Source organism: Barbatula barbatula (assembly GCF_947034865.1).
Source record: "Barbatula barbatula genome assembly, chromosome: 22".
NCBI lineage: Eukaryota > Metazoa > Chordata > Actinopteri > Cypriniformes > Nemacheilidae > Barbatula > Barbatula barbatula.
Window position 1 is genome coordinate 17758560 of NC_136785.1, and position 109871 is coordinate 17868430.

Sequence of the window (109871 nt, forward strand, 5' to 3'; positions counted from 1 at the left end):
ACTATGTCACCTTTAAGTCTAATATGGACTTTGCCCTTTGCAACACACAAGGGTTTGGTCAGGAGTAGGATGAAACTTATCCAAGTTTAACTACAGTTATTTTTTTCAAAAGTCCCTTTTTGGCTTCAAACACTAGAGTTTAATTTCATTTTTTTTAAATGTGGATTAGAAATAAAGCTATACGTAGTAAAATGTTTGATAGTTTGTGTTATTTGAGCCTTTATGACTTTAAACCTGTTCCTAATACAAGGAATCAGAAACCTGCTCTTAATACAAGTGACCAGAATTACTAAAGTATTACAATAAATCAAGTTTATTGAATATAAATGTTACATTTACACAAATAAATGGAATGTTGATGTTTTCAAGGAAGTTGACCATTTCTTAGTATTTAATGTAATATTGTATTCTGTTTAATTCAAAAAGTAATTTAATGATTCTGCATTGATCTTAAAAAGAAGATTAAGCAATAAAAACAAACTACAGATAAAGGGAGAGGAACACTCCAGCATTCACAAACTTGTCATACAGTTAGAGATTTCATTGCAGCACATTTTATGTTTTACCTTTAACTGTGTGTTCACACCAAGCGCGACTTGCGCGAATAAAATGCGTTATTCGCGAGTAGTTGGACGCTTGAACATTTGGATTTTACCCACTTCTTTCGCGCGTGAAATTCGCGTCATGGGAGGGGCTTCTGCCAGGCGGCTCCCGCCTAATTGCGAAATGGCGGACATGGATTTTGTTGAGAGGGTTAGCTGCGCATTATGTGCTATGGAAGGCTGAAGATAGACATATAGACTCGTTCGGCACCGTGTCTGGTTCCTTCGGAGGCGCAGTCCTTCATTGTTGTTTCAGATTTCTGCCTCCGCTCGCTACGTCATAATCACATCACTACTAGAGCAGGCTCCCTGATTGGTTAACGCTCAATTCGCGCCGCAAGCACGTCTATCGCGTCTTTGCATTGACTTAACATGTAAATCACTCGCGCTTAATGCTTCATTTGCGCTTGGTGTGAAGACACAGTTAGTCTGCAATGTCCGCTATGGCTCTCAAAACACCTTGTTGTTGTTCCTGACTAAGGTTAACACTGGGTTGTTGGACATGAAAGGAAGGGATCTCGTTTCCCAAATCAGCTGGGAAGTCGTGAATTCCATGTTGTGCCAAAAATGCCTCCAAATTGTATTCCCTGAATGGATCATCACAAAATACATTGTTGATAGAAGTGCTATCTACCCACTTGTTGGCAAGCATGCCTTCAGTCCAGATCTGAAATGGTGTTCGGTTGTTTTCTGTTCTTAGGCAGTGGTGATTCCAGGCCTCTCGAAACCTGCTCAGTCTGCTCTGTATTTCTGGTAAATACACAAAATGAAGGGAAAGCTTGTGGATGTCATTTGCAGGATCAAGTTTGCCATTGTCCTCAAGGCTGTAGAATTCGTCGTAGAAACTGTGCAAAACATGCAAGAAAACGTCTCTCCAAGGGCGCTCGATTCTCTGGTTGTGCACAGATTCCCCTGTGATGTGGCTTCTACGCTAAAAACCATGAACAATGCCACTTGTGTGTTCTCTCCTCCCAGGGCCGGATTAACCATATGGGCAATTGCCCAGGGGCCCCCGACCTCTAAAGGGCCCCGCGGGCGGTAACACCAATCAACGTGCACTGAGCTGGTCGCGTGACGGCAAGCACTACAACGCAACACAACACGACTCAAAAAATGCAAACATGGAGTAGCTAAGTGGGAGCGCTAATAGGAAATTTAAAAGGGAGAAGGATATCAGGAACACAGAAAATTTTAAATATATACATTAATACATAAATACATTAGCAACTAGTCTGCTAAGGCACCATCCGTCAACGAAGTCAGCTCAGCTAGCCCGAGAGCGAAGAGCCCCCAGCAGCATCTTCAACCTACGACCCGGATTCTGCTGCGAGTGCCATCATTGAGGGAAGCGGTGATGGGTCTCGAGTCTCACCGCCATCGGAACCACTCGTCGAGTCTGCGAGCAGCCCCTGTTTCACATTCAAAGTCCAGAAAAATGCTTGTGTAAGATGTGTTTGCCAAATGAAATCAAGCATTTATACATGCTCTTCCCCAATTATTTAGGATTCAAATTGTGTATTTTGCCAGATTAATAAGCATTTCTGTTTGTCTTGTCTAATTGAGATAAATTGACAGATTGTTTATATTGCACCAAATGTTTATATTGCACTAAAATGTTTAACCCTTGCCTGTCTTGTTGAACTGTAATGTGACAGGTTGTTTTCTGTTTTAAAACTGTTTAGGAGCAGATGATAATGCATTTGATAAATTTTTTTCCTTATGGTGGCTCCATGAAAATGCTGTAAATTTTGTTTGTTTATTGTTGTTGCGAGAAAACAGCAGATTTCAAAATGTTTATATTGCGCTATAACTTGATAGTCCTATTGAATTCTGATGTGACAGGGTGATTTCTGTTTAAAATGAGCTGAGGACCAAAATGCTACTTGATTCTATGAGATGGATTCAATGGATTTTTGTTTGTGTCTTGTCTGTGATGGCTCTATCAATTCTATGCATTTGTGTTTGGAGTAGGTGTTGTTAAATAAATAATGGATGCTTTGAAAGTCGTTGCTTATTTATTTTTTGTGAATATGTAGTGGGTCAATTTTGCGAGATTATACTGATGCCGATGTGTTTTGTTTTCATAACATATTGACTGAGTGGTCTTGACAAGAGAACATAGTGGTGCATTTGTAGTTCGATTAACATTTGCACATCTGTACATCAAAATGCACTTGATGGCAGTTAGTTATTGAAATATTGAGTATATTGACTGTATTACTGTAATTTATTCTGTATTTTGCCAGATTATGGTGATCCTGGGGTTGTGATGATGGGGCCCTTGAATATTGTTGCCCGGGGTACAGTGAAGTGTTAATCTGGCCCTGTCTCCTCCGTGATCTGATCGCACTCTAGATGGAAGTCCATAAATGCATGTGGCTTTTATAAACTGTGTAAGCACTGTGGCAGCTCTGTTGTTGGCATTACAATTCAGGTATGTTATCAGGCGAGAGTATCCCTCTATAGCTCCATGAATCACCAAGCCCCATCTCAAAAGAAACAAATGAAAATTCATAAATCGAAATAGATTATTAGTATTTTAACCAAACAATTCTTATCAAACAAACTAATGATATACTGGAACTTTGATTAGTGTACATATTGTAGCTGTGCATCCATAGAAAAAAGTTATCACACTCTGAATATGTGATTCTCAAAAAATGTTGCTTTCAAATGTATAATTTTTTTTGCATGTTTGTTTCTTTTAAAAGCTTTTAATTAAAAATATATTTTTCAAAATGACTCCATTACCGTAACGCTCTGTAAATGTAGACTTCATAACATGTTTTGCTAAAAATACACCTAAGCTTCATACAAGATTGTATTTTTTATGGATTGTCAGCCATATTTGTCTTTGCTATTTTTGTTTAATTGGTTTCATGAGAATGACCCGCATATATGGTGAAGAAAAGGGAGAAAGGGTTCAGCTAAATAGGCCTGCTTTAAGAAATCTTATGAACAATTAAAGAAAAACAATGTTCATATTAAGGTCAGTCACATCACAACATGAAGGTTAACAATATCCTGAATACCATTCGAGGCAAGTATTTGTTTTATTAATATACCTGTTCCCTGGGATAAATTCCCATGACCCAACACGGTGCTCTACAAAGTGAGCTATAGGAACACTTCATTTTAAAGACTCTTAAGAATAGTTCACCCATTAAATCAAATACCAGTAGGCCTACTACATTTTGTCAAAGAACAAAAACAAGTACAATTTTAGGGATGATACCCTGTTGTCAGTTTAATTAAGTTAATTAGGCCTACTAAACATATCAATCACCTAAAATCTTGGCATACGAAATTACTTTGTTATTATTCACCCAAAATTTGTTTGTAAACAAAGTAGTTCCTTATTTTCACAATACATCATTAAACTGAAAATGATTTTAAATGTAAAGATGAAATGGTTAAAAGGTTACTAGTACTGTACCTCACTGCTAGATCTAGGATACAGATTGTGGAGTCGTCTGGTGTGCTTTTCTAACTCCTCATCTGTCAACAAACTTGATGTGGAATTCCGGATTTGTATCCCCAGAGCGTTTTTCCTCTTATATAGAAATGATGCAGAACATCCCAAAAGCCGTGCCATGTGTTTGATGGTGTAGCCCTGAGTCATTACGAATTCCAGCTGTTGTCTTGTAACCGTAATTAGGGGTCCTTTCGCTGACCTGTTAATATACATATTTGTAGAGCGCAGTTAACATAAATACTTAAGAACTTGATTTGATTTAAATGTAATCTAGTTTGTATCTATTTCAATAAGATAAATTCTGAGTTCTCATAATATATGTTTAACTTATGTTCAATTATCTCTGGTAAATTTGGTGGGGTATTATATTTCAAATAATAATTACAGTACACATTGACTATTGAACATATAATAAATAAAGTTAAAAACATACTCTAGTCAGATTTCATAATCCCAACTTCAATAAAATAAGGTAAAACATTCTGCTCAGAAAACTATATAAGGTATATATGGCGGTTCTACATTGAATTGCACCCCGGGCGAGAACATCTTTGAGCCCCCCCCCCCCCCCCTCGAAAAAACTAAATTATGTAGCTAATAAGCCAATGCTAATAATCTTCACAATGTATCACTGCTAGCAACTGCCCCTTCTACTTTCCCAATAGGATTGTGGAACTGCCAATCTGCTGTGAACAAAGCTGATTTCATTACAGCTTTTGTCAAACATTCTGGTCTTTCCATTGTAGCACTTACAGAAACATGGATCAAACCAGAGGACTCTGCCACTCCCGCTGCCCTCTCCCATAACCACACTTTCTCCCACAGCCCTCGCATCACAGGAAGGGGTGGAGGCACTGGTCTATTCATCCCCAAAGACTGGAAATTCAATCAGCTAACACCCATGTGTGACAACCTATGCCCTCTTGCATCTGGATCAGCCCGTGCATCCCCGTCGGCTCCCTGGTTATCGGATGTACTGCGTGAGCATCGCGCCAGCCTGAGAGAAAATGGCGCAAGTCAAAAGACCCTGCAGACCTCTCTCTCTACCAATCTCTTCTCTCTTCTTTCTCTGTAGATGTCACCTCTTCAAAAACAGATTACTACCACTCGAGGATCTGCAACTCTCCGGACTCTCGAATGCTCTTTAACGGCTCTTTAAAAACCTTCTCTGCTCACCACAACCTTGCCATTCAACTAGGCTCATCAACGATTACACCGTCCAGCACAGCCAGAAACCTGGGAGTGGTAATCGATGATCGGCTTAACCTCACAAGTCATGTTGCCAGCACCACCCGGTCCTGTAGATTCATCCTCTACAACATTAGGAAAATTAGACCTTTCCTATCGGAGCACTCTACGCAAGTCCTAGTCCAGGCTCTTGTCCTGTCCAAACTGGATTATTGCAATGCGCTTCTGGCTGGACTTCCGGCTTGCACAATCAAACCTCTCCAGATGATCCAGAATGCGGCGGCAATAGTGGTCTTCAATGAACCGAAGAGAGCACATGTAACTCCGCTCTTCATCAGGTTACACTGGCTCCCTGTTGCCGCCCGCATAAAGTTCAAAGCTATGCTCCTGGCCTACAAGACCACTGGCAGTAGGGACTGCACCATCGTATCTCCACGCGCTAATGCAGATCTATGTTCCTGCCAGATCACTGCGGTCTGCAAAGGAACAACGACTAGTGGTACCATCCCAAAAAGGACAAAAGTCACTCTCCCGTACCTTCTCTGGATCTGTTCCACATTGGTGGAATGATCTACCAGCTGCTACACGATCAGCAGACTCGGTTGCCATCTTTAGAAAACGCCTAAAAACGCATCTCTTCTCTTCCATCAACATGTCGCTGATTGATTTTTCCCAATTCTCTTCTCTTCCCTTTCCTTCTTTATAATAAAAAAAATACCTTCTAACCTCACTATTCTTAGCTTTTTATACTGTGCTAGGCTTTAATGGACTAGTTTGATGAACTTATGTATTTTGTGGCCTATGTTGTTATAATTGCTTCCAATGTTTCCTCATCTGTAAGTCGCTTTGGATAAAAGCGTCTGCTAAATGACTAAATGTAAATGTAATTAGAAGAGAGGGGCTCTGAAAGTGTCCAAACCAACCAAACCCAAAAAGAAAGCGACTGACTATAGTAGAGAGTGACATCTCCAGCTTTGCAGGTTAAACCAAATCCTATAACTACATTGGATTGGTGAAGCAGGTTGAGGGTGGAGACATCAGCAAAAAGTTTCTATGGCAAAGTTGTAAGAAGTCTGTGGATGGATCCCTAGAGGTGTGCTCAAGGAACTAACCACACCCCATAAATAGGTACAGCCAGAAGGGAGCAGAAGTTTATAGTCCCCTGCAGCATTGAGAAGTGGGATGTTAAGTAGAAGGCCAGATAGCTAGGCCTATTGTGTATTTAATTTTTTGTGTTTTCCCAAAAACTACAAAATAGTTTAATAAAGTGACAATATCTTAATAAACCTTAAATGATCAATTTTGTATTTCATTTGTCTTGCTTTCATATAGCACTACAGTAGAATGTTCTGTTTTACTTCAGAAATCACTGGCACAATTTACCCAAGTGTATTCTCCCCAATGGCACAATGTCAGGGATAAAGTTGTGCCACAAGACCACTTTTCCCCCAAAGACTATATTTCTGAAACTATTGATTTCAGATCCAAAGTTTTTGTTCTCAGGGATGCACCACATCCTGAAATATATGTACATTCTCAAGTTGAAGGCATTTTAGTCATAGCCTTATTTAAAGTCACTCTGGCAGCTGCATTTTGAACTAACTGTAGTTTGTTTATTGATGATGCAGGACAACCAATAAGTAGCACATTACAGTAGTGACGTCTTGAGGTTGTAAATGCATGAAGAAGCTTCTCTGCATCAGCAACACATAGAATATTTCGTAACTTGGCAACATTTCTTAGGTGGAAAAGGCTGTTTTTGTGACATTTGAGATGTGATTTTGAAATGAGAGGTTGCTGTCTGATATAATTCCTAGATCTTTTACAGTATTTGTTGGAGTAACAGTACATCCTTCAACTTGCAGTTTATAATCCGAAATATTTGGTTTGCGTGTCTTTGGTCCGATTTATTAGAATTTAAAAGAAGGGATTACAGGTCATCCAATGTTTTATATCTTCAATGCACTCTGCCAATTTGGATAGCTGGGAGGAATCATCTGCATAGCAATGGAAGCTAATTCCATGTTTTTTAATAATGTTTCCAAAATAGTGCCCAATTTGGTGGTCAAGTCATCGAGCGATTCTTTATTTAATGGCCAGGTCTCTGTAAGAGACCTTTATTTGGACAGCTGTTGTGTAGAGAGGACAGGAAGCGAAGTGGGCAAGAGAAAGGGGCTGGGATCAGGAAAGGACCTCGAGACGGTATTCGAACTAGGGTCGCCCGGAGCGCAACAGCGCTATATGTCGGAGCGCGTTACTGCAAGGCTAACGGCTCCGACCAAAGGTGCATTTCTTGATAATCTGCCTGAATTGTCTTAAATCTCTATCAAGAGTAAAATCGTTGAAGATCTTGACTTTACCATTGACAAATTTAACTCCACCTTCTCAGAAACGCTAGACACGGTTGTTCCTCTGCACTTAAAGAAATTAAAAAATGACAGCCCGACACAATGATATAATGAACACACTCAGGTTCTAAGAAAGCGGCACAAAAAATGCAGCGCAACTTTAAGAAAACTAAATTAGACGTATTTCATACAGCATGGAAGGATAGTATTCGAAAAAATACAGAAAAACCCTAAAATCATCTAGGTCCGCCTACTTTTCATCACTAACAGAAGAAAAACAGCACAACCCTAGGTTTTTATTTAACACAGTTGCTAAATTAACAAAAGATAAATCGTCAGCGACTTCTGATTCTGTATATCAACATAGCAGTGATGAACGACTGAATGACTTCACAAATAAAATCTAAATAAAATAAAAAGAGAATAGAGATTTTTTATTAACTATGCAACCAGAAGTGAATCCCACTGAACAAACAACTAACTACAGAGCCCCTAAGGAGAAATTGCTATTATTTTCTATCATAGATCATGATTAACTATCTAAAATCATTATATCATCTAAATCAACGACATGCATGCTAGACCCTATACCTACAAATCTACTGAAAGAGATGCTCCCTGAAATTACAGATCCTCTTCTTAGCATTATTAACTCATCTCTTACACTAGGACAGGGCTGGACTGGTAATCTGGCATACCGGGCAAAAAGGCCACTTGGGGGCCGGTTGATATAAAAAAAATGTATTTGCCAACGACCGGCCCATAAAGCAGGGACAGCGGCCCATTGGTTCATTATCCATACTGACACTGGGCTGGCCCAATCATCTCTTAGGGTTAGGGCTCCACCCCTCCCCCTCGGTTTCCTGTGTCAAATGCAGTCAGTGGGTCAGAGCCAGAAATCTGTGGATTTAGGATGGAGAAACAAAAGCGCAAGGGCAAGGGGGTTGCGGAGCAGTTGCGGGCCAAACAAATAAAAATTCTAGAGGTTGATGCCTCAACATGTGCAAAAATAACCGACGTGTTAAGTGCTGTAGCTTCAGTTTCCAAGCCTATAGTAGCTTACCTGACGAAATTTTGCAAAAACAGGTGAACATAGCACATGGAGGAGAGGTGACAAGCCATGGCGGCACCCAGGCAGAGGAGTAGGTGTCTGATAGTGAAGTCAAGGAGAGACAGAGTGAGTAGGAGAGTGTACTTGAAACGGTAAGCAGTGTTGGGCAGTAGCGTTGCTACAAGCAGTGACGCTACTTGCTTAACTACATTTTTCAGTAGCGTGGTGGTAACGTAGCTGTTTTCTGAATCAAATAGCTTTTCAGTAGCGAAGCTCTTTTGTTGATCAAGTAGTGCGGTAGCGTCAACACAAGCTAACGTTACATATTACCAAACATTTCTGAAGAACAAGCTCATATCGGAAACACAATTGCTAAGGATCACCGATCCTGGTCCAGTAAGTGACGCCACCACCATACAGGGACCGGCCGGTGACTTCTTCGTGTTTTACGGTAAACAGCTTTTTGGTGCATTACTGCCACCTTCTGCTCCGGACGGTGACATCACAGTGTGTGGGCCTGGTTGGGCCACGACGAAGATGATGATTTACCTAAATTAATGAATATTATAGTAAGACAACATAATCGTTGTCGCTATTATAATGTCTGTCAGATTGTCATCTACTGCACTAGCCACTCAGTCAGCTAAAGTCAAATAACACATCATAAGCTATTTTGCATTGTTTTTGTAGCTAGGTTAGCAGAGTTAACTTATTCAATTGCAACTTCGGCTGATTATTCTAATGTTAACTAGCTTTTATAACATGGAGCACATTGTAATTGACAGAGTTGCAGAGAAGAGCAAGCTACTGAGGAAACTGCTGTTATTGTAAGGTGAGTTGAGATTATTGATATTATTATAAAAATATTCATAAAATTGTACACTGAAAATGTGACTCGTTATTCTCTGTCTCTCTCTCTCTCTCTGTCTCTCTGTCTCCTCTCTGTCTCTGTCTCTGTCTCTCTGTCTCTGTCTCTCTGTCTCTCTGTCTCTCTGTCTCTGTCTCTCTGTCTCTCTCTCTGTCTCTGTCTCTCTCTCTGTCTCTGTCTCTCCGTCTCTCTCTCTCTCTCTCTCTCTCTCTGTCTCTCTCTCTCAGTATGCCCTTACGTTTGTAGTTCGTTGTCTTTGATGTTCAGAGCACCATGGAGCCATTTCCACTAAGTAAGTATAAAATATGTGCACCCATCTCTCTACATTGTTATATATTAAAGATACTTGTATGGGGATCATTTTTCTCATTCAGTTATCATTCTCGTCTCTCTCTCTCTCTCTCAGGCTGCCCTCACTTTGTGTAGGCCCTACTCCACTGCCACCTTTGGTCACCACGGAGTCAGTCAAGAGAGAGTGAGTACACTGGTCCATGGCACTTAGTTCTCAGCTTTGTAGGGGTTTTTGGGAATGGAAAAGTAGATCTGCATATCTACAGGGACCGCAAGGATGGTGTACTGGTGGTGTCCGACCGATTGTGGTGGGCTGGTCTGAGCAAAAATGCCAGGGCCCTTTTTTTATCCCAGTTCAGCCCTGCACTAGGACATGTGCCTAAAGCATATAAGGTGGCTGTTATAAGGCCCTTGTCAAAACTAGTTAACGACAGACCTATATCGAATCTACCATTCATATCTAAAGTCCTGGAAAAGGTAGTCTCAACTCAATTGTGTTCCTTCCTCCAAAGGAATGACATCAATGAAGATTTACAGTCTGGATTTAGAGCACATGAAAGTACATGGTTTAGCTCCTCACTACTTGAGTGAACTTCTATGGTATTACAGTCCTTCACATGCACTACGCTCTCAGGCGTCCGGTCAGTTGGTTATACCTAGAATTCAAAATCTAGTGCAAAATCCCACTGTCCGGGGAGGCAGACACACTCTGTAAATTTAAATCTAGACTAAAGACGCACCTTTTTAATCTTGCATACACTTCACTACCATAATACAAATCCTCTGAAGGTTTAGGCTGCATTAGTTAGATCAACCAGAACCAGGAACACTTCCAATAACAACTGATGTACTTGTTGCATCAAAGAGTGCAGAACAGTACTATACTCTCTGTCACGATCGTCAGCTGAAGTGCCTATGAACTCCAGTAGAGGGCACTCCAATCAGGACTCTGGCATGTTGCATCCATTCCCAACTCCATTTCCTATAACCCCATGCTAACCACCACCAGGTGTTCCCCATTACCACTCATCTATATATACTGTGTTTGGACTCTCAATCATTGTGAAGTCTTGTTTAGCCTGTCTGACATTTCTGAGCGGCCCCTGTGTTTGGTCCGTCTGTGTATATCGTGGATTTTTTATATTGACTGTGATTCTCTGCTGCCTGCCCCGACCTCTGCTTGTTACTGTTTCTGATTTTGGATATACCCTGATACACCTGACTCTGATCTCTGCCTGGTTGACCATTCTTATTAATAAAATACTCCATATGGATCCGAACGACTCCTTGTTACACTCTCAGCCAGTCTTGTCTCATTGTTCCAAGGTTACCACAGTGGGCAGGACGCAGTTCATGCCCAGACCTGACAAGAGCTGAGATGATAGAGCTGGATAAAGAAAGCGACTTGACACGTCTTCACTACAAAATTTCAGCTGCTATTAATTTATTAATGCTTATCTTAAATCTAATTTTTTTTTTCCTTGCTTTGCAAGTACTGTGCAGCTTTTGCCAGAGGGGAACTGGAATTCCCTGGTTAGGCCTGGTTTCCCTCCTAGGTTTTATTTTTCTCCAATGGAGTTTTGGGTCCCTCGCCACCTTTTGCTTTCTGTTTGCCTGGTAGGGGAGACTGCTACAATTTTCAATACAATTCTCGGTGATGGCCGCTGTGTGTGTGCATGTCTGTGTGTCTGCGTGTCTGCCTGTGTGCATGTTTGTGTGTGTGTCTGTGTGTGTTGTGTGTGTGGAGCTGAATCTGTGTGTCTGTGTCGGTCTTCTGCGTTTTCACTTTTTTTGTGTTTACTTTCATAACCTTATATGTTTAGCTTGTAGTCAATATGTTTCTTGTACAGCTGCTTTGTAACAATGAAAGAAGCGCTATATAAATTAAATTGACTTGACTTGACTATCTGTGCAGCGAACGGCAGGAACCATCCCACTGACCAAAAAAAACAGCATTTCCAAAACACTGTTACAGACTGCCATATGAACATGAACTTAGTTTGTCTGTAAATATTGACGTAGTTGTTGCCCATAAGGATTTTTGTGCTGCATGATTCACTAAAAGTTACATTGAAGTACTTACCAAATGTTACAGTAACAATACAATAACAATTACACCGTCCAGACCTTTAACGTTGACGATAATTCAGATTCAGACCTTTGAATCTATGCTTTGAGAACCCCTGTCGTAGGCTATACGCCAGCTCCAATCATCAGGTGAACACTCTTCCACCCTTAAGAAATAAACCAAAAATCAGACAGCAGCAGCGATCCCCTTTATTAGTTGCAAGGTAACACCGTTCTTGCGACAGTGCTGCGTTAATAATCACCCAGGACGAAAAGACTCTATAATCTGTTCGCAGGTCAGGATACCAAGTAAATGGAAAATGGAATACTCAAACCACCACAAAAGCTCCCCGATATATTCAATACCACACAGCCTTAGCTCACATAGCTTAAAGGAGAGCAGTCATCAAGTACAGGATACAACAAATCAGTCGGTAGTGCCACACAAACAATAATTAAAAGGTCAGCCAACAGCTATGTGCATATACATACAGCCACCATCAACACGAATAAAAAGGGGCCTATCCAGACATGACGCATTCCAAGCTTCACCCAACCAGCTCTCAAATAAGGAGAACTCTCCACTCTACCAAGCAGAAAGTCGACTGGAAGTCTAGACTTCTGTCCAAATATAAAAAATAAGGGCATTCTCCCGTACTTGGGTAAGAAGTAGCGTTATAGGCAAAAAGTACCTGGGGAAGATGGCCAGTCCCTCTTCTTCGATACAGGCAAGGACATTCACACTGCCCGTTTCCAGCAGGATGAAATGGGGTAGTGCGTGACTTTTAAACTCTGAATGACAGATTACTCAAAGTTATGCCCTTAATCTTAATGGATACAGGCAGCCATCCTGAATTTACAGTACCCTTCAACCACCAGAACCTGAGCCACAGTCTCAGCTTGTTGGTAATTACCAACACATTCTCAAGACTGGAACTTACATTTACATTTATGCATTTATGCAGACGCTTTTATCCAAAAGGACTTACATTGCATTGTCTTATATATTTGTTTCTAAGTAGGCCTATGTGCAAGGGAAAACATTTAATTTCCTCATTATCTTCAGCTGGCATGTTCCCATGAAAACAAAGCATTGTGTCTGTCAGCAGGGACCCGTTTCAATAAGGAGGTTCAAGCAACACTAAGTTAAAATATGAACTCTGAGTTGATATAACTCTGAGTTTTCTGTTTCAGAACAGCTGCTTTCAATGAGTTCAATCCACTCTGAGTAAGTTTACTCTAGGTTACGCGTGTTCACCGCGGCTTTAAAAAGCCATCATCAATTGAGTGAAGATAACATGATTCACCATGGCAAAAGCACGTGACAAAAAGCACTCCGTTAATTTCTCGCCAGTCGAATTGGAGGCACTATATATATATATATATATATATATATATATATATATATATATATATATATATATATATATATATATGTAGCCCGGCACGTGAGATATCACTATATACATGAATGAAATTAGAAATTACATTGAGTATTTGCAATACCTTTCAAAAATGATTAAACAATTTAACACCTAGTCTTACATCAGCAAATAAACACTTGTACAACTTAAAAAATTAAATGAATGATATTCAAACTTACTTTTCATCACCACTCTATAACCTATAAATGCTTTCACAGTGAATGACACACTTGATTTTCCCCTGCTGACAGTAAAATAAATAATACATCACTCTTCCTCAATATTTGGAACACAAAACTAATAAACACTTCTTGGAAATCAATTAAAGTGAACAACACTCACTCTGATGTTTCACACTAGCCCCAGAAACACACTGAGGGCCTACACAGAGCACTCTTCTCCCCTCTTAATTAGACAAACTAACCACAAATCAAAAACACTGGATCACATCAAATTATACACAAAATAATCTTAACGTTACGCTGGTATTGGTGATAGTTTATCACTTACGCTTCGATAGAGTTATGTTACTGTAAGTTCCCCACACCGAACTGCATCTCGACAGAAATCAGCATCAATCACCACAATACACAGCCATCCGGCCAGCAAACACTGAGGAGGACTTCACAAACTACTAAAAGTGCATCTTTCTCACTATTTAGGTTATATCATCGACTTTTGTGGCCTTGATTCGACACAGCGAATCATAATCATGTATGCTACACATATATATATATATATATATATATGTATATATATATATATATATATATATATATATATACCTACGATTTTTGTCATGTGGGTGCAATCCTTCTGCAATAAAAAGAACGTGGCAGCAGCTGAAAATGAAATATAAAAACATCATTCAGTCCGGTGAGTTTAAATGCTCTTGCTAGTAGGATGCCTGACTGGGAAATGTTTGATATATTTAATAAACTGGCCTAAAAAGTTTTATGAGAACCTAGAACCTGTTTATAGAAGACAAAAAACTGGCCATGCTTGCCCCTGCTCCAGCTATGTGTAACGGAGGCCAGCTAGTGAAGAGCTGTGCAGTGTGTAAGCCTCACTCCCCGACCAACAGAGACGCTCTAGCGACAGACGATAGGGACGGCGCTCTATAGGCTCATCGTTAGAGCGCCTGTCTCTTATTCGGACCGACGACGGTCGAAGCCCGCGCAGAACGGGGCGAGTGGGACCAGTTACATGTGCACCCAATCACATTGTGAAATCCTAAAGGGTATTTGAATTATTAGCTTTCTTCCAGAGGCAGCAAGACCACAATTATTTGATCAGCCTAATTCAGAAAGACATTCACCATTCTACTGCAATCCTATGAAACGCCTCTCTGATGGCTCTCACAGGAAACTTCACAAAAACGTATAAAAAGTGCTTGAGAGCGATGCACACTTTTCTTACTGCTCTACATACAGTTGCCTTGCTAACGTGTTCTGCATCCCCGGTGTTATAAAGAAAGCTTCCATTAGCAAAGAAACGTAAGGCCATACAAAGAATCTGCTCAGATGTAAGAGCGCGGCCACGACGACTGAGGTTTGTGATGTAAGGATGAAGCAGATTGTGGATATATTTAATGGACTGTAAAGAAAAACGGTATCCCTCAAATAAAAAATCCTCCGGATTTGATAAAACATCCAAACGGGGCTTTAAAATTGAACTCTCTCTGAATCAATGCAGCTTCCTCATCTATGGGTTCCTGAATAAACGGAAATGCCATTTTAATGTCTGTGTTACGAACTTGTGCGCGATTAAGTAAAATGATTGAGAAAACAAACGGGGAAGGCAGGTTCAACACCGCTCGCGTTTCTAAAAGGGGGCGGATATTGTAATAAACCTCGGGATAGTGGAAGAAAACCTGAGTATGTTACTATGGTTACTCACTATAAGTATAAGATACCTTGATTTCTGAAACAGGCTTGACTTACCCCCGCGGTCGCGGGTTTGATATACCTTGCGATCTGAAACTGAAAACCCAGAGTATCCCGTTTTCTGGGGTTAACTTACTCTGAGTTTGCACTAACCCTGCTTTCTGAAACGGGTCCCTGATGTGTTTGCAAATAAAAAATATATTTTATATTTAAAAAAGTTTTAAAATATGATATTTATTTTCGAAACACTATACACAACTTTTTCAAATATAAAATGTATGTTTATTTGCAAACAGTTTGGTTTTATGCTTAAGTTATGCCATTAAAACAGAGACATCTGCTGATGGACACAATGCGTCATTGTCACAGGAACATGCCAGGTGAAGATAATGAGGAAATTATGTTGCTTCCTTTGCCAAGTGCACTCCAAACTTCTACATAATGGCACTCAAATGCCCTATTCACTCCAAAGTCTAAACAACAAGGACTCTGCCCTTTGAAGGGAGTATGGCATAGGAATGATGACTTTATTTGGAATTTTAAGAATACGCGTTGTGTTTAACCCCAAATAATAACACATTAAAAAAAAAACTCTCAATAATGAGTGAAAATGAATGTAAATGTAAAGTACCAAATAAACATATAAACATTCATGGAAATTTTAGCTACAATAATGTAAGATGGAAAACTAAATAATTTGATAGCATTACATTATACACAAATCCCATTTTGTTTATATTCAGAGATAGAGCCTACTCTAATTAATAGCATAGCAAATAACATGGCAGTGAGAGTTTTTATTTCATTCTCAAATGTTAGATGAAACTGCTGCTCATTAAAGGCTGGGCCTCCTCTCTGTAGAGTGACTCCGGTGCCAGGATGCACTCTGTTCCCCTCAGCTCCCTCTGAAACTCAGGATACAGCATCATATTGTGCTGCTAAAAACAAGAAAACATAATATGCATTGTTGAAAAGCAGCTTTAAGGCTAATTCACACAGATCGTACAAACGGCAACAAAAACCAACACCAACACTAAGGCCACGTTTACACGATGAAAAAAGTTTTCAAAAGTTTGCGTTATCAGTCCCCTAAAACGCTGTTTTCGAGTAAACGGACAGGCAAATCGCATAAATTGCGCTTTCACTTGAAAATGGTATCGTGTAAACTGCCCCTAACATTCAAAATTGTAATCCAATCCATTGTTTATCCAACAAACAATAATACCATGTCTATAAAATCAAATTTTGCATGTATGTATTTTTAACTTAACCTCAACCTACTCTGTATTCTTTATTAAAATCTCTGTATTTGTCCTCTTTTTGTCAGGTCATAAAACTCTGGAAATTCCATTATTAAAACTATTTTCTCCGTGTTTTGATCTCAGCAAAATGTTGATAGGTTAAAGCCAGTGTGGATGCCGCTAACAAAAACAGCACTTGCTGCGGAGAGCCGTGCCAGTGGAATATTGGGATATTGGGGTATTGGGCACCACTTCCACTGTGCCACTTACCGCATGTCTCCTACTGAAAATGAGCTAGAAATTTGCGACTGCCGCCCAAAACTAATAACACAGGAAAATTCCGGTACTTCGAGACACCTCTACATTTACATTTATTCATCAGGGGTAAGGTGCGTCACTCAAGGGCACTTCAGTCATGACCTGTTGGCACTGAGATTTGAACCGGCAACCTTCTGATCACAAGCCCAACCCTCTAACCACTAGGCCACAGCTGGGAGGTCAGCAGTGATGTGACTCTGGAAGATCGACTGTTGTTGCCCTTTCATACAGTGGTTCTGGGCTGACGACCATCTCATGCAGTGGTGCTGGGCTGGCAGCCATCTCGTGCAGTGGCGCTGGGCTGGCGGCCATCTCGTGCAGTGGTGCTGGGCTGGCATCCATCTCGTGCAGTGGCGCTGGGCTGGCGTCCATCTCGTGCAGTAGCTCTGCTGCCAACTGCGCTTGACACTGTTTGCCCCCCCAAAAAAATTATTTGGGGTTTCAACCCTGTCCTCTGCCTCTCCCACAGTAAAGGGCGAGCCGCTTAGCCGAAGGGCAAGGTCAATATATTGACCTACAGTCCATTGAGGAGTGTTGTCAGGCATAAGGTATTCCAACATGTCCTCAAGCCCATAGCGGAACATGTCCTTTAATACCGCCTCCTTCTCGTCCACCCCATGGCAGAGCTCACAAAACTCCTCAACATACTCCTCTATCTGGCAGTTACCTTGGCTGAGGCGGAAGAGACGGATGACAGGGTCCATCGTAGGTGTTGCTGCTGGATCTCGGGTGGCGAAGTCTTCTGTTATGAACTGCTCCGAGACTTGAAGGTGAGATCCAATTGCAGCTTTATTAGAGGGTAATCCAAAGGCGTAATCCAAATAACAGGCAGGGGTCATACACAGACAGGCAGTCCAAACAAAGCAACAAACAAAACAAAGCAACAAACAAAACAAAGCAACAAAACAAAGCAACCAACAAAACAAAGCACCCAACAAAACAAAGAAACCAACAAAACAAAGAAACCAACAAAACAAAGAAACAAACAAAACAAGCAGGGACCAGAGGCAAAAGGGTAATCAGGGAACAAGGCAAGAAATCCAAAATCCTAAAACCAAAAGACCAGAGACCAGGGACCAGGGAAACGCTCAGAAATGCAGCAGAAACTAAAACAAGACTTCGCAAAGAATGGGTGTGTGGAAGTGGTATACACGTGTGTATGTGAATGATATGCAGGTGTGTGTGCAATCAGTGCTGATGAGTCCGGGTAGTGAGTTATGGGAAATGTAGTTTGTGAGTGAGTGAAAAGTCTGATGTGGAGTGCCCTCAGGGTGTTGACTCCAGCTTTAGACCGTTACAGTCGGCTGTTTCCAAGGAAAATACATGTTTTATTAATAAATATATAATAAATGCAGAAAAACAAAGCAGCAGGTGAAATTAGAACCAGTGTTGGGATTAACGCATTACAAAAGTAACAATATTTGTTACAGTAATATATTACCAACACATTTTTTTCTTTTGCGATTCTGAAAGCCATTGTTATGGGCCTTCTCTGTGCCCCTTATTTTTGTTCACCCGAGTAAAAAACGGCAAATGTGGGCGCTTGACAACACATTTAGGCGCATTGTTTGAATTGAACTGAATGTCCACCTAAGTATTGTCAAGCTAGTATTAGTTTTGTCGATATTTTTTATATATTTTTTTAATTTGTGGTAGTCCAGGGATATTACCTGATACAGACATATAGACACTGGAGTCCTGAAATATTAATTCCTGCATTGTTTTTAGGCATTGTAGACAGACCAACGGTTGCAGCCTACAGGTATATCCAAATTGGTTGATGCGGTATTTGTCCCGGCATTTCTGCGCTGTGATTGGACGGCCGAGTAAAAAGTGATATTGATGAGCACAATCATAATGCATTAACACATCGCCCCCCCACTGGATGTATAATGAGCAGCTGTAACTATATTTTAGCATTATAGAATGCATAAACTGTTGAAAAAGCGATAGAAACCAAACCATCACATAAATTCTATTGGATTTAAAGGCTAGGAATAGAATTGTATTGGTTGTAATTGAAACAAAAGTCGCTACTTGTATTTGTTGGGTTCTATTGATGAGATCATACTCAGATAATGTCCAAAACACACTACAAAAGGTAGTAATATAACCTTATGGTTTCCAGTGGAGTTTTAATAGAAAACTGTAATAAAGATCCATAGAAGGGAAGGAAGGAGGCGGGAACCGGCGAACATTCAAACTTTCAAACTTTAATTAAATAAACAATAAACACTGAAGTAACCGGCAGCCACCTCACGGTGGACTGCCGGCCATAAAACATACACAAACTAAACATATGTCCGGGCCCGGTCCTCTCTCGTCAACAGTCCTGCCGAACATCCTTTTAAGCTCCCAATCTCCTCCGTGATAAGATGCGGGGCCGGTGCGCGCACAGCTGCTTCCACTGATCACTCACGCCACCGGCCCCGCGTCACGGCTCTCGTCCCGCCTTTCTCACCACAAAAACATTAGAATTTCTGTAGTGGTTTCTTTTCAGCAGGGTAGTTTTGAGGTTATTTTGATAAAAGTAACTCAAAAGTAATGCAAAAGTAGTGTAACGTATTACAACTCAAAAACAGTAATATTGTAATGTAACGAATTACTTTTAAATTACAGTAACTAGTAATGTATAATGTATTACATTTTGGAGGTAATTTGCCCAACACAGATTAGAACGAAACGTTTTTCAGGGTACAGAAGAACATACAGACTGTTTTAAAGATGGTTAAGCGATCAAATTTCGATCAAGCGATCAAAACGGTTTGTTCTTTTATTATTATTTTGATTCAAGTAATTTTCAACTTTAAATCTGCATTAAGATCCATACGACGCAACAATTCTCCTATCTCAGTTTTAGTTTGCAGGCTCTGGACTGCATTCGTTTATTTACTTTTATGAATAATAGATTACTCTTTTAAATATTGTTTTCATTACCAATTAATTTGCATAACCTCTTAAAAAATGTACGCATAAAAAAACATTGAGCATTGCGGTTTTAACGGAACGGGAATACAATGCAAAGCTTGCTCATATATTTTAGTACATAGATCAATAGATTTGTTGGTTGTCCAATTGTCATCAGTCATTTAATGTGCATTTAAAGGCAGTCGTGTGCTCTTTTCTGACTGATGAAGACTAGAATCGGCTCCGGTTGAAAGAAAAAGTTGTTAACGTTGTTTTGTGGCTTGATTACATTGTGTTGTGAACTTATATTTGCTTTTATAATTTCGTGGGCCACCATAGTAGTCTAATTATGGTATTGAACAAATGTTTTGTAATGTGAATTAAATAGTAAAATAAATTGTCTTATGCACTAGCAGTAACAGAAAAAAATATAATATATATATGTATCAATGTGCCATATAACCTATTGTGGCAATTCACATTGTCACACATATAGAGGCAGTGGCGGTTTTAGGCACGGGCGAACCGGGCAGTCGCCCGGGGAGGCATTTTTTCATGTCACGTGGGGGGCGGTACCGGCACGAGCAGTAAAAAAAACTCTGGGCCGCCGCAAATCGGTTATCTATTATCTATCATTCATTGTGTGGGGAATTGGCAAATTGGCGCCCCTGCATGCTGAAAAGATAAAGGTATGCAACTATAATGTTCTCTCTGTGTTATGATTACTGTATCCATGTTGTCATCTAAAGGGCTAATTTTAACTGTAGGGTTAATAACTCTTACTCTTAACGTTTATTAGCCTTTTTGCAGTGTGAAAACATGCTGCGGTGTTTAGCCTAGTCGTTAAAGCGCCCAACTCTCATTTGGACAGACGCCGGTTCGAGGCCCGCGCAGGGCAGGTAGAACCGACAACACTTTTACAACAAATTTTGTTTGTTGTCAAAGTCAACAAACACAAGATCTAATTTCACCATAATATTGTGCTTTGCAACAAAACTGTTACAAGTTCAGTTATTATTATTTATTTCCATCAGTTGGGTTAACATAAGGTCCCGTAATGAGCAAACAGAATTTTCCAAACATTTTAATGACAAATTCAATTTGTACCACTGTAGTTTAGGTCAAGAAAAATATGACATAATTTATTTTTTTCGAGGGGGGGGGGCGCTCAAAGATGTTCTTGCCCGGGGTGCAATTCAATGTAGAACCGCCACTGTATAGAGGGTAAATGTATAAAGCTTGTGTGACTCAGCTAAGGAAAAATAAAATAATTTGTTACTTGTGTGAGCAGCAGAACAGTTAAGAAAGCATGGTGCAACCGCAATGCATGCAGAAATCAGGGAAGTGCACTGTCAGCACTTTTAATTTAACACAGAAATGGTGTTTCCTCAGAGCTGTGTGAGTAAATGTTTTTAATAGTTTTAGAAAGTATTTCAATGCTCATTTGTCTCATTTTATATTCACCCTTTGGAAGTCAGCTGGGGCCTCTTGTTGGACCACGGCCTCACTGTTGAGAACCACTACTATAGAGGATATGCATGTGATGTCACCGCCAAGGGGGGAAAAGGGGGGGCTTAGTCCCCTCATACAGAATTAATGCCCCCTCAGGGGCCTATGCACATTTGGGGCCAAGCAAGGGGGAGAACATTTCACATAACAATGTTTTGGCTATATTCATTCTGCCACACAAAACAGTGTTTCTAACGTATGCAAGTCTGAAACTCCAACTGGTCCAAAATGAGGCAGCTCAAATTCTTACACGTACTAAAAAGTATTAGTACGAGCATATTATCCTGGTTCTGTCAACCTTGCACTGGTTGCCTATTAAGCATCGCATTAACTTTAAAATATTGCTTATTGCCTACAAAGCCCTGCATGGTTTAGCTCCTCACTACTTGAGTGAACTTCTCTTGTATTACAGTCCTTCACGTGCACTACGCTCTCGGGCCTAATTTCTAGGTATTACCTAGATCGTAATCTAGGTAATACCTAGAATTTCAAAATCAAGTTCAGGCGTCAGTTGTGGCCTGGGGGTTAGAGCGTTGGGCTTGTGATCAGAAGGTTGCTGGTTCAAATCTCAGTGCCAGAAGGTCATGACTGAAGTGCCCTTGAGCAAGGCACCTTACCCCTGATTGCTCTGCAGTAATGTGTCACTGTAAAAAAAAAACTATTTGTAAGTCGCTTTGGATAAAAGCGTCTGCCAAATGAATAAATGTAAATGTAGATCCTTTTCCTATCTAGCGCCTAAACTTTGGAATAGTCTTCCCCATACTGTCCGGGAGGCAGACACACTCTGTCAGTTTAAATCTAGACTAAAGACGAATCTTTTTTAATCTTGTATACACTACACTACGTAACATATATATATTCTGTAGGTTTAAGCTGCACTAGTTAGATAAACCAGAACCAGGAACACTTCCAATAACAACTGATGCATTTGTTGCATAAAAGTCTCATGCTGGACGAACAAAGTGAGACCCAAGTGCGGTGGTAAGAGATGACTTTATGAGACTCGGTCAACGGGTAACACGAGAGAGCATACAAAACACTGAAGGGAGAGACCACTGATGACCCCGTAGGGAGGGACTGCTGATGACCCCGAAGGGAGAGTTCACAGATGATTCCGAGTGACAGTGTCCGCAGCACTGGAGAGTGTCACACCTGGAGAACCTGGGTTCTAGACCCAGAAAGAAAAGAGTGCAGAACAGTACTCTACTCTCAGCCAGTCTTGTCTCATTGTTCCAAGGTTACCAGAGCGGGCAGGATGTAGTCCAGGGTTATCAGAACGGGCAGGATGATAGAGCTTGTCTTTATTTGAAGAGAGGCACGGCTTGATGAGCATATCCAATTCATTTGAGAGAAGCCTCATTCGCATTCTGAGCATATGCGCTGGATATGGGAATTGTACTGATGCACTTGAAAAGCTTGCTGAGATAATTTGAGACCTGTTGTCCATTATTGTCCTTATACTCTCTGTAAGTACGCAGTACAACTCTGAGAGTGTCGATTCACTGGCACGGAACTATAAGCGCCACCAACCAATGAGGGTGATCTTTTATTTTAGAAAGCTGATTGGTCAAAAACATATGTTGAAGGCCAATAGCTAACAACCTCTTAATCAGCTGCAAATACACTCAGCTGTATTGGTGCTGTCTCACTCACTCATTCACAAAGTCACTTCACCATGCACAGGTTAATGCCGGGTAGTTTTATAACAAATGCCGGAATGCAAAAATCAGGATCCAGCTCAAAATAAGCACTGCGACAGACTGTTTTAGCGGTTTTAGCTGCATGTTAAAATAATGATGAGCTTAGCTCACCAAATAAGATTCTCTACCAGATCTATCAAGTTCCCTATCAAAAGCTACTCTCAATGCTGCGTTTCGAACGCTATAGGAGAACGTCTTTGTTCGACCGGTTGTGAAGCACGTGTGTCAAACACGGCAAAAATTATTTTGGCTTTAAATAACCTCGGCAGGTAATTTGGCTAATTGGATTGGATTCAATTTATTGTCATTACACACATACAAGTACCTTTAAGAGGGCGGGGTTGTGTTTAGAGTGTTTTCCGGGTTTACCGTGTGCGGGATTACTCTGACTTGCCGTTTGTTTTATTATTGTCCCTTGGTGAATGTCTAATCCCTTAATCGTGGTTCACCACACAGGCCCCCCCAGAATTCACCCATACAAACAGGGCCAGACCGAACAGGCAACCCAAACAGAACAATGCCGAAAAAATCAACGTAGAGGGGGGTGGACTAAACGGCCATAACGGCTACGCTTAACAGGAGAGGGCAGGGCAATGGGCAGAACAGGGGCTGGGGCCGGGGCTGCGGCAGGGGGCGACCCTGCCATGGGGGCTGGGCCAGCTGAAGTGGTTCGCCAATATCCACATGAGCAGGCTTGAGACTGTCTATAGCCACTCGCTCAGGCCTACCTTCCATATCCACAACAAAGTTCTTAGACCCACCCACCAGGACGCGGAAGGGCCCATCGTAGGGGGGGCCCAGCGGGGTACGATGGCCATCGTGGCGGATGAAGACGTACTTGGTGGATGGCAAATCCTTAGGGACATAGGACTGGGGGAGGCCATGGCAAGACGTTGGAGTAGGCATGAAAGCCTCGGCAATGCCCCGGGACACCGCCCGATGAGACACCACTGACCACGGGGCCGTGGCATCCGCAAGAAACTCACCCGGAACGCGCAGAGGCTGGCCATAGAACAACTCGGCCGATGAAGCTTGGAGATCTGCCTTAGGGGCGGAGCGAAGGCCAAGCATGACCCACGGGAGGCGGTCAGCCCAGTCGTCACCCGTAAGGCTGGCCCGTAACGCGGCCTTCATGTCCCGATGAAACCGCTCCCAAAGTCTGTTGCTCTGTGGGTTATAAGCTGTGGTGCGGTGGACTTTCACCCCCAGGCACTCGGCGACTGCAGTCCAAAATTCCGATGTGAACTGCGGACCTCGGTCCGAGGAGAGGGCGGACGGTGTGCGAAACGGGCCACCCAAGCCATAACGAATGCCCTTGCCACCTCAGCTGACGGAATGGAGGACAGGGGAACAACTTCAGGCCACCTGGTGGTCCTGTCCACCATAGTGAGGAGGTAGGTGAACCCACGGGAGGGGAAAAGAGGGCCCACCAGGTCCACATTTACATGATCAAAACGTCTCTCCGGCACTTTGAAGGGCGCCAAGGGCGCCTTGGTATGACGAGTCACCTTTGCGCGCTGGCACGCCACACAGGCAGCAGCCCAAGCCCTGACGTCCCTCCGCAGGCCCGGCCAGACGAACTTAGCCCCCACCAGCTTAGCAGAGGCCTTATCCCCCAGGTAGGAGAGGCCGTGGATGGCGTCAAACACCTTATGCGTCCAGCCAGCAGGTACCATAGGGCGCGTTGGCCAGTAGAGACGTCACAGAGGAGTGTAGCGTTGGCTGCGTCAAAAACCACATCCTCCAGGTGTAGCGCCGTAGTGGCTGTCCTGTAGGCTTGCACCTCCTTGTCCGTGGTCTGATCCTTCGCCATAGCAGTGTAGTCGAGGCCCAAGTGGACGGACCCAGCAACCGCCCGGGAGAGGCAGTCGGCAACAAAATTGTCCTTACCGGCCACATGTTGAATGTCAGTAGTGAACTCAGAGATAGCAGAGAGCTGACGCTGCTGTCGACCAGACCATGGTTCCGAAGACATTGCCATAGCAAACTTCAGCGGTTTGTGGTCAACGAAAGCCGTGAAACGTCGTCCCTCCAACAAGAAACGGAAATGACGGGTGGCGAGGAAAAGACCCAGGAGCTCCCTGTCGAACGCGCTGTATTTCCTCTCGTTGTCATGGAGCTTCCTGCTAAAAAAGGCCAGCGGCTGCCAGGCTCCGCCCACCCACGGTTCTCACACGGCATAATCAGAGGCGTCGGTAGTAAGCGCAACTGGGGCGGTCGGAGACGGATGTGCCAGCAGAGCAGCGTTAGCCAGCGCGGTTTTGGCAGCATCGAAAGCTGCAAGCATCTCTGGGGACCAATACAACACGTCCGCCGGCCTCCTACCCCGCAAACATTGTACAATGGTCGAATAGGTTGGGCCGCATGTCGGAGGAAATGGTTGTAGAAGTTCACCATGCCCAGGAACTCCTGCAGGGACTTCACCGTGTGTGGGCGTAGAAAACTGGCGACGGCGTCCACCTTGGCGGGGAGGGGGACGGCCCCCTGCGGGGTGACGTGGTGGCCGAGGAAGGTAATTGAGGACCGGCCAAACTCGCACTTGGATGGGTTGACAATGAGCCCATGCTCATCGAGCCGGCCGAACAGCTGCCAGAGATGCGTCAGGTGGTCGTCTGCAGATGCGCTTGCCACGAGAATGTCGTCCAAGTAAACAAATCGGAACGGCATGTCCCCGGCAGCAAGTGTATTTGACAAACAGAGCGCCCCCACCCCTCCCAGCGCGCAGGGATACGAAGAAAAAGAAAGGGCATCGATAAGGCGGCAGTTTGTAACATCCACCAACAGTCTGTAAGCGCAGAGGAAATCTGCCCCCAGGAGCAATGTTGATACAGCGGCCATGACGAAATCCCAGCCCAAACACCGCCCGCCGAAACACACCTCCACATACCGCGTGCCATAGCTACGAATAGGTGTGCCGTTAGCAGCGTCCATCGGGGGGCCATGCCTGCCTGCCATAGTGTCCACAGGCATCGCCGGCAGGATGGACAAGGAGTCAGTGATGAATAACAGCTTGCATTCACGGCCAGCGCTCATAGCCGTTAATGAGCGCCGGCCTTGGCTTTTCCCTGGGTTCCAAAACTGCAAGGTTGGCGACACTGCTTGGCCTTGGCCCCAAACCTGGAATGGTAATAACACCACCCGTCCTCAGGCTGTCGGCGGGCTATCACAGCAGCTGCGGTGTCCGGGTCTACCTCTGGGGGAAAAAACGGGGCAGATGTGTATTGGGGTGGCAGTAGCGCATGAACGAACTGCTGCCGGTTGGCGAGGAAAATCCTGTCCGCCTCCACAGCCAGTGCTCTGTAGTTTCTGGAGGAAGGGAGTGCGGAACTGGCCAGAGCAGGTGCTGGAAGCTGACGTAGGAAAATGTGTTCAGAGACAGCAGTGGGTCCGCTTTCTCCAGCTCCGACAGTTCAAAAAATTGTAAAAGGAATGCTTTAAGTGCCTCGTATTTACCGTCCACCGGAGGAGCCTCCAACAGCGCCATAGCCCTGGCTGTCGTCGAGGCATCTAAAGCCGCTACAACATGGAAATACTTCGTGACATCCTGCGTTATTCCTCTCAGCTGAAACTGTGCCTCGATGTGCTGAAACCACGGCCGTGGGTTATGCTGCCAAAAGTCCGGTAACTTGACGGTGGTTGCGTAGATAACACCGCCGTTAACTGCGCCGCTAGCAGCGGCATTTTCACTACCGTCGTTGTGAGACATAATAAAGAAGTATCCAACTCACGTCGGGGGTCACCAATTGTGGAGTGTAAGAAATGATGAGACAAGAGACGGAGATGCGTCGAGTCAACTTTACTCTCCACATAAAACAATAATAAAACAAACGGCAAGTCAGAGTAATCCCGCACACGGTAAACCCGGAAAACACTCTAAACACAACCCCGCCCTCTTAAAGGTACAGTCCCTTGGTGAATGTCTAATCCCTTAATCGTGGTTCAACACAAAGTCATGATTAATTCGGATGTATGAATACAAACAAGGCCTGAATTAAACTTGCCTATTTAACGGTTACAGACTATTTAAAAATGTCAAGAGCACCAACATATAACCTAGAAATGAACATACATTTAGAGAAAAGAACAGTCGTGTCAGATAAGTTTCTACAGATGAGACAGATACTTCTCATACTTGCTTTGGAGTCATATACCATGGAGAAACGGAAGGGTTATCAACTCCTTCGGAGGGGGAGGACCACCCTAACTCCAGGACCTCCTGCAGCTAGGTTTGACCTTTGATGATGGCATCAAGAAACCAGAAAAAAGGGAGTGGGGGGGGCTTTATGGCTTTGGCAAAGAATGAAACGATGCATGAATGATAACTGGAATAATAGCATTGATTCAAATTTGTTTAAAAAATTTGGAAGTCGCTCTACATAGCCTATTAGAGTTGCAAGATGAATACAGCCATTTTTAATGGAAGCAATTTATGAATGAGGGCATATATATTAGGAGTTGCATGAACTAGTCGACTAATCTAACTAGTCTAGTAGTAGATAAATGACTAGCGAAATTTTAAGCTTGATGCCGACTAGTGGTGGGTCATGTGATTTATTTTACACTGTACATTTAAGACGACTGACTGTTACCGATGTCATTCCCATCCAGATCAGCGGGATTCTGTCACACTACATTCACAATGTGTCCTGTTCTCATTCGCAACATTCACAATTTCTTCTGATGCCGCAAAACCTCGCAGTTAAAGCCTTACGTTTCAGTGCGCTAAGTTAAAGTGTCTGCTGCATTAACATTAGCCTAATAAAAATATTGACGTTGTTCTAAAGTCAGCGGCCGTCACAAACAAACTCGACAAATAGCACATGACACTTTCAGTTGATTTAAAAAAGTTTGGTCTGTACACATGCTTCAGATCTGAAGTAACGTAAAGCTGCTGTAGAGATCCACCTACTGCTCTTTTACTGCACAGCCCGCTACCATCGACCTCGCGCTTTAAAATAGTTTTATTTTAGTTTTGTTGTATTTAGATTATATATTAAGAGGGTGTTTAGCAAAACTGACTATATTATACATTTTAAAATGTATTTTTCACCCTTTATTATTTAAAACCAAATAAAAAGTGGTTTATGTTGTGAGACGCATCACCTGATTGAGTTCCTTTGACAGTAACTTTACAATTCGCTCACGGATGTTGTCAAAGGTTGGACGCAGAGTTGGGTTCAGGCTCCAGCACATTTTCATAATTGTGTACCTATAGGAGGTCATATCCAAGTTACTTGCAATTAATGTATTACTTTATTTTCCTCGAAACTTCGAAACAGCTTCTAAACTTACATCTCGAGAGGTGCAAAATCTGGTTGTGACATGTGATAACCATCTTTAATCATCTTGTAGAAATGTGCATCAATTGCAACATTTGGATAAGGAGCCATACCTAAAAAAGATAATAAAAAACACTATAATACAAATTAATTTCCATATTTGTAAAATTATCTTAATTATAATCATTCACATCCATTTCTAATAGGTTTCCGCAAGTATTTTAACTTACCTAGAGAAAAGATCTCCCACAAAAGAATGCCATATGACCACACATCACTTTGCACCGTGTAAATACATTCAAAAATACTTTCAGGTGACATCCATTTTACAGGGAGCCGTGCCTGCAAAATAAATAAAAAAAATTATTGAAAAACCCTTTCTAGTAGCAATGGAGGCTTTTTGTTTGATTTGAGTTCTTCCAACTAGTCCCTGCCTGATTTATTCTTATAAAACGGTCAGTTCTGGTGCTTGATTCTGATTGGCTGAGCCGAGTTCTAAGCCGTTATAAAATACCCTGATTTATTATAACGGCTGTCTGCTGTCATGATTCCGCCATCATGTCATGTTTATTCTTGGTCTTGCAGCGGAGTCATGGCATAGCCTTAGGTTTTGTGTGAGAAAGACATGGCTTTGTTTTGATTCTGACCTGCCATGTGCTTTCTCGTGTCTCGTCAGTGTTTCCCGCCCTTTTGTCTCGTTAGCCTTCCCATTAGTGTTTCATTACCTTCACCTGCCCCTTAGTAATTATCCTGTGTTTGTTCCCCTATTTAATGCCCTCTTGTCTATTGTCTTGTGCTCGTTCGTTGTACTGGTATGCTTTACTTTTTCATGCTTAATGCTATGCCATGTCTTTGAGTCGTCTCGTCTCGTCTCGTCTCGTCTCGTCTCGTCTCGTCTCGTCTCGTCTCGTCTCGTCTCGTCTCGTCTCGTCTCGTCTCGTCAGTGTGAGTGTTCTGTTAGTCTAGGTGTTTTGTAGTTGTAATTCTTGTCAAGTGTTAAGTCTTTAGTTAGTTCAGTTTGTGTACCCTGTTTTGTCACCCCCTCGTGGGTTTTTGTTTTGTTCCTGTTTTCTGTATATATTAAAGTCCTTGTTATAACCCCTTCATCTCCGTTTTGCTGCCTGCACTTGGGTTCTCTGTCACAGTTCATAACAGTCTGCATTACATAGCCTAAACATAGTTTGATTTACCTTGTTTTATTAAATCTTGCTAAGCATATGGAATAATCATTTAATTAAAGCAATAAACCGTGCTAAGCAGTGCATTTTATAACAGCTATAAAATAAATAAAAGGGGGTTTTAGGCACTCCGCTTTGTACCACAACATCCTTAGCTGTTATAAAATGCACTGTAACCCACTGCTTCTTGGGGCTTATTGCTTTAATTGAACATTGTTGTTACATACATACTTTTATAATTCAAACAAAACATCTTTTCAGTACTTACGTTACCCTTTACCACATAATTTAAGTCATTCATGATGTCTCGTGCCAGTCCAAAATCACAGATCTTGACTACTTTGCAATCGGTTACAAGAATGTTCCTTGCCGCCAAATCTCTGTGAATACACTAAGCATAAACAAATTAATTATAGTGCATTATAGACTATTTTGCGAGTTGTAAACAATAAGCACTTGCCAGGAGCACCACAAAAACAGCATTATTGAAACACTGTTTCTCATTTTAGGGATTGTAAAGTGGGTGGAGTTTTACCATTATATGGTGCTTGTTTAGACATACTGCATACACATTTATGTTCAAAACACAAGGAAAATATATTTTAAAAATATACATTAAAATATATATCAAAATATAAATATATTTGACTGAAAAACATTTGTGATTGCAAACCTAAAGCTGCACATCAATGGTATTGTTCAATATTTTAACCAATGAACTTGGTGAATGGGATGGCACGCCAGTCCCCGCCCCGTACATACAGGTATAAAAGAGTGCCCATTCATTCACTATTTTGGGCTGAGAAAACTGAGAGGCACTCTCGTTCGCTGCAGCGTGCCAGCACAGTGCCTGTGGCATGATGGACATAACATCTCGTTCCCTCCATCAAGCTTTGGAATGGAGCCTTGGTCGTTCTGTGGGCACAAGTGTATCGCAACAGCACGCTCTACCTGGGGTACCGACATAGCCCTTAGCTAATCCAGAGTCTAGGGAAGTCAGGACAACCAAGCTCGTCTAACGAAGGGGGCGCTCTAGGTTTCCGTGCTCCTCACGCTTTCCCGTGAACTTGTCACCTGGGCGGGACACGGTTCCCTGTGTACCGTATTCAGGTACCAAGCATCCAGCCGCAGACTGCGAGGAAGGCAGTGCTGTAAGCATGACTGACAATTCTGCATCAGTCTCAACCCGGGCTTGACCGGCCAAAGACAGGAGCTGCAGGGAGTCCTCAGAGTTTGATATCAGAAAGTCGCCATTCGTTGTTGCAACCGAAATCTCGTCCTCTTCATGCTGTGGCGTGGTTCCACTATGTTGCTGACTTGATTTGACTTGACCTCAATACCGTTATAGACATGTGTCGCAGTACGGGCATGTTGTATCCACAAAAGTAACTTCAGCATGCTGGGGACCCAGACATGTGACGCAGGTATCGTGCCTGAGACTATGGCGAGACATGTGCATGCTGTAGGAGAATTTGCTCTTATAGAAATATGCTCTTTGAAGACACCTCTGTCCAGCTACTGAAATGCCCAGGGAAGTCGTAAACACCAGGACAAGTTCCACTGCTCTGCGTCGTAGACCCAGTAGGAAGAATCGATGATCACTCAGCCTAAGCCTCGCAGGTTCCGAAGAACAAAAAGGTGAATAAATGTATGGTGCGGGGAGTACCATTTGCCAAGTTCATTGGCCTTTTCAAAAGTATAATCGGAGATGATAGGTTCTCAAGTCAAACCCCATTCTGTCAGTCTTGACACAGCGACGAGAGACCGACAGAAAGGTAACACAGGTTATGCATGTAAGGTAGTAGTTACCTTATTTATGCTTTTTCACATTTTTCTTGGTTAAAGTGGTCAAAAGTGGACAAAATAGGGGAATTAAATGGGTCCGTGACTCTTTCGTCCACTTGTGATACAATCGACCAAAATGCATCTTGATACCATGCATGAAGAGGGAGCTGCAGAATGGGGGCAGAAGAGCCACAGGTTCCTGACCCCTGGATTAAGGGTTATGCAAGCACCAGAAAGAAATATCATATGGTATCATAAAGTAGTTGCAAAGGTCAAGGCTGGAAGATTTGAAACTACAGTGAAATGTTGTAGATGCCTATTTGTGGTTGCAATTCAAATCTGAATCTAGAAAAATGTGTAAATATGTGAAATATATTTGTATCTGCCCATGTATTTTGTAAATGCCAGTTTACACATTTGTGACTATTTTTCTGCAACTTCAAATTCAGAAGACAGATTTGTGAGTTTTGTCCACGAGTGCAGATCTCAACATTCAACTCTAGTTTTTTTATTTTACAAGTGTTCACAAAGGGGCTGTGTGTGAACAATTTAGTGTAAAGGGTACAAATACTTGCTTTACAAGTTCACAAATTAAAAACCACATGCTCTCAAGTTTTGCTACTGGTTTACATTCACACATGTCTCTACGATGTTCTGATGCAGAGATATAGGTCTTGTTAAACGGTTGCCAAGTTTAGATGTTTTGTTGCTATGGGCGTAGCTTTGTAGCTTAATGAAGTTCCTGGGATACCGATTGATTGCCTGAGTCAAATCTCACCTCAGCCCAGCTCCTTGTCTCTACGACAGTGTGTTGCAAATATATCCATCTGGACTTTTTATAAAGTTGCTGTAATTGGTTGCTATGGACGTGTCTTACAGTTTTTCTCAATTGTTTACACACAAATATTGGTACTTGAGACACAATGACCTCAACATGTAACTCATGCAGGAACCCCCTGAACCAATTCTGCAAAACTACAAGCACAATTCCTGCTTAACACTCACATTGCAGATCTAAAACACTTTTTTCAAAACACTACACACAATTCTCTGCATTTGGCACAATTTTCGGGCAGAAAAGTCTCTTGTTTTCACAAGGAACACACTGCCATTCAAATATGCACACTGACTCATCACATGGGCAAACACCTGTCACAAACGCCTATACCCCTTCTCCAAGCTATGGAAGACGCATGTGGAGATATAGCAGTTGATGCTTTTCACGGCTGGACTGAAAAACATTGCTTGTGATGTGGATGAGGTGCTGTGGCCAGACCCAAACCGAAGAGAAGACTCAGCATCGTTTTTGTTACTGTAACTGTATACATCTATATCTTTATACAATCTTCTGTTGTTTTGTATGGTCACCACTGTAGTGCAACTTTCCGTTGGTTGGGATGTACACTGTACATTGTTTTTGTTGGAAAAATAAAATATATTTGTTATTGTGTATTTGTGTGTTCTGACTTTAAAACTATTTTATTTTTACTATTTTATATATATATACTAAAAATATTTTACAACACACTTATGTATGTACTGTCTGTATAAGTGTAACACTGAACCAAATAAAGAGCAAAGTCATTATGATGAATGGAGAAGGGTTTTCCATTCTTCATTGTAACGTCACGCCAGCAGAGGGAGCCCTCTCCCGAGTTCTGACTTTGTGCCACGCCATCTGCTTCATTGATTACTTCCTGTTTGTTTTACATTTAAGCATGGCCAGGCTAGCAGGATTTTGCGAAGTATTGTTTGTCGAGCTATGCTACTGAACCTTACTCTGTCTTTGTCATGATCACATTGGAGTTTGTACCACCGCCTGTTTCAAGATTGTGCAGTTGCCTGTTGATTCTAATTTTTTCTCGTGGGATTACAATAAACCTCTGCACATGGAGTCTGCCTCAGCGTCCGATTCATTACATAATACTTCGCCTTCAATGACTCCTTCGCCTTCAAAGTTACAAGCAACTCTGGTTTACCAAAACGACATCCTCAAGGGATATCAAGACCAGTTGGGCAAGATGCAGGCTGCTAACAAATACCTCTCGCAGTATCTCCACTCGTTACCAACTCCTGCACCTAAGAAAGTAAGTTTTGCTTTTCCCGATAAATTTGATGGATCAGCCGAGCGATGTAAGGGGTTTCTCCGGCAAGTGGAAATCTTTTTCAGACATTAAAGGGAGGAGTTTGACTCTGATGAGAGGAAATGCTTTTTTAATGTCTCTATTATCTGGTAAGGGTATTGATTGGGCTTCAGCGGTTTGGGAGACTGACAGCAGAATTCAGAGATCATATGCATATTTTATTCAACAAATCAGAGAAATATTTGAATATCCAGCAGGAGGTATGGATGTTTCTACACAACTTCTACAATTGAACCAAGGACGCCGATCTGCCGCTGACTTTACTATTGAATTCAGAACGATTGCTGCTCAGAGTTGTTGGAATGATGTTGCACTCAAGGCTGTGTTTCAACGAAGTTTACATGTTGATTTACAATCTGAACTCGCATGCAAGGGAGAGGACCTATCATTTTCTGAGTATACAACACTAGCTATAAAGAGTGATAATCTCATGCGCAATAGTCCTGCCAAGTCAAAATCTCCTTCTCCGAGAACCACTCCGATAAATCAATCTTTCCAAATATCCGATCCAGTTCTACCTTATGCTCAATCCAGCCCTGAACCAATTCAATTAGGAATTACCAAGCTCTCTATACAAGAGAAATCACGACGGCTAATACACAATTTGTTTTTATTGTGGAGAAGCAGGCCATATGAATGCGGTATGTCCACATAAGGCCCGGAGGACTACGTCATATGCTAGCCGGGTGAGTTTTAACCAGATGCCTCTTCTTGCTACTAAATTCCTCACCATCTGTGTCAAGATTACCACTGAAGGTAACCCTTTGATTCCACAGCGTTGATTGATTCTGGATCTGCATTGAATTTAATTCATCAAGATATCGTCAAGAAATTCAACGTCCCCACACAACCCTGTGATCCACCACTCAAGATCAACGCTATAAACGATAGGCCCATTGGAAATGGCATCATCCAACAAACTCTACCCGTGCAACTACAAGTAGGATCTTCTCATTCGGAAGCTATTTCATTCCACGTAATTGACTCCCCACGCCATGAAATCATCCTAGGATATCCATGGTTATTCATGCACAATCCTATCATCTCTTGGCATTAAGGTGAAATTAGGCAATGGTCACAATTCTGTCTTACTCACTGTCTAAGCACCATGGTTACCAAGCCCTGTTGCACTACAAGTATTGAAGGCCCGAATTCCTCTTCTATCTCTATTCCACCCTGTTATCAAGAATTTCATGAAGTCTTTAGTAAGACTAAAGCAACTATTCTTCCACCCCATCGTCCTTGGGATTGTGCTATTGACCTCTTATCCAATGCGATGCCTCCCAAAAGTAAGGTTTATCCGTTATCACGACCAGAATCTCAGGCTATGGAGGATTACATTGAAGAAGCTCTCAAGTCCGGTTTCATTCGACATTCTACTTCTCCTGCTGCGGCAGGGTTTTTTTTTTGTGGAAAAGAAGGAAGGAGGACTAAGACCATGCATTGATTACAGAGGTTTGAACAATGTGACCGTTAAATTCAGTTATCCATTACCTTTAGTACCTTCTGCCCTTGAGCAGCTCAGAGAGGCGACAATTTACACCAAGTTGGACCTTAGAAGCGCCTACAATCTCATCAGAATCAAGGAGGGTGACGAGTGGAAAACAGCATTTCTGACCACTAGGGGTCACTACGAATACCAGGTCATGCCATTTGGTCTTGTCAATGCACAAGCAGTCTTTTAATCTTTCATTAATGAGATCTTCAAGGACATTCTGAACAAGTACGTAGTTGCATATATTGACGATATCCTCATTTATTCCAAGTCTGAAATGGAACATCAGGATCATGTCAAGACTGTGCTATCCAGACTATTACAGAATCAACTTTATGTAAAGGCTGAGAAATGTGAGTTTCCTGTTAAACAAACCTCCTTCCTGGGATATAACATCAGCAATCAAGGTATAGAGATGGACAATTCAAAGATTACAGCAGTCATTGAGTGGCCTCAACCAACCACAGTCAAGGAGCTTCAGCGGTTTTTATGATCTGCTAACTTCTATCGACGCTTTATCCGGAATTATAGTATTATGGCTGCCCCTCTGACATCTTTGCTAAGAGGTAAACCTTCAAGATTGAGTTGGACTGAAAGTGCTACACAGGCCTTCAGTAGCCTCAAAAACAGTTTCACGACTGCACCCATCCTCAAACATCCAGATCCTAACCTACAGTTTAAAGTAGAGGTTGACACTTCAAACAATGGAATTGGTGCGGTACTATCTCAACGCCATGGACAACCAAGCAAGCTCTACCCTTGTGCATACTTTTCAAGAAAGCTCACGGACGCAGAACGTAACTATGATGTCGGCAACAAGGAACTTCTATCTATGAAGGCCGCTATAGAGGAATGGAGACATTGGTTGGAGGGTTCCGCGCACCCATTCCAAGTTATAACAGACCATAAAAATCTGGAATATGTCAGGAGTGCCAAAAGGCTTAATTCACGACAAGCACGCTGGTCACTTTTTTTTCAAGATTTCAATTTACCGTGATGTACAGACCCGGCAGTAAGAACAGCAAGGCTGATGCTTTATCCAGGCGACATGATCACCCCCAAGCTGAATCCACTCCAGAATTCATTTTACCACCTTCCGTGATCATTGCACCCATTACATGGGATTTGATGGAGGAAATTCAAGCTGAGCTACAGAATGAACCTATTCCACAAGATTGTCCCCCTAATAACCAATACGTCCCCACAAATCTTCGTACAAGAGTCATTCAATGGGTCCATATGGCTCTCTGTTCTGGTCATCCGGGCATCTCAAGGACTCTTTATCTTACACAGAATTCTTTCTGGTGGCCATCTATGGTTAAGGATGTGGCCATTTATGTCAAGTCCTGCTCGGTCTGCGCTCAGTCAAAAACACCCAAGCACTTACCCTCTGGTTTGCTACAGCCTTTACCCATTCCTCAACGTCCTTGGTCACATCTGTCTATAGTCTTTGTTACCAATCTCCCTTCATCCAATGAATTCACGACCATCTTAGTTATCATTGACCGCTTCTCCAAATCCTGTCGGCTTATTCCCATGAAGGGTCTACCCACTCCCATGGAAGCTGCACAAGCTCTGTTCCAACATGTCTTCAGAGTTTATGGCATACCCAAGGACATAGTTTCGGATAGAGGAGCACAATTCACCTCACATGTATGGAGAGCTTTCTGCGGTGAATTAGACATCAATGTGAGCCTAACCTCAGGATATCACCCTCAGTCTAATGGTCAAGTGGAACGATTAAATCAAGAGATTGGTAGATACTTGCAATCGTACTGTGGTCAGAACCAGCATAGATGGTCAGAATTTATACCATGGGCTGAGTACGTACAGAATTCTTTAAGACATTCTTCCACTGGGATTACTCCCTTTCAATGCGTGCTTGGCTACCAGCCCCCCATGTTTCCATGGTCGGGAGAACCATCTATGGTACCTGCAGTTGATGACTGGATGCTTCGTAGCGAGGAGGTGTGGAACACTTCACGTTTACGTTTGCAAAGGGGGATCCAGGAGTTCCAGGCCAATAGACGACGTCGTCCACACCCTCCCTACCTTCCGGGTCAAAGGGTCTGGCTCTCCACACGGGATTTAAAGTTGCGGCTACCTAGCAAGAAAATGAGCCCAAGGTATGTAGGCCCATTTAAAATCATAAGACAGATAAATGAGATCACATATCAGTTGGAGCTTCCCGTTAATTATCGTATCGCTCCCTCCTTTCACGTTTCCCTCCTTAAACCGGTCCATCCGGGTGCTGACCCCAACAATGAGAGTCCGGAGCCACCTCCACCGCTGGACATTGGTGGATCCCCTGCTTATGCGGTAAAGGAGTTGTTGGGCTCAAGAAGGAGGGGGGGGCAGCTCCAATATTTAGTGGACTGGGAGGGGTACGGTCCAGAAGAGAGATCTTGGGTAAAATACCATGACATCCTGGATCCATCACTTATCAGGGAGTTTCATCTAACCAGACCCGATCGTCCATCACCGCGACCATGGGGGCGTCCTTGTGGAGCTCCAGGAATTGCTCCTAGGAAGGGGGATTCTGTAACGTCACGCCAGCAGAGGGAGCCCTCTCCCGAGTTCTGACTTTGTGCCACGCCATCTGCTTCATTAATTACTTCCTGTTTGTTTTACATTTAAGCATGGCCAGGCTAGCAGGATTTTGTGAAGTATTGTTTGTCTGTTGCCTGTTGATTCTAATTTGTTCTCGTGGGATTACAATAAACCTCTGCACATGGAGTCTGCCTCAGCGTCCGATTCATTACATTCATAGTGTTTTATAAAGAGCACATCAGTGTTCAACTAGTTCTTATAAATGTCTATTCATTTGATGGTTTGTGTGTGTCATTTGAAAACAAAATACCATTTTGAGAAGAAAGAACATTGTTTTGAATGTGAAGTTTCATTTTGCAGGAGAATTGATGGGTTTTGCCCATTGTGTTTTTTGATTTGTGTGTAGAGTTCTGAGAATTTGAGGCATGCTTTCAGAAAATGTAATAGCTTCATGATGATCATGTGACACTGATTGGTTGCCTGAGTTAAATGAGCCCGCCTACTTGTCTCTATGACACTGTGTTGCAAAGATATCCACATGGACTTTTTATAATGGGAGTCTATGGGATCGGTTGCTAGGTTGCTGCAAATGGTTGCTATGGACATGGCCTAATAGCTTCATGATGATTATGTTACACTGATTGGTTGCCTAAATAAAATGGGCCTACCCCTTGTCTCTAAGTGGTAGTACGGCGAATATATTCAACGTGGGACAGGGAAACACATTATATGGATATATTTGGGGAATTTTGGGGGCTCTTACACCGCAGGGGTGCACCTAGCACCCCATTGTGAGGTAGATTCTTACAGAGACTGATAGCCTTTTCAAATGGGGTAACCCGCATGTTTCTACAAAATCCTCGCTTGGAGCAACGACCCGTCACAGTTCGGCGCAATGTTAAAAGTCAATGTGTTTTTTCGGGTGGTCTTTTGCTCCCCCTGTCAAACACCCCCACCCAATTGCTTATAACAGTATCTAATGCGAAGAAAAAAATATTTTCCTTTTTTCTAATGGAAGTCTATGGGACCATTATAAGTATACAGAAATGTTGGGGGGGCTCTTACGCTCCAGGGGTACAACTTACACCCCCATTGGGAGTTACGTTCTTACAGAGCCTGCCAGACTCTTCAAACGTGTTGACTCGCAAGTTTCTATGACATCCTCACTCTGAGTAATGAGCCGCTGAAGTTTTTGGCAATGTTAAGTCTATTGGAATTTAGGTGGTTTTGAGAGTCCGGTTTTCGAAAACCAGAACCCTGATCAGTTAGAACAGATAACTTCAGACTAGACTGATGGTTTGTGGAAAGTTTGGTGGATGTCGCTTGAAAGCTCTAGGAGGAGTACCAGTCAGGAATAATAGCAATCATAATAAACTTAGCACAAAGAACATACTGTTCTCTTTCAAGCCAACATAATAAAAGCATGAAACGTTTTAAACAAACAACTAGCTATTACAAGTGTGATCTGATTACTCTAGCTGATTGGGTGTCCTGGGTGGTTGCATGTAGAATCTCAAAAGGAATACAATTACTTTTTCCACAATACCTATATGTAATAAAGCGTCTACAAATAACCAAGAAATGTTACATTTTTGGAAGCAAGGAAGTCCATTCCTCGTGCCACCTGATAGGAGAACTTCAGCAAATCAATATTATCCAATGCCCATGTTTCTTCCATTCTTTCATTGCAGGACCCTAAGTACAGACAAGTGCAAACATTTTAACAATGCATTCCTTTTTTAAGAAGGTAATTTTAAAGATACTTCTGTTATTACTTTACCCTGAAAAAAGTATTTTGATGTCTTGGTTGATTTTGCATTCTGGTAACCAGTGGTGTTTTTACTGAGAGAGAAAATATTTATAATTAAGAGAAAACATTTACCACCAGGTTAGTTATCACAGCATTTTCCGTAATTTTTATTTAATATTGCTTTTGTTCCACATTGGACATTCGGGTCGAATAGGAGTCCTAATGCAGGGAAGGTTAAAGATCTCAATATATTCAAATTATTAAGTGAACAGGGACAGAATACAAACAAAGATGAACTAAAACCAACCACAAGATACAACATAAAACTAAATGTTAACACAGATAACAAGGGATCCAGAATAAAAGTTTGCTTTCACATAATATATGTCTGTGACTGAGCATATTATTTTTTTATTTATAAAAAAACATACATGCCTTTATTTAAGAAAAATATCTTATTTACAATTTTTAGTTTATATTTCATTTAAATTATTGGTAAATATAAATAAATACATCTAAACACTTTCTAAATAGACAGTATATACGTGTATGTGTTTATAAATACAAAATTAATTTGCATTGCACATAGACATATACTGTATTATGTAAACACAAACTTGTATTCTGGGTGTGAATAATCAGTGATTTAATCATTTGACAGGCCTAGTTTAAATACAATAAATATGCAACAATAAAATAAATTGCCTTCTTCTTGATCATTAAAACCATTAATGTATTATGTGTTGGTGCAGTATTTATTCTGGATCCACTGTTTTTCACATGTTGTCATGTGTGTCAAAATGACAGTAAATCCAACAGCATAAATCCAGAGTCTACGACTGAATGTAGGGTAGGGGTGAAAGGGTGTATCTAATGCATACTATATAGTATCGAAGTACATAGTAGACATAACAACAATACATGAAAAGGGTGGAGAGCCACGAATAGGAAAAAAATAGAACTACAAAAATAGCAAGCTACAAATATGGGGTCAAGCAAACAAAAGCACAAAGTGCAAACTTTCTTATGATGAGGTAAAGGGGTAAATGCATATACACTACTATAAAATTGTTTATAGATTTTGGCTAAAAGGTGGCACTGTTTCCAAATTGTTGTGAAAGACTTTACTGTTCCATAGTCCACACTCATTTAAAGTCTGCGTGTAATTTAAATTGAAAACAAAGGGTGTTTTAATCCTTAATTTGACATTACAAAGGCTGCCAGATTGAGAAAGGTGTTGGGCAGTTCTTGATTCTGACATGGGAATTGATCGGAATGATGGAAGTAGAAAGCCTGGCCTAGAAAGGGAAGATGTTTTTTGGAGGGGATGGTAATTTTATACATTTATAGCCCATACAAGTAAATTATTTATAATAAACATTGCAGTATTACATGATAAAATATAAATTGTTCATTTTATGGTGGTGGATTTGATGGTGACTTTAAGTTGAAATTTTCCAATGATTCTATGGTAGACTTCAACTAAAATATTTTTGTGTAAACACTATTTTGTGAACATTTCAAAGCTTTGGACTTCCATTCTGCATGCTGCTTTGAATTTGGTTACAAAGTGTGTGCATGAGGGAAATGTGTGGGCATTTGAAATGTGGAGAAATGTCTTTAGCAACACTGGGCATTCAATATTAACATACTAGGGAAACATAGCAGTTATTTATCAAATAAGAATACAACATAGTAAGGTAAGTATCCACAAATACTGGTGATTACAAGACAGTTAATAATCATGGACAAAGGACAAAACAGACCACTTAATTAACATTCTGTAGTAACATATATTTTTAACTTACACATTCTTGTAGAGGTTCGAATTCTCCAAAAAACTTTGAACGCCAAGAATATTGTTTACAAAGGTTTCAGCTCTTTGACGCAAGAAGTTTAGAAGATCCCCATGGCAGCAGTACTCTGTGATCATTAGCATCGGTCCTATAGCAGTTCAAAATTCAAACATAACAAAATAGCTGTCAATGCAATTTCAGATTAATTGTGTTTATTGTGAATGGTTACATGCAATCTGTTAGAAAACAGACACATGGCTCAATAAGACTTAACAGCTTTCACCGTCATTGATATAATTTAAACAAAACTAACGAGTAATTCATTAGCCAGCTGTAGCTTTAGGTCACCTTCAATAGAAATGTCTCAAAAATGTAACTATTCATCTTTGCTCTACTAGAATTTTGCTGTATGAAACCCCCAATCCCCAATAAAGTACACATTGACTATTTGTTGTAATGTTGGTGGAAATGTAATGTTTTCTTTTCATTCACATGGGCATGTCTTTATAAAGTTTGCACATCAGAAATTTCTTGCCATGCCTCTATATATTTTAAATATTTAAATAAATAGCAAATACAGGCCCGGCACTAGGATGTCATAACTGGAGGGGCATTTTAATGCCATGGGGAGGGGTTATTCTGACTGATTTCCTCCAGATTTCCTTTTCATTATACACAGATTTTAGCCGATAAAGAAAAAGGTGAAAGTGACAAATTTGTCAGATATGGTGACTGATTTCCTGCAGATTTCCATTTCATTATTCACAGATTTTAGCCGGTAAAGAAAAAGGTGAAAGTGACCAATTTGTCAGATATGGTGACCCATACCCGAAATGTAACCTCTGCATTTAATCCATCCAGTGAGTAGTGAACATACATACATTCATGCACCTGAGCAGTAGACATACTAGTGCATTTATTTTAGAGCAAACAGGAGTTCCTTTTCTGTATGGGCATAGTTCTTTTCAGCCACAGATAGTGTTCTTGAAGCATATGCTATGGGCTGTTGTCTTTGCATAAATGCAGCTCCCATTTGAGGCATCCGCCTGTACCTCAACAGGCTCCTTTGGATCAAAGTATATCAGCACAGTGGCCGTTGTTATGAAAGAAAGCCACTGCCAGGTTTTTTCTTTTCTTAGGAGCACTGCAGTTTGAGTGGTGCAGTAAGTGCGGCTTCATTGGGTATGTAATACCGTATCATACCTAATAGCTGTTGAAGTGCTTTTCTGTCAGTAGGAGGAGGAAAATGCATGATTGCTTGCACCTTCGTGTCATCTGGTTTCACTCCTTTGGCTGCGATTACGTGGCCTAAATAAGTGACCTTGTTGACAATGTGTTGGAGCTGGTCTTTAACTTGACATTACATTTACATTTATTCATTTGGCAGACGCTTTTATCCAAAACGAAGTAGTTATATACAGTGGCACATTACTGCAGAGCAATCAGGGGTAAGGTGCCTTGCTCAAGGGCACTTTAGTCATGACCTGCTGGCACTGAGATTTGAACTGGCAACCTTCTGATCACAAGCCCAACACTCTAACCCCCAGGCCTAACACTCTAACAGCTTGCCCGAAAGCACATTGCCCTGAAAGCTGATTCCCCTGAAACACAGAAGCATAGCTTCTAATAGCTCAGTCTTTGCCGCAGGTAGTGATGTTATGAGGGTCTCTACTTTTCTTATGAGGTCCAACTGAACACATGCCTGTCTACTATGTGGGGCCGTGTCTGATGCAGTGGTCACAAAAAATTATTTCAGTTGTTTTATTTTTAAGTTGCACTTGTAGCCTGTCAACACCTTCTAGGATGATGTGAGTGCCAACATACGCTACAAGCACTGTCTTTCTTTTCCATATTCACAGGAGTTTGCAGCTGATCAATGATTTTCTTTGGTAGGACATTCGCTCCAGCCCCTGTCTTAATCTTGATCTCGACGACTGTACTACAAACAGGTTTGTGTGCCAGCTAGTGATGAATCCAGGCACAGTAGATGCTCTGTGTTTGCACAGTGCAAAAGAAAAGGCCAAGCAGCTAATGCTGAATTGGCACCATTTTGTTATCGGACTTATTCTGTTTTCTGGAAAGAAAAAAATTCTTTATTGTTACTTTGAATATCTGTTTTAGGAATGTTCCAGTATAATATTTCAAATTATTTGAGCTGTGTTTGTGTGGCCGAAGCCAAACTTTTTGTTATACAAATAAATGTTCATTTAATAGCATTTTACGATTAGCGTATCATTTTAATATCGGATATTGTCAGACTAGTTCTAACATCACTGAATCTGATAACATCATGCTTAAAGAAAATAATTAGATGAATTAAAGTGACGATCGGTTGCGGGTCGGGTGCGGATATCTATATCATAAAATTATATGTGCGGGCGGATGGCGGGTGGATAATTGATTTGAAGCAGCGGATACGGGTGACATTTTAGCTCATCCGCGCATCTCTAGTGCCAGCCTATATAAGACTTGTTTGCTTGTTGTACAGTCCCTGTAAAAGAAGTGTTCGTCTTTCAGCTCTGCATCTACATCATGTGTGATATGTGTATGCGCCTGCATCTGTCACGAGTGAAGCTCCTGCTTCGCTCCTCGATCGCCACCAGAGGGAGACATCTCCAGAGTATTAACACTTACCCGGACTCCACTTCACATAGACCCACATACCGGAACCTCATTGGACTGCCTACTTAAACCTCTCACTGATTCACATTCACTGCGAAGTCTTGTTTTGCCCTGGCACAAATTCTGAGCGGTATTCCTGTCTGTTTATCCCGTGTATATTTTGGAGAGTTTACTTACCTTGCGATTGTTTGCTGCCTGCCCTGATCATCTGCCTGTTTTGTGACGACGAGATTGCCTTACCCTTATATATGTGTTTGCTGGATATTGACCCTGCCTGTACGACAACGATTGTGAAGATTAAAGTGTGCAAATGGATCCTCAGCCTTCTGGTGTTTCGTTACAGCATCTCCTCGTGTTAATTATTTAATTTGTTTTACTGCAACTTTATTTATTTTGATAAATTCTTTGCAATGGCATTCACATCCAGTGTTTCTGATGACACTGCCATTGTAGTCGCCTGTGCTTTTGTGACCACTTTGGTTATATAAATGTTTTTTTGGCCAGTGCTAGATTGACAGCAGACGTTCACACAGTGCTTATCATGTCCCTATTATGAGTTCTTCCATCTCATTGAATTGGCACGTGCAAGCTTTGAATCTCAACTCTTTTACAAACTTGTCAATGTCAGCATGTTCAGAGAATGTGTGAGCCCAGAACTGATGGCATTCAAAAACAGTATTCTTTAGAACCTCTGATAACTGTTTGTTTTGTGGATCCTCATACTCAATTTCGAGCGAGTTATAAATTTCTAGGGCCTCTTTTCCTATACAATGTAACACCACAGTGATCTTTTTCCACTCAACTTTAACCGCTAGAGCAAAGGCAGTGAGATATAAATTGAATCTTTGCTCCTATTTGCTTCAGTTTTACGCGATGTTCCTCTTCAGAGTGAACAGTGGTGGCGGCTGCAGCATTTGCATGTTGTTTAGCCGTGTTCTTTAGTCTTTCATTTCTGTTGAAGCGTGTGTCTTTAATTTATACATGCAGTTGATTCTGACACCATGTTGTATTCTTTATTAATAAGTGTACGTTAAGTGTAACGTACGACAGATGGATGGCTGCAACGTGCAAATGAAAAACAAGCTACATGAAGGCGCCGTGGAATTCAGTGCCCAAGGTGGCGTTTCCTTCATTGATGTCAATGTCGCTGTCACTAACATAATCATGGGAAAAGACGACCAGCTCTGAACTGCGAAGATAAATCAGACTTTATGAATAAAACTGAACGTCAGGGATACCATCCGGGTCTACAACTCCAGCATGGAAGATATAGTCCAAGATTGAGTCAATCCAGATGATGATTGGGATGTCCAGTCAGAACAGGGAACATTCCAAAGACAAGAGCAGAAACTTAAAGATTTCTAAAGAGATATCTCTTTTGTCCGTGTGGCAAGTATTCACTGAGTTTCAGTTCATTTTAGTGATGCGTTTCAGAGATAAACGCATTCTGTTTATTTTCTGTATTTTACAAAGCGCAAAGTTTTGTTGTCATTATGAGTGTGCACAGTAGACCTTTCACAGTTTTGAATGATGTTTTGGACTGATTTGTATGACTCAAATTACTGGAATATTTTTAATCTCTTTTGGAATATTTTTAATCTCAGTGATGGGTCGACGGCTTGGTCTCAAGAAAACTGTGGGGGGGTTCTTTATGGGGGACTATGGCCCCCTTTTCACCCCTTGGTGCCAGACCTGAGCAAATATGCCAATTGTCTAAAGCTGGACATCATTTTTGGCAAAATCTTTGACTTACCTTCTTGAGTACATGCCCCCAGAAGATTAACTATGTTGTCATGTGGTCCAATATAACTTAATATTTTTAGTTCAGACATCAGTGCTTCTTTTTCCTCAATGCATGCACTTTCTGTTAAATTGAGAAAAGAACATGTTTAATGTATGTCAGTCAATTGGCGGACCGCGGCCGGATCGGGACCTTTGCTTCGTTCCATCTGGACTGCAAGACATTACATTTACAATTAGGCATTTGGAAGACGCTTTTATCCAAAGCGACTTACATAGCATTATCCTATACATTTTACATAGGTATCTGCAATCCCCTGGGATCAAACCCACAACCTTACTTTGTTAACGCAATGCTCTTACCACTGAGCTACATGAAAGCTTGACATAGCCCAATAAATCATTTAAAACATTTGACTATTTTGGTTGTTAGATTGAGCCATGTGTCAGTCTCTTTACTGTTTGCTATATGTCTCCAACCTTTCAATCAGGGGCCTGTTGCACAAAGAGACCAATATGCGTTGAATTATTTTATTTAGAATGTGTGCTTTAAATTTTGGTTAAATATGTCCTGCGGTGGCAGAGGAATTTGGGGTTTTGTAAAAAAAAAAGTTTTTATTGATTTGGCCTCTTATGATGTGTAGGCTGTATACTGTGTGTAATACAAGCTTACAGGGAGGCTACTGCATCCATTCATTTGTCTGTTCAGTTGATGTGTATGGATTTGTCCTGCATTTATTTCAGTGTGCAGACCTCAGTGTTATATACAGACCTTTGAATGTGTATTTATCCTTTTGTTGTATAATACGCTTTGATTCTGTGCTTTCCATCTTGTAGTGTCAATGTGTGACTTCGGTTTCGAAAGGAGCTGATGGTTTACCTGCTTGGTTTTATCCTTATTCAATAAAGGAACATAATGTTACACTTTGTTTTTAAAATTATATGGAATGTGTATTTTATTCGACGGAGTATTATGGCCACACCGAGGAAGAAGGAAAAAGTCATAAATGTATGAGGCTGATTCTTTCTGCGGAAAAGATGCATATTCTTTTTACAGTCCTGATACTTATGACAATGTGATGCTGATGTGCCAAAATATTAAGTATTTCCATGTTTGTAAAACCATACTGAAGAACAATTCCACAAAATTGTTCCAACCACCCTACCACCTGCCCACTGGATCCCATCCCCACCCATCTCCTCCAGGCCATCTCTCCAACGGTTGTGCCTGCTCTGACCCACATCATCAACTCTTCGCTCACCATTGGGACATTTCCCACAGCGTTCAAAGAGGCCCGCATCACACCGCTTCTAAAGAAATCCACCCTCGACCCTACACTGCTAGAAAACTACAGGCCTGTCTCCCTTCTTCCCTTCATTGCCAAAGCCCTGGAGCGAGTTGTGTTCAACCAGCTCTCCTCCTTTCTCCTGCAAAACAACCTCCTGGACAGCAATCAGTCTGGTTTCAAGACCGGTCATTCCACAGAGACTGCACTGCTCTCAGTCATCGAAGCCCTGAGACTGGCAAAAGCATTATCCATGTCATCTGTGCTCATCCTACTGGATCTGTCTGCTGCCTTTGACACTGTCAATCATCACATCCTCCTGGCTTCTCTCAGTGCAATGGGTGTCTCTGGAATGGCGCTGCAATGGTTTGAGTCCTACATCTCGGGTAGGTCATTCAGAGTATCGTGGAGAGATTAGGTCTCCGCGTCCCAACAGCTCAACACGGGGCTGCCACAGGGCTCAGTGCTTGGACCGCTACTCTTCTCCATTTACATGACATCCCTCGGTTCGGTCATTCAGAAGCATGGCTTCTATCACTGCTATGCACAACTCTACTTGTCATTTTACAATGGCTCCCTGTTGCCGCCCACATAAAGTTCAAAGCTATGCTCCTGGCCTACAAGACCACCGGCAGTAGGGACTGCACCATCGTATCTCCACTCGCTAATGCAGATCTATGTTCCTGCCAGATCACTGCGGTCTGCAAAGGAACAACGACTAGTGGTACCATCCCAAAAAGGAAAAAAGTCACTCTCCCGTACCTTCTCTGGATCTGTTCCACATTGGTGGAATGATCTACCTGCTGCTACAAGATCAGCAGACTCGGTTGCCATATTTAAAAAAACGCATAAAAACGCATCTCTTCCGTCAACACGTTGCTGATTGATTTATCCTAATTCTCTTCCCTTTCCTTCTTTAAAAAAAAAAAAAAACCTTACTAACCTCACTATTCTTAGCTTTGTATACTGTGCTAGGCTTTAATGGACTAGTTTGATGCACTTATGTATTTTGTTGCCTATGTTGTCATAATTGCTTCCAATGTTTCCTCATCTGTAAGTCGCTTTGGATAAAAAAGTCTGCTAAATTACTAAATGTAAATACCCCGCAGCTGTCATTTTAACAACTGTCCTCTAAAACAATGGGTTACAATATTATAACTTCATTCTCAAGTCTGTGAATTTTCTTTTTTTTTCCTCTGTGGCCCTAATATTCTATCATTTCATATATAGCCTTACGGTCTATGGGAAACTGTTAATTATCTAATGATAGCAAAATTATCTAAAATTCATCATTTTTCCAAAATGATTGAAATTAATGATCAGAAACGTTTAAATAATGACAGTGGGTCTAGTTATATGTGATAATGTATAGTGGGCAGTGGAATAACTATTGGTTTCCGTTTGTGGTGACTGCTGACTTACATAAGGGATGAGATTAAATAGATCCTGGAATTTAGCCTGGTCTGGAGCAGGCTAGCTCCACAGAATAAATCTCCATGGTAATTTATACCATAACATATCCTGCTGCCACCTATCCATCTTTAGTGCAACCGGATCATGGATAAATTGAGCCAGGATAACCAAGATATCCCGGCTTAATCCCTTATCCTAGTTTTGTGCAATAGGCCTCTGATTTGTGCTATTTTGTAAACGTTTTGATCTATATTTAGCATTACCATTATGATCAGCATGTAAACGTTTGTGACCATGTAAAAACCCAGGCTAGAGTCTCAAAATCTAATTAATCATTAGATAATCAAAGAATAATTTCAAGCATTAATTCCAATTAGATTTCAATCTTTTAAATGGCATTATTCAGTCAAAATTGAATATATTGTTGTTATATTTTCACAGAATATTCTGTTGGATTTCTGTTGGATGATTGTATGTAAAAAACAGTAAAAATAAGTTTGCTGGGTTTTCACAAGCAGGGTAACATTTTATGATGAACATCGTTCTAATTGGGAAATTACGTTAAGATTGAAGTACTTTTTTTAATGGCATGAAAATGCTTATTTAGTAAGAACTTTTTCTGTTTATAATGAGAGCATTTTAATTGTTACATTTGCTGTTTGTATGTTTATATTTACAAATATTAATGATCAGACTTCTATTTAGAGGGCATTCCCCTAAATCTACAGAGCCTACAACACATACATACTGTGGATATCAAAATATAAAATAAATGGCCTGATAAAGATCATATATTTTATACAATATATCAACTGGACTAAATCGATTAAATAATTATTTTCAATAAACATATTTCCGGACCTTCATCTGGAAGAAAATTTAAAGACTGGACCTCTTCGAACTTTAATTTATATGGGGAATGTGTTAATGAACTAAAGTGCTGTCAATAGATTAAGAAATAAGTCGTTAATGATGATTAATTGCACATGTCATTAATGTTTTAAAATATACTTGTAGATTCTAATAATTTCACATTTATTCTTTTAATAAATAAAGCCAGTCTATTTTTTATATTCTTTAATGCCAACATTTTATGAATGAAAACCTGAAATATTTTTTCTTAATTGTAACATTAATTATAGAGGGTATGCATTGACCTCACTTTTCCACGTAAACCCTCGCAATTTAACATCACATGTCCATAGTTTCTTTAGAACAATTCTAGGAAGAGTATGAAAAAGATTTAAAAAATAGATAAAAATGCAAATATTTAGGAATGCCCGACTTTCTGTTGGGCAGAGCTAAATTAAATGAATGTATAAAATGTTTATCTGGATGGAGAGAGTGTCAGCACCAATACTTGTAAAAATCAGATTAATTTGGAGGCAACTACAACAATAAGAAAAATATAATCTTGAAGACGGTTAAACTAATGCAAATCAATGTCATTATTTTAAATATTTACTATTCTTTTGGAATTTAAAATCACATATGTCTGTAGTTTCTTTCAACAAATTTTCTAAAAATCTAATATTTCAAAATTACTTTCTTTTGGGCAGAGCTATGTCAAGCGAACGGATACAATTTGTATCTTGAAGGGTAGAGTGTCCATACAAAGCTCATGAAAATCTAATTATTTTTAAACAGCTACAACAATAAATACATCTCATGAAAATGTATTGCTTGCCTTTACGCCATCATTTTATCTATTCACTGATCGTTTTATAATTAACGTCACATGTCTAAAGTTTCTTCCAAAAAATGTTCAGTGGAACCGGATGCAATGTCTAAGTATGAGTTTGTAAAAAATAGCAAAATAAATCAAATATTTCAATATGGCCGACTTCCTGTTGTGCGGATTTATTCGCTTGGTGTGAAAAATCTCCATTCCAAAATTTGTTACGGATTCATGAATATTAGGGGGCACTATGGAGTTGCCTAATTGCACATCAGTCAAAATGCTCCAACAACAAAATACATTTAGTGACCAGGTGGCGCTACAGAACCAACAACGTTACCTTTTCTGAATTTCGCTTTCATATCAGTGCATTAGGAGTTTAAAAAGTAATAATAAATCTTACTTAATAGTAATAACAAATCACTTCTCTAAGGACTCAAATTAATGCTTTGCCTGTTTTTGACCAACCCTGACCTCGTTTACTATGTGTTTTGTATGTTACTTTTGCCCTATCATCACCATTAATACCTATGAAACTAATTATTAAATTGCTACAAGAGAATCAAATTGTTTAAAAGTGTACCACATTTTCCGATCATAGATCTAGTACCCCTCATTTTTCTTTCTTAATGTCACCAACAACAGGAAATGTCACTCTTATTTTTGTTTTCTTTTTAAAGATATTATTTACTATGATGGTTGAATTTGGTATGCTAAGCTATGTGTATAACACAATGGCATAAAACTCATATTGGTTTGGTGGGTTAGAATTATGGACCCCTTTATTTTAAATTTGACAGACAAATGAGGGGAAAAAATCCCTCTCTTTCTCTCAACAGGTATTGTTCTAGCTTTTGTTGAAACTAGTTACTTGGTATTAGCACCTATTGTATTATTGTTTCTGTATGACATATCGCTTTATTGCTCCCTGAACTCTCTGTAAGTCGCTTTGGATAAAAGCGTCTGCTAAATGATTTAGTGTAAATGTAATTGTACTTCCTAACCATAATCTGTACAGAGACCAGATATTGGAAAAATAATTACATTTCAATGTGTGCAATTTGGATTTTTGTTTTTACAATACATCTATATTAAATGTGTTTAAAAAGAAATAGTTTATTAGATTAGTAATTAGATTTGTCGTAATAGGTATTTTAACTTACGTTTGAGCATTTTTACTGCCACCTCTGTTACGTTTTCATCTTTCACAAGCCCATAAGCAGTTGCTTGCACCACCTTCCCAAAGGCTCCAGCTCCTAAAATGTTTCCTGCAAGCAAAGTAATGTTCTGTCTTAGTGCAGTGTTTTCTTAAACAACAGCAAAACTATGAATGTGTAAAACAGTAGGAGTGAGTAGTAAGTGTACCGTACCAAGTTTCAGCTTAGTTCGAGGAAACTCCAGTTTTTTGTCATATGGAAGCTGGTTGGGGTCAATATACTTGGAACTGTTTCCCTTATTAACCTGAATTATTTTCCATTGTATTTCATACTTCTGCGCCAAGAAAACATTAAAACGGTCATTAAATGTTATTTTATTTTTGAGTATAAGTACATTCAAAGTAAAAGTAAAAATAGATACCTCTTTGTACTTATAGATGGACAACAACAATAGCGCCCCCACACAGAAAGCTCCAACAACAGGGATCAACAAAGTTGGCCAGATTGATATAGTGCCAGGAACATCTGTAGGCAAAACTATGTATTTTAAAACAAATTTAGTAAATTGATAATGTATTTGCAATTTTAAGTTCAGTTCTTACTTCTCAGTGTGAGGCTATAACGATCCTCTCCAGCAATGTTTGTAGCAACACACTCAATGGTTAACTTGCTATTTACATTATTTATTGGCAAGACACTTTCCACCTGCACCAGGTCAAATTCTTTTTTGCGGTCCAAAGTGAACTGGGTGGCCGGTAACACCAGAGGCGATGTATGGTTGTAACTACACCTGTCACCCCATAATTTCAGAATCGAAAAAGGGAACTTGCTCATTTATTTATTGTAAATATATATTTTTAAATATGCTAACCTGGACCAACAATCGTTGCTTATTTCTGCTTTCGGGTTCATCTACTTTCCACAACGTCATAACAGTAGTATGCCAATAGAGAGTGTTAAAACAAACTTGTTTCTTCTTAACAACAGCATGCTACAGTGCTTCCGTTAGACAACTTAAAATTTTCTCAATATTTAGATTTTTTTGCACCCTCAGATTCCAGATTTTCAAATAGTAGTGCCTCAGCCAAATATTGTCCTATCCTAATAAACTATGAATCAATAAGAAAAAACATTTATCTAAATTTCTGGAAAATGACCCTTATGAGTGGTTTTGTGGTCCAGGGTCACATATCTGTGATCTAATTTCCATAATAAGCACATACGTGGTACTGGGGCCTTGACACTGGAGCCATTGAATTCTGGGTACAGGATAACCTATTGCAACACAAGATGCATTTCCGTTTTCCCACTTAATCACAGCCTTGGGTTTCTCTGTTTGAGAGAAGCAAACAATGATTTATTTGATTAATTATTAGTATTGCATTTTCTATAATGTAGATGGGCTTACGGTACACATGAACTGTAAAAGTAATTGAAGCATTGACACTGGCACTCCTGGATGTGAAGATGTAGTGACCATAATCTTGTGCTCCAACTCTTTTAAGCAGGATAGTGGATATGTAGTGGTTTCTGTGAAATTTAAAAAAAGGTCAGAGTCACCTAATAAAAATAGAACTGTTTTGATTAGTTGTTTAATTTATTTTTTAAGTTGAACTTTAGTTTGACTAGCTACAAGTGCCATATTAGTTACAGTCAAACTACACTAGAAAAAAACTGTTACAGTGTACCTATCCAAAAGTGGATAGTTACTGTATATTGAAGCTACATAATAAGACATATTACAAATGAGCTAGATAACCAATCTCCATCTTGAATAGGAATGGAGAAGAGCATCATTAGTCAGGTGAGGGTATGAAGACAGCAGTTTTAATGTTTTTATCTAGATTAAAAACGCATCTATTTAGCATTGCCTACACATGATTCTACTACTCCAAACTAAAAATACCTTACAGACTTGTTAGGCTGTACTAGTAAAATCACCAGAACCAGCAATACTTCCCATTAAAGCTGATGTACTTGTTACATCAAATAGTACATTATGGAATGCTATTCTAATCTTAGCATATCTTTAATTTTCCAGAGGTAACCAAAGCTGGATCTCATTCGTTATCAGACAGATGGTGACCATATAATTCCAAACACACAAAAAAACAGAAAACAGAGGCTGATTAACTTATGAATCCTGTGAAAGTGTTCCTCATGATTCGATGTGTTCCTAGGTTTAGGGGGTTTCCAACATGTCCATTCGATTTCTGGATATGCTTCAATTTGCACACTAATCTCAAGCTTCTCCCCCATGATCACTTCAATAGATGTTTCATTCTCCTTGTATTCAACAGCCAGGATAGGTACAAGTTTAATGTATGGTTTATCTGAAAGACATCAGGATTACCACGTAAGTGCATTTTTTACAGATGTTTACATACAATTATGACAAATAATGCTTTGTTTCTGTGTAACGGTACTTCACTCTACATTATTTAGAAACCTACCAACAACTTTGAGAAATGTTGTGACACTGTTTTTTCCTGCTTCATTCTGGCCAGTGCAGGTTAAATTCCCAGTGTCCGACATGTTAACTTGAGGAATGGTCAAAAAACTAGCGATGCAAATTTGTTCACAGCCATCTTGAATCCTTATTTCCTGTTTAAATATCTAAATAGGAGAATCTTGATGAGAAAATCTTTAACAAAACAATAAGAAATGTACTTCTGAATTGAACAATCTGGATTATATCCGTTTGTGTGCGGGGAGGAGATGGTGGATATTTTACCCAAAAAATAAAACATTTGTCGTAAATTTACTCACAATTGCCTCGAAACTTAAACTCATAATTGTATGGATCTACCACATTTCTCTCTATGTGCATTCACAAGATATAGAAGGCAACAAACCAGCTTCCTGCATAAGCACTTCTACTCAATTTATAGGCTGCATCTTCCAAAGGTAACATTTCAAGACTGAATGTGTCACAGTGGCACGACCAAAGGCTTGTAAACCCATCTCAATTTGAAGGCTTATTCAAATGCAACCCTCAAAATGTGTCCTTTCCCAAGTGCATATAGTAGGAAAAATGACAACATTTATATTTTGAGGTGAACTACAACAATATTGGAAGTGTTTTAATGCCTTCCATACTGGTTTTATGGTTATGGAAATGTAATTTAAATCCCAAGTCAACTATGGAAGGCCTGTTTCCTCTGAAAGACGTTATGAAGAAGCATGCAGTTTTAATTGCTAAGCTCATGATACTTAGGTTTCCATGGAGCCAATGCATTTCTATGAAAGTCTGAGGGTAAATGTCAGCCCTTATATAGTGTCTTTAGTCATTACTCTAGTTTATACACAGCTGCATGCTTCCTTGTAATCTTCCAGAATGACCCATCGGACAAAGCATGGGCATTGTACAGGGATTCATTTTGGTTTATTTATACAAATTAATCTCTTCTGTCAGCACCTGACTGATCAGTTCTGACTTTTATCTCTTTTCTACTCCTTAAAAAAAACTTAGCTCTGTATACTGTGGTAGGCTACAAGAGACCAGCTTTCTTATTGCACTTATGCATTTGTTGTCCCGATGTTGTTCCAATTGCATCCATTTTTTACCTCATTTTTTACTCACTTTGGATAAAAGCGTCTGCTAAATGACTAAATATAAATGTGAATTGTAATATATTTAAATGACCACATTATTATTTTATTTTATAAGGACATACGATGCAATATAATTTAAACATGCATTTAAACGTCAGACTTGTTTTTTCATGTAGGCATTTTGACTGGTAAAAGTACAGTATGTGTAGGCATCTTTGCAGGTTAAAGTTAAAAAAGCCTTTTAGTGGTGTCAAACTCAATTCCTGGAGGGCCGATCCAACCCCCCTGCTTAGAAGTTTCTGATAATCCTGAATACATTGATTAGTTGTATCATGTGTCTTTAATCAGGGTTGGAGTAAAACTGTGCAGTGCTTTGGCCCTTCAGGGAATTGCATTTGCGAACAGTGTGTGGTCTTTGTAGTCCTGCTGGTTCATCCTGCATAAACGTACTTCATCATAGTTCTCAAACATTTGGCAGCAACAATTTGGCCCCAACATTATATTGCAGCAATTTTGTCACTATTTTACGAGGTGGCTAATATGTATTCTGTTTGATCTTATTCGTACTTTTATTACAGTTTGCTTTGCAGCAGTTATAGTTTGGGGTGGAGTTATGGGAGAAACTTCAGTATTTCTTTTTTTCCTCAATGTTTATTTTTATTCATTTATTGAAAAGAAAGATATTCAAAACAATACAGAGCACCCCACCAAATTCAGAAAATTAAAGAACCCCCCAATCGCATGTAACAGTCAGGACAAAGAAGTAAGATAAATGCATAATTAGAACAATTATTCTGTAGTAGTGTTTTTCACTACAAAAGTCGGAAAAGGTAGCAAGGTGGTAAAAAAATATCTAAATCAACCTTCATTGAGCATCTGATCTTTTCCCATTTTAGGTTGTACATTTTAGGTTATGACATCTTTATTCTATTGTAAAGAATATTTTCATGTAAAATGTGGATGTAAAATATAAAACTGAACAATCGTGTGCCTGAAACTGAACAAATATATTTTTTGGATTTCTTCATGCCAAGTATTATCTGATATTTGACCCTCGGTTTCTTTTTCCGATTTTATTTTTAAGATTCTAAGGCAGCCAGTGTCACGGTTTCCCTCTGTTTCTCCCCATGTTTTCCCATGGACTTAATTTCCCATGCTCCTGCACCTGTGTCTCATCAGTAATCACTGCAGTTGTCAGCCATTTCCTCATCACCCGGACTTTTTATATATTCTCATTGTGTTCATCATTATAAACTTGTTTTTCAGTAATGTAATATATATAATTTGTGGAGTATATTTCCCAGTGTCTGGGCTCTGTGGGCATACCCGTGATAGAGACAGAACTTAAAAATGGATTTCATCAACTTTTCTCCAGAGTTATGTGGAGGAGTTCATCAGGTTGTGTTATCGGGTGAGTTTGAGCCATCCCTTCCTAACACAAAAGTTTTATTTTCTCAGTTTGAAGCTGGCTTGACCCAAGGTATGTGGTTTCTGGATAATGAACTTTCCAAGCTTAACATTAACAACACTATTCTTATCCCTTGAATAAGTACTTGTTTTAAAAGTAGCTGATGTTTGTTACAATTATGGTTTAATTCAAATTAGTTTTTACGTGGTCGTTGTTTCAGTACGTTAAGCTGTTTCATTATAATGGACTTCTGTGGGGGAGAAATGCTTAATGCGAGATTTATCACTTTATCTGTATAATCAGGACTCGATCTTTGCTGCTTCATGTCAAGGTTTTTGAGCAGTAACTTTCAGGGCCTTGACTTCATGTGCAAACGACCTATTGGACCCCGGGGGCAGGGTCAGAGTTGTAGCAGGCTAGCAGCACACAGAGAGCACATAGAACGTAAGCACCGGTAGCCGACCAGTGACGGCAAAATAATTACTACATATATTAAATCCTGCATCCGTCATAGATGGAGTGAACATGTGGTTCTGTGCAACAGGTGATTGTTACATTTAAAATAACGTCTGAACTGGCACCAAATTTTGAACTAATGTAGCTCTGACATAGAGAAATTAATTCAACACAACCCCATCTCTGCCCAACTGGCTTCCTCATTTTCCTCATAGAAAGTTTGGAAAGGCAAGCCCCCTTAAACTGCGGGGACTTTGTAATTCACTGGCCATTAACCTAGGGTGTTTTTATTCCAAATAGATTATATTTATATTTGAGTATTTAGATTACGAAAAATATTGGGAGACATATATTTGGGAAAACAGTAATTTCAGATGTTAATCCTCCCACCTAGGGAAAGATACAAGGAGTCCCATCTTTAAAAATCCTGCTTCAGACTGACTAAAAGAGGTTTATAGTTGGCTTAATAAAGCGCTTTAAAGTTCTGCCTAAACCAGACACCCAAATATCGTAAATTTATCATAGTAACATCTGGAACCATCGAGCCAATTGGCATAAGTTTACTCTTTTGATAATTAACTTCTAACCAGACAATTGGCCAAAGTCATTAAGAAAGTTTAATATATTTGGAAGACTCGAAAATGGGTCAGACACGAACAACAACAAATGGTCACCATATAAATATACTTTGTGTTCTGAGTTCCCGCTCCACACCCCTTTGATACGAGTAGGCTATGGCAAGTGGTACAATTACAAAGATGAGTGGCGATAGAGGACAGCCCTGTCCCTGTCTTCAGAGGTGGGTTGAGTAGCCAAAATCTTTACTCAAGTAAAAGACAAAGTACAAGTAACAAGAGAAATTGTTAAAAAAGTTGGTAAAAGTAGAAGTCACTATTTTAAAAATAACTTCCGTGAAAGTATGCAATGAGAAAACTACTCAAGTAGCATGTTACTTGTATATGATTATACTGTATAGGCCTACAATTCATGAAATGAATATGTATGCGAATATTATTTTATATTTTATTATCATAAACAGATATCTTTGCAATATACACACAGAGACTATAGAATAGACAAACACAGATGAGACCATAATTTCTGTAAATACAATCTAGTCCTAATATCAATGTAGCCTACACGACTACTTATTTAGAATAATAGACCATGTCACACTAAAGTGAACCTGCAGAGTTTTGCGTTTACAATGCATTTAACTAAACTCTGAGCATTTGCTAAGATGATCTAAAACATCTGCAGTGTTCTTTTATTATATGAAAAACAAACTGATCTTCGACGAAATTAATGTTTTTACTTGTGTCACGTGTGTGTTGTGAAAAGCTCTTGTAAACATACAGTAAACGGTGTACACACGCCAGTTAATACGTTTTCTACATTCTGTTCCTCAAACTGTTGCTGTGTCTGGCGGCAGTTATCATTGATGGCAAACAATGACACATTTGCAGTTTTGATTGTATAGATATAGATTCATATCTTCTTCAAATCCGCTCTTTGTGTTCTGCGTGTTTTGTGCTATGGGGAGTGAGTAATCCGCAGCTTCAGATGATTCAGATCATCCTGCAAACTGAACAAATCATTTGAACTGATTTGTGAACCTATTCAGATGCTTTTGTCTTCATTAAAGCATTACAATAGCTTTCTCCCATCCTCACAAGTTCAAACTCCCAAGTCTGATCTAACAAGTCTGTTTTGTGTTCATGGAATTGCGACACGGCCTACCTGTGTAAATCAAATGTCTTCTGTGGGCCTGCCGTGCTTATTTGGAGTTTCTCCGCGAGAGTTCCCTCTGGCTTTCGAATGTGTGGCGATTAGTCAACAGAAGTCTTCAGTAGTCTTCTATTTACTTTTTTTACTTTGTTTTAGCTTTTGCCTAGACTGTTGCCTGTTGTTAGTTGGGCTTGTTTATTTAATCTACTTGTTGACTAAGTGCTAAGGTGTAAGCGTTTTTCTTCCGTTGGGTCACTTCGGGCTAATCAAAAACAAATACTGAAGTAGTGTCTCTCTCTGCTGAAGTGACATCCTCTTTTCCCTCCAACTTTGCATCTCTAGATGTTGACACTTTATGCTCAACTTGCATCCTGTCAAGATAACCTGTCCTCCAGATTAGCTCGCGGCACCTCCCCTGCCCTTGGTTGTCTGACATCCTCCATGAACAATAGAGTACACTCGGAGCCGCTGAAAGGAAATGGTGCAAGACCAAGATTCCTGCTGACCTTTGGGACTACCAGTCACAACTCTTTTTCTGCCAGTGTTACCACAGCTAAAACCGCATTCTTTACCACCAAGGTGATCAATGTACCTAGCACTGGGCAGCTTTTCAAGACATTTAACTCTTCTTTGCCCCCTTCCAGCCAGCCCACCACCTGTCTCCTTGACCCAATCCCTCCCATCTCCTCCAGGCCATATCCAGCACACTCACACCTGCACTCGCCCACATCATCAACACCTCCCTGCTCACCAGTACTTTTCCATCCACATTCAAACAGGCCCAGATCGCGCCCCTACTTTAGAAACAGACCTGTTTCTCTCCTCACATTGATTGCAAAAACACTTCACAAGGCAGTTTTCAACTTTGTGTCTTTTTACCTATCCCACAGTAAACTACTGGATTAGAATTAGTCTGGCTTCAAAACAAACCACTCCACTGAAACTGCACTGCTATCTGTCACAGAAGCACTGCGTTAAGCCAAGGCGTAGTCTAAATCCTCGGTCCTGATTAGAATTAGTCTGGCTTCAAAACAAACCACTCCACTGTAACTGCACTGCTATCTGTCACAGAAGCACTGCGTTAAGCCAAGGCGTAGTCTAAATCCTCGGTCCTGATTCTGCTAGACTTATCTGCAGTGTTCGACACTGTCAATCACCAGATTGTGCTGTCAACCCTGTCATCTTTAGGAATCTCAGGCACTCATCGCCACTGGTTCAAATCCCACCTCTCCGGCTGATCCTTCAAGGTGTCATGGAGGGGCTTGCTGTCCACTGTCCACCACATGATCACTGGGGGCCCTCACCAATCCGGTGCTTGGACCGCTGCTTTTTTCTATCCTTGGGACCCATCATACAGGCACACGGCTTCTCCTATCACTATTATGCTGACGACACCCAGATTTACATCTCATCTATAGTGCTTTTCACAATGTGCTTTGTTCCAAATAAGCTTTACAGGGGAAAATGGAAAGTGAAAAACACAAAGGTAAAACGCACTTCATGCTGTTTTATATAACAAGTTAAATTATTCTAGAAAATAATATCTAATAAATTATGTCTCCCGGTCGTTTATTTAACATATTTTGCATTAAGTAAATGCTTTGCTTAAAAAGATGTGTCCTTAATCTAGATTTAAATTGGGCGAGTGTGTCTGATCCTCGAATAGTGTCGGGAAGGCTATTCCAGAGTTTGGGTGCTACATATGAGAAAGCTCGATCCAAGCATACGAGTGGCGTCTTGTATTGCTCATTAAAAGGGCAGTTAATTGCTTTCCCGCTCATTCTTCACAACAACTTCCTGTAACTTTGTAGTATCACCTATTGTATTATTGCTCCCTGAACTCGAAGTCGTTTTGGATAAAAGCGTCTGCTAAATGTAAATGTAACATTTATTTTAAATTGAAAAACAATTTTGAAATGAACAGATTTATTCACTTTATTTGCCTGGTAGTTGTGTTAGAATTTATTAAAGTATTTTAAATTGTATTTGGTTAATTTCTGTAACTATATATATATATAAATACAGGTTTGTGCATGCTCAAATTTGTTGGTACCCTTACAGCAATAATGCTTCATTCCTCCAGAAGAGTAATGGAATTAATTAGTGATTATCATATCATGTATACCCAACTGTTCAGTAGTCTGATCGAGATGGTACGCAATGCATCACCCACAGCGAGGATAATCGTATCAGGGCCGCTTCCTACCTACCGGCGAGGTAATGAAAAGTCCAGTAGACTATTTTCGCTTAAGCAATGATTGTATCATGGTTTATTAAACAGAAGCTGCACTTTGTTAATAATTTTGATCTGTTCTGGGAGCGACCTAGGCTCTTCCGCTCCAACGGCCTGCACCCCAGCAGCATCGGAGCGGATCTCCTGTCTGACAACATCTCAAAGGTGCAACCCACCAGTTGACTACCTACCCCATCAGTAAGTCAAAACTTTAACCATAGTCTGTGTTCCTCCCACTCAACTGTTATAAATGTTACTGCTTCCAAATGTATAGAGACCGCATCTGTCCCCCGAATAATATTACAAAATAATAATTTTGGCAAAAGTCAGAGAAACAATCTGATCGTGATTAAACCTGAAGACAATGTAATAAACAACCAAAACTATTCATAAAGTTCGGTCTACTTAATTTAATTTACAATAACTGCCTTTAAATTTAGTGATCTAATATTATCACAGACAACAATTTTTATATACTTTCTTACCCAAACCTGGCTTAAACTATATGATTATTTCTGTCTAAATGAGTGTACCCCACCAAGCTACTGTTATATGTATGAGCCACGTCGAGGTGGTGGTGTCGCAACAATCTTTAGAGACTTTCTTACTGTAACGCAGAGAACGGAGCATAAACTTTAATCATTTGAAGTGCTTGCGTTGAACATAATTGTTGCGTTGAACATAATTGTTCCAAACAAAAGTAAAAAAACATTTTCTTTTACATTGACTACTGTGTATAGACCCCTTTGTCCCTACACTGATTTACTGAGAGTTTGCAGATTTATCGGCCCTATTGGTTAACGTTGATAAAGTACAAATTGTCTGAGATTTTAAAATTCACGTAGATGGGGCTAACTATGCATTAGCAGTGGCATTTACAGAACTACTACACACTTTTGGAGTAAAACAACAAATCAATGGACCCACTCATCAATTTAATCATATGCTAGACTTTATTATATCTCTTGGAGCCAATCTAACCAATTTAGATGTCACTGATCACTATTTTATAACATGTACACTGCTTACTGCAAGAATCCGCTGTTTAACTCGTTGTCGACAGAGTAGAACCATTACATCAACTACTGACGATAGTTTCGCAAAGAGCTTGCCAGATCTGACACCTGCACCTTGGTAGTAATGAATTCATGATTTATTTTTTACAGCGAAAATCGAAAACCATAAGAGACCAAATAGTAAACTCAACCTCCAAGTCTGTCCTAAGAATTCTAGTACCAACCATTGCCCCAAAAGAAAGTCTACAGGGTTTTTTACCAAAACAACAAGATTTAATTAAACGTATTGCAACATCTAAACCTACGACTTGCTTTTAAGACCCCATACCAACTAAATTATTAAAAGATTTCCTACCTGTTGCAGTTGAGCCCATTTATAACATTATCAACTCGTCAAATAAGGCCATGTCCCAGGACCCTTTAAACTGGCCGTCATGAAGCGTCTTTTCAAGAAACCAAACTTAGACCCCATTGAACTAGGAAACTATACAAAGATTTCAAATCTCCCTTGCCTGTTTAAAATACTAGAAAAAGAAGTGTCCACTCCGTTATGCTTTCTTACAAAATAATTTACATGAAACATTACAGTCAGTCTTTAGACCGCATCGGAGTACTGAAATTGCGCTAGTTAAAATTACAAACGACCTGCTTATAGCATCAGATAAAGGAAACATCTCACTCCTAGTCCTGCTTTACCTTAGTGCAGCGGTCGATACTGTAGGCCATAACATACAGCTAGAATTTGATAGTCTTATTTAATTAACACTGCAGATAGGAATTTATTGTGTGTCTGATATTTGACCTGTGTTTTGACTTCCATAAACTTTTTTGTTTTACTTAGTCAATGTTTTCCTGTACAGCTGCTTTGTAACAATGAATATTGTAAAAAGCGCTATATAAATAAAGCTGACTTGACTTGACCATAACATACTTCTAGATCGCTTTCACAATTATCCGGTATCCAGAGATAGGCAATACAATGGTTCAAATATTTCAGAATATAACCTGCAAGTTGAAGGCTGTACTGTTACTCCAACAAATACAGTTAAAGAGATAGGCGTTATATTAGATGCAGAGAAGCTTATTTGTGTATTTGTGACCTCAAGACTTGACTACTGTAATCCACTACTTGGTGGTTGTCCTGCATCGTCAATAAACAACCTACATTTAGTTCAGAATGCAGCTGCCAGAGTTCTAACCAGGTCCAGAAAATACGTTCACATAACCCCAATGTTATCAACCCTTCACTGGCTACCCATTAAGTTTTGTATTGACTTTCAAGTTCTTTTAATACCTACATATCAAAATTCTGAAGTCTTAAAGCTTCTATCGTGCTCTCGAAGATTTTCTTAACACCTAGAATAACAATCCACCAAAGGGGGGTCAAGCTTTCTCCTACGTAGCCACTTAACTCTGGAATAGCCTCCCGACACTTCAAGGGTCACACAAACTCGCCCAATTTAAATATAGATTAAAGACACCTATTTATGGAGGGATTATTTGGTCAGATTGTAAACTAAGTCTAAATTTGAAAAAGTCTAAAAAATACAAGACTTTTAGTGTTAGATTTTTAGTTTACAATCGGACCAAATAATCCCGCCATACATATTTTGCATTAAGTGAATGCCTGGCTGAAAATATGCTTAATTAACCACTGGGAGACTGCATTTCTTAGATATTATTTACTAGAATAATTTAGCTTGTTCTATAAACACAATGTACTGTGTTGTGTTTTAACTTTGTGTTTTTCTTATTTTCTCCTGTAAAGCTGCTTTGAAACACTGCACATTGTAAAAAACGCTACATAAATAAAATTGAATTGAATTTTAATGGTAAAATAAGTTCAAATATATTGTGCCCATGGTGTATCAAGTGTGTACAAATTTTTCCTGAACTTTTCAAGGGTAGAATGATCTTTTCAGCCGTCTAGAGTATCCATTTAAAAACCCAGAGAGGCCATTAAAATCCCTATATTCAAGAGTGTTTCTGTGATAGCTTTTACTGTGAAACATACAGTCCATAGACTTGTGAAGCTATCTCTTGAATGCATATTTTGGATGTATGATTTTGGAGAACAATAATAGACTGCCGTTTAAAACATCTAAAACACTTGACTGAAATGTTTCTCACGATTTTAAAATATTAATCTGATGTTTGAAATTACTTTAATGTTGCCACTGTTATATTTTTGCCTACTAATTTATTTTATTAGACAACTAAATTGTAGACCAAATAATATAGAATAAAAGCAGCCAATAAGAGTTACATTTCTGCCAATACTATTTAAACATCTTCCTATAAAGTGAAATTTCAAGAGGCTGCTCGGTAATGCCAAGATTAAAATGTTGGAAAGGACGGCTACTTTGAATATGCTGCATATATTATTAAGTGCTGCATATAGTTTTGCTTTTAAACATATTACTCATCATAACTTTATCTAGGAATTATAATTATAAAATGTGGTCTGTGAATAAGTAGTATTTGAGTAATTTCGTATTTTTATTTTTTTAGAGGTTTAAAAAATGGCTTTGGATTAGTTCAAAACAAAGAACGAGATTGCTTGTATCAGCCTAATTGTATAAATACAAATGTGTAAATGTAAATAATGGTACATTTAAAGCAACGGATGTCGCCAGCATGCAGTGTCTTGCCTGCACTGCGCATGCGCATATTAAGTTATAATTTGAAAAAGTCACAATTATGAGATCAATTTAATCTCATAATATTTAGAATGTCATCTCACAACTTTTTAGGGCCTGTTAGGGCGGAATGGGCTTCCATACAGAAGAGATGGATGGCCAACCAAAAAACTAATCAGATGTACACTCTGATGGTCCTTAATAACAATTCCAGAGTTTCCTGAACACTTGATACACAACAATAGAGAATTGAAAAATGTAGAAAATTCTGTATTATACTACGGTAAAGTTAAAAGCATCTAGGAATTTTACTATTATAAATAATAAAGTATACTGCAATATTTTTTCGTTAAGACTGGCAGCTTATTCCTGTTAATAATAAATGCATCACTGCTTAACGAGAGTTTTTTTATCACGTCAAATGGCTTGTTGCGCACCAGCTGCGACTGCGTAAAATACTGACATTATTCGCTGTAACATGGCAAGCTAGGACACTAGCTAGATATCCAGCAACATAAGCACTGGATGTTAGCACATTAGGTGCTGGTCATATAATTAGAAAATCATAATTATTTCACTAATTCCATTCAAAAAGATCGACTCCATGCCATGCTGCATTGCTTCAGTAATTCAGGCAACAGGAGCCCCAACTAAGTATTGAGTGCTGTACATGCTCATACTTTTCATGTTCATACTTTTCAGTTGGCCAAGATTTCGGAAAATCCTTTCTTTGTAACACAAGTAATATTCTAATTTTCTGAGATATGGAATTTTGCATTTTCCTTAGTTGTCAGAAATATATCGGTCTGTGTGTAATGAATAAATATAATATACAAGTTTCACTTTTTTTAATGGAATTGGTGAAATCAACTTTTTTATGGTCATCATAACACCTAAAAAATACATAAACATTATTTTAATTTACGATATTAAAAGAAATTCTGTATTTTTATTTCCTCAAATTGTAATGGGGTAAATCTTTGAGCAGAGTGAAACCCACCATACCACACATTGGGCCTCATTCAAGAAACGGGAGCAGATCTTTTTTTGTGTAAATCGTTGTAAAGTTGTTTTGACGTACTTTCACAGTCATGAAAATGTTTGTATTTTCAAAATGTTAGTTAGTACGAAGGAAATATACACATGCTCAATACCACTTGTAAATAGTGTGTAAAACCGCACGTAACGTTTTGTTATTTTAGACTAACTGATGACACTGCATTTTGATGCACTATGTATCATAATACTTCATGCTTTCTTTTGCCCTGTTCTGTATCATTTTTTACTTTGTACATTATGTAAAAGAGGACAGTGATGAGTAGCTCTGCATTTTACCCAATCACAGTGGAGAAGATGCAGGAGAAACACTACATTGACCAACCATCATACACAACAGTCGAGAAATTTATATTGATAGTTACTACATTTTCATATTAAGTACTATTCTTCAAATAAAATCCTATTAACAAGTAGGCTAACAGTTGCGGATATTCTAAATCACACCAACCATCGCATTTCCAGAATAACATGCAGTGCCTCCAAAGCGTTCTGTCAGGATTGTGAAACGCACAGATTCAGTAGCGAGGTAACAAGATTTATTGAGCGCAACACACAGATAGATGGTGGACACAGTTTAATAGATGAATTTATTGGTAAGCATATAGCCTATTAGTAAGCAATATAATGTAGCCAACCAGAGAATGAAGTCCAGACGATTCCAGCAATTCTAGATACGTAATTTGCGTACCTGAAATGAGCCTGCATGCGCGCCCTGTTTGCGGATGATTGGAATTTATTAATATATACACATTTTACTACGAAATCTGACATTTACTAAGTATTTGTGAATCCGGAGTAAAGTTTTCAGGAAGGTCTGTTTTACAGATAATGATTCGGAATTTACTCATTTATTTACAAATGTTTCATGAATGAGGCCCAAAGATTTATTTTTTGGAGCTGACCAGCAAACCCTGCAGTTTTCCTTCAGAACATTTGAATTACAAGCCATAAATCACTTGCAATGCATGATTGCATTCTTATACCTTTATTGAGATCAAATTTATGCTAAACAGTACTTCACCTGTTGTGATGAACTCCATGTGATGTTAAATGAATGGTCTTGGTTTGTTGTGTAACAAGGGATATGCAGCATCTCGCCAACAACACGCACATATTGATTGCCTTCAAGTGATACAGATGGTGGCTTTTGCGCTTCTGCAGTAGAGAAGACAAGGGTACTAATGTATATTATCTCTATAATGTATAAAATCAAAATCTGGCTAAGAATACTACAACGTTTCTTACTTTTTAAAACCGTGATATGAAAGACTTCAGACACCTTTAGGACTCCATTAATCCTCACAGTACAAACATAGTCTCCACTGTATCTGGGTTGAAGGTTTCGTATCAGGATGCCACGTTTGGGATCAGCAGTAAAGTTCATCTCAGATGGGACAGAAAATCCATTTCTCATCTGGAGTGAGAATTCTGTACTTGCTGGATCTGTCACCAAGCAGTCCAGCAAAAAATTGGAACCTTCTTTTTTAATGATTATAGGTGTCTGTGGTGTTGTAAAGGCTTTGACAGTATCTATAAGAATAAAACAGAACATTTTGCTGATGATACAGATTGTTTTAAAGTTATATGCAATAATGTGTTTAAAAGGAAATGAATACAATTTTAATTGATCTTACTTTGGACAAACATTTAATATTACTCCCATGTTTTTCTCTAATTATATTTATTCCTTGGTTGATATATTAAATTTATTTCATACAAATTAACTTTGAGACGTTTTACTTTGTGTCAATTACGTATGTAGCGTCTCGGTTACGTATGTAACGTCTCCATTCCCTGAAGGAGGGAACGAGACGTTGTGTCGACAGAATGGGGTTTGACTTGAGAACCTATCATCTCTGACTGACTTGAAAAGCCAATGTGAATTGGTGAATGAAATTTGCATGCCAGACCTACGCCCTGGACATCCAGTTATAAAAGTGAGCTGTCGTGCTGCATATGTCTGCCAGCGAGGAGCCCTGAGCCAGTGCCCATGATGAGGCTACACCCCTGGTAGTGTGCGGCATCACTGCGAGCGGGCACGGGAGATCTTGGGATCGGTAAGCCGTGGTAACGGCGTCCACGATCCAGTGCGCCAACCTCTGTTTGGAGACCGCCCCCCCTTCTGCTGACCTCCGAAACAAAGAGCTGCTCCGAGCTCCTGGAACTTTGCGTGCTGTCCAAGTAGAGGTGCAGCACTCGCACTGGTTACCTATAAAGCATCGCATTAACTTTAAAATCTTGCTTATTGCCTATAAAGCCCTGCATGGCTTGGCTCCTCACTACGTGAGTGAACTTATCTCGTATTACAGTCCTTCACGTACACTACTCTCTCAGGCGTCCGGTAAGTTGGTAATACCTAGAATTTCAGATCCTTTTCCTATCTAGTGCCTAAACTTCGGAACAGTCTTTCCTGCACTGTCCGGGAGGCAGACACACTCTGTCAGTTTAAATCTGCATACACTACACTATCATAATATATATATATTCTGAAGGTTTAGGCTGCACTAGTTAGATCAACCGGAACCAGGAACACTTCCAATAACAACTGATGCATTTGTTGCATCAAAGAGTGCAGAACAGTACTCCACTCTCAGCCAGTCAGGTTTCCAGAGCATGCAGTCCATACCCAGACCTTACAAATGCTGTGATTATAGAGCTGGATAAAGGACGTGGCGACTCTACAAAATTATTAATGATGATCGTACATCTAATTATTTTATTATTTTGCCTTGTTGTGCAAGCACTGTCAAGCTTGTGCAGAGGCTATAGCTTTTGCCAGAGGAGAACTGGAATCCCCTGGTTAGGCCTGGTTTCCCTCTGAGGTTTTTTCTCTCCTCCGTGCCAGTTTGCCACGCTCTCCAGGGAACCTGACTCTGAAGCCAATGCTGAAGCGGTCTCATATGCATCAACCCGTGCCGCATGACTGACAAGGACAAGGACGCTATATGTGCCAGGAGCCTCTGAGTGTTTCAGGGTGATTGCTGACTGCTGCCATGACGAGGGCCAGGAAGCAAAGCATCAACTAGGCATGCTATCGTGCGGCATGATGCATGGTAAAAGAGTCTAGACCCATACCGAGAAAAGAGTTGCTCAGACAGGGGAGAGCATGCTTGGGTCCGGTTGACCCGTAGGCCCAATCGGTTGAGGTGCCAGGTACACGTTCCCTGTGCGTAGGCCACAGATCCCACAAGTGCCAAGATAGGTCAGTCGTCAAGATCGTTAACATTCGCACGCCCTGCTCCTGGAGGGAGTGAGGGCAGCCTCTGTGACCTTCGTGAAGGCACAGGGAAGCAGGGCCAGACCGATGGGCTGTACTGGTATGCTCAACCCTTGAGGGCAAAACCAAAGAATTGGTCTTACCGGAGAATCGAGCCATGAAGTAGGCTTCTTTCGGGTCAATAACCACAAACCAATCCTTATGTCGGACGGACTCCAGGATGCACCTCTGCATCAACCTCGCAGGATGGGGCGAAGCCCCCCACCTTACTCTGGGACGATGAAGTAGGGGTTATCACCCCAAGATATCTCATCTAGAGGGATGGCTCGAGTGCCCCCTTCTCCAAGAGGGTGGCAACCTGGGGTCCGAAGCACGGGAGTGATGTCACCTCTGCTGAGGTTAGAGAATGTCCCGAGACTTGAGCGGATGCCTTGCAAAACGGATCGTCCTCACTATGCACTGTGACGTGCTGGGGAGCTGTCAGATCTGATCATTGCCCCTGTGGGGGAGAGGTTCTGTGGTGGCTAGGGTCAGGGGGCGAGCAGGTCTTCTGACTTGCCTGCCTTAAGTCTTGCAATGTCCTTCCGATGTCCTGGGTCTCCCCGTGTAGCTCCTGCCAGTCGCTTCCTGGCAGGGAGTTGATGTCGTCCATTGAAACTTCCGTCTGCAGGGGGCCACTTGAGGAGGGGACACCGAAGGTATGGAGGGGCGGGGCTGCTGGGAGAGGCTGATTGCCTCGGTCTGCTATTTCATCGAAAGACTCACAAGTCTTCGGCGGTGTCACCAAGCAGCCCACACTGTGCGTTCGGTGCATCAAGAAAGGGACTCTCTCGACAAGAAGGGAATTATCTCGAGGCCTCCCATTTGTGCAGCATTGAGTCAAAGGTGTCTCTCTTGGACATCGTCGGACCTAGTTTGCGCGCCCTCACTTCGGTCGCCCGGAGAGCGAGGTCTGTGGCTGTGTGCAGGCCCTGCATAACCACTGGGCCCTGCTTTCCCTTGTCTAACCACTCCAACACCTTAGTCTGGTCGATCTGCAGGATCGTCATGGCGTGAAGGGTGGAGGCAGCTGACCCGCCGCAGTGTAAGCCCTAGACATCAGTGATGGCGAGGACAAATATGCTTTGGAAGGAAGCCTTGATCGGTGCCTCCAGGTGGCACTTCTGTGGACACAAGTGCACTTGTGCCACGAGAGCATGATCTACCTGGGGTACAGACATAGCCCTTAGCTACTCCAGAGTTGAGGGAAGTCACGGCGACCGAGCCAGGGAAACTGGCACCGGGGCAGAACGCGGTTCTCCCGTGTACGAGAAGGCAGGGACTGATGCTCACGGCGGTCCGGGTAAGCACAGCTGAAATCTCCACATTGGCCTCGTCCTGGGTTCGACCATCCATAGCCGGGAGCTGCAGGGAGTCCTCAGCGTCTGATGTCAGGAAATCGCCACCCGATGTTTCAACCGAAATCTCATCCTCTACACGCCGTGGCATGTATCTGATATGGGACTGTCTGGCGACGCCCATAGGAGACCGGTTCAATAAGCATTACTGGCCTGGGCGATCCGCGGCAATGCTGCAATGGAGTTACGCCCACCGGTACTCTATCACCTCCGCTGCTCGCTGCCGCAGCTGGCTTTTTAGCTTGCAGGAAGCAAACTGTGTCGTGGACGTATCCAACGAACACGGCCAGCGGGGACCACAATACCGTTACCATGAATGCTACTTCGGCATGCCGGAGACCCAGACATGTGACGTAAGTATCGTGCCTGTCTGGCTCGAGGATGCTGCGTTCACACCCAAGACTACAGCGGCGAGACATGCCTAGCGACATGTGCACGCTCCAGGAGAATTTGCTCTTTTCGAAATATGCTCTTTGAAGACACATCCGACCAGCTACTGAAACTACCAGTGGAATCGCAAACGCCTGGACATTTCGCTGCTCTGCGTCGTAGATCCAGTAGGAAGAATCGAAGATCGTTCCGCATAAGCCTCGCAGGTTCCGAAGAACAAAGAGGTGAATGAATAGGCACTGAATCTTCCCTTTTATACCCGTATGTACGGGGCAGAGTCTGGCATTCCGTCCCATTCGCCAAGTTCATTGGCCTTTTCAAAGTAGAATCTGAGATGATTCTCAAGTCAAACCCCATTCTGTCAGTCTCGACACAACGTCGAGAGACAGACAGAAAGGGAACGATTATTTAGATTCAAAGTAGCTTAATATTGATTAGCTACAAGTGCAGTTTTGTACCTGTAAATGTTTTTTATTACAATTTTATAAATTTATCTTATTTTTCCAATTATTATCTCAAAAATGGGATTTGATACTTTTTAATGTAAATGTAAACCGTAACTTCAGAGCATAGATCTATTACGATTTTCAAGTGCTATTTGAGTAATTGTAAATCAATAAGTGCGTCTGAAGAAGTCACTTGTGAACAACCAGAGAATTGCACCTAAACCTAACCCTCCTGTTGTGTTTGGGTCATTTTGACCAGAAAATACAAGTTAATGTAATTAACACAGCATACAGTGTGAACAAAATGTAAAATTATAATTGGCTCAAATGCGTTCTATTGTCTTTGGTCATGTTGCATTGTGCCACGTCTGGTGTAGACACATTGTTATGGTACCTTATGATGCTTTTGGGAAACACAGCCCTGCACAATGAAAAACTCACCAATGAATAAGTTCTCATATTGATTTAAATGCATAAAATAACACTTTTTCACATTTAAAACCATTCTCTTGTCCCATGGGCAAAGCATGCTGGGAACTGGAAATTTGTAATGTTAATGTAATGCAACACAAATCTCCTGGACCAAAGCCTTCATAAAATTTTATAAAAACAATCATAATTGGATGTAACAAATCTGAGTATTTTTAACTAAATTTTCCAAGGTTTGCTCAGGTCCCGCAAAATAGCAACCAATCAAAGAAAGACTCTGAAGTTAATAAGAAAAAGTTTTCAATTAAATTGTATCTTAATAATTTTGTCCAAGGGAGTGTTATTTCAATTACAGTGATTTTCATATAGTCACTTTTCTTTGTGCATAATTAATTTATTACACTTTTATTACTAAAAAAGGAAAGATTTTCAACCCAAATCCTTCTGTCCTTTCACTCTTTTTAAAGAGATAATATTCGGTTGCAAACCCAGTCTAACACCGTGTCTACACCGGAGGCGACAAGCACGATGCGACATGCCAACGTGCTTGTTAATGGGTTTGTTGTGTCGTACCGCATCCAGTGTGGAGAACATTTTTAATAATAATGGGTCCTTATGAGTTTCTAATGTCTTTTGTCATGTCGCATTGCGCTGGTCGTGTCCGGTGTATACACAGTGTTACGACATTGTGTGACAGTCACAAAACAGAATCTGTTGATTTGTACTTATGAAAAAAGGGGAAATTCGTGTACATGTCACTTCCCGACAAAATGCATACCATTCGTAATCTATATGAGTTCAGTAGCAAAACCCTCTAAAAACATCAGATGACTTTTAATTTAAATTAGCATTTTACTACAGGCTTTTCATCAAGTAAAGCGTGCGTCTGTGTCAGGAGAGCATTTACTCAGCATTGTACTCTCATTTTTTGAAGCAGCGGAGGGGAGCGTATTATTAGAGGGTTTTGCACCTGAACTCTTCATTTATTCAGTTTTGCACAAAATGAATCCAAACCCTAGGTAAATATCACCAAAGAAGGCTCTGAAAATAAATATACATCATTAAAGGAGAAGTTCACTTCAAAATGTGCCCCCATTGACTTTTCATAGTAATTTTTATTCTTACCATGGAAAGTCAATGGGGCCAAATCTTGAAGTGAACTTCTCCTTTAAGCCCTTTGAAAAATAAATAGAATATCTAACCTTTCATTAGAATTTTAAATGGGGGAATCTCATTATAAAAGTTACTGTGTTTCTCTTATGCATGACAGTCAGGCTTTGATCCGTTGATATTTTGCTAGAATAATGCCATCTACACAATTAACATTTTCACGAATTCATGTGAGACTTTGCTGTCTGTTATCAGCTTCAGAGGGCAATAATGCTATTTGCAATACTGACTCAGTGACTATATATAAGCGACTTCTAGTCATTCAGAATTTTCACAATGCACATACCTTTAACATATATGTGGACCTCCGAGTACAAGTCTGTTTGGTTCTTGTAACTGCACTGGTAAGTTCCTGTGTGCTCTACTGTGGGGTTTTTGACAGTAAGGACATTTTTTGAGATGTGCCTTTGGTGTCTGTTGAGCCTGGTCTTCCATATGACATCCAACTGTCCATCGCACCTCAGACTGAAGGGTTTTTTAGCTGACCAGATCACCTCAGAACGCGTTAGTGTAGCAGAGTTCAGTTTTATCACTGGTGAGGAAAACTCTGCTCAGACACACAAAGAGCAGACAACAACAACAACCATTTATGAAGAAATATTTAACTCTATGCATAGAGAAATGGTGAGTCTTTTGAGCCAAACAAAAGATGCGTCAATTACATTTATTTGTCATTTCAAAATGTATGCCAGCAATTCAGTTTGTCATTAACATGCTTTAGTTGACAGGTAGTAATAAAGTTTGATAAACACAGAAAAGTGAACAATTTTATTGAAAAATGTACACTTTCAAAAAAAATTTGAAACAAAACTATTTTTTTAGTTGTAAATTATTTTAACTCAAGCAATAGACATTTGATTTGGACATAATTCAAAGCATTTTGTGTTAGTACGAGAATTAATTAAATGCAGACTGTGTTGACAGTGCATTTATTTGTGCTGTCTCTTAGCTGCATCATGGAGCATGGTGGCAATGCGAGACACTTGCAGCAGCAATGCCTGGTGGTTTTCTACGAGGAGGCTCTGAAGGCGAGCCATGCTCTGCAGGTGTTGCAGCTGTTGCTCACCCTGGTCCTTCCTGACCCGCAGAACATTCAGGACCTCAGCATGACTGTTGGCCTCTTCTTTGTTTTCTTGCACCAACTGATTTAGCAACTTTACCATTTCACCATACGAGCCCCTGCTTTCCTGCTCTTCTTGAATAAGCTGGGCAAGTGAATGCTTCATCTCATCCATTCCACAGCATGCTGGTAATCCTGATGCCTGGGACAGACCCTCATTGGTGTCAGGGTGTGGATTTGTATCCAAATGACTCTCAGTTTTATCATATGGGCTGATTTCATCTTCATTTGCTGAAGGGATACACATATAGCAGGCTTCAAAATTTCCCGTAAAACATGTTAAATTATTATGATGAAATAAATTCATGTTGCATACTTTACGTATGTAGCTAAATTGCCCAAAAGACTAATTGCCCATAAGACTAATTAAAGATGCATTTTGCAAGCCTATTTATCATTATTTAGCATGCATATTTCTCTTTTTCTAACAACATGTTAAAGCCTACAGGACATTGTGTCAAAAGCTACAACAAAATGACTGATTACTAAAATGAGGTAGACCGTACTAAAAGTATATTTTTTAACTGTGGCATGTGAAAAAAAAGAATATCGATAATGTTTAAAGAGGAAATTGTTAGGACCACTGGTTTTGCAACACAGGGTCTTGTCACATTTTTGAAGACGGGTGGGGGATGCTTTTATTTTTAACTGTACAAAAGGGGAAACGAGAGACTTTTTTTTTTTGGAGGGGTGGGGGTAGGGGAGTATGGGTCTCTTTAACATTGTACACATAGGCACTTTAACTGGGTCCCTCAGGAAACACATTGCACTGGTGTATCGGTTCACAGCCACATCCATGGGGTCTGTTTCCCATTCCCAGTTTCACTTCTGCTTTCTGTTATACAAGCCATACCAAAACCAGACAGGACGGTTACAAAACTGCCCATCTAAGCCACAAAATAATGATAATATTAAACTCGGGTGCAGAACTCAAATTCCTGGATGGCCACAGCCCTGCAGACTTTAGTTCCAAAACAACTCCCCCTACACATACATGTAGTTATTTTTGACTGAATGATTTGATGAGATGGATCAGGTGTGTTTATTTAGCATAGATACCAAAATCTGCAGAGCTTGTTAGCCCTCCAGGAATTTTGTTCTGCACACCTGATATCAAACTAACGGTTGTAAATCTGATGCTATATTTAATGCACATCTTAAGTAGACATGTTAGAAATGCAAAAGACAGTTCCTTATTTTTTTTAAATAAATGTTTTATGCCCTTTTATTTTATATTCACTATCCATTGAAGTCTATGTCCTCAATATCATGCATTTGAAGAGTCTGGTTCCAAAATGGGATAACTAACTGCAGTTGGTTCGTTTTGATTTCAGCCAGAATAACTTAAACACAGTTATCTAACACAATAAAGACATTATAACTTAATAAAAAACTTGTTTTAAACAGTTCTCATTTTAGAACAAAACTCTTCATGTAGTTCTTGAAAAGGTTTCTTAATAAAATGGAGAAATGATATAAACAAAAGGGAATGCAGGTTACAGTTTTCGAAATTTGAATACCAAACCAATAGTGCACATGTTTGTTTAAAAATGTATTTTTGAAGTTATGCCTTCTAAGTGTTATTCAATGGTTATGTTTAATTGGATTTCATAATGAGAATCTCATGCCTTATAAAGAAAATAGCAATAAGGCTAAAAAAAAAGTTAAAAGTTACTAGGATTAAGAACAAACTTACCTGTAGCAGTACAGGATAATACAGCAATTAAAAAAGCGAAACGGAACATCCCTCTGTTTTTCTTTCTTGTCTGGTTGGTAAAAACCTGATATATGCTTGTTTGAAACGCTGCAAGGAAACTGGCTTAGGTGTGATGACCCAATTTACTAAAACCTCATGTATTCTAACTTCCTCTTGACACTTGCGCTTACTGAGAAAGCTGTGCTTTCATCACACTTTCTTTCTGTGCATCATAAATGGAGTACAAACTAATATTAAAACTGTAGAAACATATTGTCAGCATTGTTACGAGGTAGAAAGTACAAAAACAAAGTACAATAAAATAAAATAAAATAAAAGAACAAAGAAACAAGAAACAAGGGCAAAAGTAATCCGTTGAATAAATGAGCCAACTGAAAAATGACAAGTGAAACTCAACGGGTTATATAGACAGAACCAAACTGGGTAACAAGACACACCTGGGAACAGACATTTTGAGGCGCAGTGGCTGAAAGAAAAAAAGGGCACAAAGGTCGGAGCAGGAAAAGCACACGCTCTTAGAAATGTATTTCTATTTATCACACTGTAGCACTCCGTAAATAAGTAAGAGCATTGCGTTAACAACGCACGGTTGTGGGTTGGATCCCAGGGGATTGCAGATACGTATGTATAAATGTATAGGATAATGCTATGTAAGTCGCTTTGGATAAAAGCGTCTGCCAAATGCCTAAATGTAAATGTAAAAACAAAGACTATGGGAAGGCAAAAAGACCAGACGCGTTACACTTTGTCAGTCAGAGCTGGCATGAAACTTGCAACGGTCTGACGCAAGATGAGAGAACTAGAGGGATTAAAAAGAGAAACCTTATAAACGGGAAGGGGCTGCAGGTGACGGTATAACGAGATAAGAGGGGTGCTAATGGCCAGGCAATGATATACAGGTGAAAGAGTGATATTGTGATGAGAAACAAGTGAGATGGAAAGCCTGACTGGGTAACACAATGGCAGGGGAATGAGGCAGACATCAAGCAGATGGTGAGCGGTAGAAACAACACAGACACGACAGACCACAAGCCCTGAAGTGACCGGGATCATGACAACAAATACATGAATAAGCGTTTCTGTGTCAGCAACACAGAATATTTCGTACTCTGGCAACATTTCTGTGGTGGAAGAAGGCTGTTTTTGTGACATTGGAGATGTAACTTCCAAATGACAGGTTGCTGTCTAATATAACGCCTACGTCTTTAACTTGAATAACATGAACGGAACCTACACAAGGAGAACTTGACCAGCAGCGGGAGATCTCTGTGAGGGGAGTGATCTCGACCCAATGAAACAAACTAGGAGTGGAGAGAATGTTGAGATGTTGTCAGACATAAGATTCCACTTCAGGGAGAGCGTGCTCCGCTAGGGATTAGGAACCTGGAAGCAGACAACTGGGAGTGCTGGTGCGCCAGCGGGCAAAACGTGGCAGAGAGAAAAACAGCGAGAGGCAAGGCACTGGAGTAGATGACAACAAAGGGAACTGGACTAAGGCTAGGAGAACTGAGACTAAGGTTAAAAGGTGCTAGGCACGCTAGATTGTGGCAGTCAGAACTGGCTACACTGGGAAAACGTTCTGTAGTTTTTACAGAAAAAATGCAGCTGTGTTTGCTTGCAAAATTCCGTAAAATATAAAAAGAAAAGCACGTAAACAATTTTGCAGTTTAAAAGTTGAGGGCAAAAACTTCAAGCTGTGTATGAACTTATTTGATTTGAGACTTTTATATTTTTTTACATAAAAGTGAAAACATTTTCTTTTTTTATTTCTTTGCAATTCATCATTAATAAACATCAAAGTCCCTTTTAAACAAAGCAACATGCATGACATCATTATCACAATGCCTGACCTTGATTTAAACACATACTCCACTCTTCAGCATAGTGGTGACCCCCACAACATTTATTGTGTTGTTGTTATTCCGTTGTTTTTACAGAAAAATACCGGCAGCTGTGGTTGCTAGTAAACTACCGTAAAAACACGGGAACATCATGTTTTTATTCGTCCAATCAATTCACAGTGAAAAGGAATCCAAAGGATGGACTCTTCATCCTTCCTTTGCTAAACAGCACTTTTCTTTTGACTGCTATGAAAGAGTTTTTATAAAACATTGTTATTATAGCAAAGAAGATCAAAGAGAATGTGATAATATTGATTTGTCAAAACATACTCCCAACAAAACATGATATACAAACAATTTTGCATAGCTTTGTCCACTTGTTTCTATGTCAACATATAGTAAGAAAATCTATATCGAAAATCTTATCACGTCTACTAACGAAAAACCTAGAAGTCATGAGACCAACTAAAGCAAACACTCATCACCAGTATGGTGACTCAACAAAAACTTGTGTTAATTATTAATAAGAACATTTGAAGATGTACAACAGAAATAAAGTGACATTGGTGTCTGTAAGTGAAGGTGTTGATACTGTTTGTTGAGTTGAAAAAAAGGTTGCCAGAAAACTTTCGGTAAGGCAGAGTATATCAAAACTGTTGTCTGTCATCATTTCATTTACAATAACTGCCTTTTGAATTTAGTGATCTAATATTAAGTAGCCCAAACTTTATGAGTTGTTTTTTTTCGCTTATTACATGGTCTTCGGGATTAATCCCGTTCAGATTTTTTCTATGACTTTACCAAAAGTAATTATTTTGCTTTATTATTCGGGGGACAGGCACAGTCTCTAAGTCTCTTTGGAAGTAGCAACAATTCTAACAATTGAGTGGGCAGAACACAGACTATGATTAACGTTTTTACTTACTAGTCAAATGGTGCATAGCGTCTTTTGAGATGTTATCAGACATAAGATCCACTTCGACTCTGTAGGGGTGCAGTCCATCGGGCGGAAAAGGCTAGGTTCCTCTCAGAAAAGATTATTAACAAAGTGCAGCTTCTTTCTGTTCAAATCACCATGACATTAACCATTGATTAAGCGCAAATAGTTTACCGTCTGTATCAGACTCCTGAAGTCCCTGACGTTGTTCACTCCTGCATGCAGCACGACTGCTCCTTCAGGATCGCAGGTACCTGCGCAGAGTCATGGAGAACACAGGCATGAGGAAAACAGAGGTCATTGCTCCGGTCCTGGCTTGTGCCTTTCACCATGGGATGTTTCCAAGTCAGGAAGAGACTTAAGCGAGAGGCAAAAGTAATCATCCACAGCAAATGTGCAGTTGCCACTCTGCCTAGCCATACCGCAAGCAAGTAGGGGTCATTGCAGGCAGCTGACCCCGTTATTCAGGAAGAGTTGCGATTTTGGAGGCAATGAGTTTGTCCAGGGCCTAATGAGAGGCATCTAATGTCTAAGCCTGGCTTTGTGTTTCTCCGATAGTGGGACTGCTTATTGGAGGAAGAGGGCCTGCTTTATCGCCGGGATTCTGGTCCCAATGGTAAAGAGTAAGTGCTGCACTTAGTACCTTGAAGCCAGAGGTGTTGCGGCAGCTACTTGAGCAACATGGACACCAAGAGCGACAGCACCGGTTCCCAGAAGAGGGTGAGACACAACTCCTCATGACTTTGATGCTGACATTGTGTGCTTTCTCCTCTTTTAGAGACGGATGGCTGATGACCGGCAAATCCTCTCACTGGCACTCGCACTTCCACAAGCACCCCGGATCACATTAGAAGACTCATGAGCATGAAGAGGATGGAGCATATCTCCCCACTTTTCTGGTCCCTTTTGCCCTACAAATTAACTTGTGTGTTAATAAATCACCCTCCGACACCTATTGTGTCACATTACGATACCGTCGCTCTGCATGCCACACTTGGGCATTGAAAATGTCCTTGTGATGTCTGATATTTTGAGTAAGTACACTCAAACAAGTTCAAACAAAGGGCCAGCAAGCTGAGACTCAGAATATTTTTATAGGTTTGGTGTTCCAGCCAGTCTACATTTTGACCAGGGTAGGAATAACTTTCTTTGTTGATGCGCTAATTATGGGTCTCTTTGGTGTGGAAAAATCTTGCACTACTCCGTATCACCCGGCTGGCAACAGCCAGTGCGAATGCTTTAATCGCACTTTACATAACTTTACAATACGGTTCTAACATCTACCAGTTAGTTGGTTTATCTTTGTGATTGTGTAAAAGGCTGCTATTAAATCCATGACCTGTGGAGCCCAGTGGTGTATCAAGTGGTGAGAGCTCCGAAAGAAGGTGGTGTGGTGTACACAGTTGCACCTGCAAATGGTCTGACTAGGGTGAAGGATGTGCACCGGTCACTATTAAATAGCAGGGTCTGCAAGGAAATTAGGACAGCTGACCAGTTTACTTCAAAATGTTGCCCTGTTGTGGATACACCTTTGTTTTTTTTATGGGCGGCTTTGCAATCGGCTAGGGAAATACCTACTTAAAATATATCAATGCAATTGTGTTGTCTCAAGATGCACAACAGTAATGTGTTTTTGTAAAGTAAGTAAGTAAAACCAACTTTAACATCCTAATTTAACTAATCCCTGTCCAGAACTGCCCCATAGAGTTGCGCCACAGAAAAAATGCTATAAGAACAAAAGTGCAATAACATTTGGTTCCAAAACATTTTAAACAAATAATGTGCTTTTTTGTCTAGCGCCTTAACTTTGAACAGTCTTCCCTGCACTTGTTGCATCAAAGAGTGCCAGTCTTGTCTCATGGTTTTAAGGTTACCACAGTGAAACGGATGCAGTTCATGCCCAGACCTGAAGATAGAGCCGAGAATGGTAAGCAGCAACATTACATAGCATAGAATTTAAAATGCTATTAATTATTAATGATAATTTTAAATCTTTCATTTACCTTGTTACTAAGTTATTTATTTTATAAATTTGTATTTATCCTAGTTGTGAACCGTCCAGCCCCACCCCTCCGCCCAGCTCTAGGAAGCAGGGCCCTTTCCCTTCTAAGTCCCCACCCAGTTATAGGGCTCCCAAGTTTGTCCCACCCATTTCCCCTTCCCCCTCCCATTAATGTTTATTTTATTGTCCAACCACAATCCTTTCGGAGTCATGTCAGCCCTGCCCCTAGTGTGCTCAGTTCTTTGATATGACACTTCTTTTACATTCCCCTATCCCCACGATAGACGGAGCTTTACTTCACTGCGGCTGAATCGGTTTGTTGCATCACTGCATTTGCACTTTCTTTAATATTAGTGTAATTTATTCGTAGCATACATTATTACTTATCACTGTCGTTGCTAACTTATCATGATATCTCAATAACCCTCTCCTGGTTATTTACTTGAAGATCTTAAACCAAAAAAAGTCAGCGACGTTAGCATAGCATAAGCGTGCTAGCGGGCTTTCTGTTTACACTGCTAAATATCATATCGCCTTCTAGTTGTCTTGTGTGCTTACGGGTTCTCTCTTAAGCGTATATACTAAGGGGCGCCCTGCGCCAGTGCCCACGAGGAGGCCACACCCCTGGTGGAGTGTGCCCTCACTGCAAGCGGGCACGGGAGATCCTGCGATCGGTAAGCCATAGTGATGGCGTCCACGATCCAGTGCGCCAACCTCTGTTTGGAGACAGCCCTCCCCTTGTGCTGACCTCCAAAACAGACAAAGAGCTGGTCAGAGCTCCTGAAGCTCTGCGTGCGGCCCAAGTAGAGGCGCAGCGCGCGTACTGGACACAACACGGAAGGGGTTGGGTCTTCCTCCCCAGAAGGGAGCGCCTGCAGGTTCACCACCTGGTCCCGGAAGGGAGTGGTGGGAACTTTGGGCACGTAGCCAGGCCGGGGTCTCAGGATAACGTGAGATTGACCAGGCCCGAACTCTAGGCAATCCGTGGCCACGGAAAATGCTTGTAGGTCCCCTACCCTCTTGATGGAAGCGAGCGCCACTAGGAGAGCCGTCTTCATCGAGAGATGAGAAAGAGCGGCATCTCCGAGGGGCTTGAAGGGGGGCCTCTGGAGGCCCGCCAGGACCACATTGAGGTCCCAAGAGGGAACGGAGCGCGGACGGGCCGGATTCAGCCTTCTCGCGCCCCTCAGGAACCTAATGACCAGGTCGTGCTGTCCCAGAGACTTCCCACTAACTGGTTCGTGATGAGCGGCAATTGCGGCTACATACACTTTCAGCGTGGAAGGGGAGAGATTGTTCTCGAGTCTCGCAGGAAGGACAGCACGCTCCCGATCGAGCATATCCGTGGGTCTTCTCCACGAGAAGAACACCAGGACGAGAAGAGGCGCCACTTTAAAGCGTATAACCGCCTCGTGGCTTGGGCCCTAGCCTGAACAATGGTCTCCTCCACCGCTGGGGGTAGACCACTCAGGATCTCCTCGTCCCGTCCAGGGGCCAGACATGGAGGTTCCAGAGGTCTGGTCTCGGATGCCACAACGTGCCCTTCCCCTGAGAAAGAAGGTCCTTCGTCAGGGGAATCTGCCAGGGGGGAGTTGTCGTCAGGAGCATTAGCTCCGAGAACCAAGTCCGGTTGGGCCAGTAAGGCGCAACTAGTACCACTTGATGCTCCTCTTCCCTGGCCTTGCACAGGACGTGTGCAATGAGGCTCACTGGGGGGAAGGCGTACTTCCGCTTGTCCCGCGGCCAGCTGTGCGCCAAAGCATCCGTGCCGAGGGGGGCCTCGGTCAGGGAGTACCAAAGCGGGCAATGGGTGGTGTCCAGGGAGGCGAACAGGTCCACCTGTGCCTGCCCGAACTGCACCCAAATGAGCTGGACTGCGCGGGGGTGGAGCCGCCACTCTCCACGGGGCGTCGACTGACGAGAGAGCGCATCGGCTGTCTGGTTCAGGTCGCCCGGGATGTGAGTGGCTAACAGGGACTTCGTCACCTGCTGGCTCCACAGGAGGAGGCGTCGGGCGAGTTGCGATAGCTGGCGTGAACGAATACCACCCTGTCGGTTGATATACGCCACAGCAGTCGTGCTGTCCGACCGGACCAGCACGTGCTTGTCCTGCACGAGGGGAAGGAACCTCCTCAGTGCAAGCAGCACCGCCAACAACTCTAGGCGATTGATATGCCAGCGCAGGCGGGGGCCCGTCCAGAGACCCGACACTGCGTGCCCGTTGCACACAGCACCCCAACCCTGCAGGGAGGCATCGGTCGTCATCACGACGCGCCTCGAAACCTGCCCAAGAGGGACCCCTGTCCGCAAAAAGGTCATTGAAGACCATGGGGTTAGGGTGCGCCGGCAGAAGGGCGTGATCGGGACGCGCCTGCTGCCGGTGTGCCACGCACTCCAAGGAACTCTGCTCTGTAGCCAGTGCTGTAGCGGTCTCATGTGCATCAACCCGAGGGGGACCACCCCCGCCGAGGACGCCATGTGTCCCAGGAGCCTCTGAAAACGTTTCAGGGGGACCGCTGGCTGCTGCCTGAAGCTCCTCAGGCAGGTCAGCACCGACTGGGCACGCTCGGAAGAAAGACATGCCATCATGGAGACAGAGTCGAGTTCCATACCGAGGAAAAGGATGCTCTGCACAGGGGAGAGCTTGCTCTTCTCTCGGTTGACCTGTAACCCCAAATGTTCTAGGTGCCGGAGCACCAGGTCCCTGTGTGTATACAACAGATCTCGCGAGTGCGCCAAGATGAGCCAGTCGTCGAGATAGTTGAGTATGCGCACCCCCTGCTCCCTGAGGGGAGTGAGGTTGGCCTCCACGACCTTCGTAAAGACTCGAGGAGACAGGGACAGACCAAATGGGAGGACGCGGTACTGATATGCCTGTCCCTCGAAAGCGAACCGTAGGAATGGCCGGTGACGAGGGAGGATGGACACATGGAAGTACGCGTCCTTCAGGTCGATCGCCATGAACCAATCCTGACGCCTGACGGACGTCAGAATGCGCTTCTGCGTTAGCATCCTGAACGGCAGCTTGTGTAGGTGCTTGTTCAGGGTGCGCAGGTCCAAGATGGGGCGCAACCCGCCACTTTTCTTGGGGACAATGAAATACGGGATGTAAAACCCGGAGTACATCCCGGCCAGAGGGACGAGCTCGATCGCCCCCTTCGCCAGAAGGGTAGCGACCTCGGCCAGAAGCACGGGGGCATCTACTCCCACTGATGTGAAGAGGATGCCCCGAAACTTGGGCGGGCGCTTGGCGAACTGAATCGCATAGCCGAGACGGATCGTTCTCTCTAGCCACCGTGCTGGTCTGGGAAGAGCCAACCAGGCTCCCAGGGACCGAGACAGGGGGACCAAAGGTATGATCTGATTCATTGCCCCCGTGGGGGGTGGTTCGATGGCTGGCGACACCAGCGATGCCGAAAACTTACAAGCCTTGGAAGGGAGCCTTGGTCGATCTCTCCAGGTGGCAGCTGTCTGCGGGCACAGGTGCACCGCGACTGCACGTTCCACCTGAGGGATGTCGACGTAGCCCTTAGCTGCCCCGTCATCGAGGGAAGTCAGGGCGACCGAGCTAGTCTGACGTGCACGCGCCGAGAAGGGGGCATTCCAGGTCCGACTGAGCTCCTCATGCACCTCCGGGAAGAATGGTACCGGCGCCGACCGTGGCTTAGAGTCACGGCCGGTCCCCAGATACCACGTGTCCAACCGCGAGCGTTGGGGAAGAGGCGGTGCACTGCAGCCCAATACTCGCGGCGGCCCGGGAAAGCATGGTTGACATCTCGACGTCCGCTTCATCCTGAGCTCGACCCCCCGGAGGGGGAAGCTCTAAGAACTTGTCGGGGTCGGATGCCAAGAGGTCGCCCTCCGATGCTGCGAGCGACATCTCATCGTCGTCACGCCCCGTGTCCGACTACGTGACGTAGGAACAAGGCGGCGTACCGCCTTTTCCGGGACGGTCAGACGAGCGAGGCGGGGCGTGAACGGTCCGCGAGCCGATGGCTGACGGATTGAGGCTCCCGGTAATTCCCCGATCACCCTCGGTGCTCGCCGAAGCGGACGGCAGGGCTGATGCCACTGCTGCCGCAGAACGGGAAGCACTCGAGGTGGCGGCTGATTCTCGGAAGAACGCAGCTACCCGTGACCGCAACGTCTGCATTACCATCCGCCCGCAGTGCGGGCAAGATGCATCCACAAACGCTGCCTCAGCGTGCTGGAGTCCCAGACACACGAGGCAGACATCGTGTCCGTCCCCTTCCTCGATGAGTGCGCTGCACCCACGAGCACAGCAGGACATGCCGCGCTGGAAAAAACTCTAAGCCCTGAAAAGGGCTCGCTCTTTAGAGAGATGCCTTGGAGGTTGCCGAGACGCCCAGGGGAAGTCACAGGAAAAGGGACAGTCCGCTGCACCACGTCGTAAGACCAGCAACACGTAGATATTTTCTGCGGAGTCGTCAGCATCAAGATGCGAAGGCTCCGAAGAACAAAAGGTGAATGAATGCAGCACGCCGGCTCCCTTTTATACCCGGATATCCGGGGGCGGAGTCCGGCATGCAAATTTCATTCGCCAATTTTCATTGGCCTGTTCAAGTCAGTCAGAGAAGGTAGGTTCTCAAGTCAAACCCCATTCTGTCGACACAACGTCGAGAGACCGACAGAAAGGGAACTGTATTAACATGAACTAACTAATTAATTCATGCCCTACACCTGTTCCTCTCTTGATTTGGTCCCTTATTTAATGCCCTTGTGTCTTCTGTCTTGTGCTGGTTCATTGTGGTTTGTGTGGTGAGTTCATGTGTCTTGTTAGTTTAGTGTAGTTTAGTGTAGTCAATGTTTAAAGTTTATTTTAGTCTTGTTGGAGTTTAGTTAGTCTTAGTCCTGTTCAGTCTTGTCATTATATTCCCATGTTTTGTTATGTTACCCCCTCGTCGGTTTTGTTTTGTCTTGTCTTCTATATTAAAGTCTTCTGTTAAACCCACTGTCTGCACCTGGGTCCGTGTCTCACCACCCGCGATCATGACACAAGGATTAATAAATGCTGCAAAATTGTTCATTGTTAGCTAATGCATATACTAATGTTAACAAATAGCACCTTATCGTAAATTGTTATTGATATTATTTGTTATTATACTGATACCGTCAACAAAGAATACATTTTTAAAAAATCTTATTTTTTGGTACATTTTTATACATAAACAAACAACTTTGGGCTCAAGCACTGTCACTCTTTTTCATTGAGGTTCACTGCTGAAGTATTTTTATTTATAGAACAATAGAAAATGCCATTGTCTCCTGGAAGTATACGTTGTACTTTTTTTATCCTCTTCACATCTATGTGTATCAGTTTGTTTAATCCCTTAATTGACTTTGTTCCTTATTTAGCCTACATAATTGTCATTAAATGTGTTATTGTTCTTCTGAAAGTTTTTGTAGCCTGTTTTCCAGGCGGCTTCCAGGTCAGGATGGAGTATGGAGGAGTGAGGAAAGAAGCATAGAAGCAGCCGAAACTTTTTCTAAGAATCTTTGCCTTTATTCACAATCTAGTCCCATAGTGTTGTGTGTACATGCACATGAATGGGGGATTTAATTTATTATATTAACCACTAACACACACACAAGGTATAAGCTTTATTTGATCACAAAACATTAAAATTAATCTGAATTGTATCTGCTGTTTGCTTTGTTCGACGAAGCCTTCTTCAGATGCGACTGCCAAATGTTTTTCTAGCCAACAGATGACGCTGTTTTTAACGCACAACCTTTTCTTGGAAGAGACAGGGTAAACTATCTATCCTTCCTTCGTTTTCCAGTGACTACCAAGGAGACCTCGCAACATTAGTGAGATCGACCAGGGTAAAAATAGAAAGAGGAGCTTGTTTTAAAAAGGGCACAAGGTAATCTAAATTAATGAGTTCATGAAATGTAGTGCAAACTGACAAGTCCAAGTGAAGTGAACTAGAGTGCCGTCTAGTGGAGCATAAGTGACACTCCAGCAGACGGGTGTTCCACGGAGACTGAAGAGCTCCCATTTTTTCAAAAGACATATATATAGTTTCCAGCGGTCAAAACAGACAGACAGAAATTATTTATTCCGAACATCGTAGAAAATTTGTAATGGGATTTTAATGTAGTGCAATGTATTTCAAAATTTATTTTTCTATAGTTCTTTATTATGGTCTTTTATTGTTAGTTGAATTTAATGTGTTAAACTATTTACCATTACAGATATTAGTATTTTCGCGGAATCTTTAAACTATGCTAGGAATGTTTAACAAATTATAATACACGGACTGAAAAAAGCTTGAAACCAACAAACAATAAATATAATCAGCAGGACTATTCATTTTTCATGTGCATTGACATTTAAATATTAACATTTAACCAGCACGTGTTGCTAGGAAATTTTTCTAGTGCTTGTTGATCACCTAAAACAGACTTCAGGATCGTATCGCATATTTTATGAAATACAAAAATAGATGTATCACAAAAAACGTGACCAGACGCAAATAGCCTATTTCTCGTTATTCGGGATTTTATTTTGTATAACATATACGCATATATAAATTATGATATAATTGGCATAATTGTCTAACATTTCAATACCTTGATAATAAATATAAATAAACAGCTTTTGTAGCCTAAGTCTTTCTCTGTCGGTCATCTACCCCAAAACCATGAACAAAACCGAAAGCATCTGCTATTATTAATTAATAATAATTAATTGCTATTGTAGCGGCGCAACAAAGTTCATCCCGACTCCATGTCGCCATACAGGCTTATTGCTATCAAGTGAATCATTCTGGAGTAATTGTATAAATTGGATTAATTTTGACAGGTGTTTATTAATTGTTCATTTTAGGGATGTAGCCATCAGAACATACACTATGGGCCCACTTCTTTAACCTAAGGACAAAATTATTGTTAAAGGTTTCTGTGACCTTCACACTCAAGAAAAAATATTGCAAGTACTTCCCAGTCAATTTCTGCCATTCCAAGCCCTTACTTTTTGTGGTGCATAAAGAATTTAAAGAAGAAAGAAGTGTCTAGGCATGCTGTTCAGTCTAAAAGCAATTATTTGAAGGTTGTTGGGTGTTGGATGCGTGCATGCGTGCGAGGATATTAATATTTAATATTAATATTTATTTATTTAAACTTATTTAGAGTGTAGGCTATATTATACATTTGCAAGTTTACATTTTGTGTTTTGGTAATTTTACCCATGGCATTAATAAACCGTGGTCCTTTTTTGAGTTTGGTATCTTAAAAATTATTTAGTTAAGAGCATTATTTCTATACCCTTTTTCAGAATTAAAAAATAATTCGGGCCTGATTTATACATTATAGCGCACTGCTTTTAAACCCCCAAAACACTACAAGATTATTTTAACAAAAGTCAGGACAAAGGACATTACTACATAACTGTATACTGTATTTAAAACATAATGCGACAGAAATGCGAGTCAAAATGCAACATTCGATATTTGACACCTTGGCATTAAACTAAGACCGCACGTCATAAAAGGAGAGAAAAGGATCAGGTATTCCTCTTACCTTATTGTTTAAATTACTTAAATGCATTGCATGAAACTAACTGATTTAATGCTTACCAATCCAATTCTTAGTAACGATTTTTTTATTAAATAAGATCTAAATTTGCATTGCGAAATGTAACAATTATTATATATATGTTTAATAATGATTGAAAATATTTGCCATTAAACATAAAAATGACTGTATATAATAAATTACGTTATATATTAAGTTATTATATAATTATCGAGATGGCATGTAAGAATATGTCACTATTTTAATATAATGAGAATGTATGTATGCGGAACACAGGTTTATATGACCAAGGGTGAGCATGCCCATAAAAGTGACGTCAGTGTTGCAATCATTAGAAGAGACCAAGGCTAAAGTTCAGAAAACCTGGCCAGGTAGAGGAGCCGTGAGGTTATAGGGAAACCTGGGTCTAAGGAGCCAAGATCAATTGCTTGGGTACACATTATGCACTGGAGTCATCAGGCGAAAATATGTATGTCAGTTATCTTTTAGAGAAGGACACCAGTATGTACCCAAATTCCGTAAGACACCCGAGCCTAAATCTGAACCATCAAAATTTTGTACCCGCACCTCCACAATATCCGGATTTCACAGGATATCATCACGTTCCTGGAATTACCAACGACCCCCATCACAGCCAAACAGCGTGGAATCCAGCATACCCCTCTCCACGGGAAGAATGGACACCTTACGGTCCGGGGACTGGACCATCTACCCCTAACGGTCAGTTGGGTTTCAGCCATCCAGAGTTTTCATCTTCTCAAGCCCCCGGTCTTCTTCCATCCTCTATAAACACATCAGTCGGACAGCTGTCGCCGACCTCTCAGCGCCGGAACCCGTACGATTGGATGCGTCGGAGCGCTCCGCCTTCCAATTCAGGTGCGTTTAAAACCTAAACTCCATTCAATTGCAATTTCCAAAAATGTAATTAATAACTATTATTATGGATACATAATTATCAGAATAACATCTACAAAAATCGCATGTAGTGTCAAGCCCTGTTAGGACCTGCCAATGACCCAAAAAGTGGAGTTTGTTGTAGAAAACACAGGTTTGTGGGCTGAATCACTTTTCTTTGATGTCTCTCATTTAGCATTTTATGTCAGGATGCATAAAATATCTATTTCATAGTAGAATGGCTTAATAATGGCTAATAGCTTAGTTTTGGGGACATTGTGAACAATTCTCTTGCTATAAGTGGTTAAGTTTATCTTTTTAATTTAGGCTATATATACCAAAAATATACGTGTGTTTATAATTAGTGATGTTTGCATTCATTTCAGTAAAACAATAAATTATTATTAAACTAATGCTAATATTATTTAATTTTATACTTATAATTTCATACTATAAATTCAGTTGGAAGCATTGCTAAGGGCCCCGTTTCCCATAAATAGCTCTGAGCTTGAAAGTTGGGGTAACTCTACAGACACTTGAAAGTATGGTTAATTTTAAAATGCTTGTATTTAATAACATTTAAATAAATGCGGTATTAAGTAGGCATGCTGGATAAAGATAACAGCCTTTTGTCCTAATAATAAAAATAAGAATAATAACATTTACATTTAGTCATTTAGCAGACGCTTTTATCCAAAGCAACTTACAAAGAGTTCGGGGAGCAATAAGCGATATGTCATACAATAGTACAATAGGTGCTACTAATACAAAGTTACTAGTTTCAACAAAAGCTAGACCACTACCTGTTGAGAGAAGAGGGTTAGTATAAAATATAGTATATAATAAAAAATAAATTATATAGATAATTGCGCTAAACATTAAAATAAATATAAGTATATATTATATTAAAAATAATACAATAATAGCAATAATAAAATCCTTGTTTTATTTATTTTTTTGAATTAATGTTTTGTCCCATTTTGCTATCTTTGTTCCATACTGTCACACTTGTGCAGCCCTCTGAGACAGCCTTTAAGATATATGGCCACCTAAGCAGACATCATATTTCTCAATACCCACTTAACAGCAATTAAATAAACATAAAATTTTTCTCTTTTAGCAAAAAAATTGAGAAGAGTAATTTTCTTGTCTTTGTATAAATGAAATATAAATGTAATTGCAGTACCAAAGTACCTTATAATAAGATATCAAAACCATTGTTATTGCTAGCCATTCATTGGATCAAACTGTTTTCTGTGTCATTCACTGCAAAACCCCTTGTTCCAAACTATGCCATAGAACCATCTGCAGAACCTTGCTGTTGCACAAAGGGCTTTTTTGGAATAAGTTTCTGTAGACAAAAAAAAGGTAAGAAAGAAATAGTTCTGTTAAAAACATGTGACTTGAAAGATTCTTTGGAAAACCAAAAATGGATCTTCTATGGCACTGCTGAGAATAGCCCTTTTAGAACCTCTGTGTATATGCACCCCGCGTCCTTCAATTTATATTTTTAGTTGCATCAAAGCCTTTCACTTATTAAAGTAGGAATCATTAGCAAGTTTTCTTGTAGTAACTAGGTTTTTTAGAAACAAATGGCTCCGCACTGCCACTAAAGCATATGCAAAACATGCTTTAAGGATCTTAATTTTTTCAATAAAACATTAAGACATTTTATGTTTTAGAAGTACCCAACTTTTTATATTGATTATTGTAAGAGATCCTAGGCCAAGTTAATCATAACTGGAGACTAACTACTAATGAAATTTTCAATGAAGATATGGTTACCTAATGATCTGAAGTTCCGTTGTTACTGTTTCCCTAGACAGCGTAATTTTTCTTTATTTTAATATTTAACCTGGTAGACACTTACATCCTCTCTTGCCAATGACAAGGTAAACTAAGTTTGAAATATAGGAATATAATTCTAAAGACCTTTATAGGAAAGACATCTTCGTGTTTTATATATAAATACACTTAATAATTGTTTGAACACAGTTCAGTAAACATTTTACCATTTTTATAAGTCGTCATTAATAAATCTAAGAAATAACAAGCATTTTGATAAAATTATTATTGTTCTGTTATGTGAGAAAGTTAGTACAGCCTAATGCATATTACTGAAATTTGTTCTGAAATGAAAATGTAGAACACCATACGAATATTTGTTACATTTTTATGTAAGTATTACGTTCATTTTTATATGATGTAAATCTATTCATCTTTTAGGAGGGAAGACCAGAACAAAAGACAAATACCGTGTGGTGTACACAGATCATCAACGCCTGGAATTGGAGAAGGAATTTCATTACAGTCGTTACATCACAATAAGAAGAAAATCTGAATTGGCAACAGCCCTCAGCCTGTCAGAGAGACAGGTTAGCAACTTTACAGTCTACTTGTAAAGAAGACATATTGTTAATTGTTTTGTCAAAATCTGTCAATTATTGTGACTTATTATTTATTCATTTAAATGTATCATGATTTTTATAATGCCTATTGTTTATAAGCAGAACAGCTTTTTTCGAGTACTAGTATCTTAAATTTTTTAAGAGTTTTATACTGTAGACACTTACACTATAAAACTCTTAAGGACCACAAGAGGGGCTTTCTTAAAGTATGTCTAATTGTTTTGTTAATTCTTTTTATTCCATTTTACCTTACGTTTTTTGTTAACAAATGTGGGAAAGATATATAAATATTGTGGCTAGAAGAAGACCAGGTCCCAGTCGAACCTGTTTTCTATCATTATCATTGTAATATATAATAGTATAGTGTATTTGGTGTGTGTGTTTGTGCATGCGTGTGTGTTTTTGTGCGTGCGTGTGTGTCAGGGCTGTATTGGTTATCAGGCCTACTGGGCATGGTTAATTGATTTGAAGCCTACATCTTTCTGTACAGATAGACTGGCCCATGATACAGTTAATCAGCAGCCCATTTGCTCTTTTTTTAAATGACATTTGGCTGGCCCTCCCTGGCCTTTGTGAGATTGCAGCGTCAGTGTGTCGTGTGCATCAAAATAGTCAAAATGAAGAAAAGCAAATGAGGCGCAGAGATATTACGCCACACCTGCCGTTTTGTAGATGCTATAAAATATGTAAAAATAGCACACGTTTTATGCAGTAGCCGGACCTTCATCAGGTCCAGTGGCTGGGGCTGATGATGGTTGTGGCTATAGAACCACCAGAGAGGAGACTGGGAACTAGGAGAGGGAGGAAGATGAGGGAGAATTTAAAGCCTGCCCAGCGGTAAGCGGAACTGCTTTCAAAACAGTGATACCTCTTGATATAACTGAGCCCAAAAACAAACATGATAGACAAACTACCTGTTTGCTAAATGATGGTGCCACTGCCATAAAACTATTGCACTTTTTGCTCTGTGACTACATCACTTTATTACATTTATGAGTGCGGGTGGTTCTTTAGTAACCAGACTACAACATGTTACGATCAGAACTGCTAGATTATACATTGTGCACTTTAAGCTAGTTCTTTTATGTCTTCCCTGCAGAGCAATTTTTTTATGTGTCTCTGATACATTGCCTTACTTAAATTGAGAACAATGTTGTTAACCACCATTCATTAACATTAAAGTCGGCATGAAAACAAAAATTATAATTCTGATTGTTTTACAATCAGTATTTATCAGTTTTGTATTTATTGTAAACCATTTTTCTGAACACCTTTTTTTATTCTTTTAAACTTGTAATCTCTTTAATCCAAACTGTTAACCTCCTCCCCCCTCGAAACGACCTCTGGTCACGAGGAATGGCGTGAGGGCAGGCTTCAATGACTGAGTGATTGCAAACTGGCTTACAAATCTGACTTGTTGGCAACGCCCAACTTTCAACGATCCAGACAGTACTCGATGAATGAAATCAAGTCCAGCCCTAAATTTCTTCTAATTTCAGAAGTTGTTGAACTCGGATATACGTCACTAAATGAAAAAAGACAATCGCTACTTCCGTTTCATGCTGATTTTAACAGTGAGTCAGCTGGCAGTGTTTTGTTTTGTTCGCTAGTAGTTATAGGCTCTAGGGTGAACACTTTAGTTTTAGGACCTGACAAAAAAAGTGTATGTGTGGCTGCTTTTGTGCAGGTGTTTATGGACAATACTGAAATTAAATCCAGACATCCAAAAGACTGTATTTGTTTCTTTATTTAACTTGGAATATTTTTTAATTGTGTGTGCGTGCGTGCATGTGCGTGCATGTGCGTATGTGTGCGTCTGCATGCCTGTGTGTTCCCTGTATATCCTACAGTGTGCTCTAGTGGATTTACAGTAAAAGACCTTTAGACCGGTCATGATGAACAAAGACAAAAAGACAGGAATTTCAATCAATTGAAGAAAATATACTGAAGAATTGTTTTTTGTAGTTTTGCCAGCAGAAGTCAGCTTCAGCACTCTCAAGGAGTTCCACAGGCCAACCTGCCTTACATCGAAAATGTAGTAGTATTTAAGCTCTATTTTAAGTCAACTAACTACGTCATTACTTATGTAAACCAAGCTCACGTGATTAGTTATGAATAGATAATCACTTCAGCTCTCAAACACTTTTGGACCTGGTTTCATACAGTCCTATAGATTATCAAAAATGACAGGCATGAACTATAATGCTAATTAAAACATATCAAAAGGCCACTAAGTCTCAGGTCGTTATGTCCGTATTGTGTTTTCCACTTGTTCTGACTTTACTGAAACAATACAATCCCCCACACACACAAACTCAAGGCTAGAGTGTGTGCTAACAGAAGATGTTTTCGAACATGATAAGAAGTCCCTTTTCACAGTAACACGGACCTAGAAGGAAGAGAGAGCCTAAGCAGAGACGTAAACCATTAATTATTCTCTCCTTGCTGTAGTTTATATCATAATCAGAAAAGGTTAGTCTTGATCATGCTTAAATCATCAATTTAAAATAAGATGATGCTGAATAATAATTTATTTATATTTGTTAAAGTCACACAAAAGTATTTATATTTGTAAAGAAAGGTGAAACCATGCCACCCATCCCTTCAGTGCAGACCTTGTCCCACAAAAATAGAACAACTAGTAATTACTTTACCTTGTGGGGACATGTTTTGGCCCCGTGAGAAAACCAGCTTACAAATCATAATAAATTGTTTATTTGAAAATGTTAAAATGCTAATTTTTTCCTGTGATGTTAGGTTTAACCCAAGTGTCTACAGTATAAAACTCATGAAGAATTTAAGATACTAGTACTATGTTGTGTAAACATGTAAAACGATGTTGAACTACAATAATTTGCCTACTAAAACTACAACTTTTACATTAATTACATCAAGTGAAACATACTTTTATCATGGCGTACCGCACATGAAGACCCTAATTTTGTTGGCAGGTAAAGATCTGGTTCCAGAACCGGCGGGCTAAAGAGAGGAAAGTCAATAAAAAGAAGATGCAACAGCCACAGCCCGCATCTACAACCACACCTACCCCACCTAACTCAGCTCTATCAGGCAATGTTGCCATGGTGACAAGTAGCAGCAGTGGCTTGGTATCACCGTCTATGCCAATGACCATTAAGGAAGAGTACTAAAATGAGTAAGAATGTCCAAATTTTTACTTTTGATAGTTTTGATAGTACAACAGAGCTCTTTCACATTTGTACAGAGTACTTCAATAAAAACTTACTCTTGATGCAATAAAAAAGGAAACACAAATATCCCACATGCACACGGGTGTTTTATAAAAATAAACATGAAACACAAGTTTTCAACACCTTTAAAGCAACATTCTAAGTATACATTAATACTTAATCTTGTGTAAAATTTGTTATGTTGGTTTCTTTATTTTAGAACTGCTTTTGCTTTGCTCAACATTGTAAAGTGAGATATTTTGCAATCTATATAAATTTAACAATTGTATATTTCTTAGGGTAATTTGTATAATAAAATGTTTTAACACATGACAATGATTGCCATCAAAGCAACAGAAGAGAACAATCTTTATTTTATAGTTGACATGTTTTGGTTAAAGCCAGATTTGACCCTTTCTAGCTACAAGGCATTGATGGTGTTACTAAAATCTAAAATGTTGCAGATAACTGCTGGCAATGCTTAAAGAACTGTTAGTTGAAATACTGAGCTTTCCTGTAGCTCAGTGGTAAGAAAAACGCAAGGTTGTGGGTTCGATCCCAGGGGATTGCAGATACCTATGTAAAATGTATAGGATAATGCAATGTTAGTCGCTTTGGATAGCGTCTGCAAAAGGTAAATGTAAATATATTACACTAAAAAAAGTGCTATATAGCACTAAACATGGTTCTTACATTTAGTGCCATATAGAAACATATTTTGGTTCTAAAGTGGTTCTTCAGCGGTTCTTCTTTGGGCTGATTGAGGTGCTATATAGAACCGCTGAAGGACCATACGGGGGCTTAACAGGTTCTTTATATGGAAACTGAGCTATAGCACCTCGGATATGGTGGTTCCGCTATGATTACGAGCAAACATTTTGCAATATAGCAAAAAAGTTTTTTTTAGAGTGTAGTTTAAAATAATATTCATGTTTTATAAAATATTTCCAGCTAACATTTCATGTTTTAAATGTAAAGGATTAAATAAATTACACTTTATATTTAATTAAAATATCACAGAGGCATTTTGGTAAAACATCATGAAAACTACCACTAAGAATGAATAGACACTCAAGCAGGAGTTCATAATGTTTGCACAGTTTAACGGCATTGCTGGATAGTTGACAAGTGCACACAGAGAAACTGTGAGCTATGTTAATATCAGGCACACTCTGAACTCTCTTATCAATGCTGTGACAGAGAAGATCAGCTTGACGGGCACAACGTATCTCATCTACAGCATTGCTTTAACAGGACCTGTTTTATGACTTTGTTAACAAAGCCAGGGTGCGGCGTCCAAAGGGCAAGGTGAAAGGGGCTGGTGAGCAAACAGAACAATGCACATCTGCCCAGGTAGTTTACTGAAAGAGCCCATATGTCCATACTAAACCTTCACAAGTATCATTTTTATCTGTATAAATGGTACATTCAAGTTACAGAACAGGCTTTGTTTTGCATTTCAAACAAATATGTGTTATTTCTGTGTAATTTAGATATTAATGCTACACCACAACAATAGAGGTTCATTTCAATACAACATTTCAAAGATTTACCAGGTACATTATAAAAATATTAAATATTCCTCTCAGTTTTCCATCCTGGAAGTCAGCATTTTTTATTTCAAGAATAAATTAGGATAAACGTGACTATTACCAACCACCTCCCTAATGTTGTGAAAATAAACACAAATGGAATAATGATGACATTAAATACATAAAAAGAAAACATAATATTTCATGTTGCCGTGTATATAATTTTATATCACAATTTATATTAATTAAGTTATAAGAATTAAGTAAGGATTATAAACTTTTATTTTACAACACTTAGATACACACTATGTTTATTTTATTGGTTTGCTTGTGTAACTACATAGTAGTTAAATACACATGTGGGTCCTAAATATACCTATGTTTCTAATGTATGTATATGTTTAATTATTTTAGTTTTGAATGTATTGAAAGTAGCTTGTAATATTCTACTTTCTTTATCAGTGCTCTATTTCTGGTGAATGGGTAGTTGTATAAACAAGCTTTCTGTTAGCTCCTTCTGAAGCCATAAAATTTATTGGGGGCATGTTGTAAAAATATCCTCACCACAGTTACAAAAACATGCTTGTTGATAGTGCTTACAATGTTCTATAAATTTGACTGAAGTGTAAGAAAGAAAATAGTGCAAATATCAGACTTATAGCTTCTTTTAATTTACAATTTAACCTTTAATGATATAAGAAACAAGAAAACAATTAATAATAATGAATAATAATTTATTGGTTAACATATGTCATTATTTGAAAGTGGTTTAATTAAGGGTCAAGATTTATTTACATTGATTAAAATTTTCCTTTTTTTTCCTTTATTTGGAAGTAAAGTAAAAATCCATGCCCGTCTTCAAACATATAATTCGTCTATACAGTCACACTTACATAGAAACTTGTTTATGGATGTTTTACAATAAACGTTTGATTCTAAAAGTTACTATAGATACAAATGTTCTATTATGATGGAAATAATTCTGCATAAAAATATGAGATATGCTTAAGAGCTTATGATATTTTTTGGGACCACCAGAATCTTTCACATGCCTACAGAAATACCTGTTCTGGTCATGCAAAACAAAACAACCTCACATTTTAACTTCTGTAATGCGTTTTCATCGAGATAATCATCACCCCCTAACTCTAACAAGTATAAAATTATTTTTTTATATATGTACAGTTAAATATAGAGTGAATATTCTAAATTATGTAGTCGTGTGAATGTGTCTGTCTGTATAAATATCACGATTGTATGGTGTTGTATTGACTGCATTTGACAATAACTATAAACCAGTTATAGCCAATGGGTAATCTGTGTACTGAACAGGTCCAACCAAGTGTTATAAATTTTGCATATTTTTCATCTGAAGCTTGACTTGACTTGAGACGTTTTAATACAAATAAAGAACAAATTGTGGATTGTATCTTGAGTCTGTTCATTTAAGGAAGGAACGATTTTACTGGAAAGAAAGTAAATACTACTGGCCATATAAATAAAAAATAAGGGACTAAATCTATAATAACTATGGTAATAGCTAATTTATCAAAAAAGTTTGTTGAATAATTGACTGTAAAAAAATTGTTGAGCCAACTTAAAATAATAGGGCAACCTATCACAAGCACCTTTTTTGAGTTAACAAACAGGGACTGAAGTCCACCCAGCTCGGAAAATTACGTTTGAGTAATCAGAATCAGAATCAGAAAGAGCTTTATTGCGAAGTATGCTTGCACATACATGGAATTTGCTTTAGTGACATAAGTTTCCAGTACACAGAGACAACAACACACAGACAAAAATAGGCAAATAAATAAGTGTATAAACAATTGTGCTAGAAATGATAATGGAATAGGATTGAGTAAGATGCAGGGATGTACTAGAATGGAGGGATAAATAAATATAAGGATATTGCACATGTTATTGCATAAGTGGGGAACATTTAACTGTTCATGAGGTAGATAGCCTGGGGGAAGAAACTGTTCTTGTGCCTGACTGTCCTGGTATTTGCGGCTCTGAAGCGCCGGCCAGATGGCAACATTTCAAAGATGGGGTAACTTGAATGTGAGGGATCCAGAGTGATTTTTCCTCACTCTGGATGTAAATAGTTCTTGAAGGGTGGGCAGGGGAGTACCAATAATCCTTTCAGCAGTCCGAACCGTTCTCTGTAGTCTTCTGATATCTGATTTTGTAGCTGATTTACCAGACAGTTATTGAAGTGCACAGTACAGACTCAATGACGGCTGAGTAGAACTGTTTCAGCAGCTCCTGTGGCAGGTTAAACTCCCTCAGCTGGCAAAGGAAGTACAACCTTTGTTGGGCCTTTTTCACAATGGAGTCAATATTATTGTCTCACTTCAGGTCCTGAGAGATGGTGGTTCCCAGGAATCTGAATGACTCCACTGCAGCCACAGTGCTGTTCATGATGATGAGTGGGGGAGTGCAGGGGGGTTTCTTCTGAAGTTCACGATCATCTCCACTGTTTTGAGCGTGTTCAGCTCCAGTTTGTTAAGACGGCACCAGACAGCAAGCTGCTCAACCTCTTGTCTGTTAGGTAAAATTTGTAATTAGGTAAAGTGTACCTAAAAACCCCTCCAAATTTCATAAAACAGCAGGTAGTGATAAACATTATTGTATGTGTAAGACCCCAAAATAAAGGCGATTATGTGTATAACTCTATCATGCGGTATTCAATTACTATTCTAAAGCAACTCAAGTGTTCTTTTTTTGTAATTTCCACCTGAATTTGGCATACACAATTTTAAACAGACCCCATAACCACATAGAGTGGTATAAATTGAATATTTTTGTGTAATTCACAGTAAACCTCCCACAAGTGCATGTAAAAGTGAAACATGCTGTTGAGTTTGCTCTTGTTGAAACAAACATCCTACTTGTGTTTTTGTCTGCCTCCCCTGTAGCGCATTGGCATGTGTAAGCCTCTAATTCACTTATTTGGACAAACAAGGGGTCTACATAGAGGCCATTTGTATAGATAAGACTGTTTTGCAAGTTGGGTAATATTTTGACACATTTTGGCCAAAACCTTGATAATCCACTCCAGAGTCCGGTCAACAAAATAATCTTTGTTAGAAACACGTTAAGATTATTCTTGTTTGGTATCGTCATGATCCCTGATCCGCGATTATTGTGGACTTTTAGTTTGTATGCCTTAGTTCCTGTTTCCTGTCTAGTGTTGTAGATCTGTAGATCTTGTCTTGTTAGCCCTCTTGTTACCCTGTGTATTTAAGCCCTTGTGTTTCCTTTGTCTGTCGTTGTTATACTCAAGAAAATGAACTGTCGCTGCTGTTAGTTTTACTTAACCCATTCTTGTTCACAGTACATGAAGAATGCAAGAAACTGAATTAACAGTGAACTAGAATTTAAATCTGTCAGCTTTACTTAACAAGTGTTTGACTGGTCCACAACTTTACATTGTTGAGTAGATCGCAAAACACTATAATATTGGACCTATTGTTAAGTTTACTTAATATAAACAAGTTAATTCAACATGACTGGTTGAGGGGGGACTTCAGTTCCGTGTGAACTGACTTTGAATTTTTTTTTAAATGTTTCGGCTAAACAATATTCACCTGCCATATGCACATGGGGTGAAAATAATTAATGTTGTTTAATATGTTTTTTGTGAAACGTGTATTACTTTTTCTATGTTTAGAATGGACTTATCTACTGAATTGTGTAATGTATTTAGTACGTTCTAGGGAAAATCTAAAAGTTAAAATAAAAAGTAAAAAATGCTGTATATGTTTGTTGAACCACATTTTATTACACTCTGTGGTGTGGAGGTGACAATTTCAAGTTAAGTTTTTATTAGGGCCAATGCATTATCTAGCTCCAAACTAAATGATTATTGTACACATCCATTACTAGCACTTTATTAATAATAAGCACAGAGTGTGTTTATTTTGAATATGAACCTTTCAATTAGAAAACTATAAAGGGAAAAGCAAATCAATCCAATATCTCAGCAAATCAGGCATTCAGTTTCTTTAGGTTTTGCCTTCTGCAGTTGTTGGAACAAATGATAAGTGTTTAGATTAAAAGTTCGACCGGCAGGACTGTTGACGAGAGAGGACCGGGCCCGGACATATATTTATTTTGTGTTTATGTTCTGTATGGCCGGCAGTTGTCCATGAGGGCGCTGCCGGCATTTTACTTTCATGTTTATTGTTTATTTGATTTAATTAAAGTTGTTAAATGTTCGCCAGTTCCCGCCTCCTTCCTTCCCTTTTATGGATCTTGTTACAACCATCTTACCTGCTCTATCTCTCTGTCTCTTATCAACGTTAGTTCGACGCTATGTCAGAGACACCCTTCATCGATGACTTATCTGCCAACCGCAATCTTTTAGTGCCGCCGATCGCGTCTCATCAATCGATTCCCCAGCTTCATCACGGGGCCGCCAGCTCCACCGTTCTACACCTAAAAAGGCTAAATCCAGAGGTGGCACTTCATCACCTGGCCAAAAAGAGACCTCCACCTCCTTCTCCGGCTTCTTTTTACACCTCTACTCAAAACACGATCCCTGCCTTCCAGAAATGGACAGGCCAGGGCCTACGACTTGTCCAACAAGGACATCCAATTTCACAGGCAGATAACCAAGCTTTTCTGCCTTTACGCCTCTTCCCTGGCGGATACCACCTCAATGAAGTCTGCTCCGCAAAAGAACACCGGTTCCAAGAAAATCTGATCTCAGATATTGACAGGTGTGGACACATATCTTTATTTTCTCCTCTCACCTTTATCACCCCCGTCAACTCTTAAGGTGATCTCTTACGACGATCTATCACTCACGTTTAAAAATCAGTCACCCAACCACACCCACACTCGCTTTTTCCAGCTACACTGATGTGATCTGTCCTGAGTTCCCTCATAGGAATAGGAGGGCGATTACTTCACCACCGTGGCAGAGCTCGCTCTCTCCTATACATTTCTATACATACCACAAACTTCTCTCCACCAAATGTGCCATTTGTGTGGCTCAGTGGAACCACTGCCCCTTCTGGGGAGCACTGGACACTGAGCTGCATAACAGGGTTTTCTTCAGCGTTCACAGTATTTCCTCCGCGGTATGTCGATCAGTAGCGCATTCCACAATCGATTGTCCCCTAGTCACTCCCTCTCTTCCCCATGCCCAGCTTGTTCCGCGCCTGCCAAACCGCCCAGCTAACCAAACTCATGGGCAACCCAGCAATTTGGAGGCATGCAGGAACTTTAATGTAGGAAGAATTACAAGGCAGTGTTGTCGCTTCCAGCACGTGTGCTCGTTTTGCAGCGGTGCACACGCTCGAATTGTATGCCCAACGACTCAAGCTCAGAATAAAAATCTAGAAAATTAACCACCCACAAAAACCCTCCTTGATGCCTCTTGAATCTCCATCTTTATCTCCCTAGCGAGAGACCTCACCCCCAAAGCAACCACCTCAGCAATCACCAGAGAATTCATTCAAGACACGTCGCTTAAGACCGCGCCTGCAGGGTTCCAGCACCCAAGACTTGGGCTCTGCCACAGCAGACTCTACAACAAAAGCCAACATTGCAGCAGCGACCGCCTCAGCGGTTTCTGCAAAACCCCTGCATCTCGCTGCATAAACTACATACATGCAGGATTCACAGAAAGTGCGTGAATTTCACGCCAGAGCCAACAGCAGCACAGATTTGAAAGATAATACTTTAGCGTCAACTGTGTCCAGTGGCTCAAAAAGCGCCCTCACGGACGACTGCCGGCCATACACTTCTGTGTTTATTGTTTATATTTGATTAAAGTTTTAAATGTTCGCCGGTTCCCGCCTCCTTCCTTCCCTTCTATGGAACTTTCTTCCAGTCATATACTGTAATATTCTCTGGCCCCCTCCCTGCTTATCGTGGTGATGAGATATATAGCAGATAATCATCACTACATGGCTGGCTGTCTGTGTGGTGCCTGCAGAATGATATCGTTTTTATATATAACTGAGTTTTGAGGGCAGACCTGACGTGATGGCCTCCATCCCTTCTGGGCTGGTGCTTTCCACCTGTCTAGAAATATGACACATAGTCTTAATGCTAAAACTTGACCCACTGGGGCCAAGGTGAGAAAGCAGACGGAATGGTATAACCAACGGTTTGCTCGTCGTCTCACATCGCAGGATGTCAGACATAAACATCCGGGGGACAGACATAAAATAATGCATAAACCTCTCAAAGGTAATTTAATTAAAATTAAACAAATTAAACATGAAAAAAACAGATAACCAACGACTCGGATTGCTGAATATTAAATCTCTCTCTAATAAAGCACTTTTTGTTAACGATATGATAACAGATCATAAAATAGACATGCTCTGTCTGACAGAAACATGGCTAAAGCCAGATGACTATATTACTTTAAATGAGTCTGTCCCCGACATTCTTATTATAAACATGAGCCTCGTCTAAAAGGCAGAGGGGGAGGTTTTGCTGCACATTACAATTACTCTTTTAGCATTTCCCAGAAGTTCGTTACGGAATAAATGTGGTTAATAAAACTAACTCAGCAGAGCGAAGACATTTCGGATCATTATCTGGTATTATGTTTACTTCACTGGCCTGTGGCTGCAAATTAAACTCCTTGTTACAAATATGGTAGAACAATATCTTCAACTACCAAAGGATCGTTTCTTCATAACCTGCCTGAATTGTCTCAAATCTTTAGCATGAGTAATAACGTTGAAGATCTTGACTTAACCATTGAAAGTTTTAACTCCACCTTCTTGGAAACGCTAGACACAGTTGCTCCTCTGCGCTTAGAAAAGATTAAAAATGGCAGCCCAAGAACGTGGTATAATGAACACACTCTAAAGAAAGCGGCACAAAATATGGAGCGCAACTTAAAAAAACAAAATTAGAGATATTTCGTACAAGCGCTCACTGGTCTCCATCAGGAGCAACATCAAGCCCTGCTGGGTCTACAAGGAGAGCAAGAGAAACGGTTCGAGGTTCTCCTCCAGGCCCAGAAGGACGACCTTGAGTTGCTTCAGAGCTGGATTGCTCGAGAAGAGCAAACTGTGGGTAACACCCCCAGCCGCAACCCGTCCTCCCCCCTGCTGGTCCACTAGATGGGGCCTCAGGCTAACCCCAAAGCGTTCATTGAGGTTTTCGAGAGGTCCGTGGTGGTAGCGATTGATTCCACTGCTGTCGGGGGAGGCCCAGCTTGTGGCTCAACAGCTGCCAGTCCCAAACCTCCACCTCTACGAAGACCTCAGGAAGGCGATTCTCCAGCGGGTCGGCCTCACACCGGAGTAGCAGCAGGTTCCGGTCGCTGAAACTCAAGGATTGCGGCCAAGAATTTGTGTTCGCGCAGCAGCTCCAGGATGCCTGCCGCAAATGGCTGGTGGACAATGACAGCGATGTCGACAGCGATTTCCATCCTGGAAAAGGTGGTACAGGAGCAGTTTGTGGGACTGCTGCTGAGGAAGGCCGCCCAATGGGTCCAGTGCTACCGACCGACGTCGCTGATCCAGGCCATCCAGTTGGTGTAGGACCAAATGGTGGCGTGCCCTGGGGTCGGTGAATGCTGTAACTTTCTCCTCCCTTCTACTTTTTTTTCTCCTCCTCCCTCCCGTCCAACTCCCTTTCCCAGGTTCAGGAGGAATTAGGCACTATGCTCGAGATGGGAGTAATCGAGGAGTCAAGCAGTGATTGGGCGAGCCCGATAGTTTTAGTCCTTAAAACCGACGGCTCAGTCCGGTTCTGTGTAGACTACCGCAAGGTGAACGCTGTGTCGAAGTTCAACGCATATCCAATGTCGATTGACGAACTGCTTGATCGGCTAGGTTCGGCTCGTTTTTTTCGACGCTGGATTTTACACCTTATCGCCTCTATCTAAAGAAAAAACAGCCTTCACCACGCCATTCGGATTGAACCAATTCGTCACAGTTCATTTGGCTTATTCGGAGCTCCAACTCATGGACCGCATACTGAGACCACACTCGGAATATGCCGCTACGTATTTGAATGATATCATCATCTATAGTAATGATTGGCAACGGCATATGCAGCACTTGAAGGCGGTTCGCTGAGAGGAGAGGGGCTCAAGAAAGTGTGCGATTGGGCGGGTGGAGGTCAGGTATCTGGGCTTCCACCTGGGTCATGGGCAGGTGCGTCCCCCAATTGACAAGACAGCAGCAAGGTTAAAGGTCGGACAGAGGGCTGGGGGCGGTCCTGTCCCAGGGGATAGAGTAAGGAGTGGCCGGTGCTGTATATCAGTCGTAAGCTCTCGCGGAGAGACGATGTTCAGCACCATTGAAAAAGAGTGCCTGGCGATCAGGTGGGCCGTTCTTACCCTTCGCTACTATCTCGTGGAGTGGGAGTTGGATTTAGAGCATATCACAGCAGTACATGGTTTAGCTACTCACTACTTGAGTAACTTCTCTTGTATTACAGTCCTTCATGTGCACTATGCTCTCAGGTGTCCGGTCAGTTGGTTATACCTAGAATTTCAAAATCAACTGCAGGTGGTAGATCATTTTCCTATCTAGCGCCTAAACTTTGGAACCACTCTTCCCACCACTGTCAGGGAGGCAGACACACTCTGTCAGTTTAAATCTAGACTGAAGACGCACCTTTTTAAATTTGCATACCCAACACTACCATAATATATATATTCCGAAGGTTTAGGCTGCACTAGTTAGATCAACCAGAACCAGGAACACTTCCAATAACAACTGATGCATTTGTTGCATCAAAGAGTGCAGAACAGTACTCTACTCTAAGCCAGCCTTTTCTCATTGTTCCAAGGTTACTAGAGCGGGCAGGACACAGTCCATGCCCAGACCTGACAAATGCTGTGATGATAGAGCTGGACAAAGGTAATTTTAAATGATAATTTTTTATTTTGCCTTGTTGTGCAAGCACTATCGAGCTTGTGCAGAGGCTGAAGCTTTTGTCAGAGGGGAACTGGAATCCCCTGGTTAGGCCAGGTTTTTTTTTCTCCTCCAATTGAAGTTTTGGGTTCCTCGCCACCATTTGCATACCGTTTTGCACTGTTTGCCTTGCCGGGGGGGCTGCTAGAATTTTATAGTTTTATTTAATTAACACTGCATATAGGAATTTATAGTCTGTCTGATATTTGACCTGTGTTATGATTTGGATAACCTTATATGTTTAGCATATGTCAATGTTTTCTTGTACAGTTGCTTGCAATTGCAAAAAGCGTTATATAAATAAAGCTGACTTGACTTGACTTGTGTCTTATTACCCAGACCCTGTGATTAGTCTCTATTATAACTTCAAAACACAGATTTACATTAACTTTCTTTCCAGTATAATCAATATGTTCCAACAATAAACAAAAAATACACATTTTAAATATTTTCTGAACGTACATGTAGCTCCTATTTAACAAATTAAGTCAGGAGATTGTATTGCAAAGTACTCTGCAGAACAGAATGCAGAGTATTATATGCGAAACAGTATTTGCTGAATTTGACAAATACACATTTTACAAATGTCAGCAGTCTGCAACAATTAAATTTTGCTCAAAAGTGTTGGTTTAACATCTAATTAAACTTGCACTAGAAAGTAAATAGTAGTCCGATTAATGTTGTTCCGACGAATAAAGCCTTAGATGGTAATGAATCTGTGTTTTTCTGAAATTTATCTCACAATTTGGTTCAAAGACAATGAGAAGAGATTGAAAAGATTCAATTTTAGTTTGGTTTTGAAAGACTTCACGTTCACAATTAACCTTTGCCTTTGTTGATAAATTAGAGGATTTCAACATGACGAAGCAGAATCTATGTCAAACCAAGTTCATGTTTGGCAATCCAAGATAGACGAGCAACAAACCTAATTTCCTGAGATGTTAAGTGTAAATGATTAACCCACACAGAATGCCAAGTAATATTTGACATCCATAAAATGGCTGTATGCTTTATTCAACTGTCATCCTGGAAATAAACAAAACACAAAAAAGTAGTGTTGGTAGAAGAAAAATTCTGTAAATAAAATGAATATTTTATACAGTAAAAACAATTATAATATTCATGTAACATTTATTTTACTTCTTACCAGTTATTCTTAGAAAGTTGCCAAACCACATATTATTACAATTTTCAACAAGCAAATAACCCAAGACCAAATAAAGAGGGATACAATACTTCTCAAACCAAACAAATTATTTGTTTTTGTTATTGTATTTCATTTCACTTTCATTAGTAGGAGATTGTGAAGACTGGTCAAGGGAGATGATTGCTGTATATACTTTCAATAACAGTCACCACAAGAGCTTTCCTCTGACCTGTGTGAATAATTTGATTAACCAACTTTGCATTTGGACAGCTGCATTTCTGCAGGGCCTCAAATTAAGTGAGGATTGCTCTCAGCATTAAGGGACTGTTTTTCATTGAAACTAGATCCCTAGAACTAAATGTAAAATAAAACTAAATAAAAAATTATATCTAGATTTTTTTCCATTTTTGACATAATTTTCTCTGAAAACTTGAGCATGGCCAAAAATATTTTGCATTCCCTTACCACTTTGACAAGTAGGCTAAGGCTACGCTGTAAACTGTTATTCACGTGGAATTCAATCGTTTTTCTGCTGTATTAAAGGGATAGTTCACCCAAAAATATACTTTGTGTGATCTTTTTTCTCACACACATGACGTTAAACATGTTTAGAGAACTTCCAGTGTCTTCGGAGCACAAATAAAGATATTTAGGTGACATCCGAGAGTTTTCCTGCCCTCCTCATTGAAACCATGGTATCAGTTTTTGCCAAGGTCCAGAAAAGTACTAAAGACATTGTTCAATTGGTCCATCCACTCATAGTGGCTCAGTTGAATTTTTTCAAAGCGACAAGAATACTTTATGCGCGAAAAAACTAACCAAAATACAGACTTTAATCGATATATTATCCTCTGTCTTGTCAGTGTATTGGGTGCGTTCACAAGAGCACTTCATCTTGTTCTTGGACTGGAGGACTTTGACGCATGCGTATTAGGTTTGTGCGCCAAACGCCACATGAGGCTTGACCCTATTGAACGCCGGCTCTCTGACTCACATGAGGGTCATAAAGTACATAAAGTCACCTAATAAACAAAACAACTTTAGTCAAGTCAAGTCAGCTTTATTTATATAGCGCGTTTTACAATTTTCATTGTTACAAAGCAGCTGTACAAGAAAACATTGACTATAAGTAAAACATAAAAGGTTATGGAACGCAAAACACAGGGCAAATATCAGACACACAATAAATTCCTATATGCAGTGTTAATTAAATAAGACTATCAAATTCTAGCAGCCCCCCGGCCATGCAAACAGTGCAAAACAGTATGCAAACGGTGGCGAGGAACCCAAAACTCCTTTGGAGGAGAAAAAAACCTCAGAGGGAAACCAGGCCTAACCAGGGGATTCCAGTTCCTCTCTGGCAAAAACTGCAGCCTCTGCACAAGCTCGACAGTGCTTGCACAACAAGGCAAAATAAAAAAAGTTAGATTTAAAATTATCATTAATAATCTAATAGCGGCTGAAGTTTTGTAGAGTCCTTCGTCCAGCATTTGTCAGGTCTGGGAATGGATTGTGCCCTGCCCGCTCCGGTAACCTTGGACTGCATTCTGCCCGCTCTACTAACCTTGGAACAATGAGACAAGACTAGCTGAGAGTAGAGTACTGTTCTGCACTCTTTGATGCAACAAATGCATCAGTTGTTATTGGAAGTGTTCCTGGTTCCGGGTGATCTAACTAGTGCAGCCTAGATCTTTGAAATATATATATTATGATAGTGTAGTGTATGCAAGATTAAAAAGATGTGTCTTTAGTCTAGATTTAAACTGACAGAGTGTGCCTGCCTCCCGGACAGTGCAGGGAAGACTGTTCCAAAGTTTAGGCGCTATATAGGAAAAGGATCTGCCGCCTGCACTTGATTTTGAAATTCTAGGTATTACCAACTGACCTGACACCTGAGAGCGTAGTGTACGTGATGGACTGTAATACGTGAGGAGTTCTCTAAAGTAGTGAGGAGCTAAACCATGCAATGCTTTATTGGTAACCAGTGCAAGGTTGACAGAACCGGGCTAATATGCTCATACATTTTTGTACGTGTAAGAACTCGAGCTGCCGCATTTTTTCACCAGTTGGAGTTTTTGTAATAGGCCTGCAGGGCAACCAGGTGACATAAAATACTTTAGAGTGAGTGATAACCAGCGTCAGCTGTGCGTGCAGAAGTCTCGTATCATAGAGGAGATTGGGAACATGAGGACAAGCAACCGGACCGTCAGAATGAGAGGACCAGGCCTGGACTTTATGTTGAGTTTTATTGTTTGTTTATTTAATTTAAAGTATTTTTACGTTCGGCGGTTCCCGCCTCCTTCCTTACTTTATTGAACTTGTTACAAACACATACCACAATTACCAAATAGCAAAAATCTATACAATTGCTCACTATTGTAATGACAGGAATACTGGGCAAACCTACACCAATGGAATTACAGAAGTGTAGAAAAGATAACCCAAGATCAGTTAAGGATCATGAAACTACGAAATGACCAACGTCACAGCTTTCACATAATTGTCATCATAATAGTTTTACCTTAATGTGGTTCTACAGTAGTGACAATTAAAGAGCACACAAATACAATTAAATATAAAAACAGGAAACAATATGTGGACACTAGGCCATGCTGTAATTCACATCCCAAAAAGCAGCAGTGTGGCTCAGAGGAAGAACAGAAGAGTTCATTCTTGACTGCCCTCACTCAGACTGACATAACGCTCACAGTGATTTTCACAATGCTCATATAATAACTTTTACAAAAGCCACAGCATATCGATGTGACTTGAGCCAAAATAAACAGCAATGCGTCTCTACCCACATGCACACTCATTAGACCTCAACACTGCATAAATGAACGCCTTAAAGGCACACCACTGTGAGATCCTTTGTCATGTTAAACACAAGACGCTCACCATCACACTCCATAGTCCCTATCATGGCATAAAGCGATGGGGTTTCAAACACAACACACACAAACGTCACATTTTAATGTCATTCTTTATCCTATGCAAATGAGTTCCATACAGAGGTGGAATGGTGTATGAGCACCCTCAGATATTAACGGCCAATCATTAAATTGTAATGGAGGAGCACCAAATGCAATCTCCTCCTTGTCTGAAAAAGGATAAAAGTCGAAAAGCAATAACACAACGTTCTGAGTCTCCCCTAGATACTGAAACAGATTACCTAATTTCTACATCTCCCCTAGAGACTAACAATAATGCCAAAGTAAGGTTTCCAAATTATTAAAGGCCTTTCAGACTGTGTGCGATGCGATTAAGCGATGCAAATGACCAACGAAGTTTGCTTTCACATCAAGGTCGATGGGACTTATCGCCAAAAGCTATTTCATTTCTGTAGGCTAGGTGGGTCTGAGAGACCATTTGTTAGCTCTGTTGTTTCAGTAAAAGAAGTGACTGTTATGCGCTCTGGAGAGAATCCCAGGGAAGCAAACACATTGTATCATCATTATACAAATAAACATGAGTTGAAATAATTTCAGAATGGTTTAATGTCTGTCATTTAACTAGAAAATGGTCTGACTGGCTATGACTGTTGTGTTTTCAGTACTACGTAAGCATATTATCAAGTAAAACAGAAGCATTACAATCACCTTTATAAAACATTGATGTACTGTATGCTGTTATGGTTAAAAACGCTGATCATATACATTCACATGTGTTGTATTTCACTGCTGAGTTTAATGTGTGTTATATTATGTTATTGTTTGTTTATCATAGAAAAGAGCCAACATACATGGGTTACAATAACTATAGTATTTAAAAAACAGGGTTTGCGTAAAAGGAAAGGGAAACTCTTGGGGTGACAAGCCACATTTATATACATCTGAGATACCAACTATTTCTCTTTCACTTTATTTTATTAGACAATCTAGTTATTATTTAAGAGTCTCTATTCATTTTTAATCCCTGTTTTCGCATTTCTTACTGTGGTATGCGGGTGGAAAATTTAATATTTTGTGGCTACGAATGTTCCTATTACTTGTCATTTGTTCCCCGTTTTCCTTCGTTCCCCATTTTACAAATTAATTAATAATTAAATCGTAGTATTAGAATTAGTAGAATACCCTCTGGTGGCCAAAGAGTGTAAACAAGCAGATACATTAGAGATGTGACTGCTGTGGTCTGTGATAAACTTTGTTTTTCGCCAGTCATGGCTTAGAAATAACACTGAAGAAAATTATCTATTTGCACACAGACTCATATTTTTATATTAATATAATGTGTATTTTCTGGTACTATATAATGATTGTATAACATAACTGTGTAATAAACCTATTGGCTTGAAATGAATGGGGCTATCAAATGTGTGTAAATCAATGATTTGGTCATAATAGGCAGAAGGGGCAATATTGTCATTCTAAAACTGGAAAATGTCTTGGCTTAACTGGGCAGAGGGCAGTGAATGTGCTTGTGTAACTTGGTTTATATAGCTGTCAAAATGTTTCATTACCAGCAAGATTCTTACCGCTTATTGAACCACTCAGGCAGAAACGAGGCTACAAACGCAATAGACCAGGCTGTAGACCATAGACATACAGGTGCATCTCAATTAATTAGAACACAGTGGACCAAATTCCTCTTTTCAGATGAAAAAACATTTTGCATAACATTTTTCAATCAAGGTCCCAGAGTCTGGAGGAAGAATAGAGAGGCACAGAATCCATATTGCTTGAAGTCAAGTGTGAAGTTTCCACAGTCAGTGATGATTTGGGCTGCCATGTC

General features: G+C 40.4%; 2 protein-coding genes across 6 annotated transcripts; one reads left to right on the forward strand and one right to left on the reverse strand.

Annotated features, from left to right (window-relative positions):
• Nucleotides 1-299: 299 nt before the first annotated feature.
• csf1rb (colony stimulating factor 1 receptor, b) lies at nt 300-74880 on the reverse strand. 4 transcript variants are annotated; one of them, XR_013788245.1, is made up of 23 exons: nt 74708-74880; nt 72958-73242; nt 72178-72438; nt 66088-66372; nt 65864-65997; nt 53202-53364; nt 52883-53081; nt 52157-52278; nt 51972-52080; nt 51351-51538; nt 51170-51273; nt 50962-51082; nt 50755-50859; nt 45228-45338; nt 40865-41000; nt 39087-39148; nt 38895-39001; nt 29601-29723; nt 28385-28496; nt 28168-28267; nt 27979-28084; nt 4039-4276; nt 300-2011 (listed from the first exon to the last, which is right to left on the reverse strand). XR_013788245.1 is itself a non-coding variant. In XM_079486558.1 (22 exons), the coding sequence occupies exons 1-22, from the start codon at nt 74754-74756 to the stop codon at nt 16016-16018; spliced, it is 3048 nt and encodes a 1015-aa protein (XP_079342684.1). In that variant the 5' UTR covers nt 74757-74880; the 3' UTR covers nt 15699-16015. The 4 variants fall into 4 exon arrangements, 2 of the variants coding, with proteins under 2 accessions (XP_079342684.1, XP_079342683.1); XR_013788246.1 differs by lacking the exon at nt 300-2011 and adding an exon at nt 15957-16138 and having other exon boundaries at nt 4255-4276; XM_079486558.1 differs by lacking the exons at nt 300-2011; nt 4039-4276 and adding an exon at nt 15699-16138 and having other exon boundaries at nt 51972-52023.
• Nucleotides 74881-87401: 12521 nt separating this feature from the next.
• cdx1b (caudal type homeobox 1 b) lies at nt 87402-95481 on the forward strand. Of its 2 annotated transcripts, XM_079486728.1 has the most exons (4): nt 87441-87944; nt 89262-89330; nt 90189-90337; nt 93322-95259. In XM_079486728.1, the coding sequence occupies exons 1-4, from the start codon at nt 87536-87538 to the stop codon at nt 93517-93519; spliced, it is 825 nt and encodes a 274-aa protein (XP_079342854.1). In that variant the 5' UTR covers nt 87441-87535; the 3' UTR covers nt 93520-95259. The 2 variants fall into 2 exon arrangements, with proteins under 2 accessions (XP_079342855.1, XP_079342854.1); XM_079486729.1 differs by lacking the exon at nt 89262-89330 and having other exon boundaries at nt 87402-87944; nt 93322-95481.
• Nucleotides 95482-109871: the final 14390 nt, after the last annotated feature.

Coding starts and splice junctions, on each gene's coding strand:
- csf1rb (XM_079486557.1), bottom strand. CDS start 74,756: ATGTTCCGTTTCGCTTTTTTAATTGCTGTATTATCCTGTACTGCTACA. Junction 52,279..52,882: donor CACTTTCACAGGATTCATAA/GTTAATCAGCCT, acceptor TAAATTTCACAG/AAACCACTACATATCCACTA. Junction 28,497..29,600: donor ATTATGTGGTAAAGGGTAAC/GTAAGTACTGAA, acceptor TTTATTTTGCAG/GCACGGCTCCCTGTAAAATG.
- cdx1b (XM_079486728.1), top strand. CDS start 87,536: ATGTATGTCAGTTATCTTTTAGAGAAGGACACCAGTATGTACCCAAAT. Junction 87,945..89,261: donor CGCTCCGCCTTCCAATTCAG/GTGCGTTTAAAA, acceptor ACTATGCCATAG/AACCATCTGCAGAACCTTGC. Junction 89,331..90,188: donor TTTCTGTAGACAAAAAAAAG/GTAAGAAAGAAA, acceptor TTCATCTTTTAG/GAGGGAAGACCAGAACAAAA.